The sequence below is a fragment of the Podarcis cretensis genome, assembly GCF_951804945.1.
Source record: "Podarcis cretensis genome assembly, chromosome: 7".
Taxonomy (NCBI): domain Eukaryota; kingdom Metazoa; phylum Chordata; class Lepidosauria; order Squamata; family Lacertidae; genus Podarcis; species Podarcis cretensis.
The window spans coordinates 29,985,133-30,105,770 of record NC_137176.1 but is presented as its reverse complement, the minus strand read 5'-3'; the positions used below and the strand labels follow the sequence as shown (position 1 = coordinate 30,105,770).

The 120,638-nt window shown below is 43.6% G+C and overlaps 3 protein-coding genes across 3 annotated transcripts in view; 1 reads left to right on the top strand and 2 right to left on the bottom strand.

Moving 5' to 3' along the window:
* SMIM13 (small integral membrane protein 13) overlaps positions 1 to 9,747 on the bottom strand; it is an 11,076-nt gene extending 1,329 nt beyond the window's left edge. The window contains exons 1-2 of the mRNA XM_079985128.1: positions 9,069 to 9,747; positions 1 to 3,593 (exon numbers count right to left, since the gene is read on the bottom strand). The exon at positions 1 to 3,593 is cut by the window's left edge and continues 1,329 nt beyond it. Coding sequence (XP_079841254.1) covers positions 3,409 to 3,593; positions 9,069 to 9,144 — 261 coding nt within the window. The 5' untranslated portion in view covers positions 9,145 to 9,747 and the 3' untranslated portion in view covers positions 1 to 3,408. The remainder of the gene's footprint in view (positions 3,594 to 9,068) is intronic.
* A 17,203-nt stretch (positions 9,748 to 26,950) lies between these two features.
* On the top strand, positions 26,951 to 80,669 carry ELOVL2 (ELOVL fatty acid elongase 2). Its single transcript, XM_079985088.1, has 8 exons — positions 26,951 to 27,226; positions 52,060 to 52,123; positions 55,185 to 55,372; positions 63,153 to 63,230; positions 69,882 to 70,053; positions 71,852 to 71,976; positions 73,974 to 74,108; positions 77,432 to 80,669. Exons 1-8 carry the CDS (start codon positions 27,224 to 27,226, stop codon positions 77,555 to 77,557), a joined length of 891 nt encoding a protein of 296 aa, XP_079841214.1. The 5' UTR covers positions 26,951 to 27,223; the 3' UTR covers positions 77,558 to 80,669.
* A 2,031-nt stretch (positions 80,670 to 82,700) lies between these two features.
* On the bottom strand, positions 82,701 to 116,908 carry SYCP2L (synaptonemal complex protein 2 like; the record flags this gene model as incomplete). Its single annotated transcript, XM_079982812.1, has 31 exons — positions 82,701 to 82,939; positions 83,574 to 83,643; positions 84,911 to 84,981; positions 85,059 to 85,158; positions 85,670 to 85,764; positions 85,901 to 86,025; positions 86,614 to 86,748; positions 87,367 to 87,436; positions 88,531 to 88,604; positions 91,150 to 91,264; positions 92,465 to 92,514; positions 95,338 to 95,497; positions 96,085 to 96,133; positions 97,547 to 97,596; positions 97,991 to 98,042; positions 99,307 to 99,368; positions 99,793 to 99,898; positions 100,351 to 100,459; positions 105,374 to 105,526; positions 106,001 to 106,061; positions 106,160 to 106,313; positions 109,967 to 110,019; positions 110,391 to 110,533; positions 111,591 to 111,625; positions 112,375 to 112,463; positions 112,562 to 112,647; positions 113,867 to 113,891; positions 115,396 to 115,567; positions 116,021 to 116,163; positions 116,351 to 116,485; positions 116,879 to 116,908. 31 exons carry the CDS (start codon positions 116,906 to 116,908, stop codon positions 82,880 to 82,882), a joined length of 2,832 nt encoding a protein of 943 aa, XP_079838938.1. The 3' UTR covers positions 82,701 to 82,879.
* Positions 116,909 to 120,638: the final 3,730 nt, after the last annotated feature.

Sequence of the window (120,638 nt, the reverse complement as noted above, 5' to 3'; positions counted from 1 at the left end):
GTCTGTGAATGATAACGTTGTTGTTGTTTGTACTAAATGCAAGCTTGCGTTAAGGAGAAACAGATCGCATCTGCTTGGGGTTGCCCTCTTTGGCGCCAGAGAAGCATTTTGACCTCCCCCTACCTCAACTACCTCAGTCCACTGTCACTGAAAGCTCTTCAGTCTCTGCTTTGGGGCTGTTTGTGGGCCTGGGAGAATCTTGAGGTCATCGCCACCTGCTTTTTACGGCATGAGTCAATGGAGAGTCCATGGCGTCACATCTCCCCACCAATGCTTCCATTAAGAAAGGAATACTTCCAGCTCAGGGGAACAGCCCTCCTCCTCCAACCAGACTTCCAGGGATCTTCCCTCGGCCTTTTTGGGGACTCTGACTGACATCACAATTCATTTGAGAACCTGTTAGCACAGGCTGGGGAACCTTGGTTCATACAGACATCATTGGATTCCAGCTCCCATCAAGCCCAGCACAGCCAATGATCAAGGGTGATGGTAGCCCACCAACATCTGGAGGGCCGAAGGTTCTCCATCTCTGTTTTCGCAGGAAATGCTCATGAACTCAGTACACAGCTAACGTGTGTAGCATTTCAACCAAACTCTTCACCACAGCCAAGCTTGACTGGGATGCAGGAGGGGGCTCGGCGGGAAGAGTACTCGGCCTGTAACTGATTGGATAATCCAAAAGGCGAAAGCTACTTGGTGTGGACCAAGCATGTGGTGTGCAAACATAGCTAGAAGAGTGCTACATTGTCGGCAGGCGTGGTGCTACTGGTATGAAACAGACTGGGGCACCAGGATTGCTTAGGGGATAGCGTTCTCCATTTTCCAAAATGTCAGGAGGAAATGATTACCGGTGTCCTGCTCAAGAAGCAGTGAGCTGGACAAGGGATACCAATCTAGCCAGAAGGGCACCGTGTCAACAAGCTTTCCCTGAGCCCTCTGTGTCACACTGCTGAATGCTACATTGAAGGAAAATCTAGACAAGCAATAAGTCCTCATCAACTCCAAAGTCACTGTGCTTCTTTGCTTTGAAGGCGAGGTCACTACAGCCCTGTACAGCCACAATTTAGCCCACTCCTGAAACTACCCGGTGGATGATCCATTCCTTGGTTCAGAGGGAACAGATAACAAGCGCTAGCTTTCCAGCCAAGCAGCTATGATACGGACATTTCACCAAGCTGCAGGAGGGATGTCTGGTGCCCTTCCGCATCTTTGAATGAAATGTATCTTAGCTCCCTCCCTAAGTGAAGCCTTTTCAGAATTATCTATTACAGAGAAAAACAAGAGCCATCAGAAACAGGATAAAAACTTCAAACAGGGGTCACCAACGTGGCACCCACAGGCCTTTCCAGGCGTTGCTCTGCTTGCCTCCACTGAAGCCTTGAAGGAAGCATTTTACAGGAGCCAATAGAAAAGGTTACAGTAGGGGCATGGTTACATTACACGGGAGTGCGGTGCTCACGAGAGTTTCACAAATTTGAAAACGTCTGGTGATCCCTGAAAATCAGCAGGTGCAACACAAAGTCTAATGGGAGGCAGGGAACAATCGGTCATTGGCTTTCATGGACAAATAAGTTTTGAGCTGCATTTTTTTTAAAAGCTGATATCATCCAGTGGACTGTTCTTATATAAATCTGATAAGGCAACCATTTGTGGGGCGGATTGGGAGGGGGGAGAAAATGAGGCAGATTAGTCTGAAAACAACGGGCATTATTTAATTTCAAGTATTTCCTCCCACCACATCCACCTTAAAGAAGCCAGTTGCAGAAATCTTTTTTGATACGCCAGGGTTTTCATTTGCAACATCTTCAGATTTAAGAGCATCCTTTTTTTATGTGCACAGACCCAGGTTTGCTGTCGTGCAGTACATGAAACAGGCCTGTACTGCCATGTTCATTACATGCTCCAATAGGTATTAATTAAAAACTGAACAAAGAGGAGTTTCCAAGAAAATAAAATAAGAGCAGGACAACCACTTCAGAGGGTGGGAACATAGGAGCCATTGATGGGTTTGTGAATATTGTCATCTTCAAATTGCTTTTTTGCTTTTCCAAAGGGTGTACACATGTAACTAGACAAGGAACAAACAAAACCCCCAAACAAACAAGGCTCTTGACCCAAATTTTAAAGGAGGTCACTCAAGGTTGCTGTTCAAGATGAGGAGTCTATAGATAAGAGTCTTCAGGACGGCTTGACTTCAGCTGCTATCAAGCATTAAGACACTTTCCCGTAGTCACTGATGAGCAAAACTGCAAGGAGTTGAACAAGAAGAAAGTCAACACAGCTCAACAAGACACATCCTGGAGTTGAAGGATGAGCATCCTGGGGGGGCATCATCATCTCTTACCTACCACTGGTTCAAAGTCAGCATCAGTTATCTTCTACTACAGTTACAGGTGCTAGTTTTATGCATTTAGCAATACTGAAAGTAGTGTCAATCAAGTGGGGCTCCCTTTGCCCAAAGGCAAAGCAGAAGCATTTGCTAAACTGATCATTTGTTTGAGGAACAAAAGATGCAAAGGTCCCAGTCATACAATTCAGCAATAGGGGCAAGACTATGGCTAAAAAGCTGCCCCCCAGAAGTTTGTCTGTAACTCGTTTCAACTGATTTTTGGTGCAAAGGATGCAAAAAAAGAAGAAGCTTACTTCAAACCAATTAGTTAGTGCCTTAAAAAAAAAAGACATTCCATGAAAGGTTTGTAACAGATGCTCCTGTCCTCTCTCTATTATGGAAATAAGAAAGGATTTGACGACACATACACACTTGTGCACAAGCCTGATGAGCTCTTAAGATTAAAAGCAAAGCAGAGCAAGGAACTGCTGTGCATTGAAACTAAAATGCTGTGTTTCATTGCCCACTTATGTTTAAGTCAGTTGTCAATGCCTCCACATGAGCCTAACAGCGAATTTAGGCTATAGATAGAGGCACGCTTTTAGGTCACTGAGCAAAGCAGAACACCCTTGTGTAAGTGGATAAGGCTCAAGTAAAGACACGCTTCCTGTTTGCAAGACGTAGAAATGAAGGGTCGCAAGAGATGCCACCTGCGATGAGTTGCAGTCCTATACAAAAGCAGTCAGTAACCATTTTCAGCTTTGGGAAGCTCATCCACAGATTCACGCTGGGCCTAACCACTGAGGAACAGATCCAGGAGTGTTACTCCTGGCCGACTCTTCTCCCGAGCAGGGAGGAGCCATTTCGGCTCCGCTCTCCCCGTTTCTCTTCGGTCCCATCTTGATCGCCATTAAAATCTCACCGGAACCTCTTCCGAAGCAGTGATTGTTAAATTCCAGGAGTAAAGGAATTCACAAATCCTTGGCCGTCCTCGTTCGGCGTATCAGCAGCACCAAACTACTAAGCCACGGAAGAGTTGCTGGCTACCCATCTCTTGAGGATTGCCCAGGAAGCTCCAATTAAGTTGCTTCTTCGGCGGGTGCCCTTCGCTGCCGGGCAGATCTCCTCTGTGGAGCGGCTGGCGCATCCTGCTCTGCTTCGGGCTCAACCACGGCATTATCCCCTTGCTGAGATCCTGTGTCTCCTATCAGCTCTCGTAAGAACCGGAACTGCGATAGGAAGAGGTGCCAGACAACGTACCAACCTACAGAAGGTGCCAGGAAAGGAAAAAAAGTTGATGTTGTGAACATCTACATAGAAAAACAAGAAGAGGCTGTGCCAGGGCAACTAAACACACACACACACACACACACACTGCCCCATACACGAATAGATGTTGTATGTGTAGATGTTTATGTTACCTTTGGCACACACAGAAAGTTTAAGTGTCAGTGTGATGTAGCTGCTAGACTGTTGGGCTGTAACAGTGAAGATCGAGGTTCAAGTCCCCACTCCACACATCATCATCATCATCACAACCATTATTGTTTTATATACCGCTTAATCAGCAAAATGGCTTCTAAGCAGTTTCCAAGTATAAAAGACAATTACAAAATATTAACGCGTGCTAATTGAAAATACACAATAAATACACACAATTCCATCAAAACATTGAACATTTTAAACATGCAATATTTTAATAAACATTTTAAACATGCACATTTAAAATGCGCAATAAAACAAGCCTGTTAAAACGGAATAACAATTAAAGCAGGAGGTTGGAGTCAAGAGATGGGGGCATGCTTGTCTACACTGATATGTCTCCAAGTGCCAGTAGGATGATAAAACTTCAGCGGCAGTGCTAGAAAAGCAGGTGCCGGAAATCACTGTGAACAACTCCTTTGTTCTCTTATAATGGCAATGGCACCCAACTGAGAGGTGCTGGAACTGAGTTCCTGTAAGTTCCCCTGGGGGGAGCCCTGTTCAGAGGACTGTTGTAAGGATAAAATACAGAGATGGGAACATGTGTGCTGCCTTCAGCTCCCTGGAGGAAAGGCATGACAACCTATCTAACTGTTGAGAATCAGTGTGGTATAGTGGTTAGAGTGTCAAACTAGGGCCAGGGAGACCAGAAAGTTGTATAAATCCAGACTGTAAAATCCAGAGATTTCAAGTCAATGATGAAAGAAACTGAAAGGCAGATTGTCAAAAAGGACAGCCGTACTGCAAAAGCAAACATAGTGACAGTAAAAGCGAGGAACCTTGAATAATAATAATAATTTATTATTTATACCCCGCCCATCTGGCTGAGTTTCCCCAGCCAGTCTGGGCGGCTCCCAATCAAATGTTAAAAACAGTACAGCATTAAATATTAAAAACTTCCCTAAACAGGGCTGCCTTCAGATGTCTTTTAAAGATAGGATAGCTGCTTATTTCCTTTACATCTGAAGGGAGGGTGTTCCACAGGGTGGGCGCCACTACCAAGAAGACCCTCTGCCTGGTTCCCTGTAACCTCACTTCTCGCAATGAGGGAACCACCAGAAGGCCCTTGGCGCTGGATCTCAGTGTCCGGGCTGAACAATGGGGGTGGAGACGCTCCTTCAGGTATACAGGAGGCTGCTGGTTAAAGGCTTTCAGGTGCTCCTGCACCTGCCGGCTACACGCTCACATCAATTTTTATGGTTTTACAATCCCTTGTTTTTCCCTATCCAGTTACACCTCCTGGTTGCTATGCTTTAAAAAAATTAAAAATTCTATGCCACAGATCACTTTTCCGCAGGAAGCAAATAGTATATTGTCACAAACCATCTAATGTTCAAAGCCTTTGGTGGTTTGGTGGAAAGAAGCTCCTTTTACCCAACACCCAAATGTGAAAGAGTTAAGCGCATGTCACCTAGAAAAGCAGCAAAGCAAAAGTAAACAAAACCCAGCATCTTTTAAAAGCATCTGCCAAATTCCTACAGGGGCACAAGCAGCTGCTTTCAGCTTTTGGCAATGAAATAATCCGGAACACCTCATCTCAGCATCTGAGGATAAGCAGCTGTATCCATCTCAGTCACAGCAAGACCACAACAACACAAGGAGAGGAGGGCAAGCACCGTAGAACACAACTCCCTTGACAAGTCTGTGTTCTATTCCTAGAATCAAAGATCTGGGAAGAACCTTGCAGGAGGAGCGATGCCCCCCTACCTCTCAAGACAGGCCATTCCATTGGCAAACAGCTCTTGCCACTAGGTAGTTACCACCTGGTGGAAACTCTAGCTCACATGGCCCTTAAATGTAAAATGTATGATGATCTCCGCCAACAATTTCTAGACCATCTATGTATTCCAACATGGAAACCAGAGACGGAGGTTATGTGCTTCTTATTACAGGGGAGAGACCAGGAGCTCACCAAGACAGTAGCTAAGTTCCTCTATTTGATTTTTTGTCGCTGAAATATGCTACAGGATCCTGCCCTTGCTGGAAACCCACAGAGATGAGGCGGATTGCTCGCCTCTTCTGCCCTTTGGTGGGTGACTGTGCCGTGGGGGGGGGGACACGAGATCGCACTGGCCTATCTATTCTGAATGTATTCTGAATGTTCTTATGTGATGCCAGTAAAGGTTACTTGACTTGACTTGACTAGGTAGTTACACCTAATGTTTGGCCAAGATCAGTTACCCTGTAACATCCACCCACCGGTTCTAGCCCTGCCCTGTGGAGTAACATGGAGCAAGCCATCTTCTGTGTGTGGCAGCCTTTCAGATATTTGAAGGCCGCTCCCAGTTCCAGCCCAATACATTCTGCTCCCTGCCCATATTCTTTAGCAACATGAATTGAAATTGAAATTTCCCAATGTCCACAAGCTTTTGTTTGCCATCAATGAAGGCCTTCAGTGAATACAGAAAAGGTCAGGAAATTACATTCCATGCATGATACATACTATACTAGGTGAAAATTTGAAAAGATTTCCAGTTTCAGATATCAGCAATATAGATTTTCCCCCAAACTTGATGCCATGTTCAAAATGCTTTTTTTGAAGCAACTCTAAAAGGTCTAGGATTTGCATTAAAAGGAGAAAATTTCATCTATCACTTGTTTACTACTGTTGTTGCAAAAGCTGCACTTGGCAATTTTCTACCCAACTCTTGTTGGGAGAGGAATCTTGCAACTTACGTGTGGGTTACTTACTGGGGGTCGCACCTAAAGCCAAAATTGTGTATGGTCAAAACCCATCGGCTTCAATGGTAGGTGGGATTGCCAAAGTCATTTTTCCTGGAACCCCACCCCCTTTATTATTGATGTATATCGCCATGTATTTAAATTTATTTAAATAAACCTGTTACTGTATTTAACAGGTGTTTGTACACAAGCTGTGTGTCTCCATGAATTGTGAGAGTATCAGAATGTGGTGGGGAATCTCCTGTCAAGAAGGGAACCCCTTCCCCATTCCATATAAAGCCATCTGGACACTTAACAATAGCTACAGGATAACATCCTTCAGTGCACCAGAGGCAGCCATGTCATTCTGTCTAATGATAAGGGTCCAGCTCCAACTGCTATCATATCACCCCTTAAGTGTCTTGGAAGTCAAAACATGCACAGCTTTTTCAGCCACTTATTTGCCTCCCTGCCCCCCAATTTTATAAACCATGCCTCCATTTCAAAAAAATGCTGCATATGTAACATTTACAGCTGTAAATTTTATTCTACGAAAAAGTGCTTTCAATGTGACCCACATGGATATTGAAACAAAAACACTCACGGCAATTTAGTCATACAGGCCAAAATCTTGCAAGTGTCTTATTTTAATGCACCAGGTGTTGTGGCTTCATTGCAAATGTACAAACCCTGCAGGGTTCACTAACTTCTGTCATTGTCACATACCATCACCAGTGATAAAGCAGGGGGAAGGGAGCAGTGATGCCTAGGGGTTGTGAAGGATCCATATTTCTGGATCAAGGAGCTTGGAGCTGCGAGAAAGCAATGAATGCCCAGATCAAATGGCTCTTTGCTGGCAGTGTGGTGATCTGCTGGGGCACTGCTCCCCTTTCTCCTCCTTTTAGGAGACCTCAGGTTTCAGCTGGGAAGGACTGAACCCCGACAATAGGCTCATTACGAGCTTATGCGACGCTCACTGAGTCCTAAGAGACTGCAGAATGTGACACCCCTCTAAGCTTCATAAGTCTTGGTTCAGCACTTGGTTCAACATTCCTTTCATTTTTATGAAGAGCTGCCTTATACCAGATCAGGCTGTCCATCTAGCCAAGGACTGTCTAACCCCGAGGGCCCCATCCACACTATCCATTTAAAGCAGCACCATACTACCTTAAACAGCCACAGCTTCTCCCAAAGAATCCTGGGAAGTGTAGTTTATTAAGGGTGCTGGGAATTCTTAGGAGGCCTCTAAGTGCAACAATTCCCAGAATTCCATGGGAAGAACGGCCAGCTATTAAAACCACCCTGAGAACTGTCCTTCTGTGAGGGGAACAGGGGTCTCATAACAACTCTCTAGCAACCTTAAGGAACTACAGCTCCCAGGATTCATTGGGAGACGTCATGGCTATTTAAGGTGGTATAATATTGCTTTAAACGTGTAGCACAGCAGGACAGCAGCTTCCCACATTACCTGCTACCTGACCCTTTTAACCAAAGGTGCCAGCAACTGTGCCCCCCCCCCAAGTGCTGCACATGCTCATCCCACTATCATCCCCGCCAGGCAATTTTCTTTCTGCGCTTTGGCCAGTTGCAAAACCTGTATGATTAGAGCTAAAACAGGGCAAAAATAAATGGATGCCAGCTATCATAGCACCTGCGGCTGTCTTAAAAATCACCACCTGCTTCCATTCAAGCCCAAAGCTCTTAAGGGTTAAATAACTACACACTGTCATTCAGATAACACAGACTCTTCTTAACTTGATTCCTGGCTATTTTTGGAAGCTGGAGGATGATTCTTTATTGCTGCTGTTTTGGGACTATAAGCTACTGCCTGGACACCAAGATAGACTCCATCTAGCGAACTTCCACGCCACCAAAGTCCTTTTTATCAGTTTGGTCTTTTTGAAAAGAAATCTAGATAATCAACTGTGGTGACACCTTACAATCTCAGTTGGAATTATATTTTTAGTAAGTGTTTAGGTCTGCATCTTTTCTTGAGTAAAAAAGGGAAAAGTGCCCATATTATTTCCTCCACTCACCTGCTTCACCACAAATCCAGGGTGTTTGTGTGTGTCCTAACACACCCACACAATTAGAACAACAGGTTTAACGTGAATCTGTTTAAGGGCCTCTTGTCAAAGTGTTCACCCCTAATAAGTGTGTGGCTTGTTTATTTTTATGTCTATCACTTATATTTATATCCTGCCTTTTTTCTAAAGAGCTCAAGGAAGCATATGCTGTTCTCCCCTTCCGTTTTATTATTAGAACAACCACCCTGTGAGGTAGGTAAGGATGAAGGTCAATGGCTGGCCCAAAGATCACCCAGTGACCTTCCTGACTGGGTGGGAATTTGAACCCACATCCCCCAGGCTTATTGCAACACTTGTGGCTTTCTAGCTGGACCACAATGAGGATGATAATTTAGCATCATTCCCAAAATCAAAGTGGACAAAGAAAGGCTGGGGAAATCATTATTGTTTCATGCTATTGCACCTTTCTCTTCTTTCCTTTTATTCCACCACAGGAAAGGGAACGGAGATAGAGGAGAAAGGCAAGACACTCCTGGTTACTGGGAGATAGATCAATAGAAAGTACTCACCGCAAAGCACTAGCAGCAGAAAGCAAGCGAGGGCGGCCACGACGACCAACAAGGACAGGCCAATGCTTTGCCACATTTTCGCAACTAAGAGCTGGGGCTTTGCTCTTCACGGTTCCCTTGGGTTAACTGCGGGAAAGGCGACGACGAGGAGAGAGGAGACAGCAACATCGCTGCCCTCCAGGAGTGGGGAATCCACCGCGACAAGCAAACGGATGGGCTGGAGCGCGCTTGTCCCCTTTCCCGAGGGCTTCGCGCTGGCAATCAAGAGGCAGGGAGTTCCGCAGGACGAGGGTTCCAGAAGACGCGGAGCTCAAAGGGTGGAACAGGGGAAATAAATGAAGCCCAAACTACACGGATTAAAAATTAGTCAGGGTAAAGGGCTCCCAGGGTTTTGGGGAGTTAAGAAAGCAAGAAGAGCGGCGGCACCGGTGGTACCGAAAGGGAGACGTGCAGCTGAGAGTGGGCAGAGCGCTATTTCCTCCCGGCCCGGAGGCTGAGAGGCGGCAGCTCCATCGCTCCTTCCGCGGGGGGAGGAAGGGCGCCAACACCGTCGCCCCCTTCCACCAGCCGCAGAGTGGTTTCTCCCCCTCCCTGAAAACCCCCCCGCAGCCGCAAAAAAAAAGAGCCGGGAGAAGGAGGGAGGGAGCTCAACCTCCCATCACCCGGACATGGCTGTCTCTCTCTTTTCTCCGGACTCTTCTGCGAAGGCATTATGGGAAGTGTGGTTTTAACGTAGAGGTGAGAGCCCTGGCGGCGCACGGAAGAAAGAGAGCGACTGGGACTTCGATTCCCATCGGGCCTTGCGGGTGAAGGCCCGCCTTCCCCGCGCTTGGCACAAGTTGATTGAAAGACGCGGGGGCGGGGCGGGGGGAGAGAATTGTCATAGATCCAAATCAGGGCAGTGGTTTTCTAAATCAGGGCAGTGGTTCTCCAAATCGCTTCGGATGGCTGTGGAGAGCGTTTTAGATATAAAAAAAATTGAACTTTCACATACACACACATTTAAAACCACGTATTCTTTCTTCCGTGTCTGCAACCTGGCTAGAAGAGCAAGGGGCTCCGGTGTTTAAATGTACACAGTATCTTTGCAAGGGAGGAGGATGGGAGGATAAATCAGAAAACGATGCCCCCTGTTAACTTGGTTGGCCACAGACCCCAGTGTCCACCCAAGTTGAATATCTTCATGCAAAAAATAAACTCACTGGGTTACAAACACAGCTTTATTAATCGTGAAAGGATAGCATGCAATTTGAGAGGGTTGAGGAATACTTTAAAAAGCATCCTATGTAAGAATGAATATCACAAACATAAATGCCACTTACAAGCATAGCATACTACCAAATACAAAAATTGGACAGAGTGCTCCTGCTTATCAGGGCTGCCAACTTACTAAAACGATGCTTAAAATTGAGTGGTTTTGGATATGGTTCTTTTCTTGGATCTTAATTATTGGTTTTGGTAGATTTTATGTACTATGTTATTCTAAAGCGGTTAGTCACACACACTGATGTATTAAAGCAGATTAGGAGAGATTAAATCCTGCCACCTTGGCTGTGCAAACCTGTTCCCTCCTGAGAACAAGGCACATAGCCAAGGCAGGATTAAAATCTGTAGTTCCGCCGATCAGCTGATGTCACCAGTGACATCAGCTGATGGGCAAGTGAGCATGGTTTGAGGGAAATGGCCTCATGAGCCTGTATGTAGCCAACTCCTGCCTTTTTATATATATCTCAAGGCTTTTATATGTTATTTTCCTTTTATGGTTTTATCTGCATAATGCCTAATAAAGGTTTGATAAGTGAAGTGAAGTGGCCTCATGAGCCAAACTGGATCCTCTGGCAGGCCAAGACTGGCCCAAGAACCAGGGTTTCCCTACCCCGAGTAAAAGCATCAAATAGTAGCAGTGGTATTAAAAGTCTGGCAAATACCTGAATAAACAGATATGCTTTAGTTGTCAGTGGAAACAAGCCATATTTGGGACCCACCTGATCTCCATGGGGAGATCATTCCCAAACTAGGCACCACCATGGAGAATTAGGCAAGAGTAGGGTTGCCATATTTCAAAAAGTAAAATTCCTGACACCCACAAAGTTGTTGAGCTTTCGTTGACTTGATCCCATTTTGTTCAATACATGAAGTGTTATCCTCAGTAGGCATGTGCAATATAAATGAGTAAATGTGAATATTTAAAAAAACTATTGGGTCTTAAACTGTCAATGCTACACTCACCAACCTGTAAGTCCCACCGAACACAATGGGGTTTACTTCATAGATATAGGCATATGTATGTATCATTTATTTTATTTTATTTGGCTGCTGAAAGAGCTCAATCAGTAGAGCATTAGACTCTTAATCTCAGGGTTGTGGGTTTGAGCCCCATGTTGGGCAAAAAATTATTGCAGTGTAGAGGGTTAGACTAGGTGACCCTCATGGTCCCTTCCAACTCTGTGTCCCACCTTTCTTCTAGTACAGGACACAAGGTGGCTCACAGCATGAATTAAAACAAATCCAGCTACAAACACACAATCAATAGAAATATTTTGAAAAGCACAATTAAATAAGTAACCGTTATATTAAAGACAGCACTAGAAAAAAAACTTAAAACTATTTAAAAGCACACGAAGAATAAGAAAGTAAGTACAACATCCGCCCTCAGAAGACCTAGCCATAATAGCCAGTTGGCGGCCAAATACCTATCTCAAGAAATAAGTGTCTGCCAGTGAAAGGAAAACAAATCCAATATATCTGTTTAGGAACACACTGCACATGACAGTGAAATGCAACAGACAGCAGGAGGCATACATAACAGAAGGCAAATATGGCTATAATCATTATGATAATATAAAATGGATAAGAAGGCAGCTGTTAATCCACTCCAACACACTGAATAGACGGGGTCAGGTTCAGTCAACAGCCTCCAATGATTCATTGCCAGGGTAGCTAAGGACAGCAGCAACCTTGTTTCTGATTAATGATTTTCCACGGACCAGTTGTTGTCCTTAACCTCAGTGCCTTGTGTTTGTTTAGTACCTATAATGTGGCAGCAGGATCTAGCAAACCCTTTGTGACCTGACGTTTCCATTTCTATGCCTTGAGGAAGGCAACAAGAATTCACGTTACGTGGTATTTGCCGTTTGGCTTCTGTCCATTTCTGACACTGCAGCAAAGTGCTAGGTCCTCTCTCTTCAAATAATATTCACTGCTGTGTGCGCCCCAGTCTCTGAGCAGCACATTCCTCGCATTTGGTTTCCTTGGAATAAAGGGGACCAGAGATTGTAACACATGCTTTTACTTACACATACATCCAGGCTGAGTATAAGTTGGAAGGTCTCACAGCATTAACATTCCAACAAATCTTGCTCTCCGAATGGGTTTCTAGGAGGAGAGGCAAAAGCCATGGCTTTTGTTTCAGCACAGAGAGCAAGTCAGGCCTTTACGTCTTCCAGGCTACGTCTTCCCAGAGCAGACAAGACTGGTTCTTGGCCTATTGTTCTCTTACATCTCGTATACCTTGGTCTACAGCCAGGTGAGGGAGTTAAGGCCTGCCTCATTTTCTGGAAGTGACACTAAGTTTGTTGTTTCTATGGCAGCACACCCTGTACTTGGGCAACTCTTTTTGTTATGTAAAAAAGAGTCTTAACAGGCTTGTCTAGGGCCATTAGCTTAACAAAGGGAGTGTCTTAAATGCAATACTTCCCCCCCCAAAACCCATATACCTTACATTGCATTCCTTTATCATTCTCATTCTTTAGCTTATACAGTGGAACCTCAGTTTTTCGAGCGTCTCAGAAGCTGAACGATTCAGAACCCGAATGACAAAAACCCGAAAGTGAATGCTTCCATTTTCGAACGTGCCTCAGAAGTTGAACTGCTTCCGAGGTGCGTTTCTCTATTTTCTCAATGGAATTTGCCAAACGCCCATTGCGTCTTGGTTGTTGAATGTTTCGGAAGTCGAACGGTTTTCCGGAACAGATTACGTTCGACAACTGAGTTACCACTGTATTTCAAGTCCTGCCTATGATTTCATTTGACTATAGTATTTTCTCAAATAGTCTGAGAAGGGTCTCCATTCTTCCACAAGCAGTTTGTCTCTTTGGTCTCTTATTTTTGGTCTCAATTTTGCCATCTCCACATAGTCCAATAGTTTTAAAGTCCATTCCTCTTGTGTTGGAACTTCTTCTTTCCATTTCCGCACATACAGAATTCTGGCTGCGGTGGTAGCATTTTCGTTGTTGTTGTTTAGTCGTGTCTGACTCTTTGTGACCCCATGGACCAGAGCACGCCAGGCACTCCTGTCTTCCACTGCCTCCCGCAGTTTGGTCAAACTCATGCTGGTAGCTTCAAGAACACTGTCCAACCATCTTGTCCTCTGTCATCCCCTTCTCCTTGTGCCCTCAATTTTTCCCAGCATCAGAGTCTTTTCCAGAGAGTCTTCTCTTCTCATGAGGTGGCCAAAGTATTGGAGCCTCAGCTTCAGGATCTGTCCTTCCAGTGAGCACTCAGGGCTGCTTTCCTTAAGAATGGAGAGGTTTGATCTTCTTGCAGTCCATGGGAGTCTCAAGAGTCTCCTCCAGCACCATAATTCAAAAGCATCAATTCTTTGGCGATCAGCCTTCTTTATGGTCCAGCTCTCACTTCCATACATCCCTACTCGGAAAACCAGAGCTTTAACTATACGGACCTTTGTCGGCAAGGTGATGTCTCTGCTTTTTAAGATGTTGTCTAGGTTTGTCATTGCTTTTCTCCCAAGAAGCAGGTGTCTTTTAATTTTGTGACTGCTGTCACCATCTGCAGTGATCATGGAGCCCAAGAAAGTAAAATCTCTCACTGCTTCCATTTCTTCCCCTTCTATTTGCCAGGAGGTGATGGGCCCAGTGGTCATGATCTTCGTTTTTTTGATGTTGAGCTTCAGACCGTATTTTGCGCTCTCCTCTTTCACCCTCATTATACATAAACAATTTAACCAGATTGGGGGGGGGGGCACCTCTGCCCTTATTATTCCCAAAAGAAATGCTTCAGGCCTTTTGTGAATAACTATTTTAAACATCTTCTTCAATTCCCCAAAGCCTGTTGCTTTTTTACAAATCCACCACCCTTCAGACCCTTCAGCATTTACTTGATAAAAGCCTTATACATCTTGGTCAGTTTAGGTAAAGGTAAAGGGTGCTCATCTCGCTTTATTGGCCGAAGGAGTCGGCGTACAGCTTCCGGGTCATGTGGCCAGCATGACTAAGACGCTTTTTGCGAACCAAGCAGCACACGGAAACACCGTTTACCTTCCCGCTGGAGCGGTACCTATTTATCTACTTGCACTTTGATGTGCTTTCGAACTGCTAGGTTGGCAGGAGCAGGGACCGAGCAACGGGAGCTCACCCTGTCATGGGGATTCGAACCGCCGACCTTCTGATCAGCAACTCCTAGTGTAGCCTTATTGGAATTCACCGATTGGGTCTGCGTTGCTCTAGGACAGGAGGAAGGAAGTCAAACGACACCTGAGGTTGATTCAAAGAAAGAGTTTATTCTGCTCTCCAGATAGAAGGCACTTGCGTGATCAAGTCCACAGCAAGTCCAAAGAAATGACAGGTTTCATGCAGTTTATATATCCTCCAGGCACCCTCTCACTCCTCCCCTAGGAGCCCAACCACGTCGGCCTACGTACACAGGTTGACATCACATATGTTCCTGCTCTGGTACTCTCAACCATAAAAGGATCTTCCTCTTCTTACTCTTATCGGGGAAGACGTCATAATCTCCGGGAACACGCTTTTGTCGTTTTTCCCGGACATTGGTCTTGTGCGTATTTTGTGGTCAGCACATAAGATAGGTAAGTTCTGACATGTTTTCGTTGTTCCCCTGGGGAGCCAAGGCCATCCCTTGCCTGTCCTGATAAAGAACAGAACTGTTTATGCAGTTGTGTTCTTATTATGGTTTTGCTCAACAGTTCAGGTTTTACGCATTTAAAAGTGCTCTCTTTTGAAAGAACAAAAGTGGGGGGGGGGTTGAGTCAGTTTTTAAACTTACTACACAGCAACCCATTCCTTCATTCCCTTCTCTTCTTTTGGACAGCCTTACGGCTTGTCCCAAGGCCCTGGCTGGTATTCTCGTGTAAGTGCTATAATCTGGGGCCGAATCGTTCGTGACATCATTTTACGCATCATATTTTGCAAGCATTGCATTAAGCAGGGTATACAGGAGCAGAAAAGAAGCAAGATTAGCAAGGGGCCTATCAACATCATAAAAAGTCCTCTAAGCCACCCCAGGTTCGGAAGCCACTCAGTCAACCAAGACATGTCCCATCTGTTCCAGGTTGGGACAGGAACATGGGCTACCTTCTCTCTTTCTATTGCCAGGTGCCGAATAGCTACACCATGGTCAGAGATGTTAAAGCCACAGGCTCCTTCTGTCAAACTTAACGCAGCCCAAAATCCAGCGGAACCCAAAATCGGGGCCGTAACTGAGGACTCATTCCAAGGCACAGGGAGGAGGGGTACTCCTCCCAAAGCATCTGTAGGTCACAGGGTGCGAGAGGTTCCGGGTGCAGACCGTGCAATTGGTTCGTTTTTGCAGAATAGGCTTCCATTTCTGCATGTTGCGGGCACCCCATTCTCTCATTAGCCGCTGGGTTACCTTAAGTGGTGTGGTTAAGTGGTTTAACACACAGCGCCACCTGTGTCCCTTCTTGGTCATTTTTTTAGGTGTTAAATACCACCTGTATATCATTTTCAAATAATTTTCCTTGAAAGTATAACAGGCAGTGAATTCCCTATCTACTTCCCACAACTTTTCCCAGGCAGCCATATCAATATTATGCCCCAAATCTTTAGCCTGATGTATAATTGCTGACTTAACCAGTTCGTCTTTCATTTCCCATTCTAACAACATTTTATACATTTTCAAAATCAGTTTTTCTTTACCTTCTATTAGTCTTAATTCAGTTTCAGATCTTTGTTCTATAAAGCCAAATATCCTATATTTCTTAAATAATTCATTTACTTGGTGCTGTTGAAGCCATCGTGTCACCCAGTCCTGCACTTCTTGTTTTTTTCCATTCACAACCATCTCCAGTAAACCTTAATATATCCCTGTATGTACCCCATTCTGCTTCCAGCGTTTTATTCCATTTTCATGACTTTCCCTTAACTTTTAATTTCCCTAACATGATATTTTAACTTTCTGGGCAATGCATTGCTATCAATAATGAAGTCCACTCTCTTGCTGAATTCTCCCCCTGGCATGGGAGTTGTGAGAATGCTGTAGGGTTCCTGAAACATGCATGGCATATGTTGGAAGAATCCAAATTGCTGGTACTCAGTTAGGGGCGGGGATGCTGTGGCCCTCCAGATGTTCCTGGACTACAAAGGCCATCATCCTTAACCATTGGCCATGCTGGGTAGAGCTGGTGGAAGTTGGTGCCCAACAACATCTGGAGGGAAAGAGCTTTTCACCTAAACATTGACTCAAGGAGGAGAGTGTTATAATTCAAAAGCCCACTAAGGGGCGGCATAGATTCATCAAGTTTCAACCAAGAAGTTCTAAGTGGCTGAACAGAGCTTGCAGCATGCCTTGGGGTACCCTCAAGGTGGGATGTTACTCGTAACTAAATACAGGTTCATTAACAACACACTGCAGGTTCATCAAGTTGCCTCAGCTATGGCCCTTTAATGGTTTGTCCAGGACAATTTGCTTAAGCAGAGCATCTAAAGTGGTCTGATTACTTCTTCCGAGGCTGTGTCTTGCATTTGTTTTTTCTGTTACTTTTTGCTTCATTTTTGTCTTGATTTTGATTTACTCATTATTTGCTTTCCTATGCATTCACAGTGAGCTATGGTAAAGGCATACGTTGCATTAGTGAGGTGCAGTCTTGCCCTCAGGTATCCTCTTCCCAAAAGAAGGGCTCAACGTTCTTGCACAGAATTTCGGATGAAGCACAGAGGTCAAACTAGGACAGAGGTTACACATGAAGGGTTTGATAAATAAGCAATTAAAGTAGGCTCAATGGAAAGCTGCTTATTTTCAACAGTATAGCAACCCGCATAATTTTTGTCATGTGTTCATGCTGGCATGAAAATCATGTGAAAGAGTGCCAAAAACCGTATCTATAAATCTGTCCTGAGATTGTGCATTGTCTCTAGAACTTGTCCATGCAGATTAGCCTGGGAACAACAGCTTGCAGGTTATTATTTTATTTTTCAGTGGCACCACCCTGACTCTTTATGAGCTTTCCCCATTTCTAGCGATGGCTGATGTTAAGGTTGGGGTGCCTCCCTTCCATATGTGCACATGGGGAAACAAGGATGGTTGGACACCAGTTTTGCATAGGCACCTTATGGGTAGATCAATCCGGAAGTTTGTAAAAATGACAAGGCACCCTCCAAACCACTGTCCGCAAGTGTTCAGTCAAAATGGAGGGCTGTAAGTACTACGTTGTTGCTGCAGCACAAGTTGTTGCCAGTTTGCACTTTGCACAGTTCCACAAGCCAACCACCACACCTACACATAGTGCCACAGCAGATGCCCTCAGGTCCCTTGGAAACACATGCGTGAGGACCAGTGTGTGTTTCCTGAGCACTCCAGTGGTGGTACTTACCGTATTTTTCTCTCTATAAGACGCACCAGACCATAAGACGCACCTAGTTTTTGGAGGAGGAAAACAAGAAGAAAAAAAATTCTGAATCTCAGAAGCCAGAATAGCAAGAGGGATCGCTGCGCAGTGAAAGCAGCAATCCCTCTTGCTGTTCTGGCTTCTGGGATAGCTGCGCAGCCTGCATTCGCTCCATAAGATGCACACACATTTCACCTTACTTTTTAGGAGGGAAAAAGTGAGTCTTATATAGCAAAAAATACGGTAATTCTGTCACACCCATGTGCCCCAAAGACCAGCATGTTTGGCAGAGGACCAGCTCTCCATAATAAGGTGACTGCTTACATAAGGGAGCTTCTGTGTCAGAGACTGTGTCCAGAGACTGTGTTCAGTGGCCCTGGACCTCCTCTAGAGTCCAGCACCAACTGGCAGAAGATTAAACAAAAAAGCAGAACGCTAAAGAGGCACAGGAAATATACAGTAGACAGAGAAAGTGGGCTGCATTCCTAGAGCACCAGGAATGGGTACCTTTCTTTCACAATAAAATGAATTAAAATGGGCAGTTATAAGCTGAATGTACAGCGGTACCTTGGGTTACATACGCTTCAGGTTACATACGCTTCAAGTTACAGACTCCACTAACCCAGAAATAGTGCCTAGGTTAAGAACTTTGCTTCAGTATAAGAACAGAAATCGGGCTCCGGTGGCATGCCGGCAGCAGGAGGCCCCATTAGCTAAAGTGGTGCTTCAGGTTAAGAAAAGTTTCAGGTTAAGAACAGACCTCCGGAACGAATTAAGTACTTAACCCGAGGTACCACTGTATATGTATTAGTTCAATTATGCATTTAAGCACCAAACCTGAAAAAATAAATAATGAACTGGAAGATGGAATTAGAGGAAGGTTCCACCAGAAATAGAACAGCAGCGAAACCAAAAAGGCAAATGAGGGGCAGAGGGGTGAAACCTTGTGATAAAGGTATGCATAATGCCAAAAAGGTGGAATTTTGAGAAGGGCAAAACAGAGATAACCGAAGAACTTTGATATGGCAGGTACACGCTGACAGGCAGATTACCTTGTACAGTGGTACCTCGGGTTACAGATGCTTCAGGTTCCAGACGCTTCAGGTTACAGACTCCACTAACCCAGAAATAGTACTTCAGGTTAAGAACTTTGGTTCAGGATGAGAACAGAAATTGGGCTGCGGCGGCAGCGTGGCAACAGCAGGAGGCCCCATTAGCTAAAGTGATACCTCAGGTTAAGCACAGTTTCAGATTAAGAACGGATCTCCAGAACAAATTAAGTTCTTAACCCGAGGTACCACTGTAATCAGTTCTGGAAAAAATTCTGCATTACTGCCAATTAGTTGAAAGATGGATTTTGACGGTGTGGATGAGATCTTGGTCCTTTCCCCCCCAGTACAATGGTACCTCAGGTTACAGACGCTTCAGGTTACAGATGCTTCAGTTTACAGACTCCGCTAACCCTGAAATAGTACCTCGGGTTAAGAACTTTGCTTCAGGATGAGAACAGAAATCGCACAGCGGTGGCGCAGCGGCAGCGGGAGGCCCCGTTAGCTAAAGTGGTACCACAGGTTACGAACAGTTCTCCAGAACGAATTAAGTTCTTAACCCGAGGTACCACTGTAGTGATTTTGTAGAAGAAAAATCTTTGGGGGAAAGGAAACTGAACAGACAACAGCAGCAGAACAAACAACTACCAAACTGCCCAATATCCGAAAGTAAAGTTTTCTTAGCAAGCAAGGAAGTGAGTCCTTTTAGCACTGCATCTAAAAACAAGACCAAATAAAAGCTGGCAGCAATCGAAAGGCAGAGGTGGAGTACAACAAAAATCAAGATGACTACCCCGTTAGGGCCCTGATGGAAACCCATCTGTGTCAATCTGATACAAGCACACAGTTTAAAAGTCATGCCCAGAAAACTGAAGGGAAGATTGCCTTATCCTCTGCCTGCAAAGCGGTGGTAGATAAGCAATTGGATTTGATATCCCGCTTTATCACTCCCCTTCAGGAGTCTCAAAGTGGCTAACATTCTCCTTTCCCTTCCTCCCCCACAACAAACACTCTGTGAGGTGAGTGGGGCTGAGAGACTTCAGAGAAGTGTGACTGGCCCAAGGTCACCCAGCAGCTGCATGTGGAGGAGCGGGGAATCGAATCCGGTTCAACAGATTACGAGTCCACCACTATTAACCACTACACCACACTGGCTCTCCATCTTCTCTGATCAAGCAACATTCACACTAACTCTTAACAGGAAAACTGCACTTAAAACTCCCAACACCCCCCCCAATTGCTCTGTCATGAAAAGCTGCAAGGTACAGTGGTACCTCGGGTTAAGTACTTAATTCGTTCCGGAGGTCCATACTTAACCTGAAACTGTTCTTAACTTGAAGCACCACTTTAGCTAATGGGGCCTCCTGCTGCTGCTGCGCCGCTGGAGCATGATTTCTGTTCTCATCCTGAAGCAAAGTTCTTAACCTGAAGCACTATTTCTGGGTTAGCAGAGTCTGTAACCTGAAGCATATGCAACCTGAAGCGTATGTAACCCGAGGTACCACTGTATTCGGAGCAATAATTATCCCCCACAATCACATGCAAACCAGAACATTAACCAACCATTTCATGGCATCAGATCCTCCCCAATAACGCATGCATACCTCAAGGAAACAACATTTAACTAATATTGAGATGAACAGGAAACCTATGGGGAGGTGGAGAGGTGAAAGAGAGATAGAGAGAGAGTTCATAGGTTATTGTGTGCTTGGGGAGCAGAGGTTTTTCTGTAGACACAGATAATTTTTTTCCTGACACATAGACAGATATAGTTATTATGCCGAGTTACACCTTTATTAAACAAAAACCAAAAACACAGTACAGACCATCATGCAAAATGTTCGAAGCCTGCGCAGCCCCATGTTGAGTGTTCACACAGATGCATGGAAAACATTAGCCATCTGTTTCAACACTTTTCCATTCCAGAAATCTACCAAAGAGGTTTTAGTAAACAAAAACGAAGAGAAAACTGGCCAGTTTTCTAAGACGTGCTTCCTTGTAGCAGAAAAAAAATCATCTGGGTGGGAATGCTTCTTTCCCAAGGTGGCTTGAAGGTATGGAATTATTTGGAGAAAGAAATACAGAGCAGGAGAAAACAAGATTGCAGTGTCTTCCATGTATATTTGAAGATGACTATCATATCTCCTTTCAGTCACCTCTTTACCAGGCCAAACATACCCAGCTCCCTCAACCGTTCCTCACACAACTTGGTTTCCAGACCCTTGATCATCTTAATCGCCCTCCTCTGCACACATTCTAGCTTGTCAATATCCTTCTTAAACTGTGGAGACTTCTGGGTTAGCGCCTCCGGCAATGGCGGAGCTCCTCCGATCGGGAGGAACTTGCTCCGTGAAAAGTAGGGTCTGAACCGCCACGGCGAAGGCGGAGACCCACTGAAATCACAGGCGGAAGAAGCCTGTGAACTTGGGATTCGGCTGGCACCCTTTGCGCCTCCCCTACTCGCGGGGAAACCCTGTTTTGGGGTTCCGGAGCGACGTGGGGTGAGCGGCGCGGTGCTTTGAATCGACTACTTCTTTCACGGAGTGAAGCCGCATTGCTGCTGCCGGAGAGTGCTGACTTTTTCCTGTGGACAATTGGACTTTAAACAATAACCCGTGAGTAGTACGGAAAATTGGATCTTTAAATATCTTAATTTGGCATCAAACGGGGAAGGTTCAAAACAGGAAGTCCGCCTTCCCCTTTTGTAAATAGACTGAAGCAAAGAGCTTACAAGTTAAGGTCTTGGAAAATCTTATTTAAAGGATTAAACTTCCATCGATTGAAATTATTAGACCCCCCTTGGAAGCAGGAGAAGAGGGGGGAAATTTTGGACCGTGTATCCTGCAGGAGAGAGTGATCAGAATTAAATTGCCACTGCTCTGAATCTGGGAACGGACTGACAGTGATTGATGTTTTGGGAGAGTTCATTGACAGCAAAGAGAATGGATGTTGACAGTTGGTTGAATAAGAGAAATATATTGTTTCCATTGTCCGCTTCTGTGTTTAAAAGGGAGGAAAAGTAACTGAAAATTGAAACCAACTTTACTTTTTGAACTTTCTTTGAAAGGATTGATACAAGTGGAGACTGTTCCCCTCTAGAGGGAGCTTTTGAAACTGTTACAAGAGTGGAGCTGGGAAATCTCCAGCTGCTTGATAAGAAGTGTGGGAACTAGAGATTGACCTTGGACATCTGAGAATGTCGACAGGAGAAGCCTTAGTAACTGCATTTTGCAAGATAAACTATTTGTTGGAACAGCTTCATAAAAAAATGGATGTTATGATTACTAAAACTGACATTTTGGGACCAAAAGTGAGCATCAATACAGAAATTATTCAGGATTTGGCACAGGAATCTATTTTAACAGGACAAATTGTTGAAAAGGAGAAGGAGAAAGTTGCTGCTGTCAAACCTAAAGCAATACAAGGGGGAGCCTTAGTCTTACAGAGGCAAATTGAAGATTATAAGTTGAGGCCCTTTATGATTGAAACTAGAAAAATTCAGACTCTGAAGATCGGAGCCTGGCCTGGACTGGAAAAGGAAAGTTGGAAAGATCCCTCTATGCAGGGATTAACTGACTTTTGGAATATGGACTTGGGTCAGGAGGAGACTGGAGCTCGGGGGGCCTTTGGAGTTGGAGGAATTTTGAAATATGCCCTGAAATACTTTATGGATCCTAGCTTTAATTGTGGAAATTTGGCTGACCTGTCGAGAGGGAGTGGAGGTGTCGTTGGATTGGAGTTTCCTCGAGATCTGCTCTTTAGCATCAAAGAATATGAAGAAGAACTGCAGAAGGGATGTGGAAAAGAATTAAGAGCCTCGGACATAAGATCTCCAGGTTGATGGACTGTATGGAGTGGACGGAAGTGTCTGTCAGAGCCCGAGACCGGGGAGAGGAGATGGTGGAAGAAGATTAGAAGATTTAAAGTCTATATATAGAAATATTGTAAAATTAATATTGTAAAATGTTGGAATGAATTTTTATGGCCTTAGTAGAAATGCTATAAGGAGTTAAGCTTAAATAAGTATACTAATTTTAATGGAAATAAGATTAAAAATATGTTAAGACATTTATATGATAGAAAATGGAGAAAGATGGAAAGGAATTGCTGAAACAATTAAGGGAAGTGGAATACAAAGAGGGAGGTGAGAGGAGGTCGATGATATAAGGGAATGAAAGTTAGAATATGGAAAAGGTATGATGTATGTTTTTAAATTGTTTTTGTTTTGTTTATTGTGTTAGATAATGTGTTAAGGTTGTGTTTTGTATGGTTTATATATTGTATTGTATTGTTGTATTTTTTCTTGTTCTTGTTCTTTTTTTCCCTCTTTTTCCTTTTCCTTTTTTTGTCTCTTTTTCCTTTTTAAAAAGTAATAAATATTATTTTTTTAAAAAAAGAAATACAGTGATTGCACTACTTAGAGCAGCAATACCAGCCAGGACTGGAGGGGGTGCAATATGTACCACAAATCTGATTGATTATTAGTTGTTGTTGTTCTTGTTATTATTATTATCAAATTTCTAAATGACATGACAATCCCACAATATGTAACTGTAGATTTAAGATCTCTTCTTCTATGTCCTGTTCTGCATGCTGTGTTCTATTTATCACCAGTTTTGTTTGTTTCTCACACTCCGACCTCCACACTTTCTGCCAGCTTCTTCCAATGTCTGGAACAGGTTGCATTTAATAGGCAAATATCCTCCTTGGAAATCCCTTCCTAACATCCACTGCATAGTTTCACCTGGCCTCTTGCATTGGTTAGAAGCCACTATACACTGGGATCTCTTCCAACTGTACAAATCTATGATTTCATGGGGCACAAATTCCCATGAACAAACCTCAGTGTGAAGAACAACGCCTGGTGGACATCACACAAGGCCTTGGTTAAAAATTGGGAATATGAAGCTTGCCTTAAGGGTACACTTGCTCACTTTGTTTCTGGAGAGCTATTCAGAAAAGTGTCTCAAAAAATGAGCCCATTTATGGCTCCTTCCTAGCAATCTTAAGTGACAGAAATTTACAAGTTAAAGTCTTTGGGATTTATTTTAATCTTTCTAAACTGCTCCTTATTACTGGAGCTTGTTTGCAGAGATGATGTCTGGTCAAATTATTAACCTAAGAAATGAAATACATAGGTTTTGCATATCCCAGCTTGGGGCATTGCAGATTTGGTGCATTTCTTTAAAAACTGCTGGCTCCAAATAATTGGGAGCTTTATAATTATCTTTGTACTTTAATCTTTGGTGATGTAAGCAGGCCCTTTGCTGTCATGAAAAAAGGAGATAAAGACAGTGGGAGGAAAGTCCACAGGAAAGGCAAATAGATGCTTCCAACTGGTATTGAGGCAAGGTGAGGGTAAAGGTAAAGGACCCCTGGAAGGTTAAGTCCCGTCAAAGGTAACTATGGGGTGCGGAACTTTTAGGCCGAGGGAGCTAGCGTTTGACCACAGACAGCTTTCCAGGTCATGTGGCCAGCATGACTTAACCGCTTCTGGCACTACGAAACACCGTGACAGAAACCAGAGCACATGGAAACATTGTTTACCTTCCTGCCACAGCAGTACCTGTTTATCTATTTGCACTGGCATGCTTTCGAACTGCTAGGTTGGCAGGAGCTGGGAGCCAGGATTTGAACCGCTGGCCTTCTGATCAGCAAGCCCAAGAGGGCTCAGTGGTTTGACCATGGTCAGTGCATACATGGAGCTGTCCAACACCAGATGCAATATAGAGGCATGGAGCTGCAGATGAGGAACGCTGTTTTTCTGAGTTGCCACCATCATTTTGCCTAAAGTGAAATTTGTACCTTATGTGGAAGCTTTTGAGTGGCTAACTGTGGCGGTAGATCGGAGACAGTCATGGTGGCACCCTCAGATGTTTGGATTGCAACTTCCATCATCCATGAACACCAGGTTGCTTACCCCTTAGATAGGTAGCCTGTGATAAATCCAGCACCCCAGGTAGTCTACTAGATTTACTGGATTTGACCTGATATTCTCAAGATTCTATTATGATCACCCAGCTACATTATCCAGTGCTAGGTCTCTGGCTAGGTTCCAGTCACATCCAGCAATTGATAGTCAACAAGGTGAGGCAGCAAAGATGGTACACATTGGGTCTGGTATTTTGCTTTTCTATAATCCAGCCATACAGACCATGTGGACAGCAGCCTTGGACCTTGCTTTGCTGAGGTGTGCTCAGTTTTATCAGAAATGAGATAAAACCTTACCCTTCATGTTCAGAGAAACATAGCAGAAATTCTAAAATGACCACTGTCAGTAACAAAGCTCCCTTGAAGGTACTAAGGAAGGTTTCTACTATGCTGTCTTAGACATGGCCATACAATCTGCTAAAGAGAGATTCCAACAGCTGCAGCAATATATACAGTATCAACAACAAATCTACTGAAGATGCACTTAAGGCCTGCAAGAATTTGGAAAAATAATTGATGCACTATGGAAACAAATATATTGATGCTGAAGATCTGTGCTGTGAACTTATAGCAATAGCTCGAAGACTTCCAAAGCCTTTGCTGCCAAAAGGAATACTTCTCTTCGTACTACAACAAAAACTCCTGGATAACGTGCCTAACGTTTCTGTTGATCTAAGCATTCTTCCCACACTTTCAGTGTCAGTAGCAAGCGGTGAACACAGTTTCTCAAAACTCAAACTTTTACAAACTTACATATGCTCAACAATGTTGCAAAAGAAACCGGTTGGCTTGGCAACTATATCCATGAAAAATGCCCAAGGATCAGCACTCGAAGGAACCAGTGGCAAAATTTGCAAAGGAAAAAGCATATGCTAAGCGAGATTTTGATGTGCCTGAAATTGATACTTAAATTTTAACACTACAATTCACAAGATTATTCAAAATGATTCGTGTGCTAAAACATTTTCTTTTGTATTTGAGAAGCTAATCAAAGATCGTTGTATTATTTATTGCAATTTAAAATAAATTTAGCAGATTCAAGTTTGGTGCTTTTCATTTTTTCTGCAAGATGTCTGTTTTTGAAAATTGAAGTAAGTAATTTAGGATGTGTTTGTGCAAGACGTTAGCCTTGCCTGGGGTACAAAAGAGTCTCATACCAGTTCTGCTTCTGTGCCTCAGTGGTACAGTACCAAAAGTTGCCTTTACACAGTACAAGTTGCATTACTTTGAAAAGGCCAAATATTCCCACTGAAGTAATAATCTTAGGTAACTGTCTGAAGGTAGAAATAAGCCCCATTGCAGACACCTCCATACTGGCACCTTTTTGCAGTTCTGCAACATTTCTTTATTTTACAAAATTACATTAATATCCCAATTTCAATGAGGTCCTGGTGGTTCACACAGTTCTCCCTTCACTATTTTATCCTAACAACAATCCTGTGAGGTAGGTTAGGATGCTAATGGACCCTAGGTGAGCTTCATGGCGGCACATCCTCTCTCCCTCTCCCCAAGTTTGCTGGTGCAAACGGGTGTGGAAAGCGGGGACCGCGCGTAACTCCTGCGATTATACCACTATGAGCACAAACCACCATGAACACGCAATGGAAAGCACGTCTGAAGGGGCCCTAAATTCCATGGCGCTTACTTCCAGGTACCCACAGGAGTGCATAGGAGTTGCAGGCGAGGGACCCTCGAAGCTGCCGCAGCTTGCTTGCTTGCTGTTGCAACTTTCTCTTTAATACAGAACTGTCTATCTATTGATCGAGCGATCGAAGTTTGTACCCCACTTTTTTCTCCAAGGAGCTCAAGGCGCACGGTTCTCCCTCTCCTCCTTTACTACAACACGGCGGGGTCGTTTAGGCTCAGAGAAGACAGCCCAAGTGAGCTTCAGGGCGGAGAAGGGATTCAAACCCTGCTCTCCCAGGTGCCTAACCCTGCTCTCGAAGCACGGCTCCACAGTCAGGGAATCTATTGCAACGTTCCAGATCTGCAACTGGAGGTCGCTAAACTCGCCTCCCCTGCAAGAGAAACGGGCTGGCAGCCTTGCAGCAGCCCCGGAGCCAAGTGGGCCAAAGGAGCCCCGCGGAGGGGATGCAAAGATCAAACGTCCCCGCGAAAAGCAGGCGCCGCCGGCTCTCTTTCCCTTGCAAACCCACCGGCTGGCGCGCGCAAGCTGAGCTCTCGGCTCGCGCGGGGAGAAGAAGAGGAGGAGGAGCCTCCGCGCCTTCCCCCCCCCCCGGCTGCCCTTGGCCCCGCCCCCTCTCTGAAGTCACCCCAGCAGCCCCTCGCCTTTCGCGCGAGGCCGGGGGGCGGGGCGGGCGCGCGGAGCATGGGGAGGCCGGAGCTGGCCTTAAGCTGCAGAGCGAGAGGCGGAGGCGGAGAGAGCGGGAAGCCCAGCACGCCCGGCCGGGGAAGGAGCCGCTACTCGCTGGAGCGCTCGCCGAGCTGACGGAGAGCCGGGATACCCTGGACAGCGCCTCGCCGCGCCGCCGCCGCCTCCTCCTCCTCCTCGCCTTGCCGAGCGCGCCCCGCCGCCTTCCCCCCGCCCAGAGACCCCCTTCGGCGGCGGCAACATGGTGAGTGAGGGAGTGAAGGGACCAGCCTATTTCTGGCGCGCGCGGAGCGGACAGCCGCGTTGCTCCGCCGGGAGACGCGAAATCCCTCCGAGGAGGAGGAGGAGGAGGAGGAGAGCGCGCGCTCTCCCTCTCGCTCTTCAGCCATGAGGGCTGAGAAAGAAGCCAGGAGACCCCCCGGACAGGAGCCGGCCTCTCTCCTCACAGGCGCCCACAGCAGCGCCTTTCCCACCCCAACACCTGCCACAGCCGCGCGCCCGCGCCCTCGCCCTCGCCCTCGCGCGCCATTCATGCTTCCCTCGCAGACGCTTAGCAAGCCAAGGATACACACGCAGCTCCTCTCTCTCTCTCTCTGCCCACGTACACACACGCAGGTGCACACATTCCCTTCATTCTCCTTCACACATGCTTCCCTGCCCTCAAACACACACACACAAACCCCTCTTCCTTATTCCTCCGCCTCATCCCCTCCTTTTCTCCCACATCCTTACCTGCAGGCACTTTTCCTCACACCTGTACATGACATGCTGCCTCACGCTCCTATACCCCGTTTCTCTCTCTCTCATGCCCACTTTATCCTTTGTCTCACATCTAGCGCAATGCCATCATTTTTCTTTTTACACCTTGAGCCTTTTCCTTGCACACAAATGCTTGTTCTCTGCAAGACAATGCATCTCGTGCAACATATGCACCACATTTTCTTGATATGCACACTGTTCTTGTTAGCACACCCACACAGCCCTCGCACAGGCAAACACCATCCATTTCTCTCACTGTATCTCATATATAGAGCGCTTTCTCTCTCTCTCTCTCTCTCTCTCTGTCTATAGGCAACAACTGCTGTGCCCACATTACTTTATCCTCTCTTCCCCGCCCACACCTGACCTCCCCAACTAATGTTTCCTCACACACAGACAGACAGACACATGTTCTTATCTGCATACAGGTGTTTGTTTCTCAACACATACAGATTCACAGTTGTTCATTTGTTGCTCTCAGACCCATTAACAAAAGCACACTGAGGACCCCATGGAAGCCATAGTTTACATACTGGTTTCACCAACAGAAGACACTGAGCTCCCTCCTTCCCCTCCTTTTGTGCCCCACAGCTTATTTTTTCCAAATGCATCCTATGAAGAATCAGGGTGCAGTTTTGGGTTGCTCTCTGTATATGAAGAGCTCCTCTACTCATGCACACACTTGCTTCCTATATGGTGCAATCTTATACAAGTCTACTTGGAAGTAAGTGCCATTAAGTTCAATAGGGCTTACTCTCTGATAAAGGGGTTTATAGGATTGCAGGCTTAATCAGCTGCCCTTGCAGATCTTCTGTCTTTGTGCACACTTCAACAGAAAACATTCATAGTGCTGCTATAGTAAGGGTTAAAAGAAGAAGAAACTTTCCTTTTACCTAACTCTGTTGTAGAAATGGGTGAAGCAGTTAGTTAATACCACTCCATTGTTACAAACTGGTCCTAACATCAGCTTAGGCAAGCCTTGAAGAACTCTAGGAGGAATCCTTGGCTGCCAATAGTACTTCCAAATTACTCCTTCCCCACCTACTCTAGTAGTATGCAAATTAAAGATGAAAGGCCAGTTTAAAGGGACATAAAAAACCAAAGTAGACATGCAGGTTCCTTAAAAAAACCCACCATACATTGTGGGGCCATATTTTTATTGGAATCAATCAAAATATCACAACAGCTCCACACTTTTGTGATGTTTTCGTTGATCCCAATAAAAGTATTGCCCAACAGATTTTGCACTTTAAAAGGCAGCACTCTGCTCCTTCCTTCCTACTGCAGATCCAAGTTATTTAGAAAATCCTAGGAAATTCAGATCTAGCTACTAGCTTTGGGAACAAATCCATCTGAATGTAACAAATGCATGTTAGAGTATTAGCATTCCAGCTTCACCACCGTTACCCTTATTCAGTCGGGTTCTTCATGACCATATTTGGATTAGGTCTTTTATGTGAGTGTTCAGATTGTATATGTATTCTTTTGCGGCAAAATTAAATACTCATGTTAGGATAACAGCTCAGGGAATGTTTTCAGCCTGTAAGACAAAACGAGGACAATGAGATATATATATTTTTGGTCAAAATTTGGGTCTTACTGTGTGAAAAGCCCTTAGTTACTATCTGGAAGGCCGGTTACCAGACCAAAGGACCATTGTAGCCAGATGACAGGTATGTAGCCATTCACCTCTGACAGTAACAAAGCTAAAATGGGATTTCTCTCTCTCTCCCCCCCCATCTATCTAAAAGAACACTAAGCTGTACATAATGAGAAAGAAATAATAAGTATTCCAAGACCTACAATACCTATTCTTGACAATTAGCTGAAAGCCATGTTAATGAATGTTGTAACAGTTTACAGTCACATCACAGAAAAACTGCAATAAGAATGGAAGGAGAAAGGGTGTGTTTGTGATAAAATTCCAGTTGTATATAGCTTTATCCCTAATAGATTTCATGCCTTTCATAGAATGACATGAAACAAGAATCAGATAATCTTGGAAACCCCTTAAAGGTTATTGTATACATTTCTCGCTGTGCCAATTCCAAGAAACAAACCCAGTTCTGCACTGTTGATAGCTTTAAAAAGGTACTCATCTGGGTTCAAATCTTTCTTAACTAAGGCAGGTTTTACAAGTGGGGAGCTAACAGATGAATGAAAAATGCAATCATATTGGGTGACTTTTGTGCGTGTAATTTTTTTATTTAAAAAACCCTGCCAAGCTTACAGCTTTTGAAATGTAATTTGAAATGTAAGAGCATGAAATGTAAGGGTGATCCACAAAGGGGATTGGAAGCCTCATGTTAGCTGGGCCCAGTGGCGTAGCGTGGGGGGTGCAGGGGGGGCCGGCCGCACCGGGCGCAACATCTGGGGTTAGGGCAAATCCACGTGTTAGGGGGTGCAAATCCACGGGTTAGGGGGCGCAAATTACTTGCCTTGCCCCGGGTGCTGACAACCCACGCTACGCCACTGGCTGGGCCTATCAGTCATCTCAATGAATATACAGATGAGAAAACGAAGGTTCAAGGTGGCTCAGTAGCTAACCCAATTATCAGTAATGTGTTCGTGTGTGTTTGTAGTTACACCATTGAGCCTGTGTCCCAGAGGATCACAAGGACTGCACTAATGATAAGATGAAGTTAATGATGTATGATATAATGAACAACCTAGTGCACATCAACTGGGAATCAGGTCACATATAGGTGCTACTGAGTTTTTATTCTAACATCAGACCTGAAGCTTTTGGCTTGCACCAGTTACTCTGAACTCTCCATACACCCAAGTAGTTTTTGGGAAATTAGATTTTGGACAGCATAAATATATTCCATACTTGTGATTTATCCTGGCAGTGTTTTATGTGTTTTATAGAATCATAGAGTTGGAAGGTAATATGTGCCATTCTCCTGCCCATGGAGGGAACTCGCTGCATCCAAAGCATATTCAGAAATGGCAGCATGGCTTTTTGTTTGCAGTTGGTTTTTTTAAGTCAGTAACTTATTGGAGAAAATCAGTGCAGGGAATGAGATGGACACACTTTTTACACAGAGACATGTGTAGTTGAACTACAATGAAATGTCAAAGGAGACTCTTAGTGATCACAGTTATGTGATGGAAAGCAGCTTCCCAGGTTGCAAAGTTCTACAAACCTGGAAACACATATAAAAACAAATTCTCTTGTCCATCTTACATGATGATCATAAACTCATCATTTGGAAGCAAGTACAATTCGCTGAAATGGCAGTGATGCCCAAGGTCAAGGTGCCAGTATCTGTGTTTTATTTGGGAAATCGTTAGTTTGAAAGTTGTATACAGTTTCCGTAGTAAGCATATATTATTGCACTGTATCTTTTGATATATCCATGCAAAGTATTTGTGAGAATCGGGATACAATGTTTCACCCCACTCAAGCCTGAGAATCATTTTGAAGACATCAGGGTGTTTGTTTGTTTTGTTTTGCTGTTTATGGAATATACTTCTCATATTAACCAGCGTTCTCAGCCTCAGTTGCATGCTTATTCTGAGCCATAAGCCTGATTTCCCCCAGGATCTCCAGTTAAAACTGGATCATCTCAAGTAGACATGCGTGGAAATACATTGGAAAGCCACTACCAGTAAGAAGAGACCATGCTGAGCCAGATGGACCAGTAGAGGCAATGGAGCAGATTTTGGAATTACTGGGGAGCTGCAGCGGGGAGAAGAGAGAATAGGCAGGAGAATCTCCATTTATGCAAACTGAATTTTTGTTGTGCAGGCAGGCTGACATCATTGGATGTCACCCCATATACTAGACCTCAGGAACCACCAATGTTTTCTGCAGCAGTTGCAAACTGTGGAACACCCCAGACATGAGCATTGCCTGTCAAAAGTGAATGATGATAACTATCGGTTTGTCTAGTGACAAAGGACCAATTCACACCACAAGTTTCCTCACCCCCACTGTGCAGAGATTCTTCACAGCTACATAGGATGGGGTGGCCAGATGTGGCCCTCCAGGGGTCCCTGTCTGGCTTTCAGGATTGTCCCCAGGACACACCAAGCCAGACACCTGATGGGCTCTGTTTCATGCCCTCCCTGAGTGCCTCTGCCTTGCTTGAATGTGACCTTGAACTGTGACAATGCCTCTTGCTTTCCTGGATAGAGAGAGTGTGGAGAAGCCCACACTGAAAAATGCTCCCCACCCCAACATAGGAACCTACCTTATACGAAGTCAAGCCATTCAACCATTTAGCTCAGTATTATCAACACTAACTAGCAGCGAGTCTGTAGGGTTTCAGGTAGGCATTTTCCCCAGCCTTATTTGGAGATGCCAGGGATTGAACCTGGGACCTTTTGCATGCAAAGCAAATGCTCTACCACTGAGCTACAGTCCTTCCCTTATGAACATACTGCCCTACAGCTAGAGCTTCATGTTATCTGGAATCTTCATGGAGTTCGGTTCTTTCAGCAAGTGTCATAAGCCAATGTCCTCTTTGCAACCATATAACAACTTTTTTTCTCTTTTCTTTTGGTCTGGCATAATACCTGGAGGTGTGGATAAATGATTTATGGAGGCCTAAAGCTTAGTTTGTGGGGGCACGCTCCCAGCTCCTTTTTATTTTGCAGATACATTGGCAAGATGGGAGCCTAGGGCCCTTGACAGTGTAATGTGCCAAAATTAGGCATTGAACTGGATGCGACACTGGGGTGCATAAAAAAGGACAACCTCCTGGAGATGTGGGTATATCATCTGGTGTTGTCATGCATTAAATAATGTTGCACCAAACAAACAAACAACCCAACACCCAGCCATTTTGATTGCAAAGAATTCTTGTGCATCTCAAGAGGACCATCCCTGGTCTTGGAGATATATGATATTGGAAAGTACAAAGCTTATTTAGTGGTACAGTGGTACCTCAGGTTACAGACTCTTCAGGTTACAGACGCTTCAGGTTACAGACTCTGCTAATCCAGAAATAGTACCTCAGGTTAAGAACTTTGCTTCAGGATGAGAACAGAAATTGTGCGGTGGCAGCAGCAGGCCCCTTTAGCTAAAGTGGTACCTCAGGTTAAGAACAGTTTCAGGTAAAGAACAGACCTCCAGAACGAATTAAGTTCTTAACCCAAGTTAAGTTCTTTTTCACTGACATTTTTCCCTGTAAAAAGAATGTCTCTGCATTGATTTGCAGCCAGCACGATCCAGTGGGTTATTGGCCTTTGATCTAGGAAATTTGGGTCCAAGTTCCACTTCCTCCTCAGCTGGTTGACTTGAGATAAAATTTGTTGACTTCAACTTCCCCATCACCAAAATGGGAATAACAGAATTCCATTGGATGGGGATAGTTGCTAGCGTGATGAAGCATGGAAAGCTTTGTACAACATCTGTGATTACATTTATAAAAGGGGGAAAAAGCAATCTTGCATTCTCAGTTACCTGTTCCTTCCCTTACCCACCCCTTTCAACAGTCTTCACTGGGCTAGTCTTTTAATTTATACAATAGCCTATGTAATTGTACTTGCAAATCTAGGCTTAAGTAACCTAACTGGGGCCCACTTAGTTTTAATTTAAGAGAGGGTTATTTTCCAGTATTCATTTCATCCACTCAAGTGGCACTGGGTATCTGATTCTGCAGCTTCCACTGCCTTCCTCACACATGCATTCTTCCCAGCCAGTATTAAGAAAAAATAATCCCCAGCAATCTCTGCTGCAAACTCTAAACAGAGTCCTTCCAAAAAGCATCATACTGGCAGCGAGTGAATGACTGGCACAAACCTCCAAAAGGGGATGGGGAAAATACTGTTTCAAGGAATTGGCATTCTTTTCATCAGAGTACAAGTTCCAAATAATGGCATCCACACCACATTTGCTTTCCAGTTACTTGTTATGTAATGGCTTGCTTTGGTTAGTTGTGTAGGAAGTCAAATAAATTATATTGCGACAGTGTCATTTGCTGGTACAAAGGGACATTTTATTTAGCTCTGTTCTGAGCCAGGGGTGGTATTTAGAGGTAGGAAAAGACAGCCAGGTATAATTCTGACTGCATTTACTCCACTACAACCCCACTGATTTTACTAGATTGCAGCAAGAATTGTAACCTTGGGCAGTAGCTCACAATTCATGAATTAAAGTCATTGGGACATACATGTGAAACTTTGGACCTCTAATGCTTACTGACATTTAAATTTTTAACATTCACTCTCGTAACTAATTATTTCAGAGTGATTCCATTAACAGAGCTCCTCCTCAGACACATAAAAGGAGTCTTGATAGATGTGCGTCTTAATGCACGACACATCGATGGAAGACCATAACATGGTGTCAGAAGTCATGTTGTAAATTTACAGATTCCCAACCAGACAAGGAAAATGACACTGTTCCCTGCACCAGAAGTCTTCAGCTCTAATAATCCTGCACCCTGGAAGAAATAGAAGAAAATATTTGCTTGCTTTTGCCTGGCATCAGAGGAATAGTGCACATAAAGCTCATCACTATGTTATGGGGAAAGAAGCCAACAATGGCTGCTATTCATGTAAACTTATCTCAGAATAAACCAATTAGATTCGACTGGTTGATTTCAGTGGGTATAGTGTTGAGTATGGCTAACACTGGATACTGCCCAATGTTTGCAATTCCTTTTTCTTTGCTGAAGAGGGCAACAAGCACAACCGTAGCCAGATTAGATACCTATTTCACTCCCAAGAGGAATGTAGCTTATGAGAAGTCTGCTGTCGAAGACTAGTCAAATCCCTGAGTCATTTGTTAGGGCTTTGTCTGAACAAGACTGAATTTACTGTTAAAAAACAGAAGACCGCTGGTAGAGATAGATTGGTGACTGTAATTCTAGAAAAGGTCTCTCCAATCTTTTGCCCTACATCAGGTATGAACCACAGTTCCCACCATTCCTGACTATGGGCCATGCTTGATGGGGTTGGTGGGTACTGTAGAAGTGGTATTACCCATTGGGAATGGTAGGGGAGAAGGCAGGGATGCCAACTGTAGGTAGAATCAGAGCCAATTGCAAGCAAAACCAACTAATGCTAGTTTTGTCTCCATCCTCCTCCCTGTTGAGTTCCACAAGAGTTCCACAAGAGCAACATCAAGACTGAGGAAGGGCAAGTGGACAGCCAGTGCCACCCCCTTGGGCTGGTTGTGAGAAGGTGGGGGCTGGCTGAAGGCAGAGTGAGGTTGGTGGGGCACTGCCCTGTTCACTCCAATGCACCAGTCTCCACTGCACTGCAGACCCAAACATCTGGAAAGCACTAGGCTGGGGAAGGCTTTTCTGCAGAAAGGGTTCCTGAAAGAATGTAGCTAATAGAAGACTCAGTCCTTCACCAAGCCATGGAGATAAGCAAGGGAATCAGAGTACATCAGAAACCCAGAGCAGGATTGAAAAGATAACTTTGGAGCAACTTGGAGAAGGTAACCTTTAATCCACAAAACATTAGAAGAAGACTTGGTGGTCAGTTTGGAAAAGAGTAGATTCATACTGGAAGTCCAAGAAAAAGCAATCCTGCCATTTTAAAAAGCATTCTGCAACACAAAGATACCCTTTCAAACAGCATGCACGAGTTGTGGAAGAATTCACAGAGGAGTTTGCCCCAGTGATGGGAGAGTACATTTCAGGATGTGCTCCAAAATATGCTATTTTGCTGTGTTCAAAAGTGACCGCAGTAGTGGATGTCTTATTTTTCTTAGGTTCCATATTTTGTAAAGAGTAACCGTTCCTGAAGAATATATTTGGGACAATCATCGTTCCAAAAGTGATTTATGAGCTGATGCCACAGCAATTTAAGAGGGATGACCTACAGAAGATTCCAGAGCACCCCACCCCATATTTACATAAAGCAGAAACCATTTTACACAAAGGTGTCACTTTTTTATGCTTTACAACACAAACAAGTTACAAAGAGAAGCAGATTTTGTTCACTGAGTATGCAATAGTCATAACTTGGATAATCTCAGTCATGGAGAAGCTCTAAGTATGAGACTACTAAAAACAGCGGGGGTGGGGGGTGGGGGTGGAGATATGTTTGTGGACAATGGTCTACTTAAAGGAGATCCTGTGGACATTGCTTTAAGATCTGATACCAAACCATATAAAATACAAACACCCTGAAAGGTATAAATGGAGCTGGAACAGATGAAGGAGCATAACATAATTTAAATAAATAAATAAATTTTATTTATACCCCAACCTCCCTAGCCAAGGCCGGGCTCAGGGCAGCTAACAAGCAATAATAAAAACAAGTTGAATGAATACAACTTAAAAACAAGATTAAAATATAACATTAAAACATTAAAATGCAGCCTCATCACAGGAGGAGAAAGGAAAAAAGAAAGAGGGGGAGGGAATCAAAATTGACTCCAAGCCAAAGTCCAGGTGGAACAACTCTGTCTTACAGGCGCTGTGGAAAGAAATCAGATCCTGCAGGGCCCTGGTCTCATGAGACAGAGCGTTCCACCAGGCCGGAGCCAGTGTTGAAAAGGCCCTGGCTCTGGTTGAGGCTAATCTAACTCCCTTAGGGCCTGGGGCCCCTAGGGTGTTGCTGTTTATGGACCTTAAGGTCCTCCGTGGGGCATACTGGGAGAGGCGGTCCCGTAGGTACGAGGGTCCTAGGCCATGAAGGTCAAAACCAGCACCTTAAATCTGACCCTGTACTCCACCAGGAGCCAGTGCAGCTGGAAAAGCACTGGGTAAATATGCTCCCATGGCAGAGACCCCGTGAGGAGCCACACTGCAGCATTCTGCACCCGCTGGAGTTTCTGGGACAGCTTCAAGGGCAGCCCTGCGTAAAGCGAATTACAGTAGTCAAGCCTGGAGGTGACTGTCACATGGATCACTGTGGCCAGGTCGGGGTGGGAAAGGTAAGGGACCAATTAAGGAGATTATGTTAAGTTTTCAGGAAGCATGCCTCCCAAGCAGTGTGGAAGGTTACTGTTGGAATTGGGGATGTAGAAGCTAATGTGCTTAATGCATGGCCTTCTGGTTTCTGAAGCACTTGGCTTATTTGAAATATGACATCTTAGCCAAATGTTTAAATGAGTAAGCAGGGGAATAATTGCATTTCCATCTAGAGCAAGCTCTTTAAGGTGGCAATACTGCACGGTACAGTAAAGGGGATGTGTGGTAGAAAATCCTTTATGACCTTGCCTGGCAGCAAAAGGAGGAGGAGCCCCTGGTACATTAATCCCAGTCTTGGGGACACAGTGTTACATTGCAGGCAGCTGGGACAGCAACCAAGAAACCTCCTTCTTAAACATAGAGCCGCCTTTGTCTCAAGGCTAGACAGGGAGCTGTTGTAAAACTGAAGGCATTCTCTCCCCCTCTCTCTTTCTATTTAAAAAGTTCAGTTGCTGAACTAGCATAGATATCCTGTGCACAAGCTGTGCGCCCAGTGTCTGAAATGTGTTAAAATGAAAGATGTGGAAAAGATCCTTAGTGGGATAAAATTACTCCCACCCCTTTTCCATTCTCCTACAGTAATCCAAAATGTGTTTCAAATAGCAAGATAATCTCAGTTTATCAATGGCATAAATAACACTAACTCATTCTTATGCCTCCGTTCAACAGAAAGCTATCAAAATTGGTACCATCGTCATTTGGAATTAACAGAAATGTATGGACAATATGACTTTGACATAGTCGTTCAAAACTTTTTCTATACAGTGGTACCTTGGGTTAAGTACTTAATTCATTCCGGAGGTCGATTCTTTTTGTTGTTTAGTCATTTAGTCATGTCTGACTCTTCGTGACCCCATGGACCAGAGCACGCCAGGCACTTCTGTCTTCCACTGCCTCCCGCAGTTTGGTCAAACTCATGCTGGTAGCTTCGAGAACACTATCCAACCATCTTGTCCTCTGTCGTCCCCTTCTCCTTGTGCGCTCCATCTTTCCCAACATCAGGGTCTTCTCTTCTCATGAGGTGGCCAGAGTATTGGAGCCTCAGCTTCATGATCTGTCCTTCCAGTGAGCACTCAGGGCTGATTTCCTTAAGAATTGATAGGTTTGGGGGGGCACCAGGTGGCGCATTGGAAGATGGCCGACAATAACATCTCTCTGACCTACACGAGGTAATAAAGAGGCTGCTATGGGAAGTATGCAGTCTTCCTGCCCCCCCCCCCCAAGGAGATGGGGGGGACAGCCTTGCCAGCGATGTCCACAATGCACCCCCGGATTCGAAAGAAGGGGGTGCAGGACATTTGGCACCAGCCCTCGGTGAGCTCAGCTCTTCCTGACGCTGCTTCCAATCGCGCCCTGGTTCGCTTCAGCTCGAAAATATAATTGGAAATATATAATTGGAAAGAAGCTGAAGCACATACATCAAGCAAAGTTCGAGAGATAAGGCTGCTGATTAATGCATCTCTGCGATTGGAGTGACAGGAGGAGACAAATAAATCAAGTGATGAACCACCATTACGAGACTGGTACATGCAGAGCGAAAAAAAGAGGGGGGGTGGAGGAAAAAAACTTTTAGTTTCTTTCCCTTCTGTGAGTATTTATAACCCTCCAACCCAGAGAGACGAATCGTCGCCTTTTATTAATCGCAAGCAAGAATTTAAGAGCTGTGTGGAGTGAATTAATTGTGATGGCCTGGGATTCCGATTCAGAGGCTGAACCAAAGGAATCCCAGCCTGCACAGGAGTCCCCGCCTCCAGGGCCGGCTGAACTGGGGCAGGGCCTGGATTCTGAAGTGCCTGCACCTGTGCCGGATCCTCAGGAACAGGCACCAGGTGATTCCACTCTGGCTCCAGAGGTGGTTGAGGACTCAGTGCCTGCAGGTGAGTCTCCCCCTGGGCCCAGTAACCCTTCAGCCTCTCCTGAACTGCAGAGGCTCAGGGCAGAGAGGCGAAGGGAACTGGTTTCTCCCAGGAGGAGTGCTCGCCTTAAGGCCAAGAGAGGTGGGTCTCCTAGGAGCCGGGACCGCCCCTGGCCTCAGAACAGATAAAGGCCAGTCGGCCCGGTCCCAGGTTGTGGGAGCAACGTCGTTGTTGAGTACCTGTTCCTGCCCGGACCCAGACCTGACTCTCCAGTGCTCCTGTCCCCGCCCGGCTTCCTGCTTCGGACCTCGCCCCGCTCCTTGTGGACTGATTCCAGGCTAGTGACCCAGGACCGGACTTTGACTACGCCAACGGTAACCTTTCCCCCGGGATCAGCACATTAATGATCGAAGAGAGGACTTGTAGATATTGGAGAGCGGAGGAAAAATTCTATGACACAGTTTATAATGTCGTCTTGCTAAGACAGGCTTGTCGAAGAAAGACGAGGGGAGGAGGACCAGGGTTATTGGAATGTGACTGATGGATTGAATCTGATAACCTGGCAGAGCCCCTTTGTGATATACGCGGCAAGCTTGGGAAAATTAATAGGACAGACCGAGGATAAATTTTTGAAGAAGGGGAGGAATGGCGGCTGTCCTTATGAGATATGACTTTTGGAGTGTGCAAAACCCACACAGAAGTTGTTTGTTTCTAACCTGCTTGTGAAGATTATCAGAGATCACAAAGAAAGGAATACATGATAACAACACGAAGATGAAGAAAGTAATAAAGAGACTATCTGGACAGATCTGGATAGAACTGTTTGATAAAAGCAGCAACAGAAGTGATGTTTTGATCCTCGTTCAGAGCTTGATGTATGGGTACCCCCAACAAAATTTAAAAATTTGGCTCTATAATTTGGAATTAATATGATTTGGAAATAATGTGATTGGATTGGCCTGTTAATAAAAAAATTATGTTTAGAAAAGAATGGATAGGTTTGATCGTCTTGTAGTCCATGGGACTCTCAAGAGTCTCCTCTAGCACCATAATTCAAAAGCATCAATTCTTCGGCGATCAGCCTTCTTTATGGTCCAGCTTTCACTTGACACTGTTCTTCACCTGAAGCACCACTTTAGCTAATGGGGCCTCCTGCTGCTGCCGTGCCGCCAGAGCATGATTTCTGTTCTCATCCTGAAGCAAAGTTCTTAACCTGAGGTACTATTTCTGGGTTAGCGGAGTCTGTAACCTGAAGTATATGTAACCTGAGGTACCACTGTAATTTTTTTTGCAATGTCTAACTAATAAAACACATGCATTATTTATGTAGCATTTTAGAGTGCTGAAATGCACCTATGTATTCTTCCGGTAATCCTTACAGCAACCCTACAAGAGAGGACAATATCTTCATCATCATCATCATCATCATCATCATCATCATCATCATCTACATATTGCAGATGTAAGATGGTGGGTGACATAAAGGGGCTTGCTTAAGCCTCGATCACTTAATGAGTATGTGACTGAGAAAAGATTTCAGCTAAACACTTCCTGGATCATGGCCCATACGCTTAAGCCCTAGAGTGTACCATCCCTAGTCAGACATCGATCTGTGTACAAATGAATGTGTGGAGTGAGAGATTTGGGATCCCATGCTGGCCAACAAGTCTCATCATGTGCAGGTAATCTATACCAGTGTACAGAATTTTGATTCCCCGCTCTGTTGTAGATCTTGCCTGCCTTCCTCTCTCCTCCTCGACCTCCTCCTTCTGTACTTCATTTTCCATTTTAAACATTTTCAAAATTTTATTTATCATAAGCATATGTACACATAACCATACAAACGGAACCATATATGGCACATAGTCAGCATAAGAAACAAAGAGAGGTAGTTACATATTGCTGTTCTGATTTCCCGTTTAGAGGACCATTGCTGCCTTTGTTCCTGCAGCATTTGTAAACAAAGTATTCACTTTTACTAAAGTGTGCTAAGTAGCATCACTATCTTGAGTGATATATTTAATGAATGAAGTGTGAGTGTATGATTAAAGTGTTTTATATTTTGTTGCAAATGGCTGTGTCCCTCTCGATATTGCATGTAATGAGAGGCAGGATATGAACCTTATAAATAAAATAAAATAATAAATAATAGATGTGGCCATTAGGCTGCAGTTCTTGAAAGTAAGTCCCACTGAACTCCAAAGGGCTTACTTCCAAGTAGACACACATAGGCTTGCATGGTTAAAGAGCAGACTTTCCTAAGGTCCAAATCCAGCTAATCTGATTAGCGATGTTTACCGCTCCTAAATGGATAATTACCCTGCATCACATTGACTGGATTATTTTTCTCATAGTCCCCCGCCCCCCGCCCCAGCTCCTTTTCAGTTTTCATAAAATGGAAACATTTTAAAGCATTGCTTCTGCCATTAGCCAACTCAGTGTTGTCATTCAGCCCGGCTGCTTAGAAATACTTGGTTACACTTGTATGAGTAAATATAGACTGCAATGGAAAGTGCAGAAATTGATACTAATTTAGATAAGCATACCTGATCTGCTATTAAATTTGAATGCATGGAACTGAACCTGAGCAGTAAAAGTTAGCAAACTATTTTCCATCTGTAAAGATTGCTGGGTCTATTGAAGCTACTCAGACAACCATCTAACCACAAGATAGCCACAGTATGCGGAATCCAGTATGCGGAAGCCCAGCGCAGTGTAAATCTATAACCAAGCATGGGATTTACATTACAGCACACATTGGGACGCTTACCTCTAACCCAACCCCACCGATGCTTCCCCAAACATGCTGAAAGCTGAATACTGTGTGTGGTAATACCTCACTACAGACTGGCAGTCGTCACAAGCAGGCATGCCAAGTTTATGTGCTGAAGTTCCCACATGCTTGCTGGTTGTGTGAATGTGTCCTGGCTGTAGCATATTAGCTTTGTTATTTGTGCCAGAGATTTTACATTCAGTTGCACTATTAGCTAGGAGATATGCCAAAGGCACCATAATTTCCTAAACATCCAGTGCCTAAACATATGCACTAATGTGCATTTGTCTGTGTCAGCAGCAACATAACATGCATCAGCCTACTCTTTTAATATTTTGTTATGCTAGCTGCACAGATGTATGCATACATGATTTCCTTGCAAAACTGACACGATATCAAAATCCATAAAACCATCAGAAAAGCAACTAGCAATCAATTGACTGCTCAGTTTTTCTGATCGTCAGGTAATTGTAAAATATTCTAAGAATGATGCTGTGTAGATGTGGGTCAATTAATTTTTACTTAATTATGGTTCCATTTGTCAGTAAGGGCAACATGTCTCGTAGCCTACAGCACTCGGAGATAAACCTAGCAGCACAGCAAGACTTCTCCCACACTGGCCCGCTGCTATAACTGTAGGAATCACCAAACAAGATCACAAGCAGTCTTCAGGGGCAAAGGTCATTGCCTAGTGGATGGAACAGAGCCAGGGAATTATTTTCAGCCTAAGGGCTTTGCTCCCTCATAGGCAGGGCTCACCCAAACATTTCGTCACCTGAGGCAAACCACAAAACAGTGGCCCCCTTCCCACCAGGGATGAAGGGGTGAGGGAAGATGTTAATCAGGAACAAGGGGCAATAAAGATTTACAATGGAACCTGCTGCCCTTGTGAATCCTGCCACCCTAGGCAATCCCCTCAGCTTGCCTCATGGGTGGGCTGGCCCTGGTTGTAGGCAATTTTTCAGGGGCTTCTTTCTTGAGGCTGGTGGGCAGGGCCAGAAGGAAAAGTAACCAGAGCAATCAATGCAACCTTTCCTTGTGTAGTAGGCTGCACTGTAGTCACACCAAAGCCGGAGGTTTCTATATGCACATTCCTCCAGCCAGGCAAGCAAGAAGCACATTATTACAATTAAACAATGTCTTCCAGTCATGCAAGAGCACTCAGGGGGGTTGTTGAGCAGGGCCAGTGAGTGGTGTATGGCCTGGAGAGAATCTTGAGGATCAGAGAGGACTGCTGTTTGGCCCCTAGGTCTACACTCCTGGTGTAGATCATGGGGCTAGGATGAGGAAGACCCAGTTCCAAATTTCTCCCTAAACCATGAAGCTTATTAGGTGATGCTATATAAAACAGTGTTTATGGAAGGCAATCTTACTTGGCTACGAGTGATCGCCAAAGGAGAAGAAGAAGATAGAAATATATGCCTTACAAATAGCTGGAGATAAATCTTTACTTGTCATGCTGGCCCCAGTTGAACAACAAGTATTATTTACATATGCATTCATGAATGGAATGCATTTCTCTCCCTTGAGCTCAAGAGAGGTTTAAACCTTTTTTGCTTTCAAAACTCCTTCATAGCAATGCATAAGTTATTCACCCATTAACTTGCCTGTCCTCAAAACTCAGCATCCCCACAAGACAGCATCCCCACAACTCTTACATTCACAGCTAAAGATAGAACTAACAAAATAAACTGCCAACTCCCACCTCCTTTCCCCAAAACATTTTTTGTGTGTGTGTGAAATACATTTCCGCTACAAATACACTACAAATAACTAACAATGCTGATCGAGTCGCACAATGAACGGCAACTATGCATACTGGGCTTAGCTCCTTGCAGAAAGGGCAGGGTGAAAGTGTGATAAAATAATGTATTCTATTTTAAAACCCATTACTGTATTTCACGGTAGCAGCCATCTAACTTGTTTTTTGTAGCTAGTGTAAGCCTCAAACTTGTTGGCAGTTTTCTTTGATGTTGCACTCAAGTAGAAAGCCAACATTTTAAATTCTAAGAATAAACAATAAAAGTGATTTATTTATTTACTATACACATTTACTTATTATACAAATTTATAGCTTGCTTAATAAGATAATATTCAGCAGTGAACAACATAAAATCTCATGAAACAATATTTGTTCAATACAATACAATACATGTAGTTTTAACTATGCACTGTGTGAAGAAGTACCGTAATTCCTTTTATTTATCTGGAACCTTCCAACATTCCATTTCATGGGATGCCCACAATTTCACATGTTTTGAGAGAGGGAGAAACACTTTTCTCTACCCACTTTCCCCAGGCCATGCATCAGTTGCAAACTTCTGTGATGTCACCCTTTCTCTCAATGGAAAAAGTCAAAAATTCTGGAACCTTTCCTCACAGCAAAGTCGCTCCATCTCCTTGATCATTTTGGTTGCCTGTTTCTTAATCTTTTCCAACTCTGCAATATCCATTTTGAGGTGAGGTGAGCTAAAACCAGCCTCCCCCAATCTGATGCCTTTCAGGCGTTAAGACCAGTGGCGAAGCTGCATGCTCTGGCACCGGGGTGGAGAGCAGGTGGGGGCGTGGCTGGCGCCCATCCCGGGGGGGGGCATGGCACGTTGCCCGCGGGGGGTGGCATGTGTCCTGGGGTGTGTGGCATGCTGCCTGTGGGGGTGTGGCATGCGTCCCGGGGGTGTGATGTGCCACCCACAGGGGCGTGGCATGTATCCTGGGGGCATGACACACTGCTTGTGGGGGCTTGGCACCCAGCGCTGTGGGGGAAATCCACCAAGTGTGTCCGGGGGGCCCCCACAATGGTAGTTCCCTCCCTGATGGTGTTGGGGGCGGTGCGCTCCCCCCCGCCCCCCGTTCTTCCGCCAGTGGTTAAGACTCCCATCAGCCTCAGCCCACATGTCTGCAGCTGATGAAAATTGCAGTCCAAAACATCTGGAGGGCACCAGATTGGGGAAGAAGGCTTCTTCAGATACTCTCTCCCCAGATAAATCTTCCTTAATTACAAATTAAGCTGATGTTCCACTATGAAGTAGGTAGAATAGAATAGGATTACTTTTAAATGGATTGCACTAATCTCCTTTCCGGGCCAGGCTCATTTTGCAGCATTAAGAGCAGGGAGATTCCAGAGCTGTAAACATCATATTTTCGTAATTTGGCCAGATTTTGTGTGTGATACATATGTTTGCAACACTTCATTATAACAGGGTTGTTTTCTTTTTTAAAAAAGACAGTAAAATAATTGTGGAATGTCTGCTAGACAATCGTCTAATAAATACTGGGATCATAGAATTGTAGAGTTGGCAGGGATTCCCAGAGTCATCCAGTCCAACCCCTTGCCATGCAGGAATTCTGCACACAGACACACTGACCACAGAGATGACTTACTTAGTATAAAGGGTACACACAAATCCTGTTTTTGTGTTTCTATTTATTTTGAAGGAAAAGCTTTAGTGCTGGGACTCTGGGCTCAAAGTTACCAACGTGTTCGCTTTTTCTTCTTTGCTAAAAGATTTCGATCAATGTCACTTCATTTTAGTCTTTCCAGGTAGAGATGATATGCGGAATGCTTTTTGTGAAATACCTGGTACCTGTGGATATCCCCTCAGTGCCACCTTCCACTCTAGGTTCCCAGGTGCATTCCCACCATTAATAAAACACTGGATTAGGATATTCTACTAGTTGATTCATAAGTTTCACCATCTGAGCAGGAACAAGAGTCAGCAAAACTAAGCAAATATGCACTCAGGGAAAAGAACAAACGAACATTTTTCTTTTTCTTTTGCTCAAACTTAAATTAGAGTCTTGCAATTAAATTTTGGATTTGGAATCAGAATAGAATCAGGATGCAAATATGCACTCTTAATAGGAAGCATACAGAGGAAATAAGCTTATAGACTCACTTGTTTTTGGGTCCCTTTCTCCCAAACAGGTCCAGGGATGGCCAGTATTCATAGAACTCTATCCTTTCACACTCAGCAAGAAGGCTGGCCACAAGTTCCCAATTTACAAAATTGCAATGTGCAGAATGTTAGCCGCTCTTCCTTCCTCTGAAGCAATATTATTGTAATAGTAATAGGCATACGAGGCTATTAATCTAGTGGACCTTGCCCCATTTTGGTTAGAAGAACACTATTCAGTTTGGGATTTTAATTTATTCATCTTGACTCAGATCAGTTCTCTTTAAAAACCACTGTGTTTTGCAAAAACACAGTTGGAAGTTTGGAAATGGGTTATACAAGAAAGTAATCTGTCAAAGTTAACAAGTACCTCCTTTGTTAGAGAGATTGGCAGATTGCTCCCAATAGCAGGATCTTCTGAATGGCTAGGACAGTGATGGTGAACCTTTTAGAGACCGAGGGCCCAAACTGCAACCCAAAACCCACTTATTTATCGCAAAGTGCCAACACGGCAATTTAACCTGTATATCTCATTTTTTCTGTGTGTTTCACGTTTCTTCTTTATGACTGCTGTTGTAATAAATAATAATTCATAAAAGTTATTGCATTACATTCTTCATTAAATTATCCATCCATTGATATATAATTTTATGGTATAACTCAGTGCTTTTTTTTCTAAAAAAAAATGTTTAGGGCTACTCTCATTTTGACTCAAGAAAATCACCACCAGGGGAAAAATAAATACAATTCAAATTGGGAAAAATAAATACAGTGGTACCTCATTTTCAAACAGTTTATTTCTCGAACTACTTGGAACCTGAACACTTCAAACTCGGAAATGAGTGTTCCGGTTTTGGAACTTTTTTCAGAAGCTGAACGTGCTCTGTTCTGAGTATAACTTCCGTTTTGAGTGCCACACTTCTGTTACACGAGCAGGCAAGGGATGTTACTGCCACCCTCTCCCCAGCCTGCTCCTGCATCCAGGTAAGTAGGAGTGGAATCGGGCTGCTCTGCTAGGCAGCATTGCTGCTTGCATGGGAACAGCAGCTGGATCGGGGCTGCTCAGCTGTGGAGATGCAGGCTCCATCACACTTTCATCACACCTTGAGGGGTTCATGGCTGCATTTCTCTCAAGGGAGAAGTTTAAAGGAGCCCCCACCTCCGCATCAGATCCCCTGCAACCATGTGAAGGCAGCCAGGCTGAATAGTTGCTGGGGTTGGGGAAGGTGGAGGCAGCCCGGAAGCTGCATCTGAGAGCCTCTGCACCACCCGAAGGCAGCCAGGCACTCCACTTCTGAGAGATCCCCACCTCCCCTTCTTCTGCTTGCACGCAAGCCCTCCTCTCCTCCTCCTCCCCCCAGCCCCAGCCCAGAAGCTACAGCCCTGCACGCGTGCCCACAGAGAGGCCTCCGAGTGCCCTCTCTGGCACACATGCCATAGGTTCGCTACCACTGAGCTAGGAGATACCTGAAACAGGGCCTGACTTTCTCCCCCAACTCCTAGGTAAAGATTATGACATCTATGTCTGTATATAGGAAAACACAGATCAAAGTTTTGGAGTGCAGAAGTTACAGGAGGAGCCTTCATGTTACATTCAACAACTGTGCAGTCTGTGTCCCTCTGTACACAATAGTCCAGGAGCACAGTGGTACCTCGGGTTACAAATGCTTCAGGTTACAGACTCTGCTAACCTGGAAGTAGTACCTTGGGTTAAGAACTTTACCTCAGGATGAGAACAGAAATCGTGCGGTGGCGGCAGTGGGAGGCCTCATTAGCTAAAGTGGTACCTCAGGTTAAGAACAGTTTCAGGTTAAGAATGGACCTCCGGAACGAATTAAGTCTTAACCAGAGGTACCACTGTACAAATCAAGAAGTGTTACACTCTTGTAAATGTGTAGAAACAGGTTGTGTTCAGTGTAACCCTAGAAAAAGCTGTGTTTGGGGGCTCATTAAGCTAACAGCATTTAGGGTGCCATCTGTGTCTGGGGAAATGGATTTGGCCCTCTGTTTGACTGCTTAAGCTGGGGCTCAACCTGCATATTTGTAATTAAACACAAATATTAGAAAACTCCATAAGCCTCCAAAGTAAAATTAGACCTGGGCAGCAAGCAGGCATCAGGTGAAACAATGAGGGAACAGCAGTGAGGAATTGAAGGATAGATCTCCTTGTGAACAGCCTGTCCTCCCTACGTTAACCTGCTCCCTGCCCCCCTGGGTGATAGATGAAGTCAGATTCAGCTGCCAGCCTGGTCAGCATTTTTCTGTGGAATGGGGTGGTGCCACTATATTGTTCCTCAGCTCAGGCAACTAAATTTCTTGGGGTGGTCCTATCTCCCAACATCGCTGTTCTGTTAGTGATATGGCCATTAGGGTTTAATTACACCCATTTGTATGTAACATGTAGATTTGCCATCATGCACAGCAGATGGCCAAAAGGAGTCAGACAGCAGAGTTGGGGAGTTTTTCAAGAGAAAAGACACACACCCTACTTTTTTGAGCTCTGATTAATCACTAATGTGGAACATCATAACTCTACTTTGTTGTATTCAGCTTAAATAGCATGACTGAATATGGTTCCCTTTTGAGTTCAGGGAGAGTTGAGAAACAGAAGCATCTGCACTGTGTAAAAACCTAGACAGAAAGTGGTTAGCTTTTTTAAAAAAAAATGTTTAAGAAAAGCTTTTAGAGTACAAACAAATTGAGAAGCACTGAATAGCTTGATCTTAATTGCATGTGACACATTTTGAGTTAGAAAAGCAAACTTAAAAAAACCCCCACATCCTTCTTACGTGATCCTGTCTATTTTTTCTCCCCTCATATCTCAGGAGATATTATATGCTCAGTCATGTGGGAAATAGTTCTGCTGTTACATAACTTTTCCTTCCAATGTGTATCAAATAAAAACTCTATATAGTGAGTCTTCATCTCTGAGATTGAGAAAATGACCTGAGTATTCCAGAATGGAGGACACATCTCCCTGCACCTTACTTATACTAAGATTAATGTTTTCAGTTCTCTGAGAGCTGGTCTAGATGGAGGAGGGAACTTTTCAGTGAGAGATTTTGCTATGGTGGAATACTGCCAGATCACATAACGCTGGTTCACACATGCACACCTGTCATTTGATGACTGTGCCATCAAGTGATAAATTGCATGTGTGTGTGAATAGACCATCATGGATCTGAAGCCATACCACATATAGAACATTATTGTGATCCTGTGTCACTTTAAATGCAGCATTTTCAGATGGAGTCAGTTCACACATTCAGCATCAGCTGCATCAAGTGTTGCTGGGTAATCAAATAATGGGAAATAAAGTAATAATTCATAAGATAGCTGCAATCCTTACAGCAACATCACAAAATGAATCAAAATTGCTAGTATTCCCCATATTGTAGAAAGGCTGAGACAGAGAGAGCAGCTTGTCTAAGGGCACCTAATGAGTTCATGGAAAGGTGAGAAATGAGCTGGCGACTTCCTGCTTTGCATCTCAGTCTCTTCTCTGCTGTGCAATGCCAAGTAGCTTAGTATTGCAGTCACAGCAATTACACTAAATTCAACAAGTTCACTCATTAACAAGGACTGAAGGGAAAGCAGTAGTTGTATAGATTTCGTTTACACCAAAAGAAAAAGCTTGATGGAAATAATTTCATGTGGTTAATGTGCACAGCAAATTAAAATAGCAATTTTACAGGAAAGCCTCTTAGATGTAGAAGCTTTTCTTCCCAACGAATTCCCCTTTTGCATTTCCCAACCTTCATCCACCAGTACCAATAAACCAACATGTCCCTCATACGTATTAAATTTCAGCCTTGGGCAGAGATTTGTCCACTGGCACTAGAATTCATGTTAATAGTGATATTGTTCCTATTTTGTGTAAATACCACTTATGTCAACTAATAATAAATTCAAGCTTTTGTGCTTTGATTTTCCATTTGTTATAAGCCACATAGAGATGAACAAAATATTGTTACATTTTTAAAATGTCATGTTAAAACTTTGGACAATGGGATCTCTGTGAAACAGAAGCAGTAAGAGAAGGCTAAAGTTGAGGTTCTCTGTTTTCTCACACTCCACGTTTCCTGACTCAGCTCCTCATCTGAAACTATTTTTTGTTGAAACCAGCTAGCTTTGTGAACACAGTTCCCTGATAAGTTTTAGTATGATAGACATATTTGGAAATTTGTATTTATCACATTTGCACCTTACATTTCTAGGTGTACATTTAAAATGTTTTAATAATAATGTAGGGCAGCTGCAGGCAAATGTTTCAGCTCAAACTATTTGAAGATATATTCTTATGGATATAGATTATATCATCTTAAGGTAAAAGGTTAAAGGTAAAGGACCCCTGGATGGTTAAGTCCAGTCAAAGGTGACTATGGGGTTGCAGCACTCATCTCACTTTCAGGCCAAGGGAGCTGGCGTTTGTCCACAGACAGCTTTCCAGGTCATGTGGCCAGCATGACTAAACTGCTTCTGGCACAACGGAACACCATGATGGAAACCAGAGTGCACGGAAATGCTGTTTACCTTCCTGCCACAGTGGTACCTATTTATCTACTTGCACTTTGACGTGCTTTCGAACTGCTAGGTAGGCAGGAGCTGGGACAGAGGAACAGGAGCTCACCCCGTTGTGCTGATTTGAACCACCAACCTTCTTATCAGCAAGCCCAAGAGGCTTCAGTGGTGCCACTCGCATCCCAAATAATCTTAATAGAGCAAGTGAAAATATAGTTTTGATTGAAACAATTTCTCTTTTTCTGTTAAATCAGTAGCACTTTTGTAGAATCAGGTTGGTGTTTCCAACCAGATAATGGTATTAAAAAGGAGTCTCAAATTAACTACTTAGAATATAAACAGAGCATTCTGATATACAGGAGGCCCTGGGACCAATGGCATGTATATTTTGTAATGATGATTAACAGCCAAACCATGAGCTGAATGGCAGTACAATTAAATAAGAAAACTAGAAAACATACATTGATCTCAAAATGCAACAAACCTTGCCGCAATCACTATACCTTTCAAAGGTACTTTAATGCTTTCCCATATTTCAATTGAACATATCTTCAACAGCATCTTTGGAACATCTATCCTGCCTTTGCTTTTGTGCATGCAGATTTCACTAAACAATGCAAACTGTGTATGTAGATCCTCTGCAGAATATGGTCTTCCCTAAAGAGTGTTTGAAGAATGCATTGATCCTATTGATATCTGTAGCTGGCAGAATTTGCACAGAAGCTTACTATGCTGACAACCCTTGTGGAACAAGCCTGCCACTTATAACATGTTACTGCAGTACATTAAGTGCATAGGGTTGTGTCCTCCATACAGGTGGTTTCAGTAGAAGCCGAAAGGCCAGTAGGATAATGTATTAGGAGATCATCTCAACCTTTGCCCCCATCCTCTCGTGCTCTGTCTATTCTGTGTTCATTTTTGTGCTGTTGCATAATCATTTCCCAAATAGCTGCAGCACCTCGTTGGCTTATCTTGGTTTGTAGTATCAACATGACATTGGTGCAATGTCCTGGGTCAACTCCTGTTATGAACCACTTGTTTGCTTTTATTGATTTGCCCCCCACCCCCTCCTAACTTGTAATTTTCAGTTGCCAGCCACAGCAGATCATGCATTTGAGCTTACATGGTGACTTGCCCATTCAAACCCTCCATAGTGTCAGCCTGTGTTGGCAGATACTTTTGAGGCACTTTTGCAGAAAAGAATCACTGCCAGTCTCATCTGACCTCAGAAAAGGCAACTCCTAGCAACTAGCAAAAGTACATTTCAATCTCTCAGGATATTTTGCTGCTCGCCTAAAAGTTGCCATTCTCCTATAAAGGAATTTCAGAGGGAGACTCTGAAAGTGTGAAATAGCTGAATTATAACAGTTTGATTCTATTCATTTGGACTTGAATAGAGACAATTGTTTCCTGCTTTAGTTAGGAATGATAAGGTTACTGTGGAATCACCAGATACTGCTTTTGTGGTCATTGTGATTATTGCTCATTGGGGAGCAGTATTCAATTAAGCTCATTCAGAGTAGACCCACTAACATGACTAAGTTTCATCTATTAATTTCAGTGGCTCTACTCTGAGTCTTCCTTGGAGCTTTAATTCTCACAAATAGTACCTTTTGCATTTCACTGCCACAACCTCACTGTTTACAATTCCTCCCTTCTGTACTTGTGGATCCATATATGCCTGTCAACTGAGGTTAGCACTTCATGCATAAAATGGAGAAGTTTCTAGATCGTGAGGGTTTGGGCCATAATAAATCTGTTAGTCTTTAAAATGCTTCAAGTCTCTGTTGTTTCCCGCCAATCTTACATTTGCATTAAGATCATATGAAGAAGATCCCTTTTGGATCAGCCCAAGGATCCATCTTATTTTTCCAAAAATGACCACCCAGATGAAGAAATGCAGAAAGGCAGCCTCTCCCCGTTGTTTGCTGCTAGTATTAGATACCCAGATGTATGTTGGTACTCCATGTGGAGGTCAATTTAGCTGTCGTGGCTGTAAAAAGGTAAAGGTAAAGGACCCATTAGGTCCAGTCGCAGATGACTCTGGGGTTGCGGCGCTTATCTCGCTTTACAGGCCGAGGGAGCCTGCGTTTGTCCGCAGTTTTTCTGGGTCATGTGGCCAACATGACTAAGCTGCTTCTGGCGCAACAGAACACCGAAACCAGAGCGGTGCACAGAAACGGCGTTTACCTTCCTGCCAGTGGTACCTATTTATCTACTTGCACTTTTTGGCGTGCTTTTGAACTGCTAGGTTGGCAGGAGCTGGAACCGAGCAAAGGGAGCTCATCCCGTCATGGGGATTTGAACCGCCGCCCTTCTGATCGGCAAGCCCAAGAGGCTGTACATCTCTGTAAATGAGGACTGACCCTTGTTTCCTTCTGCTTTCTTTTTAGGAACATCTGAAGGCATTTGACCATGAAGTAAATGAGTTTGTGGACTATATGTTTGGAGCTAGAGGTAGGTGTTTCTTTCATGGTGCTACCAGGCTCCCCTCACCTGCACCAGCTCTGCTGGAGGGTCATTATAATATGTGTGCCATGGTGATTAAAGAAAACTGGGAGATAAGTGCATTTAGTTCAAAAAATATATATAGCTGGTTCTGATAACTCCTAGTGGAATGTATAACAGGCAGCATATCTCATCTATTTACTCCCAGGGAATTCTTTTACATGACACTTCACTCTCTTTTAAGCATATATATATATATATATATATATATATATATATATATACACACACACACACCATATATATAATTTTCTCATGTAATATTTTAGTTAAAGATTTGGAAGCTAGCCCTTAGTTTAAAGAAGATAGTTTTTTTGCTCTCCCAATTGCCAGTGCTTAAAAAAAAAAAATCTTTCTGTTCAGAAATGCAGCTGGAGCGATTGTTCATTGTGGCTAATAAAAATCACTTGTTATAGCTCCCAAGGGACTTAAAGGTACTTAAGTCTAATGAATTCTACCTGTGCCAATTTGTTCATTTGATGAAAGGGGAAGCTTGCTTGACAGGAAGAAACCAGTGTTTCCAGTGAAAGCAAGTTGATGTGAATGACTTTTACCTGGTCATAGGAGGATACAATTGTGAAAACATTTGCTTTGTTGGCTACAACAAAAAGGGAAACTGCCAGGATTTAGTAGAACCATCAGGATTTCATTGTGGAAAGAGGAAACTACGTATTTCATATCCAGCCATTGACTAGTCCAGCTATTGACTAGGTAAGCATAGAGGGAGCATTGTGCTGTGTTGAATTTTGAGATAATTCATGTTCTTGCTGCTTTTTAGGCAACTTAAAGAGCTTAAACAGAATATGGTGTGAAGCTAGAAACGTGAATAGGCAAAATGCTTTGTTGGGTGAGGACAAAAGTTTATTTCAACTGCAGCATTGTGTTTTAAATAGTGGCAATTCAGATGCTCCTGAGAAGCGGGGCTTGGAAGCAACAGCCCTTTGCCCTTTTTTGTCCTTATCTTCTGGTGCAGAGAGGGATACCTCTGCAGAACACAGGGTTCTGATTTGATACACTTTCTTAAAGTACAGGGTCTTGGTTTGCAACACACTTGCCTCTGTTTCCTCCTCTTACTTTTAAATAGGCTAGTGTCAAATGTGTAAAAAAATCATAGCGGATGTTTTGTTGTTGTTTGTTTTAAAAGGGTGCTTCCTTAAGGGTGCTTTTACCTGGAGCTGTTACCTAGCAGGTTCAGAAGTGCAAGGAATGATCGTTGCAGCATTGCAGTCATTAAGTCACAGCTACAGCAATGAAGGCATTATCCAAGTTGATTGCTGGTATAGTTAGTTGACTTTGCACAAATAGTCACCCATTTTGGGAGACTTTGAGGTAGTTATGCTTGGCATTCATCAGGGCCCGATAAAGAAAAGGAAAATGCAGCATGGATAGCAGGAAGGGATGAGTCACCTTAAAAAAAAAAATAAAAAATCCCTAGTCATTGAAAGCTTCATTTGTGCAAAAGCTTCAGGTCAGCTACCTTAAGAAAGCGCCAAAGGCATTTAGTTTATAATGTAAGGACATATAGCTTTACAAGGAAGCGCATAAAGATTCAGGTGTGAAAGTCCAATAGAAATGAACTGATGCTTTGCCACAGCTACCCATACAGGGTGTATGCAGTTGACAATAGAAGTGTGCATGCACACGAAAGCTCATACCAAGAACTAACTTAGTTGGTCTTTAAGGTGCTACTGGAAGGAATTTTTTTTGTTTTGACAATATGTGTGGTTTGGGGACAATAAATAATGGGGATCAGATACTGGCCAGGTGACTCTGTAATAATAATTATTAAGCAGAGCCCCACTTGCTATGGTCAAATAAGGTATGATCTTATTTTTCTGATTCTAAGCTTCCTTCTTGTTCTCTTAGAGTAACTTCTAACTCAGGCATGGCCAAACTTGGCCCTCCAGATGTTTTGGGACTACAACTCCCATCATCCCTAGCTAACAGGACTAGTGCTCAGGGGTGGTGGGAATTGTAGTCCCAAAACATCTGGAGGGCCAAGTTTGGCAGTGCCTGTTCTAACTGAATCATCACACACAGATGTTAACTCTTGCTTTGATTTGTGAAGCTTATTGGTTTGTTATCTTTTGTTGTACCAATAACCTTTCAATTATTTTTATTTATTTCCCTCCCTTCACCCTAAGTTCCAAGGGTGGGTCACAGCATTAAAAGACAACATTAAAAACAATGTAAAACTACTTACGGGCATAAAAATAAGGTGGGTCTTACCATTCACCTGGGAATACTTTGAGTGAAATTGACAGCACTTCATTAGGCCTTAACCTGCCTTCTGGAGGGCATAACTGCCCATTTAGGACATACTTATGTTTGCATCTCGGAATGATGAATTCCTCTTATGGTTTTTAAGCTATTCTGGTTCTGGACAGTGTACTGCTGTGTGAAAAAAGACATTGTAGATGTCTTCTAACAAATGGCAGTATATGATCGTTTATTGGGGTTTCGGTAATGTGCAAATATATTGGATGACATCCAGTGATGTCTGCCCACTTCCACAGCAGAAATCTGCTTGTGCATTCTCTCTTTTCTCTCCTCCAGCTCCCTTTTGTGCCCCCAAACTCTTCTCTGGATAGTCCTTCAGCCCTCTGGAGCAGATTTTGGGGGCACGTGGGTTCTGTAGGGAGTTGAGAAGCAAGAGAAGCCTTGTTGCACAAGAAGACACTTGCTTGTGCTATTTCGGTTCTCACCCATTAAATTTAATTGAATAATCAGCTGTTGTTATTTATTAAGAATTGTATCTCCCACTCTTCATCCATAGATGTCAGGACGGTTCACAACATAAAAGTACTGGGGGGAGGACATAATAAAAACAAGAGCAAGAACAAACTAAAACCCCCACATTATAAGAGCATCCTAGGAGGAGGTTGTAAAGACCGGAGGCTGGGTATTACTGGGAGACTGAAAAGGCGTTGGTCGCCCATTGAATGACTGTATTGAACAAGAAATATTTATATGTGCTGATTTCATGAGGCTTTTTGCTTTGTTTCTTCAGATCCCAGGGTCAGAGGATGGCTCATGCTGGATTCTTACTTGCCCACTTTTTCTCTCACTGTTGCGTATCTTCTCTTCATATGGCTGGGTACCACATTTATGAAGAACAGGCCTGCTCTGTCACTCAGGAGTCTTCTCATTGTATATAACCTTGGAGTCACCATGCTTTCGTTTTACATGCTTATAGAGGTGAGTCTTTTCAGTTTTGGCCCAGTTTTGTTGTTGTTCTCCAAGTTTAATAGATTGGGCAGTTTGGCAAAATTGCTTTCCACAGGTCATATTTTCTGGGAATCCTAGTGTTTTACTTTCTATATTTTGCTCTTTATTTTCACCAGTATCACATGGCTCACCTGCCTGAGCCATCCAGACATGCACAGTTTGAATTATTCCTTGCTCTACATTCAGGGTACATCTATTGTTCCTGCTTCCATAGTTGATCTTCTGTGATCTCAGTGATCTTATAGGAGCTTTATTGAATCATATGTGCAAAGACTGGACTGGGTAACCTTCTGGTGACTTCTAGAAATGAGTCTGTAATGAACTATATTTTGAAGCATAAACATAAGAGATGCCTTACATTACCATTTTTTAGCCATTTGTTTTACAAAAGGGAGGAAAAAGGGGAGGATCTGAAGCACTGTCACCAAAGGGCACACATGATACACAAATTATGTACAAAACAGCCCCAGTGGACACTTTTCTGCATTGGGAGAAGCTCATTTAGAGCAGAGGGGCCATGCATAACTCACTTTTTTCTCCACACTGCAAAACAAAAGCAAAAACAAACCCACGCAATGCCTTCTTCCTCCCTGCATTCCAAGCATTTAAATTTGACTCCCAGCTGGCGGGGTGGGGGGTGGAATCTAGCACCTCTCCCCAACCTGAGAGTAATTACTGTATATTAGGTAACACATGGCCAGAGTAATAATATCTTCCTGTTTAGCTAAGGCTGCAGTATGAACCCCATTTACTGGTGGAGTAAGACCCATTGAATTCAATAAGGCTTACATTTGAGTAGGCAGGGTTAGGACTGTGCTGTACATCTGTGCTGGTGGTGGTGTTTTTAAAAGGTCAACCACTAGTCCAGTTACACTGTGATGGCTGTCTTCAGAACATGGGAAGTGGAAGTTCTCATACGAAAACCCATGACCGCATGAGGAGGACCAGGAGTCTCCTTTCCATAAATTCCATTATTCAGGTTGCCAGAGACAAATACCTCTGACTCAGGTGTGCCACTGGATGCTGAGATGTTGCAAATCCTTCAGGCAGCTTCTGAACATATAAAGGCAGGCCAGTGAATGTGAGCAACCACATAATGTTTATTGTCCACATTTACTTGTGTAGCTCCATTTGGTTTTTTTCAGGCAACCTCCTCACTTCTTGGCGTGGGGCTGTTTGCCCGTGTTTAACAGTCACCACATTGTCAGTATTGGAGCATCAACCCTATTTTGGATATTTACTGTAGCATATACAGTAACTTCCGCTGTGTTCAAGTATTTGAGGTCTCTGGGGCACGCTAGCTGCAGTCTTTAAGTACGGGCTGCATTATATCTCAGCAGCCCATCTAAAACCACGGATTAAACAGTGGCTCTTCAAAGATCATCTAAAAATAGGCAACCTACATAGAAAGCAGGGCTTCAGTGAAGCAGGAACTCTGGAGTGCTGGGTTTTCTCTAACTTCCTGAACAAATAGAAATGCAGGGGCTTGTCTCTCTCCCTGCCCTCCACCTCCAGCTTTTGCTTGCAGGATCTCTCCTGGTTCTTTCCATAAGGTAAAGGTAAAGGGACCCCTGACCATTAGGTCCAGTCGTGGCTGACTCTGGGGTTGCGGCACTCATCTCGCTTTATTGGCCGAGGGAGCTGGCGTACAGCTTCCGGGTCATGTGGCCAGCAGGACTAAGCCGCTTCTGGTGAACCACAGCAGCGCACGGAAATGCCGTTTACCTTCCTGCCGGAGTGGTACCTATTTATCTACTTGCACTTTGACGTGCTTTCGAACTGCTAGGTGGGCAGCAGCAGGGACCGAGCAACGGGAGCTCACTCCGTCGCGGGGATTCGAACCGCTGACAAGCCCAAGGCTCTGTGGTTTAACCCACAGCGCCACCCGCGTCCCATTGGTTCTTTCCATGGATCCCTCCTAATCCATCTGAAAAGAAGCAGACTTCACCTCTTTGCCAAAACCCAAGGCTTTGGTTTCAATAAACCCTTTGCTTATCCCAAACAGAAGAGTCTTGCCTCACCCTCAGGTTCTAAGGCAATTCCTACAAGGATCCAAGCTTAGTACATAACAGGAATAGAGCTGACAGGGAAACCCCAATAGCCTATACCAAACCTTTCTTGGGTCCTCAGCCAACTCATATTACACCTGTTGTGCATGGTGTAATAAGCAAACATCTGCCCTTATTCCCTTATGGGTAATACAAGAACCCTTAGAGTCCTTTGTACGTTCTCCAGAGGCCAACCAGAGAATATTGAGAAGCAAAGCAGCTCGTAAGCCTGATCTTTATTGAACTGTTGCAACAGGGTGCTCCCTTCACATGCAGGAAAGCAGGAGGACCCCGAACAAAGGTGTGCCTGCCCTTATATGGACATTTTAAATTGCCCGTCCTGGAGTCCAAGACCACTCCCCAGAAACATCATACATACATCACAGAAGGGGTGTAGCTCAAGACCACCCCCCGGATACATCATAACTACATCACAGAAAGGGTGGTCTACAACAGAAATCTGAGTGTATTGTTTATCTCCTGTCTGGCAGACCTGTTAATGGTCACTTGATTGGATACCATGGGGAGCCTGGCCAGTCTTTTGTAATGACAAATACTTAGTTCCTGAGCCAGGTCACAGGCTCACTCTATTCATACACAGACATACCCTTAAGACCCTTAAGACAGGATTTCAACCTTGCAGAGAAAACATCTGGTCAGTTTGGGAGTCAAAATGGTTTCAGAGCTGTTTTCCTGTGCAGCTTCAGACATGTGGTTTATATATTTATGTACATGTTTGCTTGGTACATTTATGAACATTTATTATATAAGACCTTAATTTTTTTTTATTTCAATGGCCTCCAATGTGGAGCTTCATTTACACTCCCATCAAATTCAGAGAGCTGCACATGAGGGTGTTTGCATTCATATGCAGTACTTGAGTTGTATGCTTGGACGGTTGTCATGGAGTTCTTGCTGGGTTGCAGTGGCTATTTCGGGCCTGTTCACTTTGCTTGAACTTCTCCTTCAGATAACTTTGCCAGGTCTTCTTTCAAGCCAGCCAGTAAAAGTATATATACTGCCATCTTCAGCATAGTTTCACTTCCCCATGTCAATATTCAGAAGTGACTTCAAATTAAGGGTGTTTTATTTCCCATATTCCCACATATATTCAAACAGGCAGGATAATTATGCTTAGAACAAAGTTGCCATTGTGAGCAGAGTCTATTTATACTTGAATTGTCAAACAGAGGCCATTTACTCATGTTACAATGGAGATTTGTTCATTAGGTTATGCGAGTGGAGGTAATTTGCCTCCTAAAATTAAATATCAGGAAGTTTTGCTGTTGTACAGAATTTTGTAGTATTTCATTATTCAGGAACTAATGACAAAACATAACTATACATCATGATAGCTGATAGCTGAGATGCTACAAATATGCTTATTATTATTATTATTATTATTATTATTATTTATTATTTGTACCCTGCCCATCTGACTGGGTTTCCACAGCCACTCTGGGTGGCTTCCAACATACATAAAAATGTAATAAAACATTAAACATTTAAAAAGCTTCCATATACAGAGCTGCGTTAAGGAAATAATAATAATTTATTACAACTTATGAAGGGATGTTGTCACAAAACAAAACACTGTTCTACCATTGAAGGGGTGTTAAGATAGCTTTTTAGAAACAGACAAATGTTTAGGACTGGACACTTAAGATGCAGCCCTGAGTGTACTTTTCTGATGTTTTAAAAACTAAGGTCTAAAGCTGTCATTCAGATATCACTTGCTCCTGCAGCACTGGGCTATAGGTATTCTGGGCACCTGGCAGGATCACACGAAGTAAAGGGCTTACAGGAGTGTCTAGGTGGAAATAACACAATAGATGCATACAGTGCTGGAAAGGGAATATAGAGACAAGATCACCCACACGGTCACAGCTAAGAAACTTAGACTGGGATGGTTGAAATTAGGATGCAGGGAAAGAGTGGAAAGAAAGACTGATGGGAAGGCAAGTAGAGAATGAGGCAAGAGAATCAGCCACACAGGCAAGGGCAGAAGGTAGCCTCTAACCTGTAAGCCTTTATATCCTCCTCCAGCTTAGGAATGCACAGTGGCAAGTTCGATGCACTTCTGGGGGAACAGGGAGCTTAGTTTCCTTTCACTCTCTGAATTAGCCAACTAGCATGGCTTGAAGTTTGGCAGATTCTTAATAAACTGCATGCTGAATCAGCGCAGGTATGCAGCCTTGCATTAGATGATGGGAAATAAATATTACTGACTCACTGAGTCACACTCTCTCCAACCGATTGCAAATGACATAACTTTTGCAGCGTTCTAGGGCTGTGGTTATTTTTGCAATGGTTCCTATGGTGAATTTTGCAGGTGGCCTGCCCACTTCGTTAGTGCGTGGAGGTGCTTTCTCTGGTTTTGGTGGGGAATAAGTAGCTTGCACCTCTTTGTGTGGTGCAAAAGCAATTTGCCCAAATAAAAAGGGGTAACACTCAGACAATTCAGAAGTGAAGACTTGTTTGTCTATTTAACCCTCCCAAATAAATTCTGATGCAGTATATTCCACACTGCAGCCTTTGCCAGCTGGGCACCGACCAGGTGTTTTGGACTACACTTCTTTCAACCCCCAATCCAAAACCTCTGGAGAGTATCAGCCGTCAAGTTGGCAAAGGCTGCCTTACAGCCACAGAAGACGCATCCCTAGCATGGAGGAAACTGGTGGAATGTAACAAATGGGGAGAGAGCGGGTGTTTCTTTGTAGAATTAGTAGGATTATAGCTTTATCAGGCCCTTAAATGGGACCTCCTAGCTCTGTTTTGAAGACAGAATCCCCAGCCTCCTTGCCTGCCTTTGTGACCTCACACCACCCTGCAAGTGAGTGAAATGATATGCAGGCTGCTCTAATGAATAAGAAATCTATGCTCCTTCAGTTTCCATCAAATATATTTGTCAGTATGCAGTGGTCACGTTACTCTTCCCATCTGCCTCTCCTGCACTCAGCTGGGTGCAAGCCACTGCTCTCCGGATTATTCTGACTGCAGACATGTGACATTTCAGAGTTAAAGGGACTGTGTTTGATAATGACCCATTTCATTAACTCCCTGGATTGGCAGAGCAAAGGTATAATTCCTTTAAAAATTGCTGCAGTCCAGTCCACCCTCAGCTCAACTTCAGCAAACCTCTGTTGAAATGAATGGTGTTTCTACATCTGCAGCGCAGAGTGGATCCTTTTGACTTGTCATCTTCTAAGTTGGAACATCAGTGAGTTACTTTTGTAAAGAAAACAGGGTTGTTTGCCTTTCAACTCTTGAAACAGAAGTCTTGGGGTTTTCCGAGACACTGGGGGGGGGGAACCAGCCTATTCACCCTCCCACTATGCTCTGAGCAGGCAGTATTTAGAATAAACTAAATGTTTGATTTAAAACAATAAAATAAAATAATGCCTACAGCAATACAAGGTGACGATGAAGGGCAAAAGAGATAGGGTTGTTGAAGGTCGCCGTTTCGTTTTATTAAGTGAAAGTTTCTGAAATGTGTTAGCACTTAGTGTGCTTTTGAGTAAGGATATCTGTCTTCTGCTTCCAAAGAGAGGACAAGTGGAAAGCTGCTCAGGCAAATAGCCAGCGTAAGGAATTACTAATGGGCAATATCAGTTTCAGCTCTGGCAGCAGAGTAAGTGCAGTGCTCAGTTATGTTTGTCATGCTATTACCAACTGGAGTTCACCAATTGCACTGTTGTGGAAAGTGATGAGAGTTGGAAATGAGCTGCAAGCCCTTGGCAATTAGTAACTGGCATTGAGCTTTGCAATTAGCATCAAGAACCTGGCTTTCAGGAGCCCTGCAGGCCTTAAAAAAAAAAGGGGGAATACAGTACCTTGCTTTAGGAAAGCATGGTTTGGCAGTGCACACCTATACATGCACACCTATACGTGGGAAGTCCCATTCTTTTCAATGGAGCTTACTCCCAGGTAAGTATGTGCAGGATTGCTGCCAGTAAGGCATCTCCACATACATGCATACGTATAGACTTAAAAGAAGGATGCTATGGTTAAAAGGGCTCTGTTGGCTTTCTTAGCAGTAATGGCGGCAGGGGCGGGCACTGCAGCAGCAAAATAAAGCCAATCTTTAGAAAAGGGATGAGGAAACCTCAGCCCCTGGTGGGACTGAATGCAGTCATTTGAGTCTATCTAGCTAATGCTTCCTCCTTGCCTGGATGGAAGCTAGAGAGGGGCGTCTCAGCTTGTGCATAGGTGAGCCTGCTATGCCAAGGTAAAATTTCATCTGTTGCTCTCTTTTCACTTTGGCTCCACCATCCACTGGCATATACCCCGCCCCGGGTGATAACTCCTAGGGGCTGAGGTCCTTTCCCTGCCCCCAGTAAAATATTTGAGAGGGCCAGACCCTGCCAAAGTTGATGGAAATTGCCATTAAATTGGTGTGTGTGCGCTGCACCTTGTGATCAATTATGTGGGTCGGGGCTTACCTCCCCCCCTATTTTATTCAAGTTGGCACCCCTCCCCCCCCACCATCCCTGAAGGTTGCCCAGAAAGGAATGTGACCCAAGTGGAATCTAGACACATATTAAAAAAACCTGTGAAAATGTTTTTTTAAAAAAACGTTTTGAAAAATATATTGAATTTGCCATAGCTCACCACCAGCAGCTTATTTGTATATGTCACATTTTGTATAATGCACTTTACAACACACTTAAAACATTTATTTACAGCTGTATAGCTGAGTCCCCTCAGTCTGGAAAAAGGTTCCTCACCCCCTGCTTTAGAGGCCAGTATTTAGAATTTCATCTGTAATGTTATGAAATGCCAATGAAGAAGTTTCAGAAGTTGTGGCTGGAGAAACATATTTCCCTTTTTCTTTCTTCCAGACAGTTAAATGTGATGTGACTGAGAGTTTCTTACACTGCAGACATTCACATTTTGTGCTTCATTCCTATTCAAACTGATTTGCAGGGTTTTTTTGTTTTTTGTTTACATTAAATGTGCATACAACATTTCCACCACTTCTGCTCCAATCTAGTCCCGCTCTTTGATTGTAAGCATGTTTTTTTCCAGTTTTTCTGGACAGGCAAAGGAAATGAGTGGGAACGCTGTGGGCAACAATGGCTCTGTCACAGAAATATAGGGAGAGTCAATGGTTATGCAAGCTGCCTTAAAAAAAAAAAAAAACCACCATGCAACATGTTTGTAAAGAACTACTACGATTCCACCAAGGGGAAAGGGGTTCATGCCTGTCTTTCATACCTTCTTCGGCTCCTTTAATAATTATTGCTTGTCTTTTAGAGGAATGCCCCTTTTCCTCTGAGGTAACTGAACTTACAAAGCAATATTGCTTGCTCTAATCTAAGTCATCTCATCGATTTCCTTGGGTTCTAAGACTGACTTAGTCTGGATCAGACACAAAGTAGATATTTACGGTATTTAGGGTGTTAGTAGTGAGACTACATTTGAAATTTTTGAAGATACCTGCCATTTTGTTCCTAGTGATTTTTGTTGTTCTTTCGTTGTTGTTTCGATTTTTGTTGTTCTTTCGTGATTTTAAATTCCCCTCCCATACTTATAATTTTGCACATCTTTTTTTTTTATGAGAACAGGGATTTAAATTTGTTACCATGCATAGAGCAGAAAGCTATCCACCCTTCAAAACCCCACATGATTGCAGTGATTAATAATTATTAACAATGGGAAATTCTATTCGGAGTAACAAAATCTGTTTTCTTCTTCTCCAGCTAATTCTTGCCACTTGGGAAGGAGGTTATAACTTACAATGTCAAAACCTGACCAGTGCAGGAGAAGCCGACATCCGGGTAAGAAACAAAAAGCAACCCAAGAACTGAAAGTTGGCTGTGAGGCTGGCAGGAGTCGTATTCCAAAATATCTGGAAGGCACCAGGTTGGCAAAGGCTAGGCTAGCCACACCTTAATTTCTCACAGTTCTTTCTTAGGCTGTATTCATGTATACACACTTAGCTTAGGGGCAAGTCCCATTGAACTCAATCGGGCTTCCTTCTGGATAGGTATATATATAGAGGATCGCACCATTGCCACATTTCTATACCTTGGTAGAATTTTTTTTAAAATGCATTTATCATTCTATGGCTAATCTTTAACTCTGCCTTTTAAATTTTGTCCATTGGGGTGGGTTGGTTGGTATGTTTGTTTCAGGCTGTTTTTCACATGACAATCTCTTTGGTGTACAGCTTATGCTGGTGCTTTTTAATGGGAAAATTCAAGCAAGCATTTCCTAAAAATAGTTTTTCAAAAGGAAAAAGCTTACAACCTTCTGCAGCTAAGAGAGGCTATCCCCCCCCCCTCAAAATTAAGAAAATACTTCCCACCTCTCCATGTATCTCTTCTCATGCTGCGCCTTCTTCAGCAGCTGTCTGGATTCAGCCAGGACCCAATTCTAGAAAAGAAGCTATGTTTTCCTTCTCTTTTCCTTTTTGCACTATTTACTTGCCTGGTAGCAAAAGCTGGAATCGGAGAGTAGCCATAAAGAAACTGCCTATCAAACTTGTATGTGTATGTGGGTCTGTGTATATCTCTCTTTGTATACTCTTTATATCTTTAATCTTAGAGTTCTAAGTGAGACAAGAAAAAGAACTGGCACGAAAGGTATTCTTCTAACTGCAATTGCCGATTTCACTTCCCTCTGAACTTTCCTCCCAAAAGCCTTGGTGCTGAATTCACATTAGATGCTTTTACTCTTGGCTTGCTGTTTCTGCTCCTCCGGATTCAAAGGCACTATTTACTTGCATAGAATTGTAGAGTTGGAAAGGACCCCCAAGGGTAATCTAGTCCAGCCCCTCCTTAGCAATGCAGGAATCTCTGCTAGATCACACGTGAGAGATGGTTGTCCAACCTCTGCTTAAAAACCTCCAAGGTTTTTAACCTCCAATCCTGCGTATTTCCAGACTCAAGAATTGGCACTGAAGACAACGCTCCTGGGTTGAGCCCGTGTGAGTCTTGACGCAAACGAAGTTGTAGGAGAGGGGTAGGGAATTAATTTATAAGAAGAAAGGGAGTACAGTTGTTGAGGTGGGAAAGCATTTTTATGAAGATTAGTTGGAGGGAAAATGAGGCGGGGGGAGCTAGGCATAGACTGTTGCATAGACAGGAACAGAGCCATAGGTCGGTGGGTAGCGCATCTGCTATGCATGCAGAAGAACACTGCTTCAGTCCCCAGCATCCTCAGGCAGTGCCTGGGGACTTCAGCCTGAGACCCTCGAGAGCCGCCGCCAGTTAGCATAACTAACATTGAGCTAGAGCAGGGCTCCCAAACTTGGATCTCCAGCTGTTTTTGGACTACAACTCCCATTGTCCCCAGCTAGCAAAAACCAGTGGTCAGGGATGATGGGAATTGTAGTCCAGAAACAACGGGAGACCCAAATTTGGGAAAACCTGAGCTAGAGGAACCCACTAGTCTAGTTCAGTAAAGGTAGCTTCCTATGGATTTTCTGGCAACAAGTGGCATCGCGGCTGGTCCTACCGTTAGGTGAAGTGCTTGTTTCCGGTGGCAAATGATCACCCTCCCTGCTGCTTCCCTCCCCACTCTCCCCCAAATCAGCTTCATTGAGGGCAGAGGGCAGGAGTGCAGCTGGTGGTGATGAGGCTGGTGGTATTGCTGTACCTTCCCCTGGTGTTGCTGGTGGCAATGCTATGACTGTATTGTGGTGGGGCTGCGGCTATAGGCTCAGACTGCTGGTTTGGGTGGTGCAAGCATCGAGGAGCCATCTCTGCTGATCTTCTGCCCACTGCGTTTTGGGGAAGTTTCTGTGACCTGTGCTGTTTCCCCTCCAAAAGTTGAGCAACTAGCTCAGTTGAAGTTAAGGTGACCCAGATGAAAGGCAGTGTTTGGCATAGCAAGGGCCCTGCCTTAAAACAAAAAACAAACAAACAACCCTCTCTGATGTTTGCTTGCCTGCCTGTGCTCTTAACATATCAGTACTTGGTCCCCAAGCAGTTGGCTTAACTGAATTATGCACTCAGGATACAGCCAAACTCTGGAATTTGTTACCTGCAAGAAGTGATGGTGCTTCTAGATGGATGCTTATTGTGCAAATACATGCAGGGTTGTTGTCCCTGCCCCGCCCCCCAGCATTCAAATGAGTTAATACAAAGGACGGTCCCTATTATCTCCAATGAAATCTTATTTTTTTTTTTCTGCATAATTTTTATTGTTTTTTAAATCATAACAAACAAGAAAGTAAAACAATTTACGCCTTGTTATCACAGATTTCTTTCTATAAGACTTCCTTCAGCTTCCCCTGAAATCATCCATACGCTAATTTAACAAATTCACACAAATCCTAGCTTATATTGACATTATTTTCTCTTTCCTTCTTTTTCTCTTTAGACAATATTCCAACCTTTTCACAGAGCTTTTTTAAACCCAACTAGCGTTATCTGACCTTCACTTATATTTTCCAGATATTCCACAAATTTCCCCCAATCCTCAATGAACCTTTGGTCTTTTAAATATCTAATTTTCCCCGTCAATCTGTCCATCTCCGCGTATTCTAGTAGTTTTGTTCTCCATTCCTCAAGCGTCGGTATGTTCTGTTGTTTCCAATTTTGGGCCAATAGGACCCTTGCGGCCGTTGTTGCATATTGGAAGAATTTACTATCATTGTTCTTTATATCACTTCCTGCTAGGCCTAGCAGAAAAGCCTCCGGCTTTTTCCCAAAGTTATATCTTAATATACTTTTCATTTCATTATATACACTTTCCCAAAAGCCTTTGACCTTTCTGCAGTCCCACCACATGTGGAAGAAGGATCCCTCTTTTTCCCTGCATTTCCAGCATTTATTACAAGTTTTATATATTTTTGCTAATTTTGCAGGTGTTAAATACCAACGGTAAAACATCTTCATGAGGTTCTCTTTTAACGTTATGCAAGCTGTAAATTTAAGATTTTTTTTCCAGAGTTTCTCCCATTCTTCGTAGTATATATTATGGCCGATGTCCCTTGCCCAATGAATCATCACAGACTTCACTTCCTCATCTATCAGGTTATACTCTAATAGCATATTATACATTTTAGAAAGAATTTTATAATCATTGTTTATTATTTCAGTCTGGAATTTAGATTCTTTATCCGCGAATCCTCTCTCTTTAACGTCTTGTCTAAACATTTCGTTTATTTGGAAATAGTGTAACCAATCATAGACTTTTTCTTTAACCTGGTCATATGGTTTCAGTTTCCATGTCCCCCCTACTTTTGTTAACAATTGTTCATAAGTTATCCAATCACCTCTCATGTTTACTTTTTTCACGCTCATAACTTCCAATGGGGATAGCCAGTGTGGTACTTTAGGTTCTAGTAAAAATCTATTCCTCTCCCAAACTTCCATTAGGGGGCCTTTAAAAATATGCGTTGCAAAACCCTTGTGCTTCCTCTTCCCCTGCCATAGGTACGCATGCCATCCTGCTCTGTTGTCGAACCCCTCCAGGTCTAATAGTTCCTTATTTTCCAATTTTATCCACGTTTTCACCCAGCAAAGGCACGATGCCTCATAATATAATTTCAGATCTGGCAGAGCGAATCCCCCTCTTTCTTTAGCTTCTGTTAACAATTTAAACTTAATCCTTGGTTTTTTGCCCTGCCAGACATATTTTGAGATTCCTCTTTGCCACTCTTTAAATATCTTAGTGCCCTTGATTATCGGTAAGTTCTGGAACAGAAATAACATTCTCGGGAGAACGTTCATCTTGATTAAAGCTATCCTACCCCAGAATGACAATCTCAGCTTCCCCCACCTCTCCAAGTCCTTTTTTATCTCTTTCCATACCTGCTCATAGTTATTCTTAAATAGGTCTATATTTTTCGGGGTTATCCATATTCCTAGATATTTTACCTTTTTGGCCACTTCTATTTCTGTTTGTTGTTGTAATTCCTCGATTGCCTTCGAATCTAAATTCTTCACCATTATTTTAGTCTTTCTTTTGTTTAACTTAAAACCAGCCACCTTACCAAATTGATCCAGTTCTTCCAGTATCTCTTTTATTGAGTTCAGCGGGTCTTCTGTTGTTATTACTAAATCGTCTGCGAACGCCTTAACTTTATATTCATTTTGACCAATTCTAATCCCTTTTATTTTCTTATTTTGTCTTATTGAGTTCAGAAGTACTTCCAGTACTATTATAAATAGCAACGGGGAGAGTGGGCAACCCTGTCTTGTACCCTTCGCTACCATTATTTCTTCTGACACCACGTTGTTTATAATCAATTTGGCCTTTTGCTCCGTATAGATTGCCTTTATTCCGTTGAAGAAGTTCATACCGACCTCCATATATTCTAGCTGTTTTAGTAAAAAGTCCCAAACTATATTATCGAATGCTTTCTCTGCATCCACGAACATCATTATGGCTTGCTTATCATACCTGGCAGACAAGTATTCTATAGAATTTATTATATTTCTAATATTATCTTTCATTTGCCTGCCCGGCAGAAAGCCCGCCTGATCTCCATGGATATATTCTGACCATATGTTTTTAACTCTACTTGCCAATATTCCTGCGAAAATTTTATAATCAACATTTAACAGCGAGATCGGCCTGTAATTCTTAACTTGCGACAGATCTGAGTCTTGTTTTGGGATTAAAGTAATGAAAGCATCCTTCCAAGTATCTGGTATTTCTTTTTCTTTCAAGATATTATTCATTACTTCTCTCAGTGGTGCCAGTACAGTATTTTCCATTTCTTTATAGTAGCTTGCCGTGAAGCCATCTGGTCCCGGGGCTTATCTCCAATGAAATCTTAAGAGTGGACAGTGTTGGACTAGAACTTGGGAGACAGAAGTTCAAATTCCCAATCAGCCATGGGTAACCTTGGGCTAGTCAATGACTCTTAGCCTTAACCATACGTGCCAAGTTATGCTTGACGTTGGGGGGCTTTGTCACGTGCGTGTGATGTCACAAGTGCAGCACACACGTGTGACGTCACAAGTGTCGGGAGGAGGCCTCGGGGCGGACAGGGCCTCCATCACCATAGAGAGGCCCAACACCACTGCTTGGTGGCCCAGCGAGGCCCTCTGCCACTGCAGGGAGGCCTGACAAAGCCTGCAGCAGCCAAGACCCTCAATATTGGGGGGGGGGGAGGGCTCAGCCCCATCCCCACATATTTCAGGGAGGCTCAGGTATCCTCAGCCCCATAGAGTTGGCACCTATGGCCTTAGCTACCTCATGAGACTGTTGAGAGGATAAAATGGGGAAGGGGAGAACCTTGAGCTCCTCAGAGGAAAGGTGGAATATAAAATCAATTAAATGCCATAGTAGAGATTTAATGTACTTATAACTCTCCTTTCTCCCAAGCTGGGATTCAAGGAGATATGCCACCTGTCAAAATATGGTACACGGCATTCTTGTACCACAGAAACTTAGTCTGGCAGAACAGGGAGAGAGTAAGTAAATACTGCACAAACGATTTGCCCCAACATAAGGGAGCCTCTGAATATAGCAAGCATGTTCTTTGTAAGCTGAGAACATTGTATTTACTCCCACCGTGTGTAAGAATTTCTCCACAGTCAACGGCATGCAGGGCCATATGTAAATGCCTCGCACAATTTACTTGTTCTGCTCAATTCATTATCCATTATTAGAGCTGATACCCGGTTGCAAAGCCCACCATGAATCGCATAGTTCTGCTGCTAGATCGTGATTCTGAGGAGTAATTTGGAAGCCTTGCTGAGAAAAATGCAAAGGAGAGAGGGCATTAATAAACAACAGCTGCTCGGGGACTCAGCATTGCATACTAAGTAGGTTTCTAAGACAGGAATTGTAGTTGCTCAGAATTAAATCCCACTGGAATCTACGAGGATTACTTCCAATGGCTTGTGTTTAAGACTACCTCTAGGAACGAAGTCTGAATCTGTTGCACTCTCTGGGCTTGTGCACACTGCTCTTTCCAGACATGGTCCATGCTTAAAAGCTCTGTGTCTGGGAACCCTTTTGTTTGCTCTTTAAAACCCCCTCTTTGAAGCTCAATTGGAGCGAACAGCAACCCGCAGAAAACCTGAATTGATGTTTGCTGTGATTGAGCACTAAAATGTGAGTTTTCATGGAGAAAACGCCAAGGCAAAAAGCAAAGCTAGGACACAGAGGTTTTAAGTGCAGACCTGGGCCTATAAAGAGTAAGCCCCATGGAATACGGGGGGGGGGGGGCTTGCATCTGCATAAGACCAGGCAGTACCCAATTTTTTATTACTGTAAGCCAGATATGGGAAATCTGAGGCAGTCCAGATGTTGATGGATTACAACTCCTCTCAGCCAATGGCCAGGGATAGTGGAAGTGGTAGCCCAACAACAGTTTGAGAAGAAGGACAGGTTCATCGCCCCTGTTTTAAGCCATAGGAAAATATCTTAAATCTGAGTTTTGCCTGACTAAAGGATTATTCAAGGATAGCAGAACATGTTCCTCCAAGAAGAGAGATATTAATTCATCTGTCTTGTTCCTGCAGGTGGCCAAGGTGTTGTGGTGGTATTACTTCTCCAAAGTCATTGAATTTGCTGACACGATGTTCTTTGTTTTGCGGAAGAAAAACAGTCAGATTACTTTCCTTCACGTTTATCATCACGCCACTATGTTTAACATCTGGTGGTGCGTCATGAACTGGATACCTTGCGGACAAAGTTAGTATTCGGAGACGCAGACTTAAAATGTAACCAGGCAACATACTTAGAGTACCTTCATATATGATAGATCTAACAGCAGATCTATGCAGTCCTGCCATTTGGGGGAAAGTGGAAGTGAATCTCATTTAGTAAACATGAACAAAATGTTGAGTAAGCTGTTAGGCTCACGCTCCGTCTGAAGTAAACACACAACAGCAACTCAGTTGCCATTTTGCTCTGTTGAAATGTTCTGCTGCATTTAGTACCGTATTTTTCGCCCTATAGGACGCACCAGCCCATAGGATGCACCTAGTTCTTTTTTGGGGGGGGGAATAAAGAAAAAAAATTATTCCCCCCCCAGCCGCGGCTTCAGCGCGCCCCGTGCTCCGGGCAGCAGGCTGCTATCCACAGCCTAGGGAGCCCTGCAGGAACTTGTGCGGGCTCCCCAGGCTTGCTGATAGCTTCCTGAAGCCTGGAGAGCGAGAGGGGTCGGTGCGCACCAATCCCTCTCGCTCTCCAAGCTTCAGCGAAAGCCTGCATTCGCTCCATAGGATGCACTCAGATTTCCCCTTCATTTTTGGAGGGGAAAAAGTGCGTCCTATAGGGCGAAAAATACGGTATATTGTAGAATCGACCTCAGACACCTCCTGTATCCTGCAGATGATGTGATGGATTAAAGTGCGCAGAACAGCTAGAATACTGCAGCACATTCCTTGAGATCACTAGATCAAATCTCACATGCATACCATCCCGATCTTGGTTTGTGAGCATTGTGCAGAAGTCCCTGCTTCTTCCTTTTTGAGTCTCTTTTGTGCAACGAGAAATACTGAGGATGCAAGAATTTTCTGTAGTCCTCCGGCAGAGCAAAGGTTGGAGGGGACTCATAGATCTACTTTCCCCTTGTAGTGAGGTGAAGTAAAGGAAATGACTCTGAGCTAATTAGCCTATTAACACAGGAACCGGTTGCAGTTTTAAAATGATAGAGCAAGGGTGAGAAACTTATTTTATTTTTCATTTTTGAAAATAACATTTTTTTTCTTTTTATATATACATATCTAATCCAAATTTTCATTAATTAACTTCCCTCTGCCCCCTGGTTTCCATCACTCCCTTTTATTCTCCTTGCATATAATTATATTGGGGTAAGAAACATTTCAAAGGATAGAGTAAGGTGCTATCGTCCCCATCCCCCACAGATCGAGTTTGACAGGTGTGGCAGTCTATCTGTCAATCATTTGACATCCTAATGACATCAGATGGCATGTTTTTGCCTGCAGTTTGGAATCGAACCATGCTAGCAAATGCACAGCCTGCGAAGCCTGATTAATCACCAGTGTTTGCAGAGAACTATGCACAGAACTTTGCAGGCACCACCCACTTAGTGGTGCTTGCAAATCCCCTTTTGGTGGAGCCACATCTCTATGGCCTCAGGTGTAGGGTTAGGCTCGTCCTACACCTTACGCTGTAGAGATATGGCTTCACTGACGCCTCCCCAGTCCAGTGGCCCAAGCCTGGATTATCTGTCCTTTAAAGCAGCTTTAGCCACCCCAGCAGCAGTTGTGAGCCAACTCACCACCAGAACCAACACCACTTGAACAAGGTTAGAAAGAAACCCATATAGGCTACAAGAAGGAAAACAGCATAAACTCATGGAACCATCATTATGTAACATTCCTATGCCATGGTAATAGAGGCTCTGAGCTCAGCTGCCAAAGGAAACCCTGCCAGTTCTTTACATTGCAAGTGAACCATAGTATTGATAGTATTGAGAATTCTCAGAAGCAAAGTCTTAACAATGTGTTCAATTCAATCACAGGTTTCTTTGGACCCACCTTGAACAGTTTTATCCACGTCCTCATGTACTCCTACTATGGACTGTCCGTCATTCCATCCATGCGCAAGTATCTGTGGTGGAAGAAATACCTCACTCAGGCACAACTGGTACGCTTACAACATTTTGTCATTTGTACTGACCATAGTTCTGAAAATAAATATATAAATCCTGTGTAGCAAGGTCAAGCTAGCAATGAGCCAGTTTGCAATGGAAGATGAAGTTGAGGGTGGGGAAGCTTTTAGTTCTTCAAGGCAGATTATGTTCCTTCTTCTTCCACTGTCCAGGGACACTTGCACAATGGCAAAGGAGCCACAGCCCTATCCCAGATTCCAAACATGTATATGCACATCTGCACCATGCATTACACATTCACGCTGCATGTGGGAATCAGCGTGATGTAGTGGGTTTGTCTGCAACACAAATCTTCTAAGATGTGTATGCCTAATTCTACATAGAATCAGGCTTGGGGCCATCTCAGTCTAGCTGCTCCACCACGAGAACCATGAAGAGACCTTATGTCTTGGAAGAAGGGAGCAAGGAACACACAGACAGGCAATGAGTTGCTCAAGGCCAGTATTTGGGAGAAGTGTGGTGGAAGGAATTCAATTTGAAAAGCCACAAGAATCTTATAAGAACTGGGGGTTTTGTGGGTGGGGTGGGGGAATATACCATATTTTTCGCCCTATAGGACGCACTTTCCCCCCTCCAAAAATGAAGGGGAAATCTGGGTGCGTCCTATGGGGTGAATGCAGGCTTTCGCTGAAGCGTGGAGAGCGAGAGGGGTCGGTGCGCACCGACCCCTCTCGCTCTCCAGGCTTCAGGAAGACATCCGCAGCCTAGGCAGCCCTGCGGGAGTTCCCGCAGGGCTGTCTAGGCTGCGGATAGTAGCCTGCTTCCCGGAGCACTGGGCGCGCTGAAAGCAGAGCGCCGGGCGCTTCGGGAACACATCCGCAGCCTAGGCAGCCCTGCGGGAGTTCCCCGCAGGGATCCCCACGCTGCGGATAGCAGCCTGCTGCCCGGCGGGCGGGGCACCCTGAAGCAGAGCGCCCCACGCGCCGGACAGACATCCGCAGCGTGGGGAGCCCTGCAGGAGTTCCCCGCAGGGCTCCCCACGCTGCGGATAGCAGCCCTGAAGCGCCGGACAGACATCGGCCAGCCCCACAAGCTCGGGGGACAGCAGGGAGGTGCAGCGCCGCCATCCCGCTGTTCCTCGACCTGGTTAGGTTTCCCCGACCTGCTATGGGACGAAAAATACAGTACTATACTGGAGCAATACCAAGTGCTGGCAGGAACAGAAGTAGCCCCAGTGTAATTGTAGTTGATCCCTCTACTCATTGACACTGCCCCATGTTTTAGTGTGAGCCTTGCCTAGGTTTAAATTCGAAGGACAACCTGTGTGGCACAGATGCAAGTCACATTCCAGATATAGCTGGCCGTTGCACTTGTGCATCCTGCCCCCTATGCAACAATGTAATAGCCAGAGCTGCTCTGTGCTGAGACAATATATGGGCATGTTCTTTGATGTGCTCTTGAGGGATAGTGTTATGCCCATCACATTGACGCTGTTGCAATTTGGAGCATGGCTGCTCCATGCTTCTGTCTTGACTTGTAGAAAACTCATGCATTAAGTGACACTTCATCACCCGAAGAGTTTCCAAGCTGGTGCCATCAGACATCACAGCTCTCCTGCACTAAGCAGGATCCTTGTGGCAAACTATTCAAGATATTAAGGCCAGGTGAACAGAATATGTAAGAACCCCTAAAACATTAATGGCCTTATTTTTGTTGGTGTTGCCACAAGCGTCAACAGGTATGAGTAGTCAACACTGCCGCTATGGTGTCAAGGTGCGACCTGCAACTTTCTGAACAGAATTGATGTGGAGTCACCCTGGCTTCTCTCTCCAGCAAAACAGCCATTCCAAAGGGAAACTGCCATTTTTTATACATTCATTAACAACCTGGGTATTAAATGTAGGTGAACGGTGGTAGAGAGGAACTTGTAGATTGACAACACAACTATCAGCCATGAGAAAGGGGTATGAATTTCACCTGGGGAAGGCCTAATCCTGAAAATGATGGGCACTGATATTTCTTTCTTCAACAGATCCAGTTTTTGCTCACCATTACACACACGCTCAGTGCAGTTGTGAAGCCATGTGGATTTCCATTTGGTTGCCTCATCTTCCAGTCTTCATACATGGCCACACTGGTCATTCTGTTTGTTAACTTCTATGTTCAGGTAAGTTGAACAGGAAAAGGATAGCTGCATATGCTTAATGAAGAGTGTCTTGAAACTTGGCATTCCTAGCTTTAACGGAGTCAAGCTTGGTTACCAACCCCTGCTGGTTTTTAAAACAAACTTTAAGGATCTTCCTCAAATTGCTCATTGAGTTGAACTTGAAGAGGGCACTGAGGTGAAGGAAGTCATTGCCGTCAGCAATTATGCAACATCCACTGCAGTGTGATATAATGTTTCTTATTGGTGTGTCCAATTCTGCAATGTTAAGAGCCTTTGTTGCAAGGCTCCTTGCTGGTATTCAGTTCCCGAGAAACGTGGGGGACAGGAAACATGACAGCAAAATCAAACCGAACCTTCACTTATAATGAAAAGGTAGATTAAGTCCACTAGTGTGTCCACCAATTCAGCAGAATCCAGCAAACTCTGTACTACAAAGCTTCAGCAAGCAGGCAGAAAATACAGGCAAAAATTATGCTTCAATGGCTACAATGGAGTCCTAATGAAAAATGATGGGCAGGCCCAGTTAGGAATGTGCATTTGTCATCCACATCAAAAGAAAATAATCTGGCCGCTTCACCCAGACCCAACTGGGCTTTGCAATGCAGGTTCATCTGCTGCATATGTAGAAGCTGTTTCTGTGGGCAGACCTTTCTTGGTGAAGCAGGGCTGAAATATTTAATCCAGTATTAGCTTTATTATTAGATTTACATCCCACCTTCCCTCCAAGAGCTGAAGGTAACATGGGTTCTCCTTCCAATATCCCCCCTCCAAGGTAGTGCTAGGGGATAGTGACTCTCCCCCCTCCCCACTCAAAGGACACCAAGTGAGCATCATGGGCTCAGTGGGGATTTGAACCCTGGTCTCCTACATCCTGGTCCAGCACTCTAGCCTAGGCATCCCCAAACTCGGCCCTCCAGATGTTTTGGGACTACAATTCCCATCATTCCTGACCACTGGTCCTGTTAGCTAGGGATGATGGGAGTTATAGTCCCAAAACATCTGGAGGACCGAGTTTGGGGATGCCTGCTCTAGCCACTACACTACAGTGGCTCTTATCCCTTCTCCGGGTGCAGAATGGGCCAGAATCAAGGGCAACATTAGTTCCAGGGACAGATTCTTAAGTGAGAGAGCACAAGCACCTTTTCCACATCACTTTTCTGTGCAATAAATTTGCTTTGCTATTAACTTGTTTCACATGCTCCACTTACTTTTTTCTTTTTCAAGGCTGTTCTTCTGCTAAGAGTTACAGTGTTCTTCTTGTACTCAAAGCTACACTATATTATTATCTTTACTTGTTTTATTATCTAAATTATTTGAGATGGTAGCACATTCAGTGCTGCTTGTAAGAGCAGTGCTGTTCACATTTCAGCAAATCTAGCGCTTGAATGCTTACCCTGCATTTTCAAAAAAGGTGGCAAAGCACACCCCTCCCCCGCCTACAGTAATTTCACGAACATTATACAGAGGTCTCCCAATTACATATCTATGTGTCTATTTATTTTTTAAAAAAAAGAACAGCAGCATGGCTAACCCCTTTTATCCTATACATACAGTGTTGGAATTTTATGCTTTTGTGTCACAGAGAAATAGCACACAATGACAGAATGCAACTACTGTGACATACTCTATTCAACCTCTGTAATAATAATAATAATAATAATAATAATAATAATAATAATAATAATAATTTATTATTTATACCCTGCCCATCTGGCTGAGTTTCCTCAGCCACTCTGGGCAGCTTCCAATCGAGTGTTAAAAACAATACAGCATTAAATATTAAAAACTTCCCTAAACAGGGCTGCCTTCAGATGTCTTTTAAAGATAAAATAGCTACTTATTTCCTTCACATCTGAAGGGAGGGCATTCCACAGGGCGGGCACCACTACCGAGAAGACCCTCTGTCTGGTTCCCTGTAACCTCACTTCTCGCAATGAGGGAACCGTCAGAAGGCCCTCGGCGCTGGATCTCTGTGTGGGAAAGGATCAAATGAAAGGACTTTCCTGTGAAATCTTGCACAGCAATGCTTAAATGGGAAAAGAAACTGGAGCAACAGCCTGGGGTGGGGTGGGGGAACACTACAAAACAGCTGTAAATGTATTGCATACCACAGCTCAGCAGTTCTTCCTGCAGTTAGGTATAAATAAAATCACTTCTAGATGCAATAGATCTACATCTAAGTTTGTTGTAGGTGTTGTTCTCTGTAGCAGTCGGCTGGGTGGTCAGCAGCATCTCTATAGCTCAGTGTTTCCCAACCTTGGGCCTCCAGATGTTTTTGGCCTGCAACTCCCATCATCCCTAGCTAGCAAGACCAGTGGTCAGGGATGATGGGAATTGTAGTTCAAAAACAGCTGGAGGCCCAAGGTTGGGAAACACTGCTCTAGCTTGCTGAGGGGGGTGAGGCTGGTGCACACACACTGGCTGAGCCAATCCAATGTGGCCTTTGATGGGTTTGCACTGCACCACCACCCCTCCACCTCTTCCTCCCAGTAAGCCACAGCAGGGCTGGTGATAAAGTCAGTGGTGAGCATTCGGGTAACTGCTGCTGCCTTGCTGACCTCTAGTGGTTTTGCTGATCCATTTCTTTTTAGCCCTCTATAAAGGATGTCTATTGAGTTTGTTTAGGTAGCTTATGAGGAAGAGGTTTTGTTAAGAGAGAGTTGTTAAGTAGTGACAAAAGCAAACACATACAAAAATAGAATTTCTCCAGCATGATACCATGTATTTCAAATAAATGCATCTGCAATTAGTTTCTCTATGTAAGTCCAGGAGCACATTTCTGTTCTTCTCAACTGTCAATCCGTTTTCTGGCTTCTGGAAGAGATTTCTCTGTGGATAATGAATGCATTTTCTCCCTAGGTGTGCCATTTTAAGTGCAAACAGAGAAAAAACTAATCTACTCCATTCTGTTGAGTATGATATTCTACAGCCAGCACCAGTATGTTATAACAGTTGCCATAACACCAGCTTGATGAAGGCTAGTATTCAATTGGGGTTGCATCAGTTGTTAGTCCTGTTCAGGGTAGACCCATTAATGGCTCAGGTCCATTAATTTCAACAGGTCTACTTGATGTGAAGCTTAGTTGGATACAGCCCCGAGTATGTTTATTTTGTGAGGAGAAATGTTAGTACATTAGGCAAAAGCCTTTGGAAAAAATACTGGATAAGGAGGCACTATAAATAGTTGAAACTGTTAAAACAGAAGTCATGCTGTTGTATGCTTTTTAACTGCAGGAAAAAGAACTTTGGCTATGGCTAAAAACATTCAAATCTACTTAGAAGAGGATGGCCCTAATTTTGATTACTTCTGTTTTTCCTTCCAGACATATCGGAAAAGACCTTCAAGAACCAACACAAAAGAGGCCTCTCTAGTAACAGAAATCAAGAACGGGTTCCATAAAGACTACATAATGGCAGCTAATGGTGCTCTGAACAAAAAAGCACAATAAGAAATATATTTTATTATACTGTAGTGTACAAAATCCTTCCTCCTTTTTTTTTTTTTTTTTTGCTAAAGCCCCCCAAAACACGAGTTGACCAGACAGTTGTGCACAGCTTTAGTATGAGATTCGACTCTGTTTCGTTATCGTTTAGCAATTTTTACTCCCTTGTTTAACTCACAATTGATGACTTGTTTTTAACAACGTAGTTTCAAGTGTTTTGATAAATACCTCCATCGAAACGGTGAGGACATGCTGTCTCTTTCACCCAGCCAAAACAAAGCCACATTTTGTAAATTTTAATCGTGGGCAGAATGCCCGACCAGAGTTGTTCCTTGGGATAATGAAGGTATGGGGCGGTGGTGCTTTGAACAAAATCCTACCTATTGAAACCAGCGGCAGGTTCACAGGTATTAGTTGTGCAGACATACAGTATATAATCTCTGTCTTAGGAAGAAGTGTGTGTTTTAGTATGGTTGCATGGTGACACTAAATTTGTTCCCCCCTTGGATTCCAGGAAAAAAAGTGACTTGTATACTAAAAATCTTTGTTAATATCTTCATTGGGGATAAAGAGAGGTAAGAGGATTACTCCTATTCCAAGTTCTAGCAAGAGGCAGTGTAAGGTGCTCTAGAATCTCCTCCAACTTCACGTGCCAACTAAGAACACCTGAACTGCATTGTCCACCCTGAAACCATCCAAACGCTGGTGTACCTGCTGCCACCCTTTAAAAATGTGCTGCAACAGGTAAACCAGCTGAAGATCACCTTGCAGAAAACGTGTTGGGGCATAACCTGTTATGTTAAGCAGCGATCGGTCACCTGACAGAGCCGACTGCCACCTTGCTATTGTCTCTTTTACCCTTCACAAAGCTTCCTTGGCTAACCAAGAAAGGTATGGTTTATCTCCAACACCCCCCCCCCCCCGTTTTAAATCTGTGTGACTGCAGAATACAAGTTCACTACATGCACCATAATATTCTTCCTGTGAAGCAGTAATGTGGAAATCAGGAAGAGGGGCTTGTTTACAGGCAGGCATCATCATTACTGCAGCACGAAAGTGATAAGACTTAAGGCAACCCTATACAGGTTTGCTGAGAAATAAATCCTACCCATTTCAATGGGACTTAGTGTCCTGTGTGTGGGATTGCAGCCTCAGAGTTTTAGCATTACAATATGACTAGTCGGATCACTTGCACCACCAGCAGCCCCTGTTTTGAAGCTGAACCCCTACTTCATGAGCTTTGCACCTTCTTAATTTCTTGCTGTGGGTCCATAAAGCCCACATACTTGAGCCACCTTCTCTGATATTTCTCTACTCTATTCTAGCAGCCACCATACCTATTTTAGGTGTTTTCTGTTACTAGCATATTAAGCCTGTTCGCCACTCAGACGCTATGGCCTTACAGTGACAGTGGTAAGAAGCTAGATTCTGACACACATTCGTAAGTGTCATCAAAGCATACAGTCCCCTTTCAAACAGTTTTATCTTGTGGAACACTTAACAGGCACTTAACATTTGCTGCTGATGGACATTGGTAGTGACAGAGCTTGGTTTAATGCAGCTTTTATTCCCAATATGAACCTAAGAAATTCAGCCTACCAAGCAGCTGATTGATTCTGTACTATGACAAAACATCAGCAGGAGGAAGCAGCACTGCAGCTAAGACAGCTCAGCCTTGCTGCCTGCAGATAGCATAAGTAAAACACTTACCATTCCACACATCCATTATTTCATTCCCATGTTGGCCACCCCTCTCCCAGTTGGTGCAAGCAAGACCGGCCACCTTAGACAATTTGGCACCCTAACTTTGTACAACTGATGGCTCCAAATGTAATCAGCACACATTAAAACCTGGAGGATGAGGAGGCAGAAGCGTTGGGAAAAGGAAAAAAATAGTTGTGTCTGGAGTCCAGGTGCAGGACACAACAGAATCCTAAAAGTTCAGCGTTGGCACAAGGACTGTGACCCTGAGCATGTTTACGTGCAAATGATTCTCACTTAAATCAGTAGGACTTACTCTGGGGAGAAAAAAGCTTTGCTAGAAGACAGGAGGGCCCCAAATATATGCACCATGCCTTTATGAAGGTGAACTGTAGCCACTGATGGGCAAAACAACAAAACAGTATCACATTGGGTGTAGGAAAATAAGATTCATCAAAGCACCTTAAGCATTTGATTCTTAGAAACCATCAACCTTTAGGAATTCAAGTGGAAACCGGGGAGCAATGACAATTTTCCCCTCTAGAGGGTAGTACACACAGCACTACATGAAACCAAATGACCACTTGCCAGAAAGATCCTTGAAGTGACTTAATTCCTTGCCTCTATTTTACTCAAATAAAATCCACTTGAATTTAGAGTTCTGGCATAGAAATTCTCACCAGCATTCCACAATGCCTGAAGCAATCCCCACCTGTGTGAGGAGCTCCCATGTTCAGCAACCTACAGATGTGTAGCCTGCTGAAGCCATGATGGGTACTTGATTCCTTCGTCTCCGGGAGACATGGTTCCACTTGACTTCCAACACTTGATGACTGCTGAAAACAACTCTTGGAACAAACAGGTGTTTGAATTTTAACCTGAGACAGACACACTTAATCCAAACACAGCCTGAAAACCTTTGCATCGGGGATGTGAAATTCATCCAAAAATGACAAGCCATTCCGAGGAGCTCTCAGATCTCCTGGTATTTGTTAGTTCAGGTATGAGAGTTTACTTTGCAGCGAACATTCGCAGCAGGGGTGGCTAACCATTGCTGGTGTTGCTGAAGCCCCAACTCCCATCCAACTTGGCCAGGCTGGCAGGCATTGGAGGCTGTTGGTAGTGTTAGCAACTGCACACCTCACCCCTGGGTTTAAAGGGTTTTTGTTTCATTTTTTAAGGATGAGTTGGGGGGGGCAGGGAAGGGGAGGAACATTGCCTTACTCAATCTTTCAAAGGGCTGAAAAATACACTGTAGATTTAAAACCACTTGATAAAATCGTAATCAGGTACATGTCTGAATACGCAAAAACTAGTAACATGCTGCTATTCTGAACAACCATCAGGATAACAACTTCTGAAATTATTTTCCTGTATCAGTGTTTGCTGTTGAAAATAAAACACGTTTTACAGTCAATGCATTTTGCGGTCTTCTGTTCTTCCTATGTGACAGTGCAATAGCTTGGAATATGAAAATACCCAAGATTTGGCATAACGGGGGTGGGGAAAGGGTGTTAATTATTTTTTCCAGCACTAGGTTTTTTGGGGGAGGAGCCACATTCTATCACCCATTACATGCCCTATTATATCCTGCCTCTCTCCATATAAACTGACTCAAACTCTTGTGTTCATCATCTGAGGCCCTTCTTCACGTGTCCCCTCCCCAAGAGGTCTGGAGTCTGCTAATACGAGAATGGGCCTTTTCTGCAGTGGCTCCCCATTTGTGGAGGAGGTTCGTCTGGCACCTTCATTAAATATCTTTAGGTGACAGGCGAAAACATTCCTCTTCAACCACGCCTTTGGTTGATTAACATTCTACAGCCTTTTAAATGTGTTTGTGGCATAGCTGTCAACTTTCAGATTTGAAAATAAGGGATCAGCAGCCTTGGAAATAAGGGATCAGCAGCCTCACCTGTCCCAGGCACTCCTGTCTTCCACTGCCTCCCACAGTTTGATCAAACTCATGCTGGTAGCTTCGAGAACACTGTCCAATCATCTTGTCCTCATGGTTCAATGTTACTAGTGAGCAAAGTTACCCAGTCAGGATTTGAATCTTGGTCCTAACTTTTGGGGTTAAGTTTCTATTTAGCTGTCCATTAATACTGACAAATCGTATCTCCCATTCATCTCTCAGATCTCCTTGTAAATCTAAAGTACTGACCTCACCACATCCCGCGGTAAAAAAATTCCCCAAGTTAATTGCACATTGTGTGAAAGTAAGTGTGTGAAGCTACAACATTCCTACTATCAGCTTAAGTGACACATTCATGCTCTCTCTCTCTCTCTCTCTCTCTCTCTCTCTCACACACACACACACACACACACAGAGTAGAGCCCCTCCGAGCCAAAGGCAGAAAGCCCAGCCAGCAGCCAAACGAAGCCTCAAGCGGTGCTTCCCACAGCGCAGCAACCTGGCAAAGGGATACAGCAGCAAGGAAAACCACACCGTCACCTCTCCGCTGGGAAGTGCTGAGCAAAGGCGAGCCCCCAGGCAATGTGGCTAATTTGATCAGCACAAGGCATGCAAGCTCCACCCACGTTCTCAGACTCCTTATTGGGCAGCCGAGCAACGCAGTTGAGGAGCCTCCCTGGTGGGCAGGGAGGGAGAGGAGCTGCTTCCTTTGAAATCCGGAAAAATTACGGGATATCAACAATCCGGTATAGCAGTGGAAAATGGCGCTGGAATAAGGGAGTTTCCCACCAAATAAGGGAAGGTTGACAGCTATGGTTTGTGGGTGTGGGGGTTATTATTTTGATGTTTCTGTTTTAACTATTTATTTGTCCTTTTACATTGTATTTTTATCTTGTGAACCATCCTGAGGTCTTGCGATGAAGAGTTGTATATAAATCTAATAAATAAAATAAAATAAGTAATTTGGAAACTGCCCTCTGTCAGGTAGAAGTGCAAGACAACTCTTACCCATTTCCTTTTGAGGTGCTGATTAAATGTGAAGTCATGAGGCCCCCTTAGTTGTTTTCTACCCATGTTGCCAGCATTATTAAAACCTGGCAGTTACGGCTTTTAAGAACTGTGCTGCCCTACCTTCTGTGCTACACGAATCCCTTTCATGGGCACTTGAGGCAGGCAAAACTGAGCTGCGATTTGGGCCACACCAAACACTGCTAGATGGAATCACTTGTGTCCAAGAGACCACATTCTTCAAATACATTTTTAAATCTGTTAATCCCTTAGACAAGTCAAGCAAGAGGTAAATCATAATAAAATAATAAAAAGAGTTTTTATCCAATAAGAAATTGGGGAGCGGGGGACACTCAAACAATTGCTTCTTGTTAGGAGAAGGTTATCTTTAATTTGTGTTTACAACATTTCTAACACAATTGGCTGCATATAAAATATAAATGACAGATAAGGATGGGAAGGAATGATAGCAACTGAAATATCAGCTACACTATGCATTTCACAAATTGTTGGCAGCAGAAACCCCTCAACACCACCCCCCTTGTGGGAAAGAGATAGAGTAAAACTTATTTAAGCATCGAGTACATGTTAACAGACAATTTCTTATAGTTATGGACTGAAGGCATTTGTCCAGCATATTTTAAGAAATGATTCAGACATGTCAGCATCTGATCAGAGCTCTTTGGGTCAGCTTAAATTAATTTTAATCAGTCGGAGGCAATGACAGAAGTCTTGCTTCTCTCCTCATGATCTTCTGCTTCCTCAAACTGTGGGGGAGAAAAAAAGCATGCAGAATCTATTAGTGCTTTACAGCACAGTCCTTACCTATATTCACCAAGTACTACTCAGAGGAGACCAACTGAAATACATGAACCTATGGCTTGTTAACTTCAATAGGTCTACTATGAGTCCCACTGCCACTGAATACCACCCTAAGTATTTTCATACATTTGGGACCAACACATCACAGGAACAGCCAAAAGCCATTATGACTACAGGAAGCCTCGTTCTACAAAAAATGACCACGGAAAACCCTTTATGGAAAGAGATAAGGAAATAGTAGTACTCTCAAACTTACACCCAACCCATTAACTACACCAGGTTACAGGCTAAACCTTGGTTACAGGCTGCGATCAGTCTGAAGCCAAGCTTCAGATGGCATGTTAAAGCAAGCCACAGTTTATACCAAAGCAGCTGCCACCTCCTCTCAGGGAGCCTGTGGATTTGTCCCAAGGCATGGTTTGGCTCAGAGATGTACTGACTATAAATGAAGGTGTTAAATAGTTAGATAAAGAACTGCCATCTTGCAATAAGAGCCTTTGCTTCTCCTTATAGTTCCTAAGACTCACACCCGCTGTTCAGTATGCAATATGTGGCAATCTGCCCAGCGATAGCTGTTACCTTTCCATTTGGGGCTGCGTCCTCCAGATTCTTTGCTGCTCCCGCCAGCTCTGAATCCATGGACTGTATCCTATGAAAGAAACCAAAATGGGTATAGTTGAATTTGGTGCAACTAAAGTTACTGCTCATGCTCCCCCAAGCTGCAGTCAAAACCCAGGGTGAAGGCCGAAGTCAAAACCCAGGGTGAAGGCCGAAGCGAGGAGGAAGGAAGGAAGGAAGGAAGGAAGGAAGGGAAAGAGAGGGGGGGGGAACACAGCTCTTCCACAGCACATGATGCTGTCTGATGGTGTTGGTTGCCAATAGTATTAAAGCAGCTCTTTGTATAACGACAGCTGTAGCCTGGGATGGGCAACCCTGACATCTAAGACAGTGATGGGCTGTTGAACATTGGACCCACTACAAATGCCCCAAACATTTCAGCCTGATTGACCCTAAACTTTCTTCTCTGGTGGAGTCTCCTTTCCCAACAGTTTATCCATGAATGCAAGGATGAGATCCTCAACTGAGAATACAGTGGCCACATGGAGTTTGGAGACCAGGGAGGGTTTAACCTTCTCCTCCTGCCACAAAGTCCTAACCATGAAAGAAACAGGGATGGGAACGGAACTACAGAACTAACCCCTACACAAGCCTCAATCCAAACTGGGGGGTGCACCATGGCTGTTATTTTTAAAAAGAAAGAAAACAACACCCCAAACCACATGCACAAGCAAAACTAAAGATGCATTTCATGTAAGACGCAACTTGGCCCTTAGTATCACCATTATTATTCCTCTTTTTAATTTTTAAAAAAAATAAAAACAGGAGCCAGGAAGCCGAGATTTGGCAAATGTTCTGTGGATTACTGGTTCTGGACGGGCTGATTATTATTATTTTTTTAATGCCATTTTTCATAAATGGCTTTTGAAATTGTGGTGACAGATAAGGAAATTGACATTTACATTTTACACACAAGTTGTGCTGCAGGCTTGTTGCAAGAGGGGCATTCAATTTCTCCACACTTACAATTTATTGTGGCTTTGAGAATTGCTGGGGGGAATCCAATGTTCCTGGCAGCAGAAGCACATCTTTGTTCAAATAAAATAATCTGGAAAAGCATGAGCAGATATACACCACCCACTCACTCCAGGGTGGCTGTGTGAAAAGAAAAGTACAGTAGAAGGAACACCCAGTCAACTGGGCTTGCTTCTTCTAGTTGTGCCATTTGGAGACACCGTCAGTGATGTGGAGACACAAGTGCTAAAGTACCCAGAAGATAGCAAGCCCAACAGATGGAGGAGAACAGTGCACAATTTTTTAAGCGGTGTACATTGGACAGACAGCAAGATGATAAATACCTCTGCATTTGACGAATACAAAAATTGCTCATTTTGCTGTTGAGTTTGTTGGATTGCTTAGTCCAAAATTCCTGAAACAAACGTTCTTAATGTGAGTCATTAAATCAATCCACAGACAACAAATAAAATGGAAAAGAAATACACACACCAAAGTATCCTTCTCAAGGTTAGAAAGAAACCGAGTTTTCTTCTCGAGATTGGCAAGTTCCTGGGTAACTGTCTTGTGGAAGTGTTCCAGTTCATTCAGCCTGTTGCGGACAAACATAAGTCATTTTACCGCTTCAGGAAAGCAGCATTTGACACTCATCTCACTAATGTGAATTGACAGAGCTGGGGGGAAAGATGCAAACACAACATGGAAACAGAATAAAGAAAACCATCTACTACACCAGGCACCTGGCTTGCAGCTAGGTCCTTCGACATTGTGACTCCCTGATGGACACCTCTTGGGCTGGATTAGTAAAGCAAGCCTAATAAAATGCAAGACACAAGCTGGAAAACAGTTTTCATTGATTGAGATAAGGGAGGAAGCAGCTTAGATAACAATGCTCCCAAGCCTGCTTCATTAGCCCTAGGAAAACCTCTGTACCAAAAGAATAGACATCTTCACTTCAGTGAACAACACTGTACAGCAGTCTCTTCTTGCAAACCTCCTGCATTTGTACCAATAACAAGTCACATGCATGATAAGACTTTAGGCCTTTGTCAGCAATTACTGCAGAAGAAATGCCACACAGTTATTTGATGGATGCCACGTACCGGCCCTGATGAATCTGATTCAATAATGCCAAAATATGCCGTTCAGACGTCCTCAGAACGTTTTGGGTATAAATCGCCATCCTCTTGTACCTAGACTAGTCACAATGCCAGCAAATTAGAATGGGGGAAATACTTGGAGCAGGTGAAGATACATGTTGAAATATTCATGCCAGTCTGTAAGCAACTAGCGGTGCACTTAAAATAAGCATGATGTTGCAAATTATTAGTTACCCAAAACGTTTTCTTCAATACGTGTGTGAAGCTTTCAAACGCAGCAATGACCTCCGAATCGCCAGCTCCTTCCTCAAGTATTTTGGAGAAAAATACATCTTCCTCTAACTCTTCTAAATTATGGCCTGCAAAAAAGACACACACACCACACACACACACACACACACACACACACACACACACACACACTATATAAGAACTTTGTGTATGCTCAGTATCTTGGGGAAATCACTACTAAACTGCAGCATTTTTTAAAGGAATACTCTGGAAGCATTACAATGTGTTTTGCTGTCCTGGGCTTCTCTAGGAGGAAGGGCAAGATATAAATTTAGTTAATTATCTCTCTCTCTCTCTCTCTCTCTCTCTCTCATTCACACACACACACACACACACACACACACACACAAAACACACACACACACAGCAAAACCACACAGCACATCAAATCTAGCTTGGCCACCTTTCCAGAGAGCAACTGATAATAAAAGCCAATCACAGAGTACATTAAAAAAGCATCAGAATCAACGACTGCTAGAATCCAGAGTTACTATAAAAACAAAGGAGAAACCTCTGCAGTGGAATGTTCTGGAAAACACAGGTAGATCTTCACTGTCAACAAAACACAGGAAGTAGGGGAATTAGGAAATGTGAAATGAAATCAATTCAGTCCAGCTGCAGCAAAGGCTTGCTGGTTTCTGTTTCAAAGTAGTCACCTTCCCGAGTCTCCTCTTCCATCTCCGGGGAGTTGAAGAGTTTTCTTGGTATAAAAGGAATGGTAGGGGAGCACTCATCCCTGGGCTGCTTCCTGGTGAGCTTTGAGCGCTTTCCACTGGTACCAGCTGACAACTCTAGCAAAGACAGAATCCCAAACCCATTTCTTTGTTGCTGGAGGTTCTTATAAGGCTTTGCTAACATGCACTCTCCTTGAATTAAGTCCCAAGGGACTTCAGTGAAACTTCTCTGCTAAAGCAAACTTAGGTCCATACCACGATGAGATTCCAAACTTTCACCACCTGGAAGCATCTCCACCCCCATCGTTCAGCCTGGACACTGAGGTCCAGCTCTGAGGGCATTCTGGTGGTTCCCTCACTGCGAGAAGTGAGGTTCCAGGGAACCAGGCAGAGGGCCTTCTTGGTAGTGGCGCCTGCCCTGTGGAACGCCCTCCCACCAGATGTCAAAGAAATAAACAACTATCCAACTTTTAGAAGACATCTGAAGGCAGCCCTGTTTAGGGAAGTTTTTAATGTTTGTAGTTTTGTTCTGTTTTTAGTGTTCTGTTGGGAGCTGCCCAGAGTGGCTGGGAAAACCCAGCCAGATGGCGGGGTATAAATAATAAATAAATTATTATTATTATTATTATTATTATTATTATTATTATTAGCCTTGCAATAATGGCGGCTGCTCATATCCCTGGGCTTAGGATACTGTAAATGCCGGGGGCGGGGTTGGAGACCCTTCCTCTTTACCTGAAAACTTCCGCTTGGATTTGGAGACTTCGTCTTCCATGGGCAGAGTACTAGATGCAGCTTCATGTTTCTAAGAAGAGCAAAAGCAAGACAATGCGGCAACTGCAGTATGCACCATATTTATCACTCTATAAGACGCACCCGACCATAAGACACACCTAGTTTTTTTAGGAGGAAAACAAGGAAAAAAATATTCTGAATCCCAGAAGCCATAACAGCAAGAGGGATTGCTGCGCAGCAATCCCTCTTGCTGTTCTGGCTACAGCGAAAGCAATGCTCTTGCTGCCCTGAAGAGGCTTTGCGTGGCTATCCCAGAAACCAGAACAGCAAGAGGGATTGCTGTTCTGGCTTCAGTGATAGCTGCACAGCCTGCATTCGCTCCTTAAGACGCACACACATTTCCCCTTACTTTTTAGGAGGGAAAAAGTGTGTCTTATAGAGCGAAAAATACGGTGATAAAAAAGGCATATGATACAGTCCCCATACAGTCGTACCTTGCACGTCGAACGTTTGACTTCCAAAGTCCTGCAGCCAATAGGAAGCCGCAGAAGCTCCATTGGATGTTCAGCTTCCAAAAATAGTTTGCAAACCAGAACACTCACTTCTGGGTTTGTGGCATTCGTGAGCCAAAATGTTTGAGAACTAAGCTGTTCGAAAACCAAGGTACGACTGTATTACAACTGGGAATTACAAAGTAAGAGATAGTGCAAAGCAGGGAAAAACTTATTTTCATTTACCACAGCTAGACCCATTTGGGGACATGGGTGTCTTCTTCAGGAGCAATCTGAAATCTTTCTTCAAATTCTGCAGCTTGTCCGCATATTGCTTATCTGGCAAATAGTGCTACCCTGATGCCAGGAAGACAGCAGCAGCCATTCATGTTTTTCCAGCTACCCTAGAGAATTGAATGAAGTTTAAGATCGTTCCCAAGAAGAAAGCTGGGTTTCGAAACATGCTGAGCCGCAATAAATCTGTCTGGCGAGCACTTCTGCGATCAAGTTTCTTCCTTTTTTGCATTCTTTCTGGTTTCTGTGGCTCCCTGTTTGTGTGTTTGCAAATAACAAGTGCAGCGTTTCTGTTTCCACACACACACTTTTATCTATATTTCATGTGTGAACAGGTGAAATATCACAAATACATCACCCACACATCCGGGAACTGTACCTTGCTTGCTCCAGCTTCTGAGCTATTGGGCAAAAAGTGACTCGGCAAAGTCTCGTCCGCCATTTTCAAGTCATCTAAAAAAGAAGCAATTAATCTGTGAGATGCATCTGCAGGTCCTTGAAGTCCACAGAATCTCGCCAAAACACAATAGCATGAAAGCGTCAATGAGAAGTGCTGCTCCATCCACCTAGAAGTCTGTATATCTGGACAGCCAAGCCACTACCCAAAGGTCCCCCCACATTCTGTCACATTTTGCTGTGACCACAGCCTCCCAAACCACAGATGAGGTGACAAACCTTTAACCACGCAGAACTTTGCACTACTGGGGGGGGGGGGAGAAGAATCACAGAATCGTTGAGTTAGAAGGTATGACAAGGCTTATCTAGTCCCACCCCCTCTGCAATGCAGGAATCTTTTTGCTCAGTGTGGGGCTCGAACCCACAAGCCAGAGATTGAGAGTCAGGGTTCAGTCGAGCAAGGAGGGACTTGTAGGATGGAATGTTGTTTTCCCCACAACTGAATAAAACAATACAATTATAGGAAACTAACATGCCAAGAAGGCTAGACTACAACTCTTCTCCTTGACATGCTATTTACTATCTGCAGGGATTTTTATTTTTATGTGTGGAGAAAGTGTTTCACCTTTGAAGGTGACTCGGAAACTACAACTAATCCAGAATGTGGCTGCTAGACTGGTGACTGGAAGTGGCCACTGGGACCCTATAACACTTAAAGGTCTTAAAGGATCTACACTGGCTCCCAGTACGTTTCCGAGCACAATTCAAAGTGTTGGTGCTGACCTTTAAAGCCCTAAATGGCCTTGCAAAAAGCAAAGTTATAGGGAACCAGGCAGAGCGCCTTCTTAGTAGTGTCACCCACCCTGTGGAACGCCCTCCCATCAGATGTCAAGGAAATAAACAACTATCTGACTTTTAGAAGACATCTGAAGGCAGCCCTGTTTAGGGAAGTTTTTCATGCTTTTTTTTTTTTAATAATATTTATTAAGTTTTGTTTAAACAATAAAAAACATACAAAATAACATAATATTTTCCAATATCCACATTTCCTTTTCATCCTTGGACTTCCTCACAACTCTTGTTCCTGCATTCTAAACTCATAGATTTTAGTAGCAAATTATTGACTTGATTCCATTCATATACATATAATATAATTTTCCAATATTAAATCTCAAATTTTGAAATTTAAAATCACTCTTTTAGGGACTTGATTATAAGATACCATTTATCCAAAATTTGTCTTTTCTTCCAATTACATTTAAATTTATATTCTTTATAACTAATTTGTTGAAGCCATGCTATTACTAATCTTACATCTTTCTTAACATTCATACAGTTTACAATGTTTTTGTAAATAATCCTTAAATTTCTTCCAGTCCTCCTCCACCAGTTCTTCTCAGGGAAGTTTTTCATGTTTGATGTTTTATCATGTTTTTAGAATTCTGTTGGGAGCCGCCCAGAGTGGGGCAGTCAAATGGGTAGCATACAAATGTTGTTGTTGTTCCATTGTGTAAAGCCCCAAGTGGTACAGTCCAAACATAGGCTTGCCAGCTCATCTGTTCTGAGAAACAGGCCTTAGGAACAGACTTTAGGATTGTGCTATGCAGATGAAGGAGGAGGTACAATTCTGAGAGACTGGGGGTTGCCATGGCATGGGTTTTCCCCATTGTTGAGAGACTTCCAAGTGCATTCAAGTGAATACCCCCCCTTCAGTCGTTACCACTCCACACTCAGCACTCAGCAGCATCCCTAGGGACTAGCCAGGTTGGCCCCTGCCAAGGGCCCAAGCCTGGGGGGGAGGGGTGCAAGAAGAAAGGCAAAGAGAGCTGGTGGTTGCCAAGGGACAGAGTGGGTACCAATATAACTCCTTGCCAAGGACACAAGGGAGCCTAGCTACATCTCTGTCCACATTCAGAACTTAGTACAGTGCGATCACAATTTACGCTGATTTTACTTACACAATCACACGTTTACGCACTTGGCTGAAAAATAAATGAATGAAAAGGGGGTGGGAAAGTGGGGGAGGGATGTTGGAAGGGGCCATTCAAGATTCTGCAGGAGTCTCCAGAGCCAGGTAAATCAAGGAGGGCGGCTTAAAAAGCTCTTTCTGCACTGGGGTTTTCTGCCTTTGCCTCGCTTTCCGGGCTCTGGGGAACTCCACAGAGATATCGTGGGATCTCAGACAGCCCTGCGAGATCTTGTGGGAGCCTCCCAAGACCTTGCAGAGCTCATACACAACCATGCCAGAGCCCAGTAAGCAAGATGGAGGACTTTAAACACTCACTGTTTTGGTCTGAGGGCAAAGGCCCGTTCAGCATGCTGGCTTCAGTCAGGTAGGGATGGTTGCACAGGGGCAATCCTGGAAGCTGTCCTGACTTAATACAATTTTGCTGTAATGCACGAAACCCCAGAACGTGACCTCCCCAATAAGTTGCGATGACACTGCAATGCCTACTGAGGACTCAGCTCTCAATCAAGGCAAGAACTACTAAGAGAGGATAAAGAGCAAAGCTTATGCTTTCCAGAGATCCACTGGCTTATTCTTTCCTCTCAAAAGCCTGAGAATCAGAGAGATATACAGTATATTAGGGGGAACACCTACTGTGTCCACCATGCAATATAGGGGTTGAGGAAACCATTGGTGGCTGCATTGCGGCAAAGTCATACAGCTCTGTGCTTGGCTCCATCCTTTGCTCCCCCTTCGGTGAACTCCCCACCTGGAAGAGAAGGCAAAGGCATCAAGTCTATTATGGGAGAAAGGTCTAGCAGCAGAGTATTGAATGTGCAACCCAGGCTCTTAAGAAACACAAGTTATCTAGCCGTGTAGCTTAAGAAACATACTCTACTGGGAAGGTCGCAGAGCTCACTAGTGGAGCAGATACTTTTTATGCAAAAGGTTCCAGATTCACCATCATCTACAGGGCTGGGATTGATTCCCATTTCAAACTCTAGAGAGATAATGTGCTTAAACAATACAGAACAAGGCAGACCCATAGAATAAAGGCAGCTTCTGCAGTAGTAAGAAAGAAATCAAGTTACCGTATTTTTCGCCCTATAGGACACACTTTTTCCCCTCCAAAAATGAAGGGGAAATGTGTGTGCGTCCTATGGGGCAAATGCAGGCTTTCGCTGAAGCCTGGAGAGCGAAAGGTGTTGGTGCGCACCGACCCCTCTCGCTCTCCAGGCTTCAGGAAGCTGTCCGCAAGCCTCACGTGCCCAGCGGGAGGTCCTGCCGGGCGCGCAAGGCTTGCGGGCAGCAGCCTGCAGCCCGAAGCAGGGGGCAAGCTGCGGAGCCCGCCCCCTGCTTCGGGCAGATGTCCACAAGCCTCGCACGCCCGGCAAGAGGTCCTGCCGGGCGCGCAAGGCTTGGGGCGGCAGCCTGCAGCCCGAAGCAGGGGGCCAGCTGTGGAGCCCGCCCCCTCCTTCGTGCAGATGTCCGCAAGCCTCGCGTGCCCTGCAGGAGGTCCCACTGGACGCGCAAGGCTTGGGGCAGCAGCCTGTTCTGGGGGCTGGGGTCGGGGGAAGCTCAGGCTTACCCCGCTCCAGCCCCCGCGCCTGGGGGGGAAATAATTTTTTCCCCTTTATTCCCCCCCCAAAAAACTAGGTGCGTCCTATGGGGTGGTGCGTCCTATGGGGTGAAAAAATACGGTAAATCTCACTGTGAGAAAGCATTTTGCAATCCCTCGTTTCATATTGTCACTGGGATACATGGTTGAGATATAGACCTGTGTCTGAGACTTTGCTATCACTTTAAGTTTGATTAAAATTCAGCCATATTATTTCTAAGAATCGGAAACGGCACATGAAGATTTTCTCATGTAAGCAGATCTAGATGATTGAGGAATGATAGGCTTTCTGACACTGCAGGAGCCTGGTCTCAAAAAATATATAAATATTAGAATTGAGCATTTCCTTACCTTCTTTCCATGGTGATCACTGCCACTACTTGGAGAAGACAATGGCAATACTAAGTGAGGGAGGGGCAGACAAAAGATATTCATTAAGAACAGTGGAAACACAAGATAGCTTTTCTAATCTGCTAAAGTTAACAAACTAGAAATAATACTTATGAAAGGCTCTTGCCGATTGAGTAAGGCTTCATATACAGTGGTACCTCGGGTTACATACGCTTCAGGTTACAGACTCCACTAATCCAGAAATAGTACCTCGGGTTAAGAACTTTGCTCCGGGATGAGAACAGAAATCGTGCTGCGGCGGCGTCGGAGCAGCAGGAGACCCCATTAGCTAAAGTGGTGCTTCAGGTTAAGAACAGTTTCAGATTGAGAACGGACCTCCGGAACGAATTAAGTACTTAACCCGAGGTACCAGTGTATTTCAATAACTGAAGAACCTCAGGATTCTTGGGTAATTTCAGAGATCATTAGTGCTAGATTATAAGCGGTTAACCTTTGTGAAAGATAAGCAAAAAAAAAAAAAAAAAAAAAAAACCCACATGGACAAGCAAAGGATGTTGCCTCATTTTGCAGCACACAAAACATATAAACCACTCAGCTAGTTTGAAATATACGTTTACTTCAAGGTAGTTGTATGCTTTGCGGCAAAAGAGAACTTAAAATGCAGCAACCCAGCCTCACATCAATCCACAAGGCACATTGCGCCACCATCATGTGACTGCAACTCCACGGCAGCAAACACATCTCTTTGCATGCACACGTATAACACCGGCTGCTGAACTTTCCCTAGGTATCACCACATGCTTTATAGATGCTCTACCTAGCCCAGTATCTTTCTTCAGAAAGGAAAAACTTGGAAGTTTGCAAATGAAACGGGCATCTACCAGCCAGGCAGGATACTAAAAAAAGGGGGCCATAGCTCAGTGGTGAGCGCATCTGCTTTGCATGTAGAAGGTCTGAAATATACTCTGAGTCGAAAGTGGATTTCATTCAGCTCATAGTTGGTGAGGAGGAATGAAAGTTCCCCCCAAAGTATCTGCTTTATATACATTATTTACACAAGGGGCTGCACGTAATTGGCTAATTCCGGAATTCTCCTGTAGGTCAATCAGGTTGTGGATTCACTTCTATCTGGAGCTGGGTTGGGTGGCTCCTGCAGACCAATCATACTGCTGCATTGGACCAATCAGACTCCTGCATTTTGGATCCTATTGTTCTCAGACAAATCAGACTGCTGCCTTTTGGATCCTATTCCACTCAGTACATAACAGGGTCCCAGATTTAAAGCCATAAAATGTAGAACATCTTGAGCTAGATTATTGAGCTGTTTCATTATTATTTGCTGATGTTTAATTTTACTGTTTACTATTAGATTCCGATGGATTGTTGAATGCTGCTTTGTTTGATATACAGTGGTGCCTCGCAAGACGAAAAGAATCCGTTCCGCGATTCTCTTCGTCTAGCGGTTTTTTCGTCTTGCGAAGCAAGCCCACTGACGGCTTAGCGGATTAGCGGCTTAGCGGCTTTTAGCGGCTTATCAGCTTAGCGGATAAGCAGATAAGTGGCTTAGCGGCTTAGAAAAAGGGGGGGAAAGGGGGGGAAGTCGGAAAAACTCGCAAGACATTTCGTCTTGCGAAGTGAGCCCATAGGGAAATTCGTTTTGCGAAGCGCCTCCAAAACAGAAAACCCTTTCGTCTAGCGGGTTTTTCGTCTTGCAAGGCATTCGTCTTGCGGGGCACCACTGTACTGTATTTTTTGCTCTATAAGACTCACTTTTTCCCTCCTAAAAAGTAAGGGGAAATGTGTGTGCGTCTTATGGAGCGAATGCAGGCTGCACAGCTACCCCAGAAGCCAGAACAGCAAGAGGGATCGCTGCTTTCACTGCGTAGCGATCCCTCTTGCTGCTCTGGCTTCTGAGATTCAGAATATTTTTTTTCTTGTTTTCCTCCTCCAAAAACTAGGTGCGCCTTGTGGTCTGGTGCATCTTATAGAGCGAAAAATACGGGTAAGTTGTTTATTTTAAAAGTTACTGTGACTTTTAAATCTTGCATCAGGTTGTTAGTGTTCGATGTTTTATTCTGTTTGTACTTGTGTTGGAAGCTGCCCACAGTGGCTGGGGCAACCCAGCCAGATAGGCAGGGTATAAATAAAATTATTCTTATTAATAATCAATGGCCTGACTAGCTCTAAGGCAGCTTCCTATTTCTGCGCGTCATATAGCTCAGCCAGTATAGAGCAAGAGACTCCTGATCTCAGGGTTGTGGGTTTGAGTCCCACATTGGGCAAAAGATTCCTCCATTGCAGGGGGTTCGACTAGATGACCCTCATGGTCCCTTCCAACTCTACAATTCTATGGTCAACTCTCTATATAGACGCATGCTCTGTAAACCCTAATGGAAGCACCTTATTTAAGAAACCATGGCTTCAGAAGTTTCCTTGATTGGGCAGCCCTGTTCCATACCCCAAAATTGATTGGATAGCCCTGTTCCACCCACCCTAAAATGCAACAGTCCTTTATAACCAAAAAAGAGGAAATAGACAAGTCTCCCCACTCCAACCCCCTAACACTAACTGGAACGCCAATCCACAAACTGTCGCATTTATACACACTCTCAAGTCACACTTTGCATTCTTCCTGCTTTTCTTAATAATAGTTATTTTAGCCACACCCAGACAGGGAATAATATGAAGCCTAGAGAGCCACAAGTATCTGTCATTACAGGCTCTGGCTATAGCCCCATCCACATTTACTTGGGTGCAAGTCCTGCTGAAGTTTTCAGTGCTCATTTCCAAACCAAAACAGAATCTGGCTACATCTCTCATTTAGTCTGCATCAGGTGGCTAATTCAAAATTGTACTGTATACCCCATTTTCACCTTTTAACTTGCTCCTGACTCTCTTCTTTTTCCGAGTATAGTCTGCGGATTTTGACACCACCTTTTTCTGAGAGTCAAGGACCCAGCTTTTCTCATCCTCACTGTTGCTTGGAGTTTCTTGGTTGCTCTCTGAAAGGAGATTATTCCTGTAGCTGGCAGACTTGTAAAAAAAAGAGGTGAAGATATAAGTTAGTTCAATCTACCAATCTTTTGCAATAAAGAATGGGGATGTCACATCAAAACATTTTAAATGCATAAATCATCTCAAAATCAACATTAAACACAGAACTAGCTTTTTAAAAAAAGTTATGCCAGCGACTCTAGTTTCAGACACAGTGTTTCACAATACAGAGTGGAGGGGGGACCTTTCCAAGCAGAGGGCCTTCTCGGTGGTGGCGCCCGCCCTGTGGAACGCCCTCTCACCAGATGTCAAGGAAATAAACAACTATCTGACTTTTAGAAGACATCTGAAGGCAGCCCTGTTTAGGGACGTTTTAATGTTTGAAGTTTTATTCTGTTTTTAATATATTGTTGGGAGCCACCCAGAGTGGCTGGGAAGGCCCGGCCAGATGATGATGATGATGATGATAAATTATTCCAACTCAGAAGCCAAGTAAGTGCTCAAAAAGCCCCACAGCTGATCACACATTTCAAGAACTACTATTTCTTTCAGGATGCCTGTCAACTATGCCCCATCCATTTCCGATATCCCTATTCCCATGACGACTTAAGAATGGGCCTTGTTACCAGTCTTCTCTTAGACTTGCTCCGTTCAAGGTCTCCTTTGCTGGAACTCCTGCGCACAACACAAAAATCAGGATGTTAAAGAGATGGCACAAGACGCTTCCAAATGATTTAGGACAACTCTGCAAAGTCCTGAGTTACACATGCTTAGATACTGAAGGCTACAATTTTAGAAGTCTCCCAAGCTCAGCTCCCGCCCACACTTCCCTGCTAATTACAGCAACTTTACCTTCAGGTGTTAAAATATCCTGGTTGAGAGCCAGAAAGGGGGAAGGTGTGGCCAACACCACAGCCTTGGACCTGATCCTGCGCTCCGAAGCAATTTTTCCCCCTGCCCCCTGTATGCCCACAAGACCCCTTGGACTGTGGCAGTGCCAAGCAAAAATAAAGAGAAAACCAAGAAGGCACTCCAGTGCTGAGTGGGTGGAGAGGTCTGTCCTCTCCAGTCATCAAAACAAGCATCCCCACCTCGGCTGATCGGTCACTGGTAAGTGGAAGAGGTGAGCTGCAGGATCTTTATGTATGAGGAGGTATGCATGTGAATGTGTGAGGCTGCAACGCCCACTTTGGGCTGCCAGTGATGGCTAAGGGGAAAAGTGGCCCTCGGGTTAGAGCACTGCTTCTCAAACTTGGGTTTCCAGCTGGTTTTGGACTACAACTCCCATCAACCCTAGTTAAGAAGACCAATGGTCAGGGATGATGGAGGCTGTAGTCTGAAAGCAGCTGGAGACCCAAGTTTGGGAAACACTAGGTTTGAGCATCAGACTGGGATTCCCAGATTCACATCCTTGGTTAGCCGTGAAGCTCACCAGAAGACCTTGGGCCAGCCACTTGCACTGCATAATCTAATCTTTTTATAAACTTATGTTTTTATATGAGCTGGAAGCCACCCAGAGTGGCTAAGGAAACCCAGCCAGATGGGCAGGGTATATAATATAATATAATATAATATAATATAATATAATATAATATAATATAATATAATATAATATAATAATAGGACACCCCTATTTTCATCGGATATTATTATTATTATTATTATTATTATTATTACCTCCTAGGGTTGACCCAAACAAGCAGAATTCATTAAGCGGCAGCAGTGGTGGGTTGTAAGGGGCGGAGCTACACTCTTGGCCAGCAGGCCATAAAGTCACAACACAAGCAAAATTTAATTCAGTCATGACAACACAGCGTTGGCTCTCACCCCAGAACCCTTTCCCCTAATTTCAATGACCAAGAGCTCCTCAGGTAAGCAAAGGCTTACTACTCACTGGAAGATTCCACACTGCTCAAACTGGATCACAACTAAAATACTCTCAAGTGTTTCATTCCCCACTCATTCCATTTCTCAGGCAGCAGCTCTCTGATTTTGCTTCTCATTTCCAGCATCTCATCTAGATATACTTTCATAATTAAATCTGTATAACAGCCCCAAGAGAATTTTAGTGCAAGATTCCAACTATACCTGGGTAAAGCAGCCTTCTGGACAAATACTTTTTGCTTCATTTCAGAGACCTGAAAACAAAGTGAACTGAAAATACATTCAAGGGTTTTTTTTGGGGGTGGGGTGGGTGGGTTGGTTTTTTTAATGAAAAACACTCCCAACCCCAGCACAATAATTCTACTAGGCCCTGCAGTGATCTCACCAAATTTCCTCCAAGGCTGCGTTTGAAGTCTCAGCTATGAATTCATTTCTAATTTACTACTGCCAGCAAGTAGTAAACCTAGGGCACAAAATCTTTCTCTTTAAAAAAACAACAACCAAATTCAGGGTGTCTGAGAAACACCACCAACTACTAGGTGTGTGGGGAAGGTGGAAGAGAAGGGCACAATTTATATTAACTATTCATGATATAATTTGTTCACCAAAAACTCTGTTCAAAATATTTCTCCAACTTAAGTGTCTCACCATCTCATGTGTGGCAGGATCAGACGTGTATTCAAATTCGTACGCATCCTTCCTGCAAAGTGAACATTTCCAGATAAACAGAACCTTTTACTCCTGTGAAAATAACCTAAAAGCAGGATGCGTTTTCAAAGTCGCTATGAAAATTCAAAGATGGGCGGCTCAACGGAGCTGCAGCCATAGCTTTCCAAATCAATGGCTGAACTCAGCTACCCCCTACACCACCTCCAGCATGACGGCCTCTGAAGACAACAAGAAGCTGCATATTGGACAGACTATTAGTCCAGGCTTGATTTTGATTGACCAGAAGCGGTTCTCCAGGATTTCTGGTGGAAGATTTCCAAAGCATCTGCTGTCTCGTTCGTTTTAACTGGAAGCGTCAAGGGTTCAACCTGGAATTGTCTGCTTGCAAGGCATGGGCTCTCCCACTTCCTGCCCTTATGATTCTCGATGGACTGACATTTCTTGGGCTACATTTTTACATGGTCAACACCAGATTTAGGGTGGTGTGCGCGGACTGCCCACATAGGATGCCAAGCTGAGAGGGTGCAAAATTGAGACAATCCATAACTGAGAAGATCCATTTGTTTGTGCCAGATTTTGGCCTCCCTTAGGGCACCATATTAGCAAAGATTACCAAAGTCCACCCCAGTCACATAGGGATTTATACCAATTTAGTGCTTCTTGGTATCGTTCATACTAGGCCATGGCAGATTCCCGTGCAAAATACTTCTTCTCGCTTCACAGAGAACGAATATAGATAGTTTGTCACCATGAGAAAAGAACATGAAAAATCACCTCATGAAACGTATTAAAAAAGTTAAGGTAACCTCTGATCCTTAGGAGCTATTTTAAAAATATTATACTTCTGCCATGAACAGAGTATTGTGGATGTTTGAAACAGAATTACTTGCCCTTAATCAGTGGATAAGATATTAACTTAAAATATTCACCTCGTCTGTTTAAAACAGGGGTCGGCAAAGTTTTTGTGGCTTGGGCCGGTTCATGGTCCCGCAGATGCCACAGTGGGCCGGAGTGTGTGTGCGCACACACGTAAACGCTATTTCCCTCACTCCTTCTGGCGCGGAGGCGACATGTGCAGCTTCCCATTGGCTGCAGGAGCTTCCTGCAGCCAATGGGAAGCCGGCCAGCGTCGCGGAAGGCGGTCCCTGCGCTGGTTTAGCACAGTGCATGGGAGCTGACCGAGTGGGCGGCAGGGGTCCATGGGCCAAATAAATGACCCCCATGGGCTGCTTGTGGCCCATGGGCCTTAGGCTGTCAACCCCTGGTTTAAAACATACCAAACAAAACTTCCTTACTTTGCCTCTGTGATCTGTCTGGCTGAACTTCTGACGGCATTTGTCTTCTCCAGCAGAGCATCCTGGAAAGGAAACATGGAGAGTCAGATAATCACAGATTCAAGAATGGGAACCTAGTCTGCTTTGTTTTAATTAGAAGTGGGTATATTGAAACAACAGCAATTACCTCACACCGGTAAAGGTAAGTCTCTTGGGTTACTTTTTAGAAAAAAGAATACTACCGAGCAAAGTAGGGCCAGTTATCAAAGGGAATAACAGTGTTTTAACTGTCAGAAATCAATTATATACAATTTCTTCCATTCCAGCCCACTGCACATTTACATACAGTGCTAAGCCCCGCCCCCTGGCAAACCTGTCAAAAGGTGAGGTGCAAGTCCCTTAAATAAGTAAAAAAATCAATAAGCTAATCAAGTGAAACAGAACACAAGCAAAGAATTAAAACCTTTGGAACCTGCTAAGAAAACCAAGTTTATAAATGCAAGTTACCTTCACTAAATCCGTACTGTTGCACCTGGGTGAAAGCGTTAAATCCACGTCTACGGGAAATGCTTGTATACCTTGCAGATGAGATTTGCCTTCAATGCCTGGCTCACTAAAAGCAGCAGAAAGAATGACAGGCAAGAATTATATGCCAGAGCTGTCATCCCAAGGCCAACAGAACCAAATAGCATCTGTGGAAAGTTCGCTTAAATGTCAGTCCTAACACAAGTTTGCTGGGAAGGAAGCCCAGCCAGTTTCAGTGGGATTTTTCTCTGAAGTAAAGATACTTAGGTCCAATGTTATTGACTTCCAAATAGGGCAACACACAAATGTACATTCTTTTTTATTACAACCCCCGTGAAGTAGGTTAGCTGAGGGAGAGTGACCATGCTAAGATGCCTTGTAATTTTTCCTGTACAAAGCACAAGTTTAAAAAAATTGGCCCCCCCATGACACTTTCTATATAAACTGATGAAGCTGCAAAGCAGTCAGATGGACCATCAGACAACTGAACATTCCACAATAAAACTGTCTTTTAATAGAGATCTCTACAGCTGCACTTACACAGCCCTATCCTTTCGTCTCTGTGGAGAGGCATTCGATGCACTTGTCTTCAATGGCGGAGGAGTTTCCAAAGCATTTGTTCCAGAAACTGCACCTACATCACCAGAAGCTTTCAATTGAAAAAGGGAGAGGAAACTAAATCAGCAGAGTTTATAAACATTAAAATGCCATGCAAGGCTAGAAACCCAACGCTAAATTCATTCACTTTCTGAACAAGTCCTACTGGTTTAAATAATGAGTAATCATACACAGGCTGCAATCTTAACCTCATTTATCTGGGAGCAAGCCCCATTGAATTAAGCCGGACTTGCTTCTGAGTAGACATGGTTAGGATTGAGGCCTTGGAACAGGAAACAGCAACAACCATTCTGACCTTGACTGTCATTTTGTTTTCCTGTCAGTTGACTCTCTCTAGTTGCACTGGCATCTGAAGGAGCAATGGTTTTCTGCTAGAAAGAGAGGGGTGGTGGATGAGCATCAACAGAGTACATTTATAAACGTCTGTTTGGGAGATGTAAGAAAATAGATATTTGCACCAGTTAGAAATGTATTTTTCCAGGCTAGAGATGGAAACAGGCTTTTAAGCAGACTTGCCTTTGGGCAAAATCAGGGAAGTCCTACATAACAAGATTTTCTTCTTCTTTCAGGTGATGAATAACTAATACAAGGGATGCGGGTGGCGCTGTGGGTTAAACCACAGAGCCTAGGACTCTGTGGCGGTTCGAATCCCCTGCTCGGTCCCTGCTCCTGCCAACCTAGCAGTTTGAAAGCACGTCAAAGTGCAAGTAGATAAATAGGTACCACTCCGGCAGAAAGGTAAACGGTGTTTCCGTGCACTCCTCTGGTTTGCCAGAAGCTGCTTAGTCATGCTGGCCACATGACCCAGAAGCTGTATGCTGGCTCCCTCAGCCAATAAAGCGAGATGAGCGCCGCAACCCCAGAGTCGGTCACGATTGGACCTAATGGTCAAGGATCCCTTTACCCTTTACCTTTAATTATTATTAACTATTACAGTGGACGCTCGGGTTGCGAATATGATCCGTGCTGGATGCACGTTTGCAACCTGCAGCGGCGCGTCTGCACACGCACAGGTTGCGATTCGGTGCTTCTGCACATGCTCGACCGCCGAAACCCAGAAGTAACCTGTTCTGGTACTTCCGGGTTCTGGTGGTCCGTAAACTGAAAAAACACAACCTGAAGCATCTGTAACCCAAGGTATGACTGTACTACTACTACTATTTGTACCTTGCCCATCTGACTGGGTTGCTCCGGCTACTCTGGGTGGCTTCCAACAGATTTAAAAACATAATCAAACATTTAAAACTTCCTGTCACAGGGCTGCTTTCAGATCTCTTAGGAAAACTGTGTCATTGTTTATCTCCTTGATATCTGACAGGAGAGCGTTCCCCAGAGCGGGAGCCACTACCAAGAAGGCCCTCTGCCTGGTTCCCTATAACTTCCCTTCTCACAGTGAAGGAACTGTCAGAAGGCCCTCAGAACTGGACGATGGGGGTAGAGACATTCCTTCATACATACAGGGCCAAACAATGATGTGCAGTAGCATTTGTATAGACTTACTGGGAAAGCTATCCAGGATAAACAAATATTATACTGCTAGCAGGTTCATACCTGGCTTTGCTCAGGAATTCTAAGAAAACCCCAAAAAATCAGCACTGTTTTGAAAGGTTCGGGCCATAGACTTGTTTCAAAATGGCTCCCACTGTATCCAAACATAGATGAAAACCTGTTCCTTGATCTCAGGAACCATCATGCAAAATTGAGGCATACAAATGCATATCAAACAAACAACTTTCCGAAATATATAGTGAATTAATTATTAAGATCCTCCTCCCTCCCCCATCTGTCCCAACAAATCCTGTTGGGTTTTTTTATTTACCACCCTCTTTGCAGCAATGTACTTTTTTGGGAACTTTTAAAGTAACTCTTCAAACAGTAATACTCCAACCCCATTTAGGTCACCTTGCTTCAGCTACTGCAGTGCTTCTTCTGACACACAGCAACTTTTCCCAACACCTTCTTTATTTTCTCAGTTCCTACCATTTTACCTCTCTCGTTCATATATGGCTGCTGAGTTGACAATTTTATAGCAGCTGTCAGCTGAGGACATTATGAGGGTTGGGGATACTGGATTTTGATGGGTAGCTCATAGAACGGAATAAGAGAATTGTAGAGTTGGAAGAGACCATGAGGCTCATCTAAGTCCAACCTTCTGCAGTGCAGGAATCTTTCTGCCCAACAAGGAGCTCGAACCCACAACCTTGAGATTAAGAGTCTCATGCTCTACCGACTGAGCTATGATGTCACATGGCTCTATGTAATTTTGTATTCACTTGTATTCAGCAGCAAAGGAAAGAACAGAAAGCTGGGCACCCAGCAACTGCAACAACCCCATCTGGCAAATGTTGTCCCCAAATATGCTCACGGATATAGCTGCAACCGGCAGTAATGTTGAAACGTTCAGTAAGGAATCTGAACCCTCAAGATCTTTTCCCCTCTCCATATGTCTGCTTACCACTGTAAAAAAATGATAATAAAAAAATCAGCAGTATAGACAAATTTTCTAGGCCAAACATGGGCATGCTGTTGCCTAAGGGTGCAAATGCATTTTATTCCACACACCCCAATGCCTCCAGAAGCTGCCCCATTTTACCATCGTTCCAGAGTTCCCATTTTAAAATTCCTCTTTCTTTCCCCCAGCTTTTAAAAACATTTCCCTCTTTCTATGCAGTTTCAGAACTATCAGAAGGAGCCACATTTAATTTGATACAATATAAACTTTTTCATAATTGTATGGTTTGGTCAGGAAAAAGCCTCAACCCCAGCTGTCTACCATTTATATGAAGTGTAATGCATATATGTGTGTGTATTCTACATTCTATGTCACACTATAGTCTCAAACAGTGCTTTTTTCCCCAGAAAAAAGGTGCCAGAATGCACTTTCCCCAGCAGACCCACCCCAGAGCTCAAAGAGGATAATCTTTGGGCTCTGGGTGTCTCCTCGCCAGCTAGAGGCTTGTTGAGGCTGTTCAGCTGAGGGGAGGGGAGGGGAGGCTTCCATTCTGGATAGAAAAAAAAGCCTGGTCACAAATGATTAATTTCACTTGCTTTCCAGTACTGTAGCTGTATTAGTTAGTTGTAGTAAGGAAGAAAAATACTTGACATGAACCCCACCAAACTCAGAATAGACTTGAACGAGGCTCTAAAAAGGCAGCTATGGTGAAAACCAGGCATAGGCAAACTCTGGCCCTCCAGATGTTTGGGACTACAATTCCCATCATCCCTGACCATGGGTCCTGTTAGCTAGGGATGGTGGGAATTATAGTCCCAAACATCTGGAAGGCCGGAGTTTGCCTATGCCTGGTGAAAACTAAAGGAAGGAGGCATTTGTTCCAGATTAAGACTTTTTTTCTCCATGATTAGCTCTGGTGCCACCCATACAGCCCCTGATGTAAACATACTCAGGATGTAAACAGAAGAGACATGAAGTCTCCAACCACACACATAGACCCCTCACTTCTGGCCCCTCTTTGCCATGGTCCATCCTGACTTGTCAATGACTTCTTTATTGAGAAAACCGGCTCAGTCGGGCATGTTCAGTTGGGATGCTTCGGATGCACAAACTATTTCTCTCATCAGAAACATTTGCACAAGCCATGTGTTTAAAAAAACACCCTTGACCCCAATACCCTGGAAGAGAAATGGCTCTTACTGCAAATGAAGCGTGGCGCCAAGACCAAGGGAAAGCCCAACCCAAATCTCAATTTACCCTTTGTTTAATTCTCCCTGTGAAGATAGGGAGGCATAACTCTAAAAAGGAATGCTTCTGGAATGCCAGCTGTGGAAAGGCGAAGGGGAAGCAATGCAACCCTGTCTTCTCAATCTCAGTGAACTCTGGTTGTGGAAAAAAACAAGGGCTGAATAAAAACAAGAGCTGTATTCTGTATGTGTTTATATCAATAAGTGTGTGTGATATTAAAAAGAATAATGATGCTTCCACACTCAAGTCTCCTGAAGCAATAGCCAAGAAAGTGCAAGGAAGAAGCACACAACAGTTGTGAAATTAAACCAACACAAAAGGGGGAAAGGCTAGAAAGAGTCCTCTTTTTTTGGCTAAAATTGCTGCTCTTGTACAGATGGGGATCTTTATATACAGGATATGGCAAAAGGTAAGATTGAGGATATTACATACATGGCTGAGACCAGTTAATAGACTGTCAGTAAATTTACAGGCTGCCCTCCAGTATAAAACCTCTCAGGGTGATGAGCAACAACAAAAAAAGCATTCAGTACAAATCACAGAAGCAACAGCCAAAACCACAGTTAAAATCAGTAAATCTGTAAGACGCGCATAATTGACTGGCTATTATAAAACATGCTGATCGCCTGAGCAAATAAAGACGACTTTGCACAGCACCAAAAAAGTAATCACAGTTGGCACCAGGCAATCTTCACTGGGATGCACCTGGACTTACAACCACAAGATGCCACAAGGAAGAGCATCCTCTCCTTGGGTACCAGATATCTAGAATCAAATGGCCGGAGGACCCAGGAAGACTACAATTAAGCATCACATCTGACTTGGATACTAATATTGGTGCATTCAAAAGACACTCACCTATTGTACTTTGCTGTGGCTGATCTCCACTGCAGTTATCGTCATCTTGTTCAAGCACTATCTGTCCAATTAAGTTATTGGAAAAGCAGAGTTTAATCCAGGAAAAGCACTTGCTCATGGATAAAAGTTGTAGGAAATGAAAAAATGCCTGCCAAGTTCAGAATCTGCAGCTTTCCAGTCTTGAATTTTGTTGTTATTATTAAGCAACCAGCCAATGCTTTACAACATGAGGCAAATGGAGCAGGTATTAGTTGTGCTTATTTAACAAATGACCTGAGCACTTGGCTGTTATATTAACGTCCATAAAGGGAACCAACATGACACACAAAATTCAAGACCACAGAAGGGTTCTGAACAAAGGTCAAATGAAGGGAGGGGGAGAAATACTTGCCATCACTTTATCGTTTCCCATTACATTGAAGAGCTGTGTCAACACATCAAACTGGCTATCAAAGTGAATTTGTATCTTTTTTACTTCTTTTTTGTTGATGGCCGTGGGATCCTTCAAGACCATTTTAAGAATCTTTTCTCCCCCTTCCTCTTTAGAAAAAAAGAAAAATGCATGTTTTCTAGAAGATGCCAACACTTTGTTCAAACAGCATAAATAAGGCACCACAAAGGCAGACCACAAAAACAATTGCAGCTGCAATAATGGTTTAACCTTTCTCCAACCCCCCAAAAAACCTCATGGTGTATTTCCGTATCTGCTATCTTCCCCCTACATGTCAAAAGTTACCATTATTTGCCTATGGCAAGATGGCCGCTCCTGTCATCTACACAGAGTGGGATAACTAGGGAGAGCAGAGCAAGAAAATTCCAGAAAAGGGCTCTCTTGAATCTGAAGCCACTCATGTTTCCCCACAAAACACCTTAAGAATCTAAAACACTCTTCCTGCTTCACATCTGGATTCATACAACAAGTGTCTATTTCCTGTCAACAGTAACTAAGATTTCTCTCCATTCGCACAAGCTCAGTTTACACATATATGTTTCCTTTGAGCGTATGAGTCTCACCTGTCAGACGATAGCTACTAACTGCTTCCTTTGCCAACCTCACCGACTCCCAAAGACCACCCTGAAAGGATATTTGAAGTAAAATTGTGTCCGTTATTTTAGTACAGCTAAGAGCAGCCAAGGGCAAAGGGGCTCATTATCTTTTTCTTTTCTTTTTACCTCAAGGCTGTCCACATAGAAAGTAATGCTCTCACTTCCAAAATTGAAGTCAATCCAAAACTCCTTTAGTTTGTCATCAGCTGGTTTCTGTAACTTGGAAAGAAATGGAAAACTTTTCTGCTTGTTTTCAAAAAGAAAGGAAAAACTTGATAACCTGTGGACTTCAGTACATGAAAGCTTAAGCCACATTTGTTCATCTTCAAGTTGTCGTTGTAAGACACTTACGTTTTTGCTGCAACTAACATGGATACCCCTCTACAAATTGTAAATATCTTGCTTAATGGTTTAGGGAACACAAGAAACAAGCCACATATGTTACAAAGCCATGACTGTCCCCCTCTCCCTTGCATGAGTACTGCTTTGACCACCATGGGGGTCCCAACACCAACTGGCAGGGGTAGTGGCTAAGCCTTCCTTTCTCCATCTCTCCCAAAACATCTCCCCCAAAGGTGGCTTGCAAGAGAAACGAGGCCACTTAGCCTTTGCTGCACGTGGACAGCTGCAGTGTAAAATGAAGGTTTTTCCAAGTTAGCCAGCTTTGATATAGTTAAAGAGTTAGCTGTCTAGAATAAAAAGGCACTGACAATTCAACAAGTACGGTAGTTTTTTCTGATTTCAGGCAGGATCAAGGACTCTGTTCTTGTGGTCTTTTGTGAGATAGGAGGGAGAGCCTCCTGTACATTTTAGGTCCCTGGAAAAATGAGAAGTCTAAAAACACTCAGGGAGCCTCTAAGAGGACAGGGAGCTTCCAGTTTCAGAAGTCTGTTCTCCCAATTGTAGACAGCAACCAAGACAACGATGGAGGTGGCATGCTGCTGCTCCCCACCACCTCCCTCTCATGTATTTACATTGCTCAGATGCAAAACACCTGAAGAAGGCCATGGGAGCCCTATTAAGCATTATTGAGCTTAATGCAATATCACAGCAATTTTTAAGCATTACCATGTTCGAATCAGCAACAGCAGCTTTGCATGGAACTGAGTAAACCCTGCAAAAGAACAAATTCGCCACTAGGATATCGGTCTCAAATACAATCTGCTCCGACCCCTGCTTCCCCCATCTCACAGCTATGGAAATAGCTCGTCTCCCTCCAAACTTTCTCTTTCTCTACTTTCTCCCCTCTCCCTCCCCACCTTGCCCCCACCCCACATTACCTACAACAAAAAATGTCTCAAAACAACTGTATGAAGGATGCCTAAAACAGAGACACCTAATGTACTTTTGTTACCTAAGAAAAATCTTTCAATAATAATAATAATAAATGCCTTTCACAACATTTTTATTTAAAGCAGACAATGCTAAGTACAGCCCAAGCAGGTAGAAAATGCCCCACAAGCAGCGCTGGCAAGCCTGAGCATGGAAATGGACGAGTACAAACATGTCCCAGGTGTGTAACCCTATGCATGCCAGGGGGTAGTCAATTTGGTGTCCTACAAAAATGTCACTGGACTAAGATTTCTGCCACCCCTGACCACAGGGCATGCTGGCTGGGGCTGATGGGACCTGAAATCTAACAATATACAGTGGTACCTCTGGTTAAGAACTAAATTCGTTCCGGAGGTCCGTTCCTAATCTGAAACTGTTCTTAACCTGAGGTACCACTTTAGCTAATGGGGCCTCCCACTGCCGCCGCGCCATTTCTGTTCTCATCCTGAGATAAAGTTCTTAACCCGAGGTACTACTTCCGGGTTAGCGGAGTCTGTAATCTGAAGCATTTGTAACCCGAAGCGTTTGAAACCCGAGGTACCACTGTATGGAGGGTGACCCGTTGACTTCCTGTGATCTACGTGCCCATGCTGTTATCTCACAGCATCAGAAGCCGCTTAATGTACAATTGCAGTGGCAGGCCTCCAAGTTAGCAATGACCTACAGCAAGACTGAACATGAGAGGTGGTGATTGAGCCTAAGCTAGCCCATCTGTTTGGAGAACTTCAAGGCAGGTCAGACCAGCTCACATCAACACCATCTGCCATGGCAAACAAGGTGGGCCCGCATCTCTTCCCATGCCCCATCAGCAATTCACACTTCATTAAGTAAGATCCTTTCCTTTCCACAGTACTACCAAGGCAATCATATCAGCGTATCAAGTGAAAGAGGTTGCCAATATGGATACTTCCTGAGCCAGCGTCGCACTGGAGGACAACACTGGAATAGGAAGCAGACATGCACACATGGACTTCCAGCTTCTGACGTGGCCACATAGCTCTTTCCATGCCGCTGGGGAAACACCCAGCAGATTTCGACAACAATGGAATCAGGGCAAAAAGAAAAAAGAAAAAGAAATGAATAAACCATCTCCCATCTCCTCTGAAAGAAAGTTTGCCCTTTCAAGATGTTTAGAAGCTTGAGCAAAGGGAGACTTGAATGTATGTTGGGAAGCAGACAGAACTCGCAAGTAAATTTATTTCACATCTATGGCCTTAGCCTACCGTCAAATTTCAGAAATCATTCCAAGCATGTCAAATGCACTACTTGATGGGAAAATGCTGTTAAATAGCCTGAATATTCATCATTGTTTTTTAAAAAACAGATTCCTTTAAGTTAACAGGACAGCAGTTGCTTAGAGTGTGGTGCTGATAATGCCAAGGTTGTAGGTTCGATCCCTGTATGGGAGGGATGCATATTCCAGCATTGCAGGGAGTTGGACTAGAGCAACCTTTCTCAACCTGTGGGTCCCCAGATGTTGTTGAACTACAACTCCCATCACCCCTAGCTAGCAAGCCAGAGCTCAGGGATGATGGGAGTTGTAGTCCAACAACATCTGGGGTCCCACAGGTTGAGAACTGCTGGTCTAGATGATCCTCAGGCTCCCTTCCATCTCTGCAATTCTATGATTCTAAGTATTAAGACCTTACTATCCAAAATGCCCAATACTGAAACCAGGAAATAATATTTCTACATAATTAGCTAAACCCCATGAGTGGCAGGGCCAGCTTCAAAGATGACTTCCCCCACTAAGCCACTAAGTAAGAGCCAGCATGATGTAGTGGTTAAGAGCGGTGGACTCGTAATCTGGTGAACCGGGTTCGCATCCCCGCTCCTCGACATGCAGCTGCTGGGTGACCTTGGGCTAGTCACACTTCTCTGAAGTGTCTCAGCCTCACTCACCTCACAGAGTGTTTGTTGTGGGGAAGGAAGGGAAAGGAGAATGTTAGCCGCTTTGAGACTCCTTAGGGTAGTGATAAAGCGGGATATCAAATCCAAATTATTCTTCTTCTCTTCTTCTAAGCTGACCCAATATTTGTACATGACTAAGCCCTGTACTTTTGGGCTCAACTGGATAAGCCTCCCACAGGAAAATTCCACCCCCAATGTCTCCTCCATGTGTGCATGAGCGAGAGCAACCGAAAAGCTCACCATCCAGATTGTCTCTCATTTAAGTATCAAGGTGACAGCATGCTGATTCTTAGCTTTGTAACTTTTGAAGCTTTTAAGACCAACTCAGCAAACTGCCATCCATTCCGAAGATGAATTTGTATCTGACATGATCTGTAGCGCTACATCTTTCTGCCTCCATGCTTTCAGTGCTCAAGACTGGTGTAGTTCTGCAACATAACTTCACATGCCTAGACACTGGAGTTTATGCATTATTGGCCTGAACGGGAGAACTTGGACTCATAGCAAACTTGCCTCAGCAGCACCTCCAAAGGGACATGCCTACATTGGGTGGGGAGGAAAGAGTCTGGGGCGCCCAGTTACTTCTGTGGTTAAGCCCAGAAATAGAGTCGGTAAACAAAACCTGCAAAAGCCTGTGATAAATGGGTGCTCAAACTCTCTCAGGTGAGCATGTTTGTGGCAATTCCTTACCTTCTTTTATCTCCAAGTCTTTCATTCAGTTTGTTAAGAAATAACCTGGAATCCTTCGGGGGGGGGGGAGCAAAGCAGAATGTGACAATTATTTTCAAAAATTGTTCCAACGCCAATTCCATTTTTTAAAAAAACAAATAAGCATTGCATGCTCTTCCCAGTGGCACATAAGCCACCGTACAAATGCAAAATGAGTTCAGAAGGCCTGAGTATCACAAATCAGTCGGCTTCAGAGTTGTTTTAAAGACAACCAGTGATGTTTTATTTTCTTCATGAGAATGTACCGTTAGCAGATTGCATCCATTAATTCAGTGAAAAGGGAGAGAAACCAGTTTGCTATACCTTTTCAAAAAAAAAAAATGCGCTGTTACTATACATTTGAAGATTAGCAAAAACAAGAAGCCGAAAAAACAAAAACCCTTACTGTCTCAAAATCTCTTTCTTTGATTTCTCTAAAAGCCTTAGCAAGGTATTGATCTTCAAACCAGTTGTGAACAAGATCATCTCTCAGCTTTTTCAACATTATCCTGAACAGGGCTTCCACAATAGCAATCTGGATATCGTAGTCTGCACAAAGAAAAGAGTTCTTGGAAACAATATATTCAGCATCCCATATGCAAAGTATCTTACCAAGTGATGAGAAACTTCCTTCCATCCTTCCTTGCACTACAAGTTTAGATCAAGAACTATTCCGCTTTATATTCAGCCTTTGCCCGAGTCCATTATTCCAATATTTTAAAAAGCAGCATGCTTTCCCTCCCTCCTTCCCTCCTGGGGAGTTTGATGCTATTGCTACACTATTTATCTTGCTAAAGGAAAATGTGATTTATTACTACAGTCTTATGACTTTTGCATTTCCGAGAATAGTCAAATATTAATGTGCAACCATTACAGGTTCATTGGCTATGACTCAACAAAGGTTTGCCACTTTTGTCCCATAAAAACCATGGGAATTAGAACTAGCGCTACTAATGCACCTAATTTAATTCTACTGCTAGGGAAGAGATCTCATCTTTCCAAAGAACCTATTGCTTAAAATGTTATTAATATCAAAATATTTGTTTGCACGTAGCATTTCTGAAGAAGAGTTGCTTCAAATTAATTCTTGTTCTTTAGAGACAGCAGTTTAACCCATGCCTAGTCAGTATTCCCTTAACATTTTAACACAATGCAGGAATAAGAAGAAGAATGGGGTGTGTCAGATATTAGAGCAACTAGGGATGGCAGGGAAGCTACAACAATCTCACCCAAGCATTCCCTGGGACTAATCAGGCCTACCAGGTCTTTGCATTTGGCCCATGTGCTGTTTTTGCCCACCTGTTTTTGCTCACCTGGCATCATCTACGCCATTAGATGTGAGGCAGGTAAAAGTGCTTTGTAAGTCCTGATCATCTGAGTGGGCAAAAACTGGTAAGGACATTTCACTGGGACATCAGGGCACATGTGGGTGGCTTCACTCAATTCTTAGGCAGCCGCTTAGTTTTACAGCTAACATCAGTTGAAAAGCACCACTCTACACAGGAGTTTCCGTATTCTTGGATTTTAGCATCAGATGTCTAAGGCCTGGTCAAAACAGGTACCTGGCCTTTTCCCAGCCCCAACCAAGATGCTAGGTTTTTCTTACCACCAACATCCAGAATTGCTTTTGCAAGTTCTTTCCTGAAACGACATAACCCATTAATGAGCTTTAAGCCTTAGAGAGCAAGAGAGAAACAATTGGGGATTAAATATTTAGACATAAGGTATGAAAAGTCAAAACCGAGAAACAACACATGCATAACAGGAGTGGACTTAAAGGGAACTTTTGCCAAGACTGTCCAATTTAATCTTTTTGAAGCAACGTAGCAGTTTAGGGCCACAGCAACCAAATGCCTTTCTCCCTAATATTCAAATGCACCATTCATAAAAGGAAGTTCTTCACTTGAACAGTCATATGGATATTCAGCTACAGGCACAGTGCTGTGGTATACAAAAATTTAAAACTGTTTCCATATGTTTCCCAGCAGTAACTGAAGCAGGGCTATTTATGGAGTGCTCCTGTGCTCATATTCTGCTTTTCCGACACAGGCATCTGGTTGGCCACTGTGAAAACTGGACAAGATGGGCCATAGGCCTTGTCCAACAGACTAGTCTTATGTTCTTAGGTAGCCAGTGGTGCGTTTGGTCTAGTTGAGTCAGGGATAATGGGAGTTGTAGTCCAAAAACAGCTGCAGGACCACATAGGCTAGCCACACTGCACAAATGCAAGACATTATTGGATGCAAATGTCTCCTCATTTACTTCAGAAAAAATTCAAACTTTCTGTTAAGTAGATATAATAAGAAATGAGGGGAAAGATTCCTTCCTAGCACCTAACAGAGCACAGAAGACACACAAGGATCAAGTCCACATGTGACAAAGATGCTTACATAAGCAGACACATCTCTTCAGACCCGGCAAACTTCTTTTTCTCCTCTTTTCCGGTGTTATCTAGCAGAGTGTTTAAGGTTCTCAAAGCCTTTGATGCAGGAAGTGTAAGAAACGTAGGAAGACAAGATTAAGTAACTAATGACTTTGATTTGAAATCATTTCACATATTCCTTGTTTGAAACTGACCTCCTGTCGAAGGAAACAGCTCACATGAGAATCAGCAGCTAGATGTCCTAAATATGGTATGAAAGACTCCAGCAACTGCTTTTTCCCTATAACAGAAAAGTTGGGAGAGAAACACACATTTGTTACCAGTCAGGCAGCAAGACCTCTAAGTTTCAAAGCAGTGCCACAGTCTCTCTTATTGGAATAGCAATCTTCCCAAATCAGTGTCACCTGCTTTTTGTAATATTGTACAGTGGTACCTCGGGTTGCATACACTTCAGGTTACATACGCTTCAGGTTACAGACTCTGCTAACCCAGAAATAGTACCTTGGGTTAAGAACTTTGCTTCAGGATGAGAACAGAAATCGTGCTCTGACGGCGCGGCAGCAGCGGGAGGCCCCATTAGCTAAAGTGGTGCTTCAGGTTAAGAACAGTTTCAGGTTAAGAACGGACCTCCGGAACAAATTAAGTACTTAACCCGAAGTACCACTGTATAAGAGGTTTGCTTTTCGCTCCCTCATTGTAGAAGTTTAAATACCTACTGCATTTTTACTAGAGCTGAACACAGATTAGATCATTTTTAGCTGATCAATAATTTGCTTTTTAGTCAATTAAATATATTTGTACATTACTGAAGTGTGTGTGACTTTCACAATATGGAAGACAACAGAAAGAAAATCCATTTATAGTGTGACCCCCATTCCAATTCCTTACTACAGCAAAGCATCAGAAACAAAACATCAGAAACAGACAACAGTATCCTAATCTCTCAGTCTGATTAACTAGAGGGGACCCACTAGAATGAGCTAAACAGTGGTTCCCAATTGGTGGTCCGCAGGCACCGGGGGTCTGTGGCACCATTCACATAACAAAAACTACCACAGAGATATCAAAATTTTCCAAATTAGGGGTTCGTGGCTTTTGAAAAACAGGGGCTCCTCAGTACTTAGCTAATTGGGAACCACTGATCCAAAGTATTAATTGGTTGTCTAATTCAGTCTAAATAAACCTGGCAGCCTCACTTCTTTTGTTTACTCCTATTCTCCACAAGGACTCAAAACAATTTAGAAAGAAAGCCGAACAAAAACATTGCATGTTTACACAGTAGTAAATCTCAATGTGTTCCATAGGATTTACTCCTGGAGAGGTATGCATAGTATTGTAGTCACAAATCATATGCATTTAACAACCATAAATTCTCTCTACTTCAAACTGCCATTTCTTTTTTTTAAATGTAATTTTTGTATTTGTCTTTTGTCATGTTGCCTTGGGACTGCTCTGATAATAAATCATCATCAGATACTTAAAGGTATTTAGCGACTGACCTTCAGCGTTGCTTTTGCCGATAATCTGAAAGCAAGATGTTGCAGGGATGGGAAGAGAAACAGAATGGATACAACTCAAAGTTAATACCTTATTGGCATGCATCAAAATGTAGCACATTCAAAATACTGCCCAGTTTATAAAACTTATACACCAGCATTAATATATCACAGTATTGTAAAGTGTGCTTAACCGTAATACCGGCCAGGTTCAAACAGAACAAGTTTCTGCTCCTCAACACTGAGTTTTATTTCAAATTTAGACTCGTCCTGAATTATTATCATTGTCATTCATGCAGTGCATTTCAACCATGTACAGATTTTCACATGCATTTTCTACATTCCCATTTTTCCATGCAGGTTTTGTAAAAATACTACGTAGTACAATGACAAGTTAGGGCCAACTGCTATGTACTTTGAACAACATAGCTTCCAGCAAAAAATGCATGGTTGGGTCTTCACAGGAAAATCTGAAGCAGCAAATCCCACATTTGTCCCACAGATGTCATGGATCCCACAGATGTCATGGATGCTGGCCTCACTAGCATTGCCACCCTGTGGCGCTGGCATGGGTACTTGCTACAATGCAGCTGAACCATATGGCAAGTGAACATAATGTTCCTGCAGACACATGGAAGCCCAGAAGCAACTTCCATTGTCCAGTTTATCACTGGGAGCATTTATCAAAATCAGCCTTAACTTGCACAACCACACCCTCCAACATTTCTCCAATAAAGAAAGGGACATCGTATTCAATAATAATAATAATAATATTTATACCCCACACATCCGACGGGGTTACCCCAGCCACTCTGGGCAACTTCCAACGTATATAGAAACATAATTAAACATTTTTTATAAAGTCCCTATACATACAGATGCCTTCCAAAGGTTGTATAGTTATCTCTTTGGCTCGGGGGGGGGTGTGTGTGTGTGTGTGTGACAAAACTCCATACCCTCCAACATTTCTCTGATTAAAATAAGGACATCTTAAGGAAAAGTGGGACAATTTGGGACTAAATCAGAAACTGCTACGGCTTCTGTAAATCCAGGACTGTCCCTAGAAAACAGGAACACTTGGAGGGTCTGCACAACATCCACATGCATCTTTGCATATCAACAGGCTCACAGGATGGCTTTCCACATTACTATGATGTCCTAGTATTGCACAAAGCTGCATCCATACAGTCCATTATAAACATACAAGGAAAGCATTAGCTTACCACTAGCTAGGGAACTTGTTCCTCCAGATGTTGTTGGACTACAGCTCCCACCATCCCTGACCTTTGGCCATGCTGTTTGGGACTTATGGGAGTTGGAGTCCGACAAATTCCAGCAGGCCACAGGCTCCCCCATCCCTACGTCCACGTGGGCAAAGGTCAAGTCCAAAAAGCACTTTTTCAAAATAAAGGTCACAAATAGGCATGGCTACAGGGAAAAGGGAGATTCGTGGGGTTCATAACTAGCCGCTTCATGGCGCACAAATATGGTTGCCAAAAGGCAACACAGCACGTTTGTCTCTGTGCACTTACCAAGGCAGTGTCAAAGAAGTCTTCAACAAGGTGGACCAAGAATGTACTTTCACTTGGTTCGATCAGGCTCAGAAATTCTCTGGTTCTTTCAAACCAAATGACCATGTAAAACAAACAAGATGCAAAGTCAAAGGAATGTCTCAAAGCTAGTTTTCTACTTACAGAAATGCAGCTAGGAGAAAGAAGACAATTACATGGGTATGGGGACCCACGAGTGTTTTTATTATACAGGGAGGGTTGAAGAGTAAGATAAAAGCTGCCCATGGATATTGCCTGCCCGTCTTATGTGGGTTATTCCCAATTTATGAAACCAATTTCTTCTTTCAATGAAATAACACAAATCTTCACAGAACCATGCCTAGCTGCATAAAACAAAAAAGAAAGATTGTCATCCTTGTCCACAAGTAAGAAAATGAGGTCAAACAAACTGACTGCAAAAAAATTAAATGGTTTGGGGGTTTTTTGGTGGGGGGGGGGGAAGACAATGAATCTGCAATGGAAAGGAGGGCTATTTAGAAGTTTGCTTTGGTCAGCTCTGGGCTAAGATCACCAGTTCTTAGAACAAGGAAATTTCTGTTTCATGGAGCATTAGTATGGTTTATACACAGCATAGCACTTAAACAACCATTCACGCATAGGGTTACTTATCTTTGCTATCAATCCCTCCTGAAGAAGCAAATTTACACCATCTCGAGGATCACTTCTACAATACTGCTGAATGCACTTCAACAATAGGGATACATTTGTGAACTCATTTTTGTCCAGTTCCTAGGATGGAAGGAAATCCTGCATTACTGCATAAACATGCAATTCAATGGACTGAATTTTAAGAGATTAACACTGCAGTCCTATAAATGTCTACTCAGAAGCGAGCCTCATTGAGTTCAATGGGGCTTACTCTTCAGAAAGGAGCTACAGAATTGCAGCTGAAACAATGGAGTTTTTTCCTACTTGCCTTTTTTAGAACTTTGTCCAGTTGGTTTAACAGTTGCTTGCTGTACTTCTGAGGATAAGTATCATTCCCTTGGATTATTTCTTTTATTTTCTGAAATCCTTTTCCCTTGAAGGCATCACTCAGTAATGACTCTAGCTAGAATAAAACATGCAGAAACAACTTTTTGAAAAATTTGTAGCCTCTCAGTTATGGACAGATTAACTTTCCCACCACTGGTCTAGCCACTTCCTGGTCCATACCAACTTTGAAAACAGAGTGAGAAATTCAACATAGCTATGGAAATGGCTCCATCAGCACAAGCTTTTTAGCTTGCTCCCCACTCTTCTCCCTACACTCTTCTTTGGCGCTTCTCCTGAAACACACACAAGCCAATTTGGAAGAGTGTGAGGGGAGGACAACGGTGGAAGTCTTGTGTGAGCTTCTGCTAGTGGGGCTCATTTGGCCCTCAATATGCTGAAAAGATGAGTGTCTCTGAAACAAAGACATCTGATTTTAAGCTTGACTGAACAATGTTGTGCACATGGTGATATTTACATAGTATTCAGATCTGTCCGGCATGTCACCATCATTTTCTCTACTCTCTTCTTCCTATACGTGAGGGGGACACACACACAATCATTTCAAACATACAAATTTTGATTAGAAATATCTACCCAGAGCTCAAATTGTGGGCAGAAATGGCAGGGGGGCCCTTAATGGAAGCTCACTTGCCCAGCTCCTCATACTCACCAATTTTGCCCACTAGGCCCCCACCGCAAGACCATCAGGAAAGGTAGAGGCGATGGCCCTCTCCACAATGCCTCCCCACCCACCTCAGTAATTCCAGTACTTATGTCGATCGCTGCAAAAAAGACTGGAGATGTCCTCAAGAAAGAGCATCAGTGAACTTGGGCCAGAATTGTTTTTAAGTGAACATAAGAAAGCCCAGAAACAGGAGCTCTCTCCCCTCCTGTGATTTCCAACAGCTGGTGTTCAGAAGCAGCTCCTCCTCCTGCAGGGTATTTCATCTGCTATAAGCCACTCCTTATAAGATGGGGCATAGATTTTCAATGTGTCCCCAGCAAAAAAAACCAAAAAAACACACCACCCATTTGCAGCCAAGAAAAAGTCAGCCAAAATCCCAGAAAAAAGACCTTTGAGGCTCATTGGATAACCCCCACCTTGAGCGTTTTGCAAGGTGACCCTATGCATCTCCAAGGGGTTAATCTCAGGTCAGCCTAATCAGACGCATGTGGACTTGAGAAGGATCCCCACGGGGAGGGCCCATGGGGCACACTTTCCAAACAAAAGCCCACAACAGGCTTGCCACCCCAACTGTCATAAGCACTATGCTGGAGACCCAGTCTTTACACCAGTCAACAGAGCCCCTCCCGCGGGCCTGCAAGCGGCTCACGGACCTGATCCTGCATGGCCGGCTCCAAATCCTCCAGGAAAGAGTGGCGCGCGCGCCAAGCGCGGCCTTAATAAGCCTTCGGGCAGCGTCTGACGCGCGTTCCACGCGCAGCTGATGCTGCCACCTGCGCCCAAGGGCGTGAATTAAGGATGGCTGAGCGCGCTTGGAGCCCGAGCCACTCTCCCCCCCCCCCACTGCGTCGGAGGGGTTACTTTAAGAGGCGATTTCCTGAAAGGAAAGCTACGCATCCCTTCCTAGTAGGCACTGATTCCGGGGGTGCAGGGGGGATTTTATTCCCTGCTGCTGCACATATGTCCCTAGGATTGGTTTATCAATTATGCGTTCAGGATGGGGACATTATTTTGTAAGCAGGCGGAACGAGAAGAGGTAGAGTCCTGCGCCACGGGTTGCAATCCTGTGCGCCTTATAAACCCCGCCGAATAGGAAGTCTTACTTCTGTCCCCGACTTAAAAGGGAGAGGAAGGAAGCGGGATCGCTGAGTCCCGAAAGAGTTGTGCGCTTTTCATTCTGCCCGGAAGACGAGCCTACAGAGCTGGATTTGAAGGGTCACTTCGGTGGAGGTGTTGCAAACGCAGAAGGGATTTTGCAGTACGTTTACGCAGACCTGGATTTAATGTCGCTCCTAAGTGAAGGCGTGCCTATATATGATTGAAGCCCAAAGGTTAATATTTTCTGTATCCAAGGCAGATTAAAATCTCCAACCACAAAGGAAAATTGGAATTTCATAGTTCCTTGTAAGAAATTGTGGCGCTACATAGCTACGGCTACACCATTGTAACCTGCGCTCGCTCGCTCGTTCGCTCTCTCTCTCTCTCTCTCTCTCTCTCTCTCTCACACACACACACACACACACACACACACACGGCACCACTACCAAGACCGCAGTTTATAGGGCAAGTCTAGACTTGTCTGCTCAAAAGGAAGTCCCATTGTGTTGGAGACCTTCGGATCCTGCCAAAAAATAAGCCTATCGCAACCGGATTTTTCGCCCATTATAGCCATCTTGTGAGCGGAACTTAAGGTTTAGGTTTAGCAATCCTATACCGTTTACCTTGGAGCAAACTACACTGAAGTATAGGACTGCTCTTTTACAGAGTAGCTATAATGGATGGTATTCAACTAAGTTTTATGCATATTCATTAACGAGTCTACTCTGACTCTTGAGTAAAACTTAGTTGAATACCAACCGGCGCATGTAAAACGGTGTTGTGGATGCGTCATGACCAGTTCAACAGGTGCCACTTATTTAGTTTTGCTTCACAATAACTATGGAGGTTAACATTAAACAAACAAGAATCTATGCCTTATAAGATGTTTAGTAACATAGTTCAGAAAACACGCCTCCAGGGTCATTGGAGGGAGGCCCCGCCTTTATTTTATTCATGCTTTAAACAGACAGACAGACAGACAAATGGAAAAGCGGCCAATGAAATAAAAACAATAAAATAAAAATATACATTCATAAATCGGGTCATAAATCCTGGTCACAAAAAATTGAAATAATGTAACGCAAAGCGAGGGAAGTAAAGACAAAGGAAGAACATTGTATCTGTGTATCTGAAGAAGTGTATCTGAAGAAGTGTGCATGCACACGAAAGCTCATACCAAGAACTGACTTAGTTGGTCTTTAAGGTGCTACTGGAAGGAATTTTTTTTGTTTTGACTATGGCAGACCAACACGGCTACCTATCTGTAATTGTCAATATGGTAGATTTGGAAGGATTCAACAATGCGTTTGGGTGGCATGCATATCTGTGGTATGACAAGGCTAAAATACATAAGAATTTCAAGAACCATGTTGTCAGAAAAGCAGTATTTAATGTCTGGCTGAAATATAAAGACTTATTGGAAAACAAGACCCCAAGGTGGTTATCACCAATGGAGGCTAAGGCTGTGAAAAAACTCAATATGGAGGCCAAATGGCCGAAATATTGGGAAATAATAGAAAAAGATGGAGATAACTGGAGATTGCAGAGTATGGACAAAATAAAAGATAAAGTGCGAGATTGGCTACATTATGCTCAGATTAAAGAAGTTTTTAAGTTGGATAAAAAGGTAGGATTCCAGGTGGAAAAATCAAAGTTAGAAACTGAACTGTTAGAACCCAGCTCTAAGATACTTTCAAGAATGTATAATTTGCTGTTAAAATGGAATACACAGGACGAAACCGTCAAATCAGCCATGATAAAATGGGCACAGGACATAGGGTACAACATCATGTTTGCTGACTGGGAAAAGTTATGGACCACAGGTTTGAGATTTACGGCATGTAATGCCTTGAAAGAAAATATTATGAAAATGATATACATTATATACATATAATGATATACCCCAGTCAAGCTTGCAAAGATATACCATGTGTCTGATAATAAATGTTGGAAGTGTAAAGAAGCTGAAGGAACATTCTTTCACCTCTGGTGGACTTGCCCTAGAGTGAAGGTTTTCTGGGAAATGATTTATAATGAACTGAAAAAGGTATTTAAGTATACCTTCTTTAAGAAACCAGAGGCCTTTCTCTTGGGCATTGTTGGTCAGAGTGTGCAAAAGAAGGATCGAACCTTTTTTATGTACGCTACAACAGCAGCAAGGATACTCATCGCTAAAAGCTGGAAAACTCAAGAATTACCCACACTGGAAGAATGGCAGATGCAACTGATAGACTATATGGAACTGGCGGAGATGACGGGCAGAATCCGAGACCTGGGAGAAGAACTGGTGGAGGAAGACTGGAAGAAATTCAAGGACTATTTACAAAAACATTGTAAATTGTATGACTGTTAAGAAAGATGTAAGATTAGCAAAAACATGGCTTCAACAAACTAGCTAGAAAGAATGTAAATTTAAATTCAATTGGAAGATGAAAAGATAAATTTG

What these genes read in the sequence shown, in the direction of transcription:
- ELOVL2 (XM_079985088.1), top strand. An exon ending in CGTTTTACATGCTTATAGAG is followed by an intron (nt 55,373 to 63,152) that starts GTGAGTCTTTTC and finishes CTTCTTCTCCAG; the next exon opens with CTAATTCTTGCCACTTGGGA. An exon ending in CAGGAGAAGCCGACATCCGG is followed by an intron (nt 63,231 to 69,881) that starts GTAAGAAACAAA and finishes TTGTTCCTGCAG; the next exon opens with GTGGCCAAGGTGTTGTGGTG.